Below are 144,179 nucleotides of genomic sequence, written 5' to 3'. Positions count from 1 at the left end.
AAGAGAAACCTGGGGTTGTTCTTATTTACTTCAATCAGTGATGAATAGTAAGATGTTCTGGCTTTGCGGAGGGCTTTCTTATAAAGCAGCAAACTATTTCTCCAGGCTAAAAGATGATCCTCTAAATTTGTGACACGCCATTTCCTCTTCTCCGCTTTAGTGACACTAATTTGGGTCAAGTATAACCCTTCCTGCTTATTAGTGGTAAATAGACGTACCATTTCATGGTTTTTCAAAGCAGCTTTCTCTGATGAAATTTTGAATATGAGGCAACATAAAAATATCCTTCAGCCATTCACTGCTTGGTTTTTGTGACACTAAAGTCACTGCTAGACTTTGAAATTGGATTATCATGGTATTTGTGTGACTGTAGCTGGAGCCGGTGTAACAGTGGCAGAATCAAGTTGACTTATAGGATCAAAAACTTAATAAATTTGACAGAAAATAGAAAAATACCAGCAGTATCACGTCTTATGTGACAAATAATTCTCTAGTCCACCATTTAGATCTGTGAACAAAAAGAAAGAAACATAAGAGCGCAGTGATTTTGTGAAAAAAATTATTTGGATGCACCATAGTCACCAACATCTTATACCATTAAATAAGATTCACATGTTGTTTGTTGTGAAATTCTATGCCAAAAACAGTAATTCAACTCCTCTCTACCATAGTTAGCACTCAGGTTTATAGTGGACACACAAAAAGGACTCGGATAAAGTTAGCTGCTACTGTCTTATACCTCAGAAATCATATTTCCTGAAAATACTGCCTTAATAAGTGAAGTGAAGTGCATATAAACTAGCAACTCACTTCAGCTCTAATCGTGTATATATATATATATATATATATATATATATATATATATATATATATATTAGGGGTGCAACGATATTCGTATCGATATTGAACCGTTCGATACAGTGCTTTCGGTTCGGTACGCATATGTATCGAACAATACAACATTTGTAATTTATTTTATCAATTTTCCTTCTGACGATGCTGTCTGTGTTGAGCGCTCAGTGAATCTGTGTTCGACTACTCCGCCTAGGCTGCACTGTCGAGCGCAGATCCACTGAGCGCTCAACACAGACAGCATCGTCAGAAGGAAGAGCGCAGGGCAAGCTAGCGAGACAGAAGTTAAGTTCTACTTGCAACATTCAGATCTGGCGTTTGGAATTATTTTGGTTTTCATGTGACATATGACCCTGAAGGTAAGCGAGTCATGGACTAAAGTAAAACAGTATGTTGGATGTGCCATGCAATGCTCAATTACATTGGTGTGAACTAGTGTGTTAGCGCAGTTAGCTCGTTAACGTGTTGGCCGTCTAGCCCCATGCACGGAGCGATCGGCGGTAGCTCGTTAACGGAGATTTGCCGTGTTGTGGCGTTAAGGTCATTTCAACGAGATTAACCTGAAAGCACTAGTGGGAACACAACGAATATGACTGCACATTTACGCCGACATCATCCTAGTGCAAAGACAAAAACAACAAGCATGCTACTAACTTTAGCCGAGTCATTTAGACAGCTGTTAGCACATGATTCTCCTTATGCTGCTGAGAATATAGCCCAGAAGAAGCGGATAGTATAGCTTTTATTTTGGAAAGAGCCATTTCTCTGTAATAAACTCTCTTTTCCAAAGATGAGTGATTCCTCAATCAGATACAGGGCTTGCAATATCGCTAGCCCGACGTCCCGGAGCTAGCGATTTTTTCAGTCGGGCTACCAAAATCTATCTCTTCCCTGCCCGTCGGGCTATTGTAGGAAAAATATATGTCAATGCTTTTGCATTCTTTCAGAAATGTAGCTGGGTAATTATGTCATTGGCATCGGTGAGCCACTGTCAATATGTGACATATTGAAGTCGCGTTTGAATTTGCGCTTGTTTTTTTGCTTTCACTTTGCAATCGTGCGAACTGTGTATAGAGAGCGACAGCACTGATCTGTGAGTGATGATAATTTGCGCACCAATTCCTCTGACATCGTCTTATTAATCGTTAGCTTACTATGCAAACATGACAAGTGAAATCTCCCGCAGCAAGCTTAAACATGTGAGAGGTTGATCGCGCAGAGAATCGCTGAGCTTATGTGAGTGAGCGTGTAAAAGCATTTCAGTTCTGCTGAGCCAAATAAGACAGGTCAGGGTGAAGAAGTGACAGCCAAAGAAAAGCTTACCACAAAACGGAGAAGTTATGACAAATCAGACTATAAGGCAAAAAGAAAGTGCAGCTTTATGGTTTCATGGACAAAAGAATTTCTGTGGCTGCAATATGATGAGCTAAATAACCAGGGCTGCACATAAGTGGTCCGCAGGTGCGCATTCGCTGTCAAAATAAAAAACACGCACAAGGGTTAGGGTTAAATTTAAAAACTGTACTTTTGAGTTAAAATATATATTTATAATTTTAATAAATGACAAATTAAAAATGCATGAACATTTTTTTGTATCGAAAAAATATCGAACCGTGACACCAAAGTATCGAACCGAACCGAACCGTGAATTTTGTGTATCGTTGCACCCCTAATATATATATATAAATGCAGGTTATATGCAGTGAAACAAATTATTAAAAAAAAACAATCAACAGAATAATTTACGTTTCAGTTTCAGACAAACACCATCTGACTTCACAAATAACCCCCAACAAGCTGTACTAGTCATGTGCTTATTGAACAGATAATTATTATATTATTATGGGATCTCTTAAATTATTGTAGGGTCTCTGCTTTACAATATTAACAATATAAACTTGAGATGACTGCTAGCACTATATAAATAAAACTGAGTTGAACTGAACATAAAAGAGTAACAACTTTACAGGCCGGGTTGGAAAAAGGAAGAATTTATTGAAACAATCTTTAGCTTCAGCAAACGTTTCTTGTTGTTCCTCATAAGACTGCTGATAAATTCTGGCATATCCAAAAGGTGCACATTTGTTTTCCTGCAAGAGGTCGCTTATCTTGTTAACACTATTGCATCTTCACTGCATTAGACTCTTGCTACTAAATCAGACGTACTTGACTCGCCGGTGTAACTTTCAATAGGTTATCTGTACCTTAAAGCAGATACCTCATAAGCTGGAGAGGAAATGGTGCATCAATAATTTAGACGATCTTAATTTAGCTTTGAAAAATTTGAATTTCTTCCATGTATCCATTCTGTTCCACTTATCCTTATTAGGGTGGGCTGGTGAAAAGTGGGGTACATCGTAGGCAGATTGCCAATCCGATGCAAGGACAGACAGCTATGCCAGTTCCACAGGGTTCAGTACTAGGACCAGTTCTATTTGCATTATGCATCCTCCTCCTAGGAGGTATTGAGACTACATAAGATACGTTTATTGTCATTGTAACACACAGCAAAACTGGAGGCACTGTGAACTTGGTGTATACAGACAAATGTAAGCAGTCATCCCATTTGACAGCCATTTTATTTATAAGCATCTCAGGTATGACTATAATGAAAACAGACCTATAGTATATGAAAAGCATCCTGACTGAGGGTCCTCAGAGCTCTAGGTGGCTTAGCAATGGAAATGGCACTATCCATTGATCAGTTTGGTCTGTATGCAAATTGATGGGGATCAAAGTCAGGAGGAAGTCAGGCTCTGATATGTTGTGCAGACATAGCTTACATTTTTATTGCTATGCAATGACCAGTGATGACCAATTAGTTAAACTGCAGGAATGCCCTGAAGACATATGTGTGACCAGATACTTACACTGAATAGCATTAGGTTGTCCTCAACTAACACTGTGAGGAATCCTGGAGTACTTTTTGACAAGGACCTGTGATGTGAATATTGATCAAATATGTAGGAGAGCTTTCTTCCATTTGTGCACCATCTCTAAAATGAGAAAAATCTCAGAGTGACGTTGAAAAAGTAGTTCAAGCATTTATTACTTCCAGGCTGGACTATTACAATTCATTATCAAAAAAACTCCCTGAAAAGCCTTCAGCTAATCCAAAATGCTGCAGCAAGAGTCCTGACAGGGACTAGAAAGAGAGCAGATTTCTCCTGTTTTGGCTTCCTGTTAAATCCAGAATTCAAAATCCTGCACCTCACATACAAGGTCTTAAATAATCAGGCCCCATCTGATCTTAATGACCTTGTAGTACCATATCACCCTATTAGAGCGCTTCGCTCTCGCTCTGCAGGCCTACTTGTTGTTCCTAGAGTATTTAAAAGTAGAATGGGAGGCAGAGCCTTCAGTTTTCAGGCCCCTCTTCTGTGGAACCAGCTTCCAGTTTGGATTCAGGAGACAGACACTATCTCTACTTTCAAGTTTAGGCTTCAAACTTTCCTTTTTAATAAATGCTCATGGCTCATGTGACCCTGAACCCTCCCTTAGTTATGCTACAATAGGCCTAGGCTGCTGGGGCAGTTCCTTCCTCACTCACCTGTTTTCACTCTCTATACATTACTTTTTTTTAATCATTTCTGGCTCTTCCACAGAGTCTGCGTCCTTTCTTCCTCCCCTCGTGGCAAATAGCTGCTCCTCCAGAGGCTTCTTCCTGTTAAAAGGATGCATACAATTACAAATAAAACTGAATTGTATACACCCTAACTCTAAGTTGCATCCATTGGAGTGTGAATGTGTGTGAATGTTAGATACAAACGTCTTGATGAATGCTCAATCAACCAGGTAAGGAAATCCCAAAAAGAGGACTGAAGAAGTCCCCTGGATGAGTGACGAAATGGCCTATAATTAACTAAGACTGCTGGGTCTAGAGATGGGCATGTTTGCTGCGCCATGATACATAACAGTGGTGAGTATATATGCGTTTACTCTCATGTGGTAGATACAGATATATTGGCCACATGCAGGTGTTATTTTCCATCCTTAAACTCATTCCTCTGTGTGTATTACAGTTTTTCTCGATTGGTTTGGCTCATTTCTTGAAACCGAGATGACATTCTCAAAATAACATGGACAAATCTCCAAACCACCTTGCAATTGTTCACAACAGAATGTCATTTTTCATTGGTTTTATCAAATTGCAAATGCTTTAGTACATGTCTCAAGTGACTCTGTGCTTCTTTTCAAATGATTATGTACAAGTAGCTACAGTTAGCACAATGAGCCCACATTTAGCACATTTTCCAAATAAATAGATCTTGGCGATCTAAACTGATTAGTTGATTTTTCAGTGAAATGGTTACTCACTCCAAAACATATCAGCATGGTTTCATTGTGTAAGTCATCATATGCACAATTGTCTGTTCAACTGTCAAAATTAGTCAAAGATATAATACCATGAAAGTATGTCTTGGAACATTTGATAAAGTTATGACAGTACTTGACAATCAATCAGGTGAAATTAGAACTAACGAAGGAGCAGTTTCCCACATCTCAGATGACCAATCAAACAGGTTGTTTAGATACCTGACAGGTGTTGTCTATGATTGTGACTGCTGCCAAAAGTATATAGACAGAGCTTGGCCCGGGGCCAGTTTCATTTGCAGTGTGAACATGGAAGCACCTCGCCAAGTACAACAGCAACTTCCTGCTCGAGGAAGAGGAGGAAGAAGAAGAGGAAGAGGAGGAGTGAGAATGCGTGGAGGAATAGGGGGAAGAGGCCGAGGAGCACGGAGGCACCATGATGTCCCAGATGAAATCCGGGCCACCCTTATTGACCACGTTATAAACCATCGCCTCACAATGGCAGAGGCAGGTCGCCGAGTGCAGCCTAATGTGCCTCGGTCTACAGTCTCCTCCATCATCCAAACCTTTCGCAGGGAAAACAGGTACAGAACTATGCTATTGAACTATTCAGTGTTGGTGTGTGTGTAGGCCTAGAGTACTGTAATATCATATGTGATGTTATATGATACTATAAAAATGACAAAGAAAAAAAAATGGAGAAAATACTGTGAATAGTATTCCAGTCACTGTGCAGTGCATCACACTTTTAGTACCATAAAACAGCAGTACAATTACATTGGTAACTCATTTTGTAACAAATTTACAGTGTTGACCTTTGACTTGTATGTCTAGGATTGGACGACAGCCTCAAGTGGGTGGCAGAAGAAAACTTCTAAATGAACAACAAGAACGAGAAATATGCAACATGGTCATTGCAAATAATGCCATCACACTGAGACAGATTCGTAATGCAATCCTGCTAGACAATGTAATGTTCCAAAATATAAACTCTATCAGCATCTCCACAATAGACCGGGTATTGAAGAAACATCAGATGACCATGAAACAGATTTACAGGGTACCATTTGAGAGAAACTCTGACAGAGAGCAGCGCGTCGATGGCCAGGGGATGAGGATGGTGGCCAGGAAAGAGAGGGTGACAATGGCGACCACTGAAAATATTACTGTACTATAGTTCTGAAACGTTATGTACAGTATGGTAGGCTAGAGTTATTTGTGTTTTTTTTGTTTTTTGTTTGTGTTTATGACTGTTCACATTTACAGAATCCTGTATATGTTTTCTTTTCACAGTATGTTCTCTAATGTTAACATTTCTTTGTACGAATGAAAATGTTTACAGTTTCCTTGAGTATGAGTGGTTTATTGGAGGCTGATTTTACTGTAAAATCTTTTAGTTTTATTCATAGTGGTATTCTGTTGCTAGACCTGTGCCTCAGTGACAGAACGTCTAAGCATTTTGACTTGCAGTGCTTAAACAATGCCAAAGGTATAATGCATTTTGGGGGCATTGACTATTTATATGGGAAGGATATTTAGTTTTGACACATGGATAAACTCTTTTGGGAGAGATATGAGCTTTTGCAGGGGATCCACGGTGTTGTGCTAAACCATCCAGGTTATTTTGACAAAAGCACTAAATGAATGCACATGTGCCAAGGCACTTGAGAAGGATCTGTGCTATTTTGACTGTACTGGCCTTTTATATGGGAAAGGAATATGCTTTTGAAGCATGGACGAAGAGTTTGGGGAAAGATATTTGATTTTGCTAGTGAGCTATAGTGTTGGGCAGAACTGTAAGACTGTTTGGCCAAATGACCTTATGGTTTTGAGAATGTCATCTCGGTTTCAAGAAATGAGCCAAACCAATCGGGAAAAACTGTAACTGGTCTGAGGAGATGGTGAGCTGGAAATCAATTCAGTCTCTTTGGGTTGTCACTGCAGCGTATCTTTTTCCTCCTGACAGATGATCAACGTGCTCTCCTCCTTTTTTGTGGTCCCGATCAGATTCAGAGGCTTCCTGTGGCTTCAGCACCTGGATGGTGATGTGATCCAGTTTACATCATCACTCAGACAAACAGGTCAAAGAGATTTTGTCCTCTTTAGAAGGGAAAGGCTTCATTTTGTCAGTCCAGACTGTTATAGAGTCACAATCCAGAGAAACAAGGAGCTAACCTTTTTTGAAGCCTTATAAATCACTAAATTATGTGTTGTTCCCTCTGTTTTTCAAACACATATTTATTGTGGATTCACCACAGTACTCTAAGCTAACCTCTTCATCTTGCACAAAACTGTAGAGTATTTTCATGCAACACTTGAAGAACACAACGTTGGTATAATTAGTTTGTTTTGAATGAAGTTTCACAATGTGAAAAACTATTTATCAAAACACATCATGTACAGATCCAACATGTTATTACAAACATTAGAGGTCATTTTTAAATCTGCAGTTTTTCAAGTGTCACTGAGCAGTCCCTACCTTTAAATCTAACCTCTCTTCTACCATTTATCTCCACATCTAAACATCTCTACCCCTGTTTTCTCTCCGTGGGAACTATAACAGCTGGACCTTTACCCAGCAATGACACACTGCATACGATCACTTTGTGTGTTTGCTGACATTTCTTCAGCTATTAAAAATCTAACATTTGAAATTACCTGCCACCAGTGTTGGGTAAGTTACTTTTAAAAAGTAATTAATTACTAATTACTAAGTCAATATTGTATTTAAAATACTTATCTAATTACTGTGTCAGAAAAGTAACTTAATTACTAAATAAGTAATTTAACTAATACTTCTTAAAACCCCTCTAAACCTTGAGTGGCAAACAATAGAAATTAAACTCTTTAAATAATAAATTTTTTTTTTTAAAGACGGAGACGCTGCAGTACGCAGCGGTAGCATCTCTTCCACAACTTAGCCTGCAATCATTTTTTAAGCTCACCTTCAGACGCTTTCTGTGCTGCTGAAGTAAAACCAGGTTTTGCTGCTTAGCAGGAGTTGCCACGGTGTTATCCATGGATGATGAACAAGGATCACTCAGAAGTGTTCGTCTATGCTCTCGTGTCAGGCGCTTCAGTAGATTACTCGTGCTATTAACAGCAGCCGATAGTTTTTTCTCCCCAGGACATAGCTTACATATCAGTGTAATGTTCTTGTCTGCTTGTTTCAGAAAAGTGAAGAGACGGGAATATGTCCATGTCAAAAAACAGCCACTCGCTTCAGCCGACTCCGACAGCTTCTGCTTTAGAATACGACTGTGCAGGATATGCAGGATGTTCATTTAATGTAATGTGGAAACTTAACCAACAACATTGCTTCCCAGAACAGTGACAGTGTTAAAATCAGCTAACATGACCATGGGGCGTGATGCTAAATAAAATGTAATGAAATGGCTGTTCAGTTGTAAGCTAGAAACCAGACCTTATCTACTAATATTACGCTGAACCTCACTAATGCTCTTGTGGCTGAAAGAGAGCAAGTCCTTGCAGTCAGATTCCAATTATGCTCTTCCAGGAGAGGAGGGGACTTTCGGTATGTTGCATCATCAGTAACATGTTTTAGAAACAGAGCTTTTAAAATATGTCTTGGTAAATATTTTTAAATGGTTTGGTCTTGAGCTAGTCAGACTGAAGCTTTCTAGAAAACTAGAAAATTGTTCAAGCAATCGGTATAAAATTGTAGTCTGAGCTTAATTTATGTTTAAAGCTGGTCAGAGAAACAAACAATCTCGACTCTCCTCTGAGAATCCTACATGTTTGTGCTGTAGCCATATTGACAGGACTACATTTGTGTCTGCCATAAAGAGACAGGGAGAGATGAGAGACCTCTGTAATCCGACAGTATTAAAACAACCTGCAGGGAAGAAGGCCATGATTAAATTTATTAGTCTGAGACAGACCCTACATTTTGTGAGTAACCCAATTTTAGCTGTGTCTGCTGGGGCCAGTGAAAACACTGCTCCCTGCGCTGCTTCCATCCAGCCAGCCACCATAAATCATCTCTGCTGTTTCATCTGGCGACTGAGAGCAGGGAAAAATATCATCAAACCTGACCTCCATGTCCTACATTTTATGTTTTATGTTTTCCATCGGAGGGAAACTCACTCTCTGTCTTTGTTTTCCTACACAGGGTAGCACCCTGCAATGATGAAAAGCCGGGAATAATGAACACAGACCTAAACAAGAGCATCATGTTAAATTGTCTTAGTGTTAGTGTCTTAATGTATGTCTCAATGGAACCTAAGATGCCACAGTGCTACTGCAGTTAAAGGAACTTTTAATATTACAAAAAAGAATTCCTCAAATAGATTGAAAACAAAAAAGAGGGTGAAAACCAGAGCAAAAACAAACAAAAGATGAAGATCTGATCCAAATGGGCTTCAGAGTCGTGCTCTCCTCAAAAATAATATCAGCAAACTTAACTAAAGAGACCAAAATTCAAAAACAGGACTGCTGGTAGCCTACGACTCAAATTCTGATTAATATTCTGACCCCTTGAGGGAGAGAATGGATGAGAGACCCTACTCCACCTTATTTAAATTTTTTATTAAGCGTGCTGCTGAGCCTATGAGTGAAGCAGGAAAAGAGAAATCACATAAGAATGATAGAATAAAACAATCAATGTGCATTTGCATCCATTTGCACTAACCAGAGTGATGATTTAGCAAAGACCTTGAGCTTTTCCACTATTTTTAATGCAATTATTTACCTCTGTGAAATGGGTTAAGTGGCAAAATTGGCTCTGAAAATGTTACATTCAATTTAAAAGGGATTACTACTCTGAACAAAAGCTCCACAGTCTAATCTATCCGTCTAATTCATCCAAAGTGATTTTCTGAAATTGTTCAGAACAGAAAGTTTTCATTAATATTATTTCTAATCATGCTGAACTGTATTTTTCATTGTTGAATAAACAGTGTGTAACCCATGTGAAATACAGGGCTGCAAAATCCCTTTTTGTTATCTAAGGCTATAGCCTGTTATTGTCACAAGGGGGTGCTGTGATGCAGTCTTGTGCTCTGACGACCTTGCGTCTAGTACGCAGGAGGCATTACCTGTCTCTTCCTGTGAGATCTTCCCTCTCTGATGGTGGTCAAGTACGTGTCGGAGCGCATGGAAAAGTATCTTGGTATGCAATGCTGCAACCCGGTTAATGAGACCAGATTGTTTTACGTATAAATGCTAATAAGCTACTTTTATTAGGCCCCAAACTCTGACCACAAAGGGAATAATGTCTGTCAAGTTATTTGTGTAGGAATATTCCGGTGAGTCACATGCCTTTTGTTAGCTACCTGTTAAGTTAGATAATGTATTTCACTAGCCGATTCAGCTCAGAAACTTTGGGAAAAAAAAAAACAATCGGGAGCTATGAGAATCTGGTGTGTTGTTTTGCTTCTCTTCTTGTTCTTTACAGTGTGTTAAAAGTGTTGAATGCTTTGAGCTAAAGATGTTTTACTGCCGATGCTAGGTGCGATGCTAGCTGCTAATAGCTGTTAGCCACCCCCCGAAGCCATATCCCAATCGCGGAGGTATTCAAATAGAAGCACTAGCTCTGTTTATATTAGAATGGTTAGGTCTTAATAGAAATGAGCATATTTCAATAGGGTTAGGGGTTAGGGGTTAGGTTAAGTTACATTTGCTTGTAAGCCTTAAGGATGAATGTCACCTTCATTGCAAAAGATGACTGATTACATTACTGTTTAAGCTGCTGATATTCTTTATTATGATATAATTGTGATAAAATAGTTGATACTGGTACAAACAAGTTACTGTAACTCCTGTAACTTGGTAAAGCTAAAGGGAATGCCATTTGTTATTAATGCATTTGGAAAACAAGTTAATGAGCTCATGTTAAGAATGCAAGATGTAAAAGAAATTCAGTGTAGTTCACAGTAATACTGGTACAATGCTAGGCAACGATAAGAAAATGAAATATCGCAATAGAATATGGGTAAAACGCGCATGCGCAGTGCCGAATAAGCACGGCGGTAACGGAGAATGAGAATGGGGAAAGCAGATTGTTGAGTGAAACGGATGAACCAGAATTAGTTTGTAAAAATGGTGCAACTTAACTGATTTGGTGTTTGTCCGTCAGATACACAACAAAGCACATTTTTTTGTAGCACATGCAAGCGGGCCATCGTTATTGCCGTATTTGTCGGACTAAGGTGCTCGTAAATCTGGGAGTAATCTGGGTCCTAAACTCCGTCCTTTAAGGTCCCAAAGTCAAACGAACACTGCAGCATCACTGACAGTTAAAAACTGTCTAAATTCTTCCATCTTTAATAAAACGATCAGCGTTGCTGCTTTACCAGGTGTAACTAGGATGTTTAACATCCAGGGATCCATGAAAACAGAATTCATTACATTTCACGGAGTTAGAAATTAGCAGGAAGTTAGCGGAAGTTAGCTCGCTAGTTTCGCTAGTTACCTAAGCATGATATAGCATGTTCTAGCATGAGAGATTTCTGAAAAAAATCAAACATACAGCTCTGCTATCACTTCCAACATAAATGAAGACAGGAAGCTACACAGCAGTGACTTTTGTAGGGTTACTGAAGTTGGGCTAGCTGGTATTTAATGATGTGCGACGTGATCGCTAGCGACACAGCTGTGTTAGCATAACATAAACAGTGAAGCTGGAGGATGAACGCTAACACTTTTCCACCCGATAAAAGTTAACGTGAAGGTTCCTGATGGTTAGAGACAAATGCAATCGCATGGCAGGATGCTGTAAACCAGGGGTGCTCAATACGTCGATCGCGATAGACCAGTCGATCGCAAAGGTAGTATTGGTAGATCGCATGGCATTAAAAAAATAGATGCCAGCCTATCATCCATCCCGTCACTTGATTGATACAGGGAAGCCAGTCAGATGACATCAGATTTTTTCTGACGCTTAGGTCGCTGCGCATGCGCAAACAGCGGCGCAAAGTGTAGTAAAACTGACAAGCTAGTCAGCGAGTTAACTCCAATTTTTAGCTCTCGGTTTTTTCTCTTAAACCTAAGAAAGGGTTAAAAATGAGTGAGGGAGCTGGACCAAGTAAGAAGACAAAAACGTATCACTTTCATACGGAATGGGAGGAGGACTTTTTTTCACGATGTCATTTTCGAAGTGCGTTTGCCTCATCTGCCAGGCTACCATCGCAATGCCAAAGAAGGGAAATGTGGAGCGGCATTTTCGAACTGTTCACGGAAAATACGACACTACATTCCCGCCGAAAAGCGAGCTAAGAAAGAAAAAGGTAAATAAACTAAAATCCCAGTTGTCCGGACAGCAGTCATTTTTCACACAACAAACTTCAAAAGCGAAAGCCGCCACCGAAGCATCGTTCCGGGTGAGTCACATCATCGTTAAAAACAAGAAGTCTTTTCAAGATGGAGAGATGGTAAAAAAGGCATTCGTTGAAGCAGCTGACTCATTGTTCCGAGACTTTAAAAATAAGGCAGAAATAACATCTTCGATCAAAGCTCTCCAGCTGTCAAGAAGTACAGTTACACGGCGCTGTGAAGCCATGGCGGAGGATTTAACCCAGCAACTTTGGAAGGACATCGGAGATTGCCAGTGTTTCTCACTGCAGTTGGACGAATCTACGGATGTGAGTGACACAGCCCAGGTGTGCATTTTCATTCGTATGGTGTTTACTGATATCACTGCAAAAGAAGAGCTATTAACAGTCCTGCCCATGAAAGAACAGACGCGAGGAGAGGACATATTTCAGTCGTTCAAAAACTTTATCGAGAAAACCCAGCTCCCAGTGTACAAATTGGTGTCTATTACCACAGATGGAGCACCCGCAATGGTTGGCCGCTTGAATGGATTTATTGCCAAGTGCAGGCAGGACGATGCTTTCCCGGACTTCCTAAATTACCATTGCATAATCCACCAACAAGCATTATGCGCTAAAATGCTCAACATGAAGGAGATCATGAATGTTGCAACGAAGATCGCCTGTTCTATTCGCGCCAGATCTCTTCAAAGACGGTTATTTCGTGCACATCTGGAGAAGGCTGACTGCGACCACTCTGAGTTGTTGCTACACACTGACGTGAGGTGGCTTAGTCGAGGGAAATTCCTGCAAAGATTTCGAGAGCTCTGTCCGGAGATTAAGGAGTTTTTCCGTGTAGCTGGACAAGCAGAATACATGCAACTTAATGACGGTCAGTGGCTGTTAGACTTGGCATTTTTAACCGATCTGACAAACATGTTGAATGACCTTAATCTACAGCTGCAAGGAAAAGACAAAACAGTGATCAACATGATCAGCTCAGTTAATGCTTTCAAACGAAAGATGCAACATCTCTCTTTAAAGCTGCAGCGCCATGATTTGATAAACTTTCAAAACCTGGCGTCAGAGCTGGAGATGCAAGGGATGGCCTGTTTGCAACTTGACAGTGCACGTTACACAGAGCAGATTGACAATTGTCTGTCAGAGTTTGACAAACGCTTTCAAGACTTTTCTTTGCTCGAGCCAGTCGCGACCTTCATGTGCTATCCTTTTCGGGAAGATGCTGAGGTCGATTCACTCGCATCAAAAATTGCAAAACTATTTCACCTGAACTCTTCTGGAGTGGAAGATGAGATTTTGACACTACAAGCCGACATTGAGCTGAAGTCCAGAGATCATGGACAGTTCTGGAACTTACTCACAGAAGAAAGGACCCCAACATGAGGAAATGTGCTGCCTCTTTGACTGCATTATTCGACTCCACTTATTTATGTGAGTCATAATTTTCCCACATGAAGATCATTAAGTCCAAGTACCGTTCCACCATGACTGATGAACATTTGGAAGTGTGTTTGAGGCTGGCCGTCAGCAGCTACTGTCCGGACTATGCATCCCTGGCTGATTCAATTCAGTGCAAGTCATCAGAGTAAACTCAGGTAATGACAAAAAATTTACATTGTTAATTGTGTTGTGAAATATTGGATATTGCGGTTATGCATGTATATACATTGTAGATATAAAGAATCCTCAATATATTTATAAATAAGTATATGTTTTGGATTTTTGTAGTGGGTAGATCATTTTGACTTGGTCATTTTATAAGTAGCTCACATGCGGAAAAAGTGTGAGCACCCCTGCTGTAAACGGACCAAACTTCAGTCAGGAGAACAACTGAGATAATCCATCCACAATACGAGGTTAGTCATTAATACACTGCAACAACATGGGAATAGAGCAGCTGTGATAGAATACAGCATTAATGAATCAGTGGTACAGAAGTGGAGGAAGAAAGAAGAATGAGTTGAATGAAGTTTGATTTATCTGACTGCTTTGTTGCCTTATAATCCCACCTTATGGTCCGAAAAATACATATTTGACTTTTTTATTTGGCACACTGCAGTTTAATGTAGCAAAGCACCTCTTTTTAACTTCAGTGGATATTATACATGGTTATGCTCAGGATATGTCAGCCCATTTCTACTGGAAATGCCTTTTGGTTAAACTTTCAGCAAGGAATTTGCATTTGCACTGTTAAATGTTTATATAGCTTTAATGCACATAAAAAAACAGCTGCTTGTTTAAGTAAAATAAATGGATGGGGTTTTTTGCACTAGTAAAGTTGTGGAGTTGTATTTTGTCTCGCAGAAATTATATCGTCAGTTATATTGTTATCGCAAATTTTCAAATATATATCGTGATATATATTTTTGGCCATATCGCCCTGCCCTAATTCATTGTTCTGCACTGTTTGTGTAGATTGATTTTTGAACTGATAGGAAGGATTCTGGAGAGCCACTGACAGCGAGCCCAGCCCAATTGAGATCCTGGATGATTGTGAAATGGTGTGGATAGCCATGCGATCGGATTGTGGGATTTGCCTGAGAAACTGATTCAAGCCAACCTTGGATTTCAGATAAGTCCTATGCACTACTTTTCCTACCCGGATAATAGGGTCTGCACACTGACAATTCCCCTACAGTACACCTGTTTGGGTCTCAATGACTTTAAAGGACAATTCAGACTGGACAATTCAAACTTCACAACGGGAACACTTTAATCTGTTTCATTCATTCTAAAGAGCTCTGATACAATTCAGTATAAGTCTTCATTTAAGTGTCTTTATTTTATTTTATTTTATTTTATTTTATTCTGTTTTACATCTATTCACCTTTAAAATGCACTATTAATGTACAATTTGGGCTATTGTGTTGTATATGTTTATGAATGGTACTGAGGCAATAAAGGTCCCAGTTATTCACTTCCAAGCCAACTCCTTTTGTGAGTCTCCAAAACAAACCTCCTTCTGAACATAGTAAGATGTCTAGGGTGTCTATTTGAAGTGAAATTGTACTGGTCCTGAGTAGAGGCGCTAGAAGTGTTTATACAAAGTTTGTTTCATGTTGTGAAAAATACTGAGCACCATTATTAAGACTCGTCATAGATGCTCAGTATGAGACTGTGTAAGTTAGCAAAACTGCTAACATAAAAACTGCTGTAGCACATTTGTCTATCCTAATGTGTGGTTAGAATAGAATAGAACAAAATAGAAAACCCCTTTATTGTCACTGTACATGTACAATGAAATTATGGGTGCTCCACACCAACTGTGCAAAAATAAATAGTAAGAGAACAGGAATAAATAACAAATAGGAGAAATACATACAATCAAGAGGAATACATATATGCTTTTGAAAAAAAAAAAAGGTTTCAAAAGTTTCAGATTATTCAGTAAACTGGATAAAATCTGCAGGTCTTCTGATTAATTTCTCCTTCCATAGTTCTCCTTCTATCCCCACTGCAACCTGGAAATATTAAATATTTAGGTATTAATGTCTCTACTAAGCCTGCAGATCTAACTAAATGAAACCACATCCCACTTTTAAAGAAAGTAGAAGATGATCTGGCTAGATGGAAATCTCTACCCATATCACTCATGGGAAGGGTCGCTACAATAAAAATGATGGTCTTGCCAAACATCAATTATTTATTTTCAGTGATCCTGAGTAAACCATCACCAGACTAGTTCAGATCTCTGGAATCATCTATTTCTAAATTCCTTTGGAAGGATAAACCCTCGCGTATCAGCTTAAAAACGCTACAAAGGACCAAGGATAAAGGAGGACTAGAGCTGCCTAACTTTCAGCACTACTTCTTAGCCAACAGGCTTCAGTTCATCTCAGGATGGTTAAAACATACCCTCTTAGATGAACCTTGGCTAGATGTAGAACAAGCACTTTGCAATAATCTAGAGATCTCAGACCTACCATTTATCAGCTCAAACATCAAACGACATGAATGCCTTAAAAGCATCAACATCAGCACTTCTCTGACAGCATGGTGGGAGTTTCTAAAACTGACAGAGTCTTCATTAATCCCATGCAAACGTACACCTATCTGGAACAACCTTGACATACTACAAAACACTAATATGATAAACTTCCCAGACTGGAGTGGTAAAGGAATTAAATACTTGGAACATATATTAGAAGGAACAGACTTTATTCTGTTTGACAGACTAGTTATACAGTACGGGATCAACAAGAAAAGAATTTTAGAATATCAACAATTTAAATCCATAGTAGAAAAAAAGAAATTTAAACCGGGTTAAGATGAATTACAAATACTCTTAAGTGTGGTGCAATTCCTTAATCTTAAACCCCCAACTTACTGTCTAAAATATACAGAACACTTTCTAAAATAGATGAATCAATATCACTTCCTATTGAAAAATGGGAAGCAGATCGGTCAGTCAGCTTAGACCAAAGTTCTGGTCTCAGATATGCTTAAAAACCTTTCAATTGATCAGAAATCCCAGTCTGCAATTAGTACAATACAAAATGGATGTTTAAGATGGGCTTTATGTTTTCTAACAATTGCTCACACTGTCAAGGCAATACACCAGACAATTACATCCACGCTCTTTGGTTCTGTCCACCAGTTCAGAAGTTTTGGATGTGTGAAGACTTATCAAAGTGTCTGAAATGTAACATTCCAACCTCCCCTCTAGTGTGCTTATTGGGCGACTTAGATGATGTCACGACAGAGATGAATACAGTCCACATGACTCTCACTTCCCTATGCATTGCTAAGAAGACTGCACTCTAAAAAGTAATTCAGAGGCTTAGTAAATATCACTATAAATATAAGTTAGATGAGCCTGATAAAATCTATGAATATCCTTTTAGTAATTATTTGAGTTTGATAAGTTGAAATAAATGTCTAAAATGTTAACGTATGTGTTTGTGTTAAATTAACTTATTTATTTACATTTATCTCAGACAAAAAATTCAGTATGTGGTTCACAGAATAACTTCTTTGCATGTACTTAATATTTTTGTTGAAAATTGAATCAAAATATTTGAGAAATAGGTATCTATACTCATCAGTATCTTGTACTAAAATCATTAATTATTCAAATCAATATTATTTATTGTCAGCAACTACAACTGAAAAGTGTAAGTAAAACACGATAACGTAGAGTAATTGAGTACCATGAGCCTTTTTCATTGTTTTGTTCATTTTGTTTTTTAAATACTCTGAGCTTTTGTGTTTGCTCTCTTGGTTTGCCATTTATCCTTCAAGTATGTGAGGCTTTGAGCTAAAATGGAAAAGGCTCTTGTCTTTTTAGTGCTTGTTTATTTCAAGTTATTTCCATGTTTATGAAAATTCAATTTTCATTTGGAAAAATGTTAACATGTGGTCATTTTTCATACATGTATTATGAAACACACAACTACATTATTATTTATTTTATTTATTTATTTTAACCAAACAAACTACATATTAGTTTGTTTGGTTTTTTAGACTTAGACTACCAGTGAAATACAATAACATTCATATTTGAATGTTAGGGGATGATCGTGGCTCAAGAGTTGGCAGTTCGTCTTGTGATCGGAAGATTGCCGGTTCGAGCCCTGGCACCAACAGTCTCGGTCGCCTACTGCCTACTAGTGGTGGTCAGAGGCAGTGTTGCCAACTCCCTCAGTAAGGAAAATCGCTATTGGTTGTCCTAAAAGTCGCTAGAAGTTGCTAAATGATTAATATCACAATTCCAACCCTGCTCCTTTACCCGGGCTTGGACCGGCAAAAGTGACCCGAAATAGGCGCTCTGGTGGAGTTACTTTGTGTGTGTGTGTTTATAAGTAGTTTTAAACCTTGTGATCCACAAAACAGCATAAGAGTAAAAGAGCAAAAGAACTGACTGCGTTACAGCACCCGCTGCTTGTTGAGAGTAGCGCTTTCACGTCTTTTTTTAGCGACTTTTTTTCTAAAAAAAGTCGCTAAGGGGTCTGAAAACTCGCTAAATATAGCGACAAAGTCGCTAAGTTGGCAACACTGGTCAGAGGGCCCGGTGGCGCCAGTGTCCGGCAGCCTCGCCTCTGTCAGTGCGCCCCAGGGCTGCTGTGGCTACAATGTAGCTGCCATCACCAGTGTGTGAATGTGTGTGTGAATGGGTGGATGACTGAATGCAAAGTAAAGCGCTATACAAATACAGGCCATTTACCATACTTAATATGATGTACAATTTTGATTACGTTCAGTTTACAATATTAAGTAGATGGAACAAAATTTTGGATTAACTGACCATCTATATTTCAGTTACATTGACCAAGCATGTCAGTGTTATTTACTCAATTTTTTCATGTTTGTTTAACAACTACAATTATTCATTTCAACTTAATATGTTTAAGCTTTAGTTATTTAATTGATCAAGTATATTGAACAGATTTGGCTGGTTTCCAATCTACTCAATATTTTTAAGTGTAAAAGTGTTGCCTCAAAAATTTTAATTAAATGTCAGTTTTAGGTTTTAGAGTGTGTCCTCATGAACTGGAAAACTAAAAATAATCTTCATTCTAACCAATATAGAGACTGTCTGATAGATCACATTATTCTTGATACAGCCTCTTCCACCACATTAGGTCAATCCCTCTGGGCTTCTTTGATTGGCTGCACCCATGTTTTAAACAGCACGCAGCAACACCACATATGAGCAGGCGGAGTGAGGTATGGGGTCTTCTCAGACCCGTTCTCTGTTTGCCGTCTGGAGCAGGGGACCGGGAGGAGGAGTTGGCCATCTGGTCGGGGTCTGGGATGCAGTTGTAGAAGTATAGTCTTAAACTTAGTTACAGCAGTTTCAGAAAGTCATCTCCTGTAATGACATGCATTCCCCACTGCCGTGTGGGGATAATTGTAAATTTTAATGATTAAAATTGATCAGACAGAATAGAGTTTTCAGGAAACACTGTTAAATGCTCAGTTTCTATGCCATATGTAAGAACAAGATCCAGAGTGCAATTAAAGTGGTGGGTGGGTTCTTTTATTGTGAAAGAAGCTAGCTGAGTCTAATAAGAGATTAAATGCAGTGCAGAGTCCATGTATTTTCTATGCAAAGCAGGGTCGTTCCATATAAAATCAATAAAATCTGGAAAAAAAATGAAATACATAAAAAACCCCAAGGTGCTCTGTTTTCATATAAAAGCTAAAATTTCTTCCTTTTCATTGTTGTATTTAACTTGCATCTCCACTGCGTTTTGGCACACAAGTCTTCTGTCACAGTTAGTGGAAGCTGACTGTAGGGCTGGGCCATATCATACCTTTCATGGTAATACTGGTATAATGTTGGGCAACGATAAGAAAAGGAAATATCGCGATAGAATATGGGTAAAACACGCATGCGCAGTACCTTTGTTTTCATATGGCGGAAAAAGAATGGCGGAGAATGAGAAGGATGAAAGCGGATCGTTGAATGAAACGGATGAACCAGAACTGGTTTGTAAAAATGCTGCAGCTTCAGTGGTGTGGAACTGGTTTAGCTTTCGTCCGTCAGATACACAACAAAGCACTATTTTTGGTGGAGCATGCTAGCGGGCCGTCGTTATTACCGTGTTTTTCGGAAAATACGGCACACTTAATATCAATCCTTTGATTTTTCTGAAAGTCGACAGAGCCCCTTATAATCCCGTGTGCCTTATGTATGAATTCTGGTTGTGTTTACTGACCTCGAAACAAGTTTATGTGGTACACGGCGCTCGAAAATCTGTCAAATGTGTGGAGTGACAACACGTTCTCATCCCAAAAAGTAACAGACGATGCCATTTGACAAATTGTCGGTATGTTACGCTTTCGGCCACCCAACCCATCTGTATGTTACATGAGAACTGTTTGGAATGAATCTACACATGAACATTTATTTCACTTTCTCATCATTAGTCGCTTTGGAAAACACTATATAATACGATTAAGACTATGGTTAAGGTTAGGGATAAGGTTATGGTTAGGGATGTGGGACTGAGTCCGGTCCCTGAAGGGTCCAGACAGTGCTCTGTCCATCCCTCTTCCCTGCCTTACCTGTTTGGCTGGCATGCTTTGGACACATTTACTGTCAGCTATTAGCTCCAGCTGTCAGCATCAGCTGCTAGCCACTGCGCTGTCTTCGGATAGCCGGTTTCCGGACTGTATCACATCATGACTACTGCTAAGGTGCTGCTCTTCTGGGCTCTTCTCGCTGGGTTTGTTCTGCAGTCCATACTCCGGCCTGTCTCCTCTACGCTGAGGTACTCGACATCAGAGCTACTCTTTCTGCGCTTCCAGCACCTCTCGACCTTTCCGCCGACTTCACTGCTACACCCTGGCATCGCCTGGCGCCCGCATCGAAAGTGTGTCCACCGCGAATCCAGACGGAATTACGGGATCGACAGCAGGAACCCGATACTATCTGTGGTCATCTCACCGCCGCTCCGCTAGGAAGCCTGGTGGACGGACTGCTGAACGTAGTGTGCTTGCTAGCCCTGCCTGGTCGGCTTGCAAAGCTAGCGGCGACTATCCCGTTTCCGTCGGATTGCTTAATGTCCGATGCCTCTCCAGCAAGGGACCTCTTGTTTATGATCTTCTTAATGATCATAACCTGGACTTTCTATGTCTGACGGAGACCTGACAGCATCCAAATGATTTCGCCGATCTCCGCCTGGATTTGTTTACACCTGCCAGCCCCGTGTGTCGGGACTTTTTTTACACCAAGATTGAGAATCTTTACCAACACTTGCCCTCGTGCTGTGATATGGTCAATTGTTCTATCTGCATTTTTTGTCCTTCTCAGCTGTCATCCTCTCTGTCCAATTTTGAACTTCTCACAATAACTCAGCCATCTTCCATAATTACAAACTTAAAGTCATCATCGTGTAAACTTGATCCACTGCCAACAAATCTTGTCAAACTCTCATTCCCGTCTCTTGCCCCACTGATTGCTAATATCGTGCACTCCTCTCTTATATCTGGTTCTGTTCCTTCTTCTCTTAAAACTGCTATAACAACTCCAATACTGAAAAAGAATGGTTCAGATCCCTCCAATCTAAATAATTTCAGGCCAATTTCAAATCTCCCTTTCTTAGCAGAAATTCTGGAAAAGATAGTGGCTGCACAGGTTCATCGTCATCTCACTGGAAATAACTTGTACGAACAGTTTCAGTCCGGCTTCCGTTCATGTCACAGTACAGAAACAGCTCTAGTAAAAATCACCAATGATCTTCTGCTTGCAGCTGATTCTGGACTCATCTCCATCTTCATTCTCCTCGACCTTACAGCTTTTGATACTATCTCCCACTGCATCCTCCTTCACAGATTAGCATCTATTGGCATCAATGGTACAGCACTCGCCTGGTTTACCTCTTATCTCTCTGGCTGCTCACAGTTTGTTCAGTTACTCCGTCACAGATCAGTATCTACTCCAGTTAATTCTGGTGAACCCCAAGGCTCTGTCCTGGGTCCTTTACTTTTTATCATCTATCTCCTACCCCTAGGTAATATTTTTAGGAAGCATAACATCCAGTTTCACTGCTACGCAGATGACACCCAGCTCTACATATCCTCCAAACCCACAGCTACTCTCCCACCCACATCCATTTCTGACTGTTTAAGTGAAATCAAGGTCTGGTTTCCTCACAACTTTCTTAAACTTAATGGCAATAAAACAGAATTTATTTTAACAGGCACCAGATCAAAACTGACTCCAGTTCCAACCAGCCTTTCGTTATCCATTGATAACTCTGATGTCACACCCTCCCCTCAGGTTAAGAGTCTTGGTGTCATCCTCGACAGCACTCTGTCCTTCACAGCACATATAAATAATATCACTCGGTCTTCCTACTTTCATCTCCGTAATATTAACCGTCTTCGTCCCTCACTCACACCACACAGTACCGCCATACTTGTCAATGCTCTTGTCACATCTCGTCTGGATTACTGTAATTCTCTTCTCTATGGTTTACCTCATAAATCCCTCCATAAATTGCAGTTAGTTTAAAATACAGCTGCTTGTATTATTTCCAGAACTAGATCCACTGAACATATAACACCTGTTCTTAAACAGCTCCATTGTCTTCCAATTCACCTTCGTGTCAATTACGTGATCCTGCTACTCACTTTCAAAGCGCTTCATAACCTTACTCCTCCATATCTATCCGATCTTCTCCACACATACTCGCCCCTTCGTACAGTCCGCTCTTCTTCAGCTTCCCTTCTGTCAATTCCACCTGCTCGCCTGACTACCATTGGACTCAGAGCCTTTAGTTGTTCTGCTCCGAGACTTTGGATGCACTTCCACTTGCTCTCTGGACCACACACTGTCTCACCACTTTTAAATCACGTCTCAAAACTCATCTATTTAGAATTGCATACATCTGATCTGTCTTAGGCCATTTTTACCTGCTCAGTTTTTATACTTGCTTTTATACTTTTATGACTGTTTATGTCTAAATTTTATTTCACCGTGTTTATTAAATATACATATATTTTTTCAAATGTTTTTGCTATTGTTCATGTGTTATTGTAAGGTGATCTTGAGGGTCTGAAAGGCGCCTATAAATAAAATGTATTATTATTATGATTATTACCTTTTCACAATAAAACAGGAAACATAATGAGACGCAGACATGACAACATGAGCTTGACAACACAGGACACCCAGACATTAAACATATGACAGATTAAGACACAAAGACTTAACATGACGAACCGACGAGGAACACGCACACTATAAATATATACAGAGGGAAAGGGAGACTGGAGGTGAGACAGGGACATAACTAAGCACAAACACAACACGATGGCTGGGGGAAAGACAGGTGGAATGGGTCACAAGGGGAAAACATGTAAAAGAGGAGGAGACGGGAGACAAAGACATCACTGAAACACATGAAGGTCGAGGGAGACTCAAACACAGGGGGAATCTAATAAACAATGAACTATAAGGGCAACCTAGGCAAAATAGAAATGAGTTTAAGATAACTAAATGAACTTAAACATAAACCATAAACGTCAAACTATAAGAAAACACTGGGTCAAACGACCCAGGATGGTGACACCTTCATCAGGTTGCAAGTCCAAGAAGTACATACGGCTATTTTGAAATTTGCCACTGACGTTTTTTTGCCTACCACCTGTCTTCCCTCATGTCTTCCAGTTTAGATTTTTGGATTTTGGATTGACTTTCTGCTAGCCTCAATAAAGTTTTTTATTTTTATTTATTTACTTTTTCACCACCTGAAGCTCTGGTGATAACAATGAGCTGGTTAAGCTTTTCACTAGCCATCCAGTCACAAAGTACTCTGGTTTCCTCCGACCGTCTAAAAACACACATCAGATTAGCTTAATTGGTGATTCTAAATTGACATTAGGTGTGACTATGAATGTTAATGGTTTTATATCTCTGTGTGTTACACCTGCGGGGTGCACACGGCCTCTTGTCCTGTGACAGGTGGAATAGGCCAGACTAATCTAATGCTGTTGAGCATGACACATTCTTCTGCCATAATGAAGCATTGTGGCAGAGGATTCACATTCATTAATGCCAAGAGTCATTTTTAGAAAATTTGAGAAGCATGCTATGGCAGAGGATTCAGCTGCATGAATCCCATGATCCTTTTTGCCATCACACTAAGTCACTCAATTACATGGACAGCAAGTGATGTAGAAAATTCTTGAAATCAGCAGCTGATGAGAACAGAACAACCTGAATGTGAGCTGAGGACAATGTTCTCCAAAGTAAAAGTTGTTAAGGCGGATTTCTGCAGGCCATTTCTGCCTTCGTGGTTCCTTGCCACCTAACTGCACATATATTGACTTTGAAGAATTCATATTCATCCACTGAGGCTCCAGTAACCCAGGGAGGGAAATGCAATCAAGTGGCTTTACTGCTGAGTTATTTACCTGCATTTTAATTCATGTTTGAGGAACACAGCAGAGGTTCTTGCTGCACCTGGTTACTCACACACACACACACACACACACACACACACACACACACACACACACACACACACACACATCTCTACTTGCTCCTATTTGGTGCACTACCGTGTCACTGCGAGGATCGATATGCCTCGGTAATGGCTGCCTGGAGAGTGGTGCGCTTGAATGACAGTTCTGGGACCGTGGCTGAGTGATGGAGCACTATTGCCAGCTTAATTAACTTTTAGTCAAGTCTCCAACAACGTTCAGCACCTCACCACCCTCTGCCGCCTCACCTCTGCAATACTCCTCTCCACCTCCACCATCCCATAAGCATAAACAATGTGCCAATTAAAAGGCTGCCTGCACATCCACACCTCTTTGTTTGACACACAGCTCTCTAAATAAGCATTCATCTTGGTATCTATCAGACTTGTTTATTGGATCATACTTTATTGCTCAAACAGTTTTGCTAATGAAGGAAGGTTTTTCCCTTAAATGAATTTTATATGGCAGCCTTTACTTACTGTGGAGCTTTGTATGGAGACATTTACTGCATTTCAGTAACTGCACATTACTACTAAAGAATTCAATTTTCCCCCTGTCAATCCACATTTAACTCAAAACCTAATTTGCTTGCCTTGTTGTAAGGAGGATCAATAGGTTGAATAGTGAAAGTGGTGCTGTTGGGTGAGGGGGGAATTTCAAGAAAGCGTTACTGAACGGTTTACGTCTGCATGCACATGTCAGGGAAGGGCAACGCTGCACACCTCCACAAACACACCTCTACAATGTGTATATTTTTTCCCTGATGGATCACAACAGCAACCCACAAAAGTACGAGAATTCAGCTTAGCTAGCAGAGACCAAACTGTTTGCAGATGCAAGTGTTTCAAAAGTTCCAAGCGTTAGACTGCCAGTATCGATTTATTCTAACTCAGTAAGCAGCATAGAGCTACAATACAGCTACAATGCAACAGGAGTCAGTCTAAAGTTTTGCAGCATTTCACATTGTATTAGTGTGTTAGAGGAAAGGTGTAATGCAAACCTTCAGCCTGAACAGTAAATGACACAACTGATGGTGTAATCCTGAAACTGTGAAACATCTAAATGACAGTCGGGAGAACAACAATGCAGAGGTCAGGAGGAATTATGAGGCACAGTGATGTGCATTTGGAGTTCTAACAGCTAAATAAGTCACGCTCAAATAACAGTTGCCAGCACAAAAAAGTAGCAAGCGCTGAAAATGGCTGACACTGCCCTCACAACTATGCTCTGTGAACCTCAAATTTTGCCAGGATCAACTTCCTAATTTTTCCTTATTTGGTTGATCAAGTGCTTAAACATGCTGCCTGAAAGACAAGGATCAAAAATGAAACATGAGTCAAATTGTTTCATGTGTTGGGCACAGACTGCAATTTAATTCAGTTCAGTTTCATTTAAATCAAGTCCCCTCAAAGCGCTTTCTATTGTAGGGTAAAGGCCCTAAAAGTATATAGAAAACCCCAACAGTTAGACAACCACCTATCAGCAAACATAGGTGACAGTGGGAAGGAAAAACTCCCTTTTGACAGGAAGAACTGGCAGAACTAGACTCAGGTTGGAGCAAACATTTGCTATGTGACCGGTTGGGAAAAAAGGAGAGCTAAAGGAAAATGAGGAATGCTTCCATCTTCTATTTACAGCAGTAATAACCCACTTTGTGTTTCTGTTTTGCAAGAAGAGTGTCCCGGTTACCAGTGTGCTGGTTTTAGGTTTGTGTTTATCTGGAACTAAATATACCAGGAGTTTTTTCCCTTTTGAAGCACATTTCGCTGGCTGTAGGAGAGCTGAGTCATCACCCTGTGCCAGTGCTGCCAGTCCCACTAGATTACACAGAGACAGACTGTGCAAACAACGTGGTCACGTGTGATCAGCTTCAGGCTCGTGCTGAATAGTGGCTCCATAATAACTTATTATCTGCAGTCTTTATCTGACTGGCTGACTGACAATGACTGAGTGATGCAGTAATAGCAACTATTGTGCTTTAACTTCACTCTAACTAAAATGCTACCTCTTTCAATTACTGCAAAATAATTAAAAAAATATTTTTCTGTTAATCAAGAGTAAAAATGATCTAATGACATAATACAGAAAAAATACAGAAAATTACATATAAATACTTTTAACACTTTCACTGAAGGACTTTTAGCTTGGTTTCTTAGTACTTTTACTTAAGTAAATAGTTATTATTCTACTAAATAGTTTTTCTACTGCTGGTTAGTGTGGTGTCATCTGAGATTATACTGGTATACATTGTAAATTGAAAATGGTTTTATCGGAAGAGTGCCACGCCCTTTGTAAGCGTGTATGCCAGGATGGAGTGGGCTGCTCTCACCCATTGACAGATACTAATTTCCTAGTCTGGCATCAACAGGGTCCACTCTTTGCTTTATGGACCATCCTGTTATCCTTCTACCTCAGTTTGACATCTTGCATTGATTTCACTCCTCACTCACTCCAGTGGTGTCCTGATGATTGTCCACAGGGTAATCTGAGGTGAATTTAACTGATGAGTGTCACCTGGTGGAAACAGGACACTGACAGTAGCACAGTCACAGTCAGTTCCACACACCAAACTTGTACGTATGGATGGAAATGTTGGTTTCCAATTTTGCACAACCCCTTATTTCCCCTTGAAGAACACACATTTCATTTGATACTTAAAGCCTCAATAATTATGTCAATGAAACAAAACAAAAAAGCAAGCTTCAAATATACTGGAACTCTATTCGTGTGTGTGTGTTTGTGTCTTCTTTGGTTTTTTTATTGTGAAATTTGTGTTGTTATTATTTTGACCCTATAAGTTGTAGAAGTTTTTTTTTTTTTTTTTCACGTGTTAGCTCATTTTTTTCTCTACTTCATCAAGTATTTTTTTCAGACTTTTGTTGTATGACTGTTGTATGACTTACATTTTAACTACTGATTTTATCTGTTTTGATTTTATATACTGGTTTGTTTGTTTGTTTGTTTGTTTGTTTTAATCAATTTTAAATCATGCTTTTTATCTGTCAGTGCGCCCCAGAGTGGCTGTGGCTACAATGTAGCTGCCATCACCAGTGTGTGAATGGGTGGATGACTGGATATGTAAAGCGCTGTATAAATACAGGCCATTTACCATTTGTTTCTAATGTCTCTGTAAAGCACTTTGAATCACCTTGTTGTTGAATTGTGCTGTACAAATAAACTTGCCTTGCCTATGACAGTGATACTGTGATAAAAAAAAAAGACTAGTTAAGCTGACAGAGTAATTTCTGAATGTTTTAATAAATCAAAGTGTTTTTTACTAAATAAAACACAGATGAAGAACGTGAGCGTGAAATTGTAACAAGATGAACATTTTAAAGAATTACACTTAAAACAACATGAAAGACTTACCTTTGCAACATCCTTGTTTCAGATAAAGTTTGAGTTCTTGCTGTGAAGCTGTTTTTTTTATTATCAGGGTGGCTGTGGCACAATAAACCCAGATAAACTTCTAATCCAGCAACTCTTGTGTGTGAGTTTATTTCTATAAAATATAAATTGCTGTAGAAATATGTGTGCAAAGGTGAATGTGACTTTGTAGGAGTGAAAACGCTTTGACGTGTGCTCTTTTGTCCAGTGGCAATACTCTCCAATTAAACACACACCAGACAAATAATCGGATCAGACCTTGAACCATGTTTCTTTTCTATCTCTCGCCCATTTTTTTATTTAGAAAATACTGTGATATTTTATTAAAAATGTTGCAGAAAAACTTTATACAAGTGTCCAGAAATATGCGTAGTATTACCGAAGGCAAAACTGCAAATAAATACAAGACTAACTACTAAATAAGGACTTTTCAACTCTATATTAAAACCCTCGTTATCGCGACTGGTTTGTAGACCAAATGAATATATATTTAATAGAATTTACAAATGTAGCTTAAAATCATCTGCCTCTTTTTTCATAATAGGATGCAAAATGGAAAGAGAGTTATGACTACTCGTGTCGTAATTTCATAATAATTAGCATCATTAATATTTACACTCATTCACTTTTTTGTAACCCAAAATATCACAATCCTGGCACAATACTTTACATATTGCTAGCATATGACAATTTAAAATATCTAACATATATTTCTTTACAAACATATCCAACTAATATTAATACAAAAAAATCACTGCCTTTTTATTTCTAAATAATACATTGCTGGTCACATCGTAAGCACAGGCAGTGCTGAGACAGAAAACTGCTGGAAGCATAACAGGGTGACAGCAGGTGATGGGAGTGAGTCAGTCCATACTGTCAGACAGTAGATGTCTGAAATGCAAAGTAAAGCTCCTTCTACATGCAGTATCTAAAACGTGGACACGAAGCAATGCACGAGACAGTACTGTATGTGGTGACCTGCAAACCCGCAGTGTGCAACTCTCCGAGTGTGGGATTGTGATCGCAATTTGGTCATTGTGCGAAAATGAATGAAACACAAGTCGTAACAGGAAGAAAGAATGACCGATGTTCAGGTATATTTACACAAACCTCAACATAAAGCACAAGCAAAATAAAAATAAAAACAATAGTTTCAGGAGCAATTTTAATATTGTTTTTCTTCTTTAAAACTTTTTGTATTTCCACTCATGTCTATATACCTTTTTTCGTGTTCTTTTTATACAAAGTTTTCATAAATACATTTCATGTGCCCAAGTCAGGTGCATGGAGGAAAAGATGGTGTTCCATTGTTGCTTTTCACCAACTGTCGTCTTTGTCTGTCAACATAGAAACTGCTGTTTTTGTGTCATGAGATTATATAACAGTCATCCACTGGTTGCCCTTTGTCTTGGTAACACTCCTCGAAAACCTTCGTGACAATTTGCTCCAAACAGTTATTACTGTAATAACATTCATTTTGAATAGTTTTGTGAGTTTATGATCACTTTATATTGTATATACTTTTCAAGAAGGCTTGGTAGCAAAATAACATCTGCTGAATAACTTATATTCTTCTCGTGTGGGTAGTTGTTAATCCAGAGGGAACCTGGCACAGTCCCGTCCCAGCTGAGCTATACCCGCGTGGTGGAGTGGCCGTGGGGCAAGTTGGTACTGTTCTGGCTGCCACCAAAAGTGTTGAAATTGTGCAGAGGCTGCATGCCAGCCAGCGAATTGGGGATCATGGTGATGGTGCTGGGAGTCATCAGTGGTATATCATCAGGTGACCTGCGGAGAGTCAGTGTGTAGTCTGGTGGGCAGGTGAGCCGCAGCGTGTCGTGGGCCTGAAGTGAGTCACACTCATGGTGGTGCTCGTGTTCCAGCTGTTGCTGCTTCATCTGTAGAGACATCAGTTCCTCACTCTGCAGATGGGCTACGTCATTGGCAGTAGATGGAGTATTGGTTGGAGCAGAGTTGCGCTGCGGGGTGGGGACGCGCTGGTTGGACTCATGGCGACGTTTGTCTTTCTTGTAGTAGAGTGCAGCAAAGGCGAGGATGTTCAGAAATAGCAGCGATGCTCCCACGGCGATCGTGACGCTGAGCTCAGTGGAGTAGTCCCGTTTGGTCTCAATCACCACAGTTGACTCGTCAGTCAGGTCCCCGCTCTTGCGCTGGTTGGTTGTTTGCTTGGTGTTGGCAGAAGGAACTCCCGGGTGGCGTGTGGTGGAGGGCCAGTTGTTTTTACCCGGGAATCGTTTGGTATAAGGATACGGTGTAGTGTCCTGTGGAGGTATCTTAGTAGTAGTGGATACATATTGAAAAAATTCATTAATGTTGTGAAGGTGTGGAACCAGTTCGAGCCAGAACGCAACCTTGGTAGCTCGGTAGTGGTCTCGGACTCGAGGTTTGAGGCCAATGTGAAGGTAGAGCTGGTCCTTGGGGTTGTACTTTGTCCACGCTACCTCCTCGAAGCGGTTAGGCTTTGTGTGGATGAATTTGGTATCCTGTGGAACTGGCTGGTTTGGATCCCTGAAAGAGAAAAGCAGATAAAACTCTTTTCAATCAACATGCCAAGGATTTCTGGACAGCTAATTATTACTACATTACTGTATTTCTAATTCATTTTGACAAAGGAAATATACAGCTGTGAAAAAAGCTAAATATCTCCTTCATTACCATTTAAAACACAGTGAACACAAAGTAACAAAGCAGGTTTTTCTGACTTTGAATTAGCTCTTCCTCAAATAGTTTTAAAGTGATGTGATAATACAATTCAACAACGTAAGAGTCCATTAGATTCAGTTAGCACGGATTTGTGACACTTCCAGATGAGTCATTAGCCCCAAACCCCAAAGTCTTTCATCTGTTTTCATCTGTTTGCTCCTTCTTTCCAAAGCTAATGTGTTTGGAGGTGACTCTGAATTTGAATGCACAAGCTGACAAAGTCTTCTGTGTCCTTATACACCAATGACACGTTTCCAGGTCACATTTTCTTAATATTCAGTGTTACTCAGTGCACTTTTTGGTAGCTTGAGAAAGAGCTACCTCTCCAGTGACTTTGTGAGAATGATTTCATTAACTTTGAAGAATTGTGGGGGAGTGAAAGCTATACAACAACCTTGGAGCTGACACGCAGATTGTGGGTTGTTGTCTATCTCAGTACTCAAGAGGAACAGTTCACACATTGCATTTTAAGATGCAACAAGAAGCACTGTTTGTGACGTATTTTGTGATTACAGACAGATGTGTTGTGTACAGTCAGTTTCTGGCTGTCTGAATGAATGTGTTAGAAAATATCCGGTCTCTTGACGTTCTGTTCTGCTTGGTGATTTGCAGTCCAGCTCTTTTCAGTGCCTCGAATCCTTAGAACCAGTTTCTTTTAAAAGTATTATTATTATTATTACTGTGAATCTTTCAACGCTGAAGTGAAGCCTGAACTGAAACATAGCCAGAGTATAGTACTGCATATTGCTCTTTATGCACTGCTGCCCTCTCAAACTGACAAAAATGCAAAATTCACTTAATAGTTATGAAAGACATTTTTAATGCTATTAAGGCCAAGTTTAGCCTAAGAGCATATGTATAATTCCCACTGTCAGCAATTAAAGATTGTATTTTAAGGGGAAATGTTCACGATTAGCTCGTTGTGCGTGTGTGTGTGTGTGCGTGTGTGCGTGTGTGTGTGCGTGTGTGTGTGCGTGTGCGTGTGTGTGTGTGTGCGTGTGTGTGTGTGTGTGTTCGTGTGTGTGCGAGATGGTGGATTCAAATCCAGGGCCTTTTTGCTGTGAGGCAACAGTACTTATTGTAATTATTATTATTACTACAGAACTGCTGCCCCTGACACTCCATCCGTCCAGTTATTCCACATATCCAGAGCTGAGTCACAGGAGAAGCAGACCTCCCTCTTCCTAGCAGCCTCCTCCAGCTTTTCTGGTGGGACACCAAGGCGTTCCCAGGCCAGCCGAGAGATATAATCTCTTGTGTCTGCCCCAGGGCCTCCTTCCGATGGGACATGCCTGGAACACCTCACCCAGGAGGCATCCTTGTCAGATGCTCAAACCACCTAAACTGACTCCTTTCAATGTGACTCTACTCTGAGCCCCTCCCAGATGGCCGAGCTCGTCACTCTCTAAGGGAGAGGCCAGCCAACCTTTGGAGAATAATAATAATAATGATGGATTGGATTTATATAGCGCTTTTCAAGGCACCCAAAGCGCTTTACAATACCACTATTCATTCACTCTCACATTCACACACTGGTGGAGGCAGCTACAGTTGTAGCCACAGCTGCCCTGGGGCAGACTGACAGAAGCGAGGCTGCCATATCGCGCCATCGGCCCCTCTGGCCAACACCAGTAGGCAAGTAAGGTAAAGTGTCTTGCCCAGGGACACAACGACCAGGACAGAGAGCCCAGGGATCGAACCAGCGAGCTTCCAGTTACAGATGCGATTCCCAACCCCCTGAGCCACGGTCATTTACGCCGCCTGTATCTGCGATCTCGTTCTTACAGTCACTACCCAAAGCTCGTAACCAGAAACGCAGATCAACTGTTAAACCGAGAGCTTCACTTTTACTCTCAGCTCTCTCTTCACCACAAAGCACTGGTATGTCTGATGACTTAAATCTACTGCCGAGTCTGTTTATTGGTGTTTATTATTCTTAAAGTGTCTCATCTAGGCTCGAAACATGAAAACATGAAATAAAGTCTTAAGGGAGAAAAAGCTGACCCAAGAGTTCTACAATCACAGTTTCCGATATGTTATTCCATATATTATCAAAAAATTCACAAAAATACACACACACCTACACACACACACTTGTATGTGTACCTTCATATACATGAGAATATATAAAGGGCTTAGTAAAACTGGCTAGATATTGGAGAACTGGAGAATCAAACTATATTATGATGTTATATTGTTATTAAATTGCTGGTCTTTAAGGTTAAGACGATGTATTCATTTTGTAATCCTTTAAATGTTTATTAAACCCTGTTTTTTGTAAGCTATAGCTCAGAGCAGGTCAGGTCAGGTCAGGAAGGTTGGTGCTTTGATTCCTCCAGTCTGGATACCAAATATGCTTGGGCAGGATGCTAACCCCATGTTGCTCTCCAATGCATCCATCAGAGTATGAATGTGTGTGAATGTTAGATAGAAAGCCCTTACATATAAAGAGCACAGTGTTTGTATGAGTGGGTGAATGAGGTAAGCTGTGTAAAGCGCTTTGATTGCTCTGATAGAAAAGAGCTGTATAAGAACCATTTACCGTTTTACTCTATGTGATTGTGTTCTTTCCATAGTATTTACACAGTAGCAAAAAAAGAAATATACCAGTGTAATGTATTGCTATATACCAAATAAATAAACACATTAGTGTAGACATTTATGGGGTGGAAATTGTATTTACTAATATTTCACATCTGGTATACAGAAGTCAAAGCCACAGCTTGTGCTGTACTACCCTGAGCAAGCTTGTCTGGCCTTGGAGGCTTTGCAGGTTGGGTAAAACTCTTACTCAAATAGCCTTATTTTGCCACAGAGATTAGCAGATGCCGTATGTAATCAAGGCACTGCACTGCACTGGTTTGAATCTATCTAACCGACTCCAATTTGTTCATGTAAATGAGGAGTTCTCTCCACACAGGTCTAATTGTGGTGTTACAGGGTTTTGTAATACGTGCTTTGCTTAGGCAGCATTATTAGAAGGCATAGCAAATTCAGATAAAACTCTGGATGGCATTACTTTGGACTTCAACGGACATTTTGAACAAATATGTCGGACTGCTTTCTTGCATTTGTGTAATAGCTCTAAAATCAGAAGCATCTTTTCTCAGGTGCTGCATAGAAAACAACATTATGCATTTCTTCTGGGCTGGACTACTGTATTTATTATCAGGAGTGCTAAAATGCTGCAGCATTTTGGATCAGCTAGAAAGAGAGAGCAGATTTTGCCCATATTGGCTTGAATGTTCTTGAATAATCAGGGCCCATCTTATCTTAAAGCCCTTAAAGTACCATATCACCCCATTAGAGCACTGGATGGAAGTGTTCATCCATTCTCTTCCACTTATCCCTTTCAGGGTCACGGTGGGGGTGGAGCCTATCCCAGCTGTCCTTAGGGTAAGAGGCAGGTTACACCCTGAACAGGTCATCAGTCAGTCGCAGGGCTAACACAGAGACAAACAACCATTCACACTCAGATTGACGCCTATGGGAATTTAAAGTTACCGATTAACCTAACTGTCTGCATGTCTTTGGACTGTGGGAGGAAGCCGGAGTACCCGGAGAGAACCCACAGAAACACAGGGCGAATGTGCAAACGCCACACAAAAAGGACCAGACCAGGTGGTGGAATCAAACTCAGGACCGTCTGGCTGTGAGGCAACAGTGCTAACCACCATGCTGCCGGCAGGCCCTAACTATATGCTTTAGCAAAAAGGAGAGTTTGAAGCCTAATCTTGAAAGTAGAGATAGTGTCTGTCTCCTGAATCCAAACTGGAAGCTGGTTCCACAGAAGAGGGGCCTGAAAACTGAAGGCTCTGCCTCCCATTCTACTTTTAAATCCTCCCCAAGTCTAATTCTGACAGAGGTTTCTTCCTGTTGTTAGGGAGTTTTTCTTTTCAGCTGTCACCAAATGCTTACTCTGTATTATTGTAGAGTCTTTAGTTTAAAATAGAAAGATGACTCGATGTGTCCAGTTTAGAAATAATTTAGAAATAAAACACACACAAAATGAGACCCCAGCTGACAGAAAGGCTCAAAACCAGAACTTTCTTGCTATGTAGCCAGCACAACGCCACCATTGCTTTCTGCACGTCTTTAAGACCTTTCACAAAAATGAAGACTGCAGTTGTATGTATCTGCTAAGCAGTCTGCTTCGTACTTACATCCATATCTGTCCAGACCTATTCAAACATTTGTTCACCACCTTCTGTTATTGAATAACAGAGCTGAATTACAAGCAGATTTTCTACCTTGTGTGGAAGACATGAATTTGTATTGAAGTTTGACCTCTTACCTTTGAGCGAGTGAGTGCCAAATTTGAAAAACCTCCTATAAAATGTTAAGGAGAGATATCATTTGGGCATGCCCATGGATGGGTGTCTGATTATGTAAACCCACGTTTCATTTCAAGTAAGGAAAAAAAGTCTGGAATTCAGATGGAGACATACAGAAAACAAACAGAACCAACAAAAACCAGCATCAGTGGCATTCATACCTAAACACTTCACAGTATTAATGCTTTCTATATTCTAACAGGTAATGTAGGCCATAGAAAATATTTCCATACAGTTTCCAGTTTTCAAAGACATGAGTGTAATATGTTCACAGCACCACCTGTGCCATTTCATAAATTTGTCCTCTCATTAAAAAGGTTGATCACAGCAACGCTGCGAGGCTTGCCCTCCAACTGGTGCTTACATATGGACTCATACATTAGGTGTTGCTAGCAGGTGGCGGGGTTTCACTTAAGGCCTGTCATCTCAGCACTAACATATGCTGGAACAATATGCCATCCCCTACCACTGCTATCAGCTTTAAGAAATGTCAATGTTTGAGGTCCTCCGTGCTTATTGAACAGCAAAATATATAGTCCTCTTCCAGGTTTCCATCAAGCATCCCATCTGCTGGAAACAGCGACTCTTGCTGTAAGTTGGAATCCTACATCTGTGTTCCTGTCCATAAAGCAGGTGTTTTAAGGCATATAATTCACAGCTGCAATGCAATGTCACTACAGAGGTGCAACAGATACTTTCGGTGTTACTTTGTCCCAGCTTAAAATATCTATGAATAAAGCAGTATATTAAAAAATATAAAAAAAATGTCTAGAATGTGTCAATCCTGTTTTAATCTGAGTTAGAGTGATGGGGAATGAGGTAGAGGCCAAATACTTTACTTTGGGAGAGGTAAATCAGCAAATGATGATATTATGACGTGAACACAGGCTAAAACATTACTTAAGATTGCAGTTGCAATGCAGCTTTTATGATATCACTTCATGAAAAATGGGAAATATATGGCACTCATAAAACTCATAAAAGACAAAGAGAGGAAGTGAGGAAGCATTTAAAGCAGTGAAGGCTGACATACTGCTGATTCTTCCACTTTCTAAATCAGTTGTGGAGACTTCAACATTAAAATCGCTCTAGGACTGAACAGAGAGACACTCAACTTTTGTTCGTCTGCCTGAAAAACATTCACTGTTTCCAAGGGAATGTGCTCGGTCCAGTCAGCAGCAACACAGATGCAATGGGCCTGTAATCACTTTTCTCCTTTCCCTACATGTATGTCTGTGAAGATTCTCAGTCATCCAGGTCATCGTGCCACCACCATCTTTGAACAGAGGGCGGGGCTTACGACACCAACTATCCATCTGTGATGCGGTTCTGAGATCCTTCCCAGACGCATTAATGCCCACATACATCTTGGGCCATTTGACCGCAGTAAGTCATATGATAGGGTGAGACTAGGTTTCACAGTGAGCTCACCCAAAACTTGCTGATTGTGACCTACACCCGCTTTCACACCTTGGCTTGTGTGATTAGGTAGAGGATCAATAGGGGGTCCATGACCCTCTTGGGGACACTCCCATAGGGCTTAAAATCTGGGACTCTCCACCAATTGCTCTTAGAACTGAAGAAGCTTCTCAGATGAAATGTTTTCAAGAAAGCCAGACGCTTTTCTTTCCAAGCCCCTTAGACTCTCCCTACACATACCTGCATCAGTGCACTGGCAATTCAAAAGTTCAAAACTTCTAAAACTTATGCCTGCTATGTGACAAATGGCAGAACTGTAGAGCTGATATTCTGAAACTCAGCTGTCACTGCATCATCCGACACATCACATCAGTATGTTTCAGTCATATTGAAACGCTTCATCTTTAAGTGGCAGCCATGAAAGGCAGATAAACTGTTTTTGTTGATAGGCCACTTCTTTAAAGAATTATGCTGATGTGTTTTGAACATTCAGCGTGCAGTTAAACCCACATGTACACTTATTATTCAGCTGTTATCTCAAACAACGTGCTTTGTAGTGTCGGTTTTAAAATGGTGATCTTTAGAAAAAACTATTAGCAATAAAAAAAAGGATCAACGGTAAGTTCACATTACATAGGTCATCGCGGTTAGCTCTATCTTAAATGTTGTTTGGGATTATACTTAATTACTTTGATCTCAGGAGAGCAGTTTATTTTTCCTCCTTTTTACTCAAGACTCCAGTTATTTGTAAGATACCATGGTCAGCAGTGGGCTGTGTCTATTTGAATATGAAAGCCTGGGATAGCACAGTGATGCAGTGATTAGCACTCTTACTTCAAGTAGGTCTCCCATCTACCATCTCCACACTGGGGTGCTTTGGAGTGTGCATGCTTTCACTTACTAGGTGTTTATACACCTCTGCATTTAAACATTATTATTCATCTTTGGCTCTCTTCCACATTGTGTTTTTGTCCACATTTGTGTCTTTTGTCTTGGCTCCCACACCTCGCCCTTAGCCATTCGCAGCAGATGGCCCTGCCCCTCCCTGAACCTGGTTCTGCTGGAGGTTTCTTCCTGTTACAAGGTAACAGGTGGCTGTAGCTCAGGAGGTAGAGCAGGTCATCTACTGGTGGTTCAATTTCTGGCTCCTCCAGTCTGCATGTCAAGTATCCTTTGGCAAGATACTAATCCCTAGTTGCTCTCCAATGCATCCATTCCAGAGTGTGAATGTACTTAGAAAGCACTATGTATAGAGAAAGTGCTTGTGAGAATGGGTGTGAATGTGGCATGTTGTCTAGCTTTGAGTACTCCGAGAGAGTAGAAAAGCACTATGTAAGAACCAGTCCAACTCCACCTGGGTGTCTATTGTCTTGTGTAGTCTGGGAGAAGATTGGGTGATGGGGTTGGTGCAGTTTTCTCTGCGGTGGAGTCGGGTGGGCTGCCCCGGACTCTTTGGGGGGCGTGGGTGGTTCTGCTGCTGCGGGCCCCGGTCCGGATGGGCCTGGGCCCCCTTGCCCTGGTGGGTTCCAGGGTGTTCCCCAGTGACAGCCTACTGGGGTCAGCGGGGGAGCTGGCCCCAGGGAGGGGCCGCTTGCCCCTCCCTCTCTTCCCTCCCCATCCTCAGCTGCCTTCCTCTTCCCGCTCCTCCACAATCACCCACACACGCAGGGCTTGGGGTGCAGGTATGTCACCAGGGTGCAGGGGAGGCACTCCCCCTCTGTCCCCTTCTGGCCGCCTGTGCCTCAATTTTATTCCGCAACCTAGACATCTGCATTACTCACACTCTCATAACACATACATATAGGGGCTTGGGGGTGGGCACGTCATACAGCATCCAGAGGATGGTCGGTGTATTCAAACCCACCTCTGGCGCTGGTGCCCTACCCTCAATTTTAAATGCATTTAGACACTAAGGGTTTTCGGGAGGAGCCGTGCTGCTCTCTGATAGGAAGCTAGTACCATGCTCTCCTGAGTTTTAAATGCACTTTAGAACAGCACACAGCAACACTACATATGAGCGGGCGGAGGGAGGTTTGAGGTCTTCACTCACCCCGGTTCTGTTAGCCGTCAGGGCTGGGGGGCTGGGAGGAGGTGCTGGCCGTCGGATTGGGATCTGGGATGCAGGGCCTCCCTGCTACTGCAGATACGGAGGCGGTCTGCTTTCCTCCACCCCAGAGAGAAGGGTTACATCTCCTGGGTCTGGGTACGGTTTTCCCTTCAGGGGGCAGGGGGTACCTGGACCTGGGATATAGAGTATGTTTGGGGAGTGTGAATGTGTGTACAGTGTCTATTTGTGTCTGTCTACACGTTGGGTGAGTGCCGAGTATTTGGTGGTGCATATGGGGTGGGAATGCACATTTGTGTCCGCGTGTGCCTGTTCGTCTGTGTCTATATGTCAGGTTGGGTCTTAGACTCAACCTCTCTGGGAACATCTCAGGCCCTCCAAAGTACGGAGGCCTTTCTCCCCTCACCACACTCCCTGTCGGTGGCTGATGCCCTCAGACGTTGGTGTGTCGGTGGTCCTTGTCGTCTGGAGCTGGGCGCTCATGTATGTACCGACTCACTCCTGGTGGCCGATTGGCGGGGCATGGCGCCTGTGGCCCAGCTGGGCCCCTTCTGGGGGGTGGAGTGCCCTCAGGCCTCTGGCCTCTGGGCCTGAGGCCCGGTCCTCTCTGGCACAGCTGGTTGCCGGCAGAGCCCGCGGGCACGTCACTGCAACCCCCTCTGGCCTCTGCTCCGTGGCTGCTGGGTGACCTCTCGTTGGGACTCTCCTCAGCTCTTCCCAGGAGGGTGGCACGGTTGGCCCCCCTGGTGGTCCTCCTTGGGTCCTTGTACTCTGGGGCCTCTGGATGTCTGGGGCCTGGATCTCCTCCATGCCTGCTTCATGCCCTGGGGGACGGGGCTATGACTCCCCACACTCCCTAGCAGATCGTTACATGGAGAAACCTTTGGAATACAAGCATGCTGATCCACACAGGTGTGCACACAGGTGTACACACGGGTGTTCACAGACACAAACTACACCTTTCTTGGCTGCTGCCTCAAAGCACATTGTGCGCTGTCTATCTTGCGTGCTGCACAATATCGTTTAATATTTAGTATCTACTGATATCTACTGCTAGCTAGTTTATTGTGATGGTGCTGTTTTTATTATGTTGCTCTTTTGTTTGTTTTCTCTTCTGTTTTTTCTTTTCTCCATACAGGTGATCCAGGTTTTTGTTTGTTTTTCTTTCTTTCTTCCCCCCTTTCTCACCGTCTCTTCTCCCCTCTGGTTTTCTTTCTCTCCCTCTCTTTCTTTCTTTCTCCCTGTCCTATCCCCCAGTCATGTCTGTCCCGTCTGTAACAACCGAAAATCAAATCAAATAAATACATAATTATAATAAAGGTCAATCAAATCAATATGGCAAGGCCATGATGATCCACTTGGATCCGCTTGGCATCTTTCTTGGCCTTCAGACAACAATTCTGATGGCTAAAGATCCAAACGGGACAGGCAAAAAAACCAAACTCTATAACTGTAGGGTCTTTATCCTATTATATCAAGCACATTGTTGTGATTTGGTGCTACATAAATAAAATTGAACTGGAGTGAATTCAATGTTCTTCCAGTGTCTGCGTGAGTGCTCTTCAGGTACTTTGCTTCATCTCACAATCCAAAGTCATGCAGTTAATGGGATTATGTTAACTGGTTTTTCTAAATTGCCAATGGCTGTGCATGTGAGTGTGGATGTTGTGTGTCACTCTGTGTTAGCCCTACAACAGAGTGGCGACTTGTGATAGGCTCCAGCAACCCCTTAAATTAGATAAGTGGAAGAAATTGAATGGATGTGATTTAACTTTATATGCTGGCATTAATTTCTTTTGGTTAACATTAGGGCTGGGTTTTTATAATCAATTTATCGATTAAAATCGATTCTGACTTGGATAATGTGAAATCGATTCATTAAAATCCTGAATCGATTTTTTAATATAAATTTATTTTGCCCGACATGACAGAACCTCAGGTGAAACCTCACAAAATTTCAACAACCACCAAACAGCTGAAACAGTAAATGAGAGCAGGAACACGGATTCTGCACAAAGAAGTAAACACAAAGCTCGACCCGCCGACGCATCAGAATCAGTGAGATGTGACTTTCTCACCCTACAACACGGACACGGTCGAGGCTGAAAGCCGACAGCTCACTGATCCTGATGTTTCGACGGGTCGAGCTTTGTGTTCACGCCCTTTTTTGCGCCGATTCTAAAGCTGTTAGTTTATCTCTCTCCAAACAATATTGACCGAACCAGCAGCAAAAGAAGATCCAACCCTTCACATAAACATCGTCATGAATTCACTCTGACTTTTGCTGTTTTGCTTCGACCACGATGCTCAGCTCTCTCTCTCTGTACTTCAAGAACAGTTTCCCGTCTAAAAATCTGTTTTCTGCATTATTCGCTTGCTTGTTACGCACAAGTCTACCGTTGTTTACAGACTGTCGGCCGCTGTTTGTTTTTTCCGTTTACATACTTCTGAAAAGAAAACCTCATTTCTGCCGTTCAATACTGAACAAATTTAAACTTTTTAAAATTATTCAAAATGCAAAACGCTGTGTCTCTAATAAAACCGCTGTAACGTCAGAGGTAATATTCATATGTTGATTAATGGTTTTCTTTCGTTTTTGATGTACTGCAGAATATTTTTATAAAATCCCAGAACAGGAAAATCACCTTCATGTTTTTCTGTGTTTTATCTTCAGCTACTTTGACACAAAGGCCTCTGCTGTGACGCTCACACCTTTGATAAAGTCTTGCGTGTGTGAGCTTCCTTTTTATTGATACAAAATTATGTAAATGTACTGATCTGAATTATAATATTTCTGACTGTCAAAATTTCCCAGATTCAAATTGAATTGAATCGAATCGAATTTAATCGAATCGTGGATCGAATTGATTCTAGAAATCAGTGACGATACCCAGCCCTAGTTAACATGCACATATGGTATCATGCTCAACTTGTCCAATTCTCTGTAGTAATATGAGGAAAAGTAAAAAAAAGAAACATCACTCTGCCATGATTCATGACAGTGCTTTATTCTGTGCCCATTAAAAAAGCAGCAAGAGAAAAGAGTCTTCCAAAATGTCTGCAAGTCTGCCAGAATGAACACTACAGATTATGAAGCTGATCATGACTTTATTTATTCACCTTAAAGTGAAAATTCAGTATGACTGGGCTGCAAACACGCTGATACCTAATCTCAAGGTGTGTGTGAAGCAAAAGCGTGATCCAAATATAAACAGCAAGAAAATCCTTTCATCAAACCCAGCACTGCTGCAGCAGCTGGGCGGATTTGACTTGTTTTATTAACCTCCACTTGATCTTTTTGACTCACATGTTAATCATTCAAACTCTAGGCTAGCAAGAGTTTATGTTCTGTCTATCCTTAGAATATTAAGTATTTATACACAGTACGTATTATAGGTTACCTGACGTGTATGCATGCCACCATACTGTCCTTTATTGTGTCACAAACATACAATAAATGCATCTCATTAGGGTTTGGAGGTCATTTTGCTGCACTAGATTGGATCCACCTATATTTCTTTCGTTTAAATCATGACAGTCTTATTTCAAGTGATCACCTTTACCCTATGATCAAACATTTCTGTCCTTATAGGAGGAGTCATCCATTGCCCATTAGGGCTCATGGAGGTGTTTGCAAGTAATAAAAATGATTTGAATCACACGTTATGTCTTCACAGTCACAGGATCTGATGCTGATTCATGGCTTCAGTGCAAATTTTAACTGAAAATAATAAAAAAAAAAAAATCCAGAAGTAATTAAATGACTATTTGAATCCACTACAGTCATGAAAACACGCGGAGCTGGTTTCTTGAGAAACAAAAAACACTTTACGATGCTTTTTTGCCACTTCACTCACAGTACAATTAAACCAGTTATGAGAATAAGAGGGTAGCGAAATGGGAATGTGAATTTGTTCCATATAGTGCTCTAAAGAAAGTACATTTCAAATAAATCTGATCCCAAAAGAATGGCAGATTAGCTTGGGTAAAAGACCGAAAGTTGAGGCACACAACGATGTGTGCTGCTGGTAAAGTTTCTGGGCTGCCTTTACTCGTAACAGCCATCCCTCAAGATTCTTTCCATTTATTGGAGATTATGTTTCGGAATTTCAGGAGCAGGACCACGCCTCCAAACACGCTTCTTCCGGCTGTCATCTACAGAGGTTCCCCCAGTTCCCCCTGATCATTCTCGTTTACGTGCCCCACCCTCCCTCCCTCCTTGGTCTCCATTTTTTAACTTCTTCACTTCTATTTAGTGCATGAAGATCTGCCAGGCCCGGGAGCCGTCGCCAGTCCCCTTCAAGGCCTTCCCAAAACAGCAGCTCAATTCATGTCAAAGCATCACCTTTACCTACTAAAACGCTGTCAAACCTAAAATGAGGACGTGGGCCCAGCGAGTGAAAAGCAATGCAATATCAGGGACTATAACATCTAATCCTTTTACTGAATCTGATGTTTTTGGCTTCTTTAATTATTTGTCTGTTTGTCTTGTGTTATTTTACTCGTATTCAGAAGAGTTTCATACTACTGATTCTATAGAGGCATTAAATAGAGCAGTGAAGGAAAAGAAGCACTTACCCTGTTTTAGCAAAGTTCGTCCAGTAGGTCATGACAACAGCACTTAACATCACGTCATTCTTGGAGAAATTGCAGTTGAAGAGATCCGTTGGGCCGATCATGGGGATTCCAAATACGTACGGGACTTCATCTCCATGAGCTGAGTCAGCCCAGCTGGGCTTCATGTCACTCTGACAGTGGTGATAGAAAGCATAGAAATATGTGGGCGAACCATACTGAGCATGGAGGTCAGCTGTGGCCACAGCTGGTGCCACCCACTGATGGTCAGTAAACAGAGCCACCAGGGTTTTGCGGCGAGTTTCTGGGTTCTCCTTGTCAGCCCAGTCAGTGTACATGAATTTGATGGTCTCACGGAGAGTGTCTTTGCCCTCAGGGTAGCCATACAGATGGTCAACAAAGTCAGAAACAGCAAAGTCAAAATCATTGGCAGACACGCCATCCTCACTGTCCACAATGCCATCAACAAATTTGAACCCCTCACCCTGATTGACCCCCAGCATAATGTCATAGTTCAGGAACTCCCCTTGCTCCATGAGAATCTGGGGGTCATCGGGGATCACATCACCATCGATCACTGGCCCGAAGGCAATGTGGTACTTAGCGGGTGTGATGTACTGCTCAATTAGTTCCTTGTAGTTCTTCTTCTGCAGACACTCCACCAGGTCGATGGTGTCCAGCATGTTGCAGCCCACCTTCTCAGCCAGGGCTCTTGTATATTTGGCAGGCTGGTAGTTGACTGCCCAGCTGGACAGAGCAGTGCCGCTCTGGATGATGGCTTTCTGGAACAGATCTGAGATTGGAATTCGTGTTAGTAATATACACACTTCACTGTATTCATGCTTTATGGTTTAAATTGGTATTGCAAAATCGGCAGTACTTTTCTCTTTCAAAACAGATTTTAATGGCACTCCAATCTATTTAACTGTTTGTCTGGTTACAGTGATTACTGAGTACATGCCCTTTTACCGTTTAATTGAATTCAGAATCGCTGAAAAATTCTGTGAAAGTTATTTTCAGATTCATTGTCACACATTGTTAAAAACTGGTGCAGCAGTTTATTGAACATGGAAATACAACATATGAAACAAAAACTGAGTTTTCAAGTTCAAACAAGCTAGAAAGTCAGTATTTGGTATGACCACCTTTAACAAAGCCTCAGCTCTCTTAGGCAACCTTTCACCTTGATAAAGCAAATGTTTTGCCACTTGTTTGTTAACACTATACCAACCAAGACAAGCACAGTTATGATCTTGGAGAACGAATTCTCGAGCAATTTGATGTACATTATTCTATTGTAAGACTATAGTAAGTAACCCTCTACGGCTCCTCTTCTTTCTTGGGTTTTGCTGCTTGAGGTATTCACTAAGCAAATGACGAGTTTTGGTCATCTTCCTGATGTACTCATGGGTCTTTGTTGTTTTATCCTGACACTCACTAGTCCTTGGCCACCTTCTGCTTAGCTTACAGTCTCAGGGTGCAGGACTTATGATCCCATCAGGGTGTAAGCACTGATTGCCCAGATCTTGTTATTCCCATTCAGCTCACTCCTCAGGACTTGTCTACTCTCTGAAGGAATTAAGTGTTTACGGCTTTCCTAGTGGGCTCTTCATCATTCCCATTTGCCTGTGGGATTCCAAGGTACTTGTAGCTGTCTTCAATATCTCCAATGTTTCCTTCTGGTAGTGCAATCCCCTCAGTTCTGACTACCTTCCCTCTTTGTCCGAATGATGTTCCAATGTCTTTGCTGGAGTTCCGAGTCGTGTGGATCAGTGAACTGATGTCTTGTTCACTCCTGGCATACAGCTTGTAGCATGCCAGTAGTATGTAATATCTGTAGCCAGTCTTATAACGATCTGGCTGAGAGTGTTCAGGCCTATGCAGAACAGCAGTGGGGACAGGTTAATACTTGGGAAATCCCACACTTAATGGCGTTTGCTATATACCCATAAAATTCCTGACATATGCGATTTGGGTCTTGTTGAATTTGTACTGTTTTAGGCATTTCTGGATCCATGTCTGATGCAGTGTTGCAGCTTTTCTTATAGTCAATACAGGCGGTGCACAGGTCGGTTAGTCTGGTCTTACAGACTCGAGAGACTGCTCTATCTACACGGAGTTGGTGTTTTGCCCCTCTGGTGTTTCTGCCAGTTCCTTTCTGGGCCCTGCTGATGTATTGAGCCTGTTCATCTTAGCCGCTATGATGCCTTTCAGGAGCATCCATGTTAAGCTGAGGCAGGGTAATAGCTGGTAGTTGGATGGGACCAGTCTGGGGATCCTTGAGGATCAGGACTGTCCGGCCTTCAGTTAGCCATTATGGAGGCATCTCCTCCATTAGTAGCTGATTCATTTGTGCTGCCAGATCGGCTCATGTATTAGTTTCTTTTCGGTTAGCCAGTCCTCCAACACTTCAACACTTACAGAAAACATTTCTATCCATCTACCCTACATGTAAAAAATAAAAATAACAACATGTACTAAGTGGGTACAAAGTGTGATAAAATGTGTTGCCAAAGAGGTCATGACTACACATTAGTACATGATGATGTGATGTGGGTAAGACTTCTCAAATGACACTGGGCATGCAGACCAGTATAACAGAATTCTAAGAAGCCATGTCTCCATTATTTCCAGCACACATTTCATAGCAAATAATAGAATAATTCATAATATTTAATTTACGTCTTTCTGTCTCTAACGAATGAATGAATGATAAACTGGCATATAGAAGATATTTGCTGTTACTATACTTCAGACTGGTTCCACATTCTGGAACGTTGTTAGCATGACTTCTCGAGCTGCCAGTCAGTAAGTGGGCCACAGTACGGTAGGAACACTGAAGCCATGGGTTCTATTTATATTCATGCAAACACAGTGGTGACTCAGCCGGGCTCAGTTAAAAGTATGTTATTCGGACAGAGCAGATGTTTCCCATAAAGCCTGGTTAGTCGTGTACAAGCTTTCACCACTGTCACTGTTAGTTAGATGTTCACTCTAAAACTTTACACACTGAAAGAGTGAGAGTGTTATCAGCTTCTGGTGTGCTGCTAATGCAAATGTTGAAGCTACATAAATCTTTATGGCAGCTTTACAACAGAGATCCAACTGAGGCAACAAGTGACAATACCTTCCTTTGTGAAGTCTGATAAAATGAAGGTTGCCTACAAGGGTGTATGGGCACCATGACTGCTGCAGCAATTGAACACAAGGGATTTTATATGTGTATATCAAGCCATTCATGTTTCTTCAAGTACAAGGTAAGCAAAATGAAACACCAAAATAGCCATGACATAAAGAAATAAAAATCTTCCCTCGCATATTTGGTAAAGCGACCAAGAGACTTTTACCAGCAAGATAAAAACATACATTTTGTGCAGAGTTTTGTTTTTCACAAAGTTTTCATATCACAAAGAGAGGACAGCTGAAGGGGAACTGCGAGAACATTTTCCAAATCTTCCAAATCCTGTTTTTTGCTTGTTTGTTTGTTTTTACTAGAAGAATTATCTTTTGTGTTTTTTAATTAAAATTTTCCATATTATTGTCTGTAAACAAAGATGTAAATACAGTCTTTTCTCATTCATACCTCATGCTCCAGTGTAAATGACTACAGACTGCATTTCAGTATCAAATATGATAAACAACCCAAGAAACGTGCATGTTTGTCATACGTATGAAGTGTTCTCTGGATTAGAAATAATCTAAGAGACAAAGAGCAAACACTCCATTTTCATACAGGAATATTTTTGGTTTGAAAAAGCTACAAAGTACACACGGTGAACAGGCGGGGCGATGGATATACAAACTGAAGCTCTTCCTTCAGCTGAGCAGAGCTTAGGTTTAAATTGAGGTTATGTTCTGTTTTCTGTGGTTTTGTTTCTTTGTTTACAAAAATTGCCCATCTACCTCTAGTTGCTGTGCACAATTAAGTCAATTAAGTGTTTGATTTGCTAGAACTGAATATAAACGAATCCAGTCTATGTTTGAGAAAAATCTGATTACCTAGGTATACATACTCAAGGACAAATAAATACTTCAAAATAGTGTTGCCATTGTTAACTATTGCACATGCCCCTTGCCACAGATGTATGTAAATGCAAAGCAAGAGGAAACAGATGCAGGAGCTACTTGTTTGCATCCTTAATATCAAGGGTAAGTGAGGGATAGGTCTAAATAACTACATGAATCTATTTAATACTGTAGGAGTAGTGTTAGTAGTAAAAAATGCAAATGCCTCAACTGTCATAATGTATTCGGTTTTAACTCTCCACTATCCATAACATATCGCAGCTATTCTAGCTCGAAAGGCAAGGTGCATTCAAGGCAGGATGCTAATCTTCACACCTATGATGAATTTAGAATCACCACTACACCTAATGGATGCCTATTTTTCCACAGAGAACATGCAAACTGCACGCAGATAAGCCCAGGCTGGATTGGAATTCAGATCTTCTGGTTGTGAGGTGCCAGTGCTAACCACTGTAGCACTGAGCCACCCTAGCATTATGATGCCCTATAATTTTAACTAAACAAGAGAAAACAGATGTCTTTTTGCTACATTGTTTCCTCTACTATGAAATGTGTTATCATTTCAGGTCTGCTTTAAAAAAAACCTTCCACGCTTCATGATTCACTGTGGGTTTGTTTTTGATGTGAAATCCACACTGCATCAAAATAACAGCAGGAATTATAAACTGATGACGAGACCCCTGCTTTTGACCATATATTACTGTGGTTGTGCCTTGATCCGTGAAAAAGAACATGTACCTTCTGAGTAATGTGAGAGGGTTAGCAGGCTGACACACGATGCTCCTGCACCAGAGCCAAAAATGGTCACTCGCTTTGGGTCTCCTTTGAAGGCCTGGATGTTTTCTTTGATCCACCTGAGAGCCTGAATCTGATCCAGCAGTCCATAGTTGCCCTTGGCTGCCTGGTCTCCTGTGCTTAGAAACCCTGTATTGGTGAAAACACACAAGAGAAAAGAGATCTCTTCTTTACTTCCAAAAGGCACTGATTTAATGGGAGTATTCAAATTACAAGTAATTTTTTAATCTCTGAAATGCCTAGTACACTTTTTTTAATCTGGAGGCAAGTTAAACTGGTGAAATAGTGTTGTATTTCTCACCTGAATCAATGTGACCTTGAGTATATTATGAAAACAGAAGATTGTGCTTCTCTGTATAATTATTTCATGACTGGACCAAAGCTGCACTTAGCTTCTTTTTAAAATCTTCTGAAACCATCTAGAGGTACTAGTGTGTACAATGCTGTAGAATATAGCTTAAACACACTTGAAGAAGTACCTACTATCTATTAAACTTAAAATAGTACCTATCATCCTCGTTTCTACAAGCACAAAGCAAAAGAACCAACCAAAAGCCCACAAATTTCCTTCAAATGTGCCTCTAAACTGTTATGCACAGAGTGTATGTGCACTAAACTGTCTGGTAAATGCTACCTCCTTCTGGTGACTTTTTTTAAAAATAGGAATCTTATATATTAAAGTTTCAAAGGGAACTTGTGCTAAATTCCAGCTCTGTGTTATTATTTTCAGTCTGTGTTGTTTCCTGTTTTATTTTGAAGGTCCAGGTCTGATGTTAATGTGTCTGGTTTTGCTTCCCCTGTTTGGTTAGGCCTGATCTGCCCCAGCTGTGTTTCCCTCCTGTTACTCATTCCCTGATTGCTCCCTCTGTGTATTTAAGCCCTGTGTTTCTCTGTGTCGCGATCTACCCTTATCTTGCTGTGTGTTTTTTGAGTGATTCTTTATTGTGAACATGTTGAAAAAGTACAACAAAATAGAATTAAAAGAGACAAAAGAACAAAGCAAAACAAAAGGAAAATGAGCAACCACAACTCCAAATAACCTTCATGTTCAAAAAGGAGCAGGAAGAAGCATAAGCTTAAGCTAGCTGTGTGTTCTGTCTGTGTAAGTATTTTGTAGTCCTAGTTTTGTTGCCCTTTTGAGTTCAGTATTAAAGCGTTCCGCCTCCGAGTGTCTGCACATTGGGTCCTCCTACTACCACTCCTGCCTGCACACAGCCGTCACATAACAGTCTGAGGTGATTTGAGCTATGCGACAAAGACACAATAACACAATAACAAATCTCCTGCTGGAAACAGTGATTAGAAGATGGGGGCACTGGTGATAAGTGGATGGACATGGTCAACAACAATACTGAAGTAGGTTGTTGTGTTTTGACAACCCTGCTGGTTCTAAAGTGTGTCAAGAAAATATCCCTGTTGCACCGGCCTAGGGGGAGCCGGAGTGCAACACAAGGAAAACAAGAAAAAGAAAGCAAAGAAGTAAAGCACACAGCCACTATTTGTTTTATTAATTCGACAGGTAGTGAGCGTCAGGGTGGGCATGGACAAAACAACAAACAAAACACACTAGAAATGAAAAAACAACAAACAAAACACACTAGAAATGAAACAGAACTAACTTCCCTACAGTGAGAAAACCCTAAAAGAAAATACAAGCCTCTTACCTGTCTCCCTAACCGAAACACGAGAAAAAGGTTCCTAAAAGAAGCGGCTTCCCACCCCTACAGCTACCATGTCCAGATAGAGGTCTTTCTAAACTATTTCCACTGCAGCCTAGCTCTTCTCATCTCAGGAAACTCAGTCACACAGACACAGGGCCGAACGCGCGGCTCGCTACAAACAGGAAGTGGGAGAGGCTGCCGGCCCAGTCAGGTCCCAATTTGTAGCTGGCCTCATTCCATCTTCCAACAATGGTCAGCCTCCACCTGGAAACTTACATAACTGCATCATTAAGTCCTTGCAAAAATGACACAAAGACAAAAAAATCACTGGAGAGCGTCTTTGAAAATGGAGAGAAAGCCAAAGATGTGACACCAGAAGAATCGCAGAGCGCCAACTAAAAGAAAGCTGCATTTAAAAGAAAATTTCAAGGATCATTATATTTGCATTACATCACCCAAACACACACACAGACAGTTTGTCCAACGTGAAACTGGTCCATGATAAAAAAGGCTTGGGGACCGCTGCCTTAAATCACCTTTTTTCCCACTGCCATGTCATTGGCTGATTAGATTTCTGATAAAAATACGTAAACAGGTATAAATAAATCAAATGGCCAGTGATACAGCACAATAGATGTCATGGAATGACTTTATGTGATGACCAAACTGATGTGAGGAACCACAAACATGCCTTCCAGTTTACGAGTGGCAGGAAATGTGCCATTTCTTACACCAAATTTCAATTTTATTCAATTCATTATCATTCTAGCATTAAAGTATTATCTGAATAATATCTGCATTCATCTCTATAAATATGCAGAATGATAAAAAATAATTGTTATCATTTACAAGCCACTCACTGTCAAGTATTGGAAGTGCTTTGAATTTGATTTTGCCCATGCCTACACAAACGGTTGGCCAGCAGACATCCATTTCAGTCAAGTGCCAGACCGAGCAGCTTGGCAGAAGCTTCCACATCCAAAACTTGTTGACAAATTAGCAAATGTGCCTAAACCCATTAAGAGGGTTTCTAAATGCTGACACTGGGGGAACTGGTGGAGCGTTCTTGCCAGGCCTGGGAGCTCGGCAGCCAAGCCGGGCAGCAACAGCCGGGCAGCAACAGCCAGTCCCTGTGAGTTAACCAAGAATGAGGCAGGGTAAATGACAAATGGGATGAGGGCGGCTGGGTAAGAAAGGGGAAAGAAAGACAAGAGGTAGCCTTTGGCTTTTTCATAGAGAGCCGATCCTGTTTGTCATGGTGAAGTGGAAAGGATGAGAGAGATGGGATGGAGGGCAGGGTAAGGGGAGATTACAAGGCCTCTGGCAGCCTTGTACACCCTGTAGGATGACCACGGGTCCTGGCACTGCTCGCCTTCCTTTTTCCCTTCTCCCTTCAGTCTTTCATTCCTGTTCTTTTCCCCGTTTCTCTCTCCCCTCACATATCTCACCACAAAGAAGCCAAAGAGAGAGGCACGCCTATCAGGCAGTCTTCAGGATGTGTGAAGATTAGTCAGTGCTTCATTTCAAAGCACTATGTCCTCAAAATAGACTGCATGCATAACTAAGCCTACAGCCTAGAGATGCATCATTGACAACATTTTAGAAGCACAGGCTTAAAGAAAAAAATAAATCTACATGTCAATTTGAAACATTGTTTAGACAAAACTTTTTGGGGTAAATTAGCACTTTACACGTAGCACTGCATAACGTAAAGTTAAACAAGCTGGTGTGTCATTTTAATGATGACGCAAATTTCAAACAGACAAAAGGGACTCAAAGTTTGTTTGTTTTTTTTAAAGAAAAATATCAAAAGCTGAAAAATGTGGTTCATTAACACATTTTTCTTGTATCTGAGTCTCACCCAGTCCTCATTAGTAGTCCTACAATTCATCAGTGTCACCTGTTAAAGGTAGTTCCCCTACTGATTGTGGCACTTGTCATTTCTGGAATGATTTTAGTAGCCTGGACAGCAGGCGCCAAGGAAAGATTCATTTAGTGCCACTAGGTAATGGACGGGTTTTTATACAGTGCTCTTCTACTCTGAGCACCCATAGTGCTTTACACAACTTTCACACCAGCACTTTATTCTGTGCTCGTTCTAAGTAAGTGCTTCCATCCCACAGACATTCAGACAACGTGGGGTTAGTATCTTGGCCAAAGATATTTGGCATGCAGACTGGAGCAGACAAGGATCGACTGGTAGGCTCTACCACCTGAACTACAGCCACCAGGGGAAACCTGTAAGAGCTATTTGCACGAATAAAGAATAATCCTCAGACTTTTACCTTTACTGCTCCATAAAAGGTTAAAAGTGAATGTCCACAATTTAGAATTTTATTCAATAAATTTAGCAGGAGCAAAGCAAAATGAAGTAGTAGGAATCCTAAACCAAAAATCAAACCACTTCAACTGTACCTAACTAACCTGCTCTGAGCCAATCTGATTTTGTTCTTATTTTGCTGGAGAGAGGTTTAGCCCCTTGTTCTGAGTTGATGATAATCAGCCAACAGGAAAGGAGCATCCCCTGGGCATTCAGTGGAAGTATGACGTAAATCAAAATCCTCTTCTGAGCTGCTCGTCTCGCAGAAGACAAAAAGGAAGAACCCTGAGTCTCTGTCACACTTTTTATGACCAGTGCCTGCAGTGCTTGGAAAAAGAATTAACATAAATTCCTGATTTTGAAATGTGTTTTATTTTGATGCCAAAGGGAAATAGGATCAGAACAACATGACGTGAACATTTTTGGTATTTTGTTAGTAAAATAAGTCCATAATTTATTCTGGTGATGAGTCATTTTGGAAACATGCCAAGTTGCTAATTGACATTATCAATATTGGTGTAGGGAAACCAAGATCTTGGAGCAAGTTACACTAATGGAATATGAGCACAGTCACTCCAAACTTACTTCATCCACATAGAAAATCTGAGGTGAGATAAAAAATGAATTTTTACTATATATATTAGAAAATAGCATCAGATGACATACAGAGTGAGTGACACATATGAAAGTGAAACTGGCACTGCAGCTCTGTGGACAGACGGTGACCCGGCAGAATGCCAAGTGCAGAAGCTTTGGGCACAAACTGTTCACAGGCCACAGAGCGTATGAGTCACTGTTTAATTTAATAACATTCACTTACACTCATACTGGAAATGACAAGTATTTCTTTATCTCATTGAAACTTAAATGTATAAGTTACATTTAAGTTAAAAAACAAACTAGAATTACCAACAGGATGTGAATAAACAGCCACAATCTCAGACATATGTCAGACATAATATATGTTGCAACAACCATGTCAATATGTAAAGCCATTAGCAACATTGCAAATCTTGCCTCATTTAAACTTCACCAGTTGATGTATCATGACATATGGCACAGCTGTCTAACACCAGGACCAAAGAAAATAATAGCTTTTTTCTATTAAAACTCTCTGACGACTCTTTCCAACCCATATTTCCTGATGAGGCCTTTTATGAAATGCAATGGAGAGTTTTTGGTTACACGTGACCATAGAGGGCATTTTAAACTGTGTTTGAAAAGAGAGTGCCTTCCAAAGATCACCTCAAACAAGGATAATGTGAATCTAAGAACCGCTCTTTCTTAAAACCTGTTGAGGACCATGCCTGAGGTTGGCTGAGGTTGGTCTATAGATGCATATTTAAAAAAATGAATTAATAATCTATATAAAACAAGTAAATGATCTGCACTGGTGTCACCTTTTGTCTTTGGTAGTACAAAGAACAACAATAAATGTGAGCATCACGCTGTGACCATTATCGCAGCAGACAGCGGCTGCACGAACAGCTGGTTAACATGCAGCCATCATCATATTTCCAACACCCGGCTGAGAAGCACCTGAAATCCTGTTTAATTTCACCTCCTGACATTTTTCATCATCACAGTTTTCATGACAGTTGAGACAAGAAGCTACAAGGTGACTGAGTACTGCATCCATGCCCCCCCCCCACACACACACACACACACACACACACTCACTCACTCACTCACTCACTCACTCACACACACACACACACACACACACACACACACACACACACACACACACACACACACACACACACACACACACACACACACCACACACAGTGAATATTACTATCCTGGATATTGTTATGAATAGGCTCAGATCTGACTCACTATGGGTGCTTTCAGCGTTTATTGACATGGTGTTCTTGTTGTCCATGTGATGTATATGGATTAGTGTTACTCGTGGCATTGATGGTGAATGCTCTACGTTAGATCGCTGATTCTGTAGAGGCCCAGGCTGTTTCTTTTCAATCTGCCATTATTCTGTTTTATCAGCTGTCACTTTCTACTCTGACCTTAAACCACTCCGCCCATTAGATTTACTTAAATTGCATTTTGCTCCATCTCTCTTCAGTTTCCCAATCTGGGATAAATATAATATAAATCTCACCAAGCTTATCAACATTTTCAAGCTTCAATCAAACCGAATGCAAACACGCTGCAAATGTTTCTAAATTACAGCAAAATGAATGTTCATCCTCCCATCTGTTTCCATTTCACTTTGCCCTTTGTTGCATTATGTTGTCATCAGTAAGCCAACTTTCATATCTTATTAAAAACATCATATATTAAGATTTCCTTTTTCTTTTCAAGTTTTTTGCTCAGGGTGGCTATAAAAAAGGCGACCGTAGCCTGCAGCTGGAGACTCATTTGTAGTGACATTCTGAAATTAGATGCAAGAGACGCATACCTGAGATTCATGAGAAACACGCTAACTGGACACTTCCTGCTCTCCACTGCTTCAACAAAAGCTCAAGAAAACAAAACAACAAAACATCACTTGGTCTTTGATAGAACCTTGGAGCTATTTATTGTATGGACACATTATTTTGGTGCTAATGTGGTACATTTTCTTGGGCATCAAATTCAACGATACGTTCTTTCGCTCCACGTTTACAGTCAGTGGCAAATTAATGGTAAACTGAGCATCCAAACAGGTGGCTGCTACAGCAAATACTCACAACATGAAGGTAATAGCAGTACACTGTGCATGCTGTCCAGAAAGTAAGCTCTCCATGAAACATTAATTATCAGAGAGAATGGAAGGCAGTGATTTAAGATAAGCTTAGCAAGGTCAGCAGCTCTCAGCCGTAGCCATGTCCAAACCTTCCTCGTGTCGCATGCAAATTTGCTGAACAGGCTAAATCAACTGAGCACAATCACCGAGGCAAGGGAAGGTGAAGACAAGGCATTTAAAGCGTGTCAATTTCTGGTAATGAGAAAGAAGAAGCATTAAAGCCCACACGGGACATCCCTGGCATTAAACACTAGCTCCTCTGACTGACAGCACAGCAGTGGAACCAACAGACCACAGCTGTCAGGTACGTCAGCCACTGTGGGTGCATTTGAGGGTCACATCATGTGGCACATTTTTGGATGGCAGCAGAGCAATGAGTCACACTCACAATGGCATTATGATCATGACTGAGAAAGATATTCCTCTACTAACTTCTCTTTTTTTCACGTAAGCTGCAGATTAGCTTTGGTTGGCTAGGCTTCATCCTGTCTCTGCAGACTACACATATTTGACAGTATTTTGGAGGTTAGCACCAATGTCATCATTAATGGAGGTACAAATACATGTAATGTATGTCAATTCACATACTAACACAGTAGGTTTTACTTCAGGTCCATTAAAGAGTCTCACAGCGACACAGTGTTGCCTTGAATGATGTCATCCATCATGCTCAGCAACACATGCTCCACGGTTTGGTTATGCTGTGACTTTATTATGCAGCCAGTTACCAGCAGTGTTGGTCAAGTTACTTGAAAAAAGTAATCAGTAACTGATTACTGATTACTTCCCCAAAAAAGTAATCCCGTTACTTTACTGATTAGTTATTTTCAAAAGTAATTAATTACTTAGTTACTTAGTTACTTTTTAAAAGCACGATTTACAACCTGAATAGGTGATAAAGCGATAGATCTTTCAGCCCAATTCTACTTTTTCTACATAATCCATCATACAAAAAATGAAGTCTCTTTTTAAAACTTGTTTTATTAGTTTTAATCTTTTAACTTTATGCATCAAGCAAAAATTTAATTATATGCAACATTCTCTGACTGGAAGAAATTAGTTTAACATTTAAACCTATTTTCTGCACATTCCAGCACATAAAATAAAATATTTTGTGTGTTTACACTCAGTCTTTCAAATAGATGCAAGTAAAACACAGCAGAAAATAAATAAAGTCAAAGACTCAGCGGTCCTGTTGCTCTATTTTCACCTGTAAAGCAGGAGTGGGGTAGGCGGAGGTTTACCCTGGTGCAGGTGTGCCGCGGTCAGTTGAAGAATCCGCGAGTTTCTCTGTGAGTTTCCCATTACGTCGTAGCTACTCGGTGCTTGTTGGAAGTTTAGGGTTTTTTCGCTGTAAAAAGAAGTTTTCTTCCCACGCACAGCGGACACTAATGTTTTTGTCACTTTTTATGGAATCAAACTCAAAGTAAGGTCAGTACTTCCACGCTTTAAACGCTGCACGCTCATACTCTCTCTGCACATCGATATAGTGATCCATTGTTGATCTGCACACAGCTGTTGTCACTAACGTCGCACTCGCTTACGTCACTGTCATGAGACATTCTCACAAAAAAATCACGGTTTTAGTAACGCAGTAACGCAGCGTTCCTATGGGAAAGTAACGGTAATCTAATTACCGTTTTTGCAATAGTAATCCCTTACTTTACTCGTTACTTGAAAAAAGTAATCAGATTACAGTAACGTGTTACAAGTAACGCGTTACTGCCCATCTCTGGTTACCAGTTTAATGATACTATGTTAAGATTATCCATTACAGCGCCCTGCTGGTGGCAATGGGGGCACAAAACAAAGGTAAAGACCAGAAAATGGCCTGTGATCTATCAATGACATAATCAGTAGAAATTAAGTGCTGATATAATCTCACTGCGTAAGGTGACGTTGGAGGGATGTCTTTTAGAAGGACCTTCTTGTAAAGGCTATTTATAGTCCAAATGTGGTCACTGTGGACATCTTTCAATCTCAAACTTTGTTTTTATAATGTTTCTACATGTATAGGCTCTGCAGTCCCATGTTTTCAGCGGAGGGCAGGTTTTCTGGACAGAAACAGTCATGTGTGAACGAATGCAGAGGGAAGAGCATCTCCAAGATGGCGCGAGCTCCTGAGCTAAAACAAAAGTGAACAGCTGCACGGTGCAGAAATGTCCTCAGCTTCTCACAAGCAGTTTGATAAATGTGAGCATGAACTTCTCCTACTTTAGTCGCAACTTCTCTCAGTCCTGCTACCGAACACAAACACAATTACTTCCTGTTACAAAGCTCTTCATGATAAAACTCGATACCAACCTCACTAAAATAAAACGCAAGTGCTCTTTTAAACTTATCAAACACATTGTACTCCTTTTAAAAGGAATTCAAACTTTTTTCTAAATACTTGAACCATTATTATTTTACATTTTAACATCGATCAATTTAATAAATGACAGTTTTAACCTGGTTACAAACAAATAGGTTGATTAATTACAATAAATAAACCAATTAAAGAAAAGCAGGAAAACCTACATGCACTGAATGAATCAGCAGGCAAAGACAAATAAATCGTGTTTGTTTATAGATAATCAGTATTCCTACGTATCATTGCTGATAACAACAATGTTAAGATTTGTAAATAAAAATAATTACTTTTATTAATCCTGTAAATTCCCTGCATCTGTCATAGACGTCCAAAGAAATGAACCAGTCCAACGTTCAAATGTTGAACGTCATGTTGATGTCCAGGCTGGGTCATGGTTGGACCTCCAAACTGTGGATCAAGTTTGGACGTCAAACAGAATTAGTCACGGGCCAACGTCATCCGCACGTCTATCCAACATCCAGTGCTTAGTGGGGGTTTTGTTCCATCTTTTATTAAGTTATTTTAGCAATTCTTAGTAAAATTCTTTGTGTAGCACATCCTCCTGAGACCCAGCCTATTCATTACTCTCCTCTGTAGTGGGCACATGAATAAAAAAAGTTCAACTGAAAGATATTTTCCTCGGTCCTCACGAGCTTTTGGTCCTGACCATTCAATAGAAATTCGTGGAAACTTTTCTTTTTTGCCATCTACAGACTCAGTGTGGTGCAGCTACCCAAACTTTGGGCCCAGTGAGGTGGATTATTTTGGTAATTGTGTTGTAACCATGTTGGGTATAACCTTGGATACTGAAAGTAAGAAATCAAAAAGAAAAAAATCAATTCACCGTAACTCAAAAAAACAAGACTGAGCAGAGTGATTCCATCTGGCCCAGAAAATCGTAGAATCTTGTATAAAAAGCTCTTTGGAAAGCTAGGACAGACAAAACAAATATTTATTAAGGCTGCTTCTCTTGTGTTCTTTCCTATTTAATCCAATTCATCAATGTGACAATTAGAGCCCATTCCTACAACACTGTTAATCAATGCTACGATTTTAAATATCAGCTTATCTCTAAAACGCTGTGTTCCACAGGCTTTTAAGCGGCCTGCAATTAACCCGCCTCTTATGAAGCCCTTACTTGATCTAGCTAAATTTACACTAAGATTCAGACCACAGCTCAGGAAAATGCACAGGCTGCAGCATGCCTGTGCTCATGAATTTGATGAGTGGAGGAAATGGAGATGGATGAATGGCACAAACCAATTACTTAAAATACAGGCATGTCTTTTTGGGCCCTCTAAATCTGAGAAACATTTAGTTATCTTGGGATTACCTTCTCCAATAACTACGAGCAACCTAGGACTCATTTTTGACCATGATGCATTCTTCACATAAAACAAATATGCACTTCTTTCTTCTGTGCTATATTGATAAAATTAGAAGCATCATGTCTCAGAGTAATGCTGAAAAACTAGTTGTTACTTCTATGTTGAACTATTGTAATTCCTTATTACCAGGCTGTTCCAAAATCTCCTTGAAAAAGCTTTCATTGATCCGGTTGCACTTTACTGTTAGACTATAGGCCTACTGGTGTTTCTTTGTATTTTTAAGAATAGAATGGCAAGAAAATCCATTTGTTATCAGGCCCCTCTCCTGTGGACCCAACATCTAGTTTGGATTCAGGAGACAGACATCCTGTTCTATTTTTAAGATTAGGTTTAAAACTTTCCTTTTTATTAAATTGTATAGTTGGGGCTGAATCACGTCACCCTAAATCATTCCTTTGTTACTTGTTGTAAGTTCAGGCTGCCGGGATACGTTAAATGATGCACTGAGCATTTCTTCTGTATTCCACTCTTTTCACTTGAGTTTGACTTTTGTGTTCTCTCTCCTAGTGTGTGTGTGTGTGTGTGTGTGTGTGTGTGTGTGTGTGTGTGTGTCCCTTCCTTCCTCCTTCCTTCCTGTTCCTGTTGCTTATAAGGCATTTCTGATTGTTTGAATTCTTCCCTGATATCGTAGGCTCTTATTTTAAGGTTCAGCCTGTAACTTGCCTCTTTCTTGTGTTTCAGTAACTGGTATGGGCGCCAACTAAGACTGAAAGTGTCCATAACCTGCACTGTATTAGGACATTGCAAGAATGGTGATAATTAAAAGTGAATTACTGATCATTCAAAGTGAAAGAAATGGAAAAGAGCATGAGGGAGACAGTGAGTGAGAGAGAGGCGTCATACTGAACATGTTAGTCAAGATGTTTAAACATACAATCACTGAGGGTACAGAATTTTCACATACTGCAATGTAACATAATAGTACAAAAAAGTAATTATTCTATTATTAAATAATAGAAATGTAAAGCATCCTTCCTGGAATATGTGCTCCTTTCTTGTTCGCGAGATGTTGGTAAAGTCAGAGCCAGCTGTAGCGTCCGCTAATCTGTGCTCTGCACACACACAAAAGATTATGTGCCTATAAATAGATGAAGTTTTAATGAACAGGCATTCATCCATACACTTTTGTGGTGTTTGGAAAAGAAGACTTTGATAGCAACTTGAACCTGAACACAACTTCTAAATTCTGGGAATTCTTCTCAATAGTTCGTATACTGCCAGACGAACCCAGATGTTCCCTGTCTGAATTATTTGAGGACATTTCAAAGTGGGTAAACAATGTGCATCTGTTCTCTGAGGCTTTTTTCTCACTTTGAGTGAGAAAGTCTTTGATGAGATGCAACTTTTATCACAATAGCAAAGTCAGAGTCTTCTCCTCTGTTTACTTTGACATGAAAGAGTCTGTTTCACAGTATCAAAGGGAACAACACAGACCTCATTTGTGGATTTGGTACAGCTTTGGGCACAAATAAACCCTTCTACACATTTATTCGCTGCCTGCTTAAATACTAATGACAGGTTTTTAAAATGTGATCAGATCAACACTCGTGATTAGATTAGATCTACACCAGTGGAACACGGAGTGCTGGAGCATCCCCCAGAACTCCTACTCCCCACAGCCTTGCTCCTATTATGTGTAATGTAATGATACCAGCGGTACGCGTGGTGTACTGTTTGTCGCTGTCATTTTTGTCTGTTAGCCTGTTGTTTGTGACTCTTGTCATTCAAGCAATCATGTTCATGCCGGTGTATGATCGACAAACACTCGCCACTGTAGACACGCTGGTTAGCTCATGAAGCTCAGATCTGTCAGCTGCATTTTTCTACTGTTTTCCAGACAAAGCAGGAATTACCACCTTGCTTCTTTGTGTCCTGGTGCTTCCTGGATCCCACTGACACTTGCCTGGAACCTGTGGTTAGCCTGGATGAGGTGTTCCAACCCCACCGCCTCTGTTGCCCCAGGCCTGCCTGCACAGGGTTAATCTCAGGTCCTAACCTAGAGGTCCTGCTGAAGTCCTGCTGCTCTAGGTCCTGCCAGGTGCGGTCTGGTAAATACCAAATCACCGGCAAACAAAACTTTTAACCTTAGGAATGTGTCAGTCACACAGAGAAAAGTTTAGGGGAGCTGAAAATATCCCCTAGTGCAGCAGTCCGCAACCTTTTGTGCTCCATGGACCGGTTTAATGTCAGACAATATTTTCACAGACCGGTCTTTAAGCTGTCGCGGATTAATACAACAAAATTAAAGACACGACCGAGACAGAAACGGTGGTATTTTGTAAATATAATAATAAACATGAATTCACTGTGTAACTATTAGCAGCGTCCTGCTGAAATGCACCGACAGCATTGAGAGTAACATCCTCCTCTCTGCCCCTTAATGCTCTCTGGTCGCTATGGTAACGCGTAAACATTTCTTTCAAAATAAGACGCATGACTACAACACGGGAAAAGACCCGGGGAAACCGAGTTAACGATGAAAGCCCTGAAAACCATACATTTCACAATTTCACAGCGATTTTAAGCTCAACAGTTAAATCTGTGCAGTAGTGAAGTCTTGTTTCTTTTGTTTGAGGTGAAAGATGAAACCTCTTTAGCATTTGGAGACAGTAAAACATGCCTTCATTACGCCTTGGCTAGTTTAGTGTAATGCACTTTATGCCAGTCTTTCCTCTCACAGTCGATTCAAAATGAAGCGCCTCTTCTCTTAACTGGAAGCTGCACATTACACGTTCTAACTTCCCTCCACTGGCTGCCTGTCAACTTTGGTGTTTCCTTCCCTCTGTCACCAAGTGCTGGCTGAGTGGGAGTCATCTGATTGTTGGGGTTACTGTAGGGTGTTTACCTTACAACATAAAGCATGTTGAAGTAACTGCTGTGATTTGGTGCGATTGAGGTTTTGCACGTGATGTCATGCGCACATCTCTCAAGAGCTGTCCGCCATATTGGACATAATAATGGGTAACAATCACATCCAATAAATCATACGTCGTTAACACAGAAATTTCCATCGTAGCACCCAACAGTAGAGCAGAATATAGACATCGTGAGGGGAAGAAAGCAGTCATCAAGATAGAAAGAGAATCTTTCTTTTTATCACTGTCCCGCCGATTTGGATACAGGAAGACGAAAACAAACGTTTACCTGATATAGTAGAATCAGTTACGCATCTTTTGAATTTTAAAAATGAACAATATCTGTTTCAAATGCCGGCTAAACAACAACAAAGCATTATAAGCTACTGTCATGCCAGCTAACATTAGACTTAGCATCCTGAAACTCCTAATATGTTTTTCCTTCATAAAAACAGTTTAATTACACTCTCAGATCACATGAGAGTTTGCTTGCTGCGTGCTTGTCTGCCCACATCAGCTTCACCTCAAAAAGACTTTCAGTAACAGCAGTGAACCGGAGCTAACAGCATCTAACAGAGACAAAACCTACTGATGGGAAATTATCTTCATCAGCTCACCTCAGTATCAATGTCTACCTCAAATGAGATGCATGAACTTATTGACAATGTCAGAGATAATAAGCAGAGACATGGAAATTTAAAAATGTAATAAAAATCAGGTAAATATGTGAGCAGTGACCAGCGACTCTGATTCCAGGCAAAATCAAGTGACTTTGGTTTGTGACCCCTCTCGACAGAAAATACTGATAACCATTCAAACTTTTGTAAGCTTCAGATCTCATCCAGTATCGTCTGAGGGGTCAATATAAATCATGTGAAGTCAGCGATAGTGACAGGATTTCACTTCACAACATCAGTAAGCTGAAACTTCCATCTTCATCCCCCCCTGCCTAAAATCTTTACATAAAGAGCAAAATGCTCACCATGAAAGTGCTGTACTTCCTCTGAGAGCGTATATACCAGGGGTGTCCAACTCCAGGCCTCAAGGGCCGGCGTCCTGCAGGTTTTAGATCTCACCCTGCTTCAAAACACCTGAATCAAAAGATTAGTTCATCACCAGGCCTCTGGAGAACTTCAGGACATATTGAGGAGGTCATTTAAATCGGCTGTGTTGGATCAAGGACACATGTAAAACCTGCAGGACACCGGCCCTCGAGGCCTGGAGTTCCCCACCCCTGGTATATACTCTTGTTTGTTTACCCTTTAACTACCACACCAAGTAAAATGCAATGGAAAAAGCCTAATGTGCTCGACCATTTGGTTAAGCAGGTTCTTAAAGGGTTAACTCGTCTACTTAATGTTTGGGAGGTTTTTACTCACTTAACGCGCCAGGATTGTCCAACATGTGTTCTTATCTAAATCTGGGTAAGATGCTAAATAAGTGTTTGTCCCAACTGAAACTTTACAAGGAAAGAAAAAGCTGATTTTTCCGTGTACTGCAGCAGTATTTAAATATCAGCTTTAAATATATTTCAGCTCCATGAAGCACAGCAGTGATTCTTTTTGTTTTTAATGTGATCAAAATTCTAAGCACCCTGAGACGTGGTTTAATGGGATCATAATGCATATTCAGGAACATGCACCGTTTGGATTTGATGCATTTTTATGTGATTGCAATTTGAACACTAGGGACATTAGGTAAAATCCCTTTGAAGTGATATCTATGTCCAAGATTCTGTGACTATCTTCAAAAGCTCGAAATGGGTTTGATTTAGGTAGACCAATGCAACACTCCAGAACAAAAACACTTGAACGGAATCAAACATTTAAACAGTCTGTCCTCTAAAAAAGATTTCAGCAAACTTTAGTGCAGACAGGAACTCGTCGCCATTCAAGGAAAAAAAAAGGGAGTCTGTGTGTGAGAGAGACAGATATTCTGCTACAGCGAGCCCCTCTCAGCTGTGGAAAAGCGTGATTGGTTTCACATCCATTCATCCAGGGTGCTATCCCAGTCATCCACTGGCGTATGTTCATTAAGTTCTGTAGAGCTAATTAGAATCTATTTGACATCCATGGGGAGACATCTGCACAGCTTGCAGACTGCACAAACATTTCACAGGCACAAGTAGTCGTGCGCACTGTAAGCATTTTACATGGGGGAAGATGCTATCATAGCATGCAAGGTATTATAAAGCAAGTGAATAAACGTTTCATTAGCAGTGCGTATAATGAAACCAGTTTTGACTATTGCGCCTCCTTAAATAATATAGGTGGGCCTGACAGCTGACATCATTGTTCTTTTATATTATTGGCTCTTTGCTCTCTGAAACAGATCTCGTCCCACCCCTTATTTGAACAATAAAGCAGATTTAATTACATTCAGTTACTGGCTGTGCAAAAAAGGGAAAAAGTGTCCCTGTACCCCCATCAGAGTTCATGTTGACAATAAAAATCATTAGAGAAGTCAGAGTTGAAACAGAACAAAACTTGTAATAATGCAGAATGCACTGGAGGCACTTTGAGCACATTTAGCAAAATAAAGTTCTAATTAATCAAATTACTGCAAACCAACTGACAAGTGATGAATGTGGAACGCTCAGGGCTCCTGTGGGTTAGTGGCCTGAGGGCCAGCAGCCCATTGTACCTGGTTGCTGGTGAAGCACTAATAATAGAAACTCTCCCAAAGAATCCTTTTTTAAATTATTTATTTATTTCTTCAAATTGACTCAGATGTTTAACAACATCATCAGTGAGCAGGGAGAACATGTTTGACGAGTTCTGCTGCAGGAAAAAAGAAAAAATACAGATGTTCCCCTGATCAGGATCAATCCTGAGCATTATTTCTCATAACTGCAGAAACATATTTTTTAGGACTTCATCCACAATGAAAAGCTCAGAGGCCATATGTACAAACATTTATCCCAGAAAAAAACTAAGATGAGAAAATCAAAGCCAAAATTACCAGATCGCTAATCCACCATCATCTTGATTTTCTTCTTTGTCTTAGGCTGCTCCCTTCAGGTTGCCGCACTGGATCACCTGCCATCGCTACCACCCTACACCTGGCTTTCACCCACCTGAGCCTGCTGTGCTTGAACACCTCCCTCTGCAACTGGATCCTGGACTTTCTGACGGAGAGAATTCAGACAGTCCGGATCGGCAACAGCATCTCCAACACCACCACACTGAGCACTGGAGCCCCACAGGGCTGTGTGCTCAACCCACTGCTGTTCACCACATCATCAAGTTCGCTGATGACACGACTGTGGTTTGTCTCATCAGCCCAAGTGATGAGTCAGCATACAAAAAGGAGGTGCAGCAGCTGGTGTAGAGTCAACAATCATCTCTTTTGAGTCAACAAAAGAGATGATTGTTGACTTCAGGAGAGCACAGAAATCACTGTCCAATAAACATCAATGGATCCTCTGTGGAGGTCGTCAAGAGCACCAAATTCTTTGGTGTCCACCTGGTGGAGAACCTCTCCTGGTCCCTCAACACCAGCTCCATAACCAAGAAGGCTCAGCAGCATCTCTACTTCCTGCGCAAACTGAGGAAAGCCCAGCTGCCATTATCCATTCTTACGACCTTCTACAGAGAGACTATCGAGAGCGTCCTGAGCAGCTGCATCACTGTCTGGTATGGTAACTGCACTGTATCGGAGTGCAACACCCTACAAAGCAGCTGAGAAGATCATTGGAGCTCCTCTCCCCTCCATCACCGACTCTTACAGCACCCGCTCCATCCACAAAGCCACCAGCATTGTGGAAGACGCCACACACCCCACACACTCTTCACCCTCCTGCCTTCTGGCATTCGGGCCCTCACTGCCAGACTGCGATCAAGTAATTTTTTTCACAACCCACTGTCGTTGTTGCACTTTTCTAATGCACTGTTGTGTCTGTATCGCTCTGCTCTGTCTTTGTTTTGTTTGTTTGTTTTTGCAATGTTTGCACACTTGCACTTCATGCAGTCCTGTGTTGATTGCCTGTCATATGTAGCACCATGGTCTTGGAGGAGCGTTGCCTCGCTTCACTGTGTACTGTAGCACTGCACATGGTTGAACTGACAATAAAGCCACTTGACTTGGCTAGTATGCAGTAAGTAGCAGTAGTAATGATCAATCTTCACATTTTTTGAAGCTATAAATATGGTGATATTAAGCACATCAATAAACAAAGCACTGTTTTTCTTTAAAAACGTGTCTTGCTGTGCAGTACCTACTGTATGTGCAGCGCACAGTGGGTACCTCTGTAATGACTGTAGCATTATGCAGCATTTTTATGTTTATGTTCAGTAACTTGTAAGTAAGTGACAGAAACAGATGGGGAGGTGGTCTCCACAGAGACCTGCAATATAACATGTTTGTTTATATTTTTTAGGCTCACTATTGTTCTTTTGGAGATTAAAGCACAGACAGAAATCTGGATGTGAAACCACTTTTTTATTCACTGTGTGCTTTGTGTACTCACCGTTCAGTCTAAACGCTTTCCAGTTTTGTGGATGTCTCTAAAACATTTATTGCTTGCATCTATCTACCATGCATAAAATCTGGCTGCTGTGCATATGAGTGAGTTATGATTAATTTATGAAGACACCTGCATGGACACTATTCTTAGTGTCACTATCAAAACACTGCAATGCAATATTACATGCGGAATCACACTTTCCACTCCTCTGTGGTTCTGAAATAGTTTGATATCCTCATCATTTATGTTCTAGGTAGTGAGAAGAATTATAAAGCAAAACTAAATCCAGCACAGTTTGTAGCCATGCATTGGCTAAATTTTGTATTAGAGTTTTATGCTAATGTAATTAGACAGTTTAACTACTGCTCCTTATGGTTGCTTGGAAATGCTGAGTTCAGTGATGGGCAAATGTCAAGCTTTGCCAAAAAGACCAAAACTTGAAAAAAAAATGATCCGACCATTTTTTCATGTGCACCCCACAAAAATAATACCGTATTTTTTGGACCATAAGGCGCACTGGATTATAATGTTCCCTCTGCTGCGCTGTGCACAATTGTGCACTGCTGGCACGTCTCTGCGCACAAAAAAATCTAACCTGAATTGGAATTAAAATAAATACTTTAACAATTCTGTTTTGCAGTTTTAGTTTTGCAGTGTTGCGATTCACACTCGTATATACACAGCTAATCAACGTTTACAGGCTATGACAGCGTCCTTATGTGCGACACCGGTGTTTTAGCAAAGCGGCTGATGTGGCGTGAAGCCACGTTAATGACAACGTGTACAACCATTGGAGATGTGAGCAGGACAGACGGAACAACTGACGGACAAAGTGTGGACTTTATACCAGTTTTTAAATTGTGTTGATCGGCCACGTAAAACCAGAGTTATGATAAAATATCTGCAATGTTTGGTTTCCTTCCTGAATACTGTCGTTGTTTATATTTACTGCAGGAAGAAACGGTAAAAATTGCGTTTTATAAGGAAAATGCTCGAAAGCCTGTGAGCAAAAACAAAACCAATAAACCCCCCACCCTTTCCTATTGGTGGAAAAAAGGACCATGTCGACCAATCAAAAAATGATATGGCAACATCCAGTAGCGGTTTTAGATACGGGCGACACAGGCGGTTGCCGGGGCGGCATCACGGGCATCGGCAAAAAAAAATAAATAAAAAAATTGCTGGTACTCATGCTGCCCCGACGTCAGCCAGCGCATACTGGGAATGGCACAGGCACCGATCGGTTTTCTATCGCCCATTTGCTGGGAGTAAGGGCGCCCTCTGTTTGCGAGGTGCGCCTGCTGCACAGGGAGGAGAGGGCGGGGCGGCGGGGATTCTCTGGCTGGCTGGAGCAGCATCTAATAACCAACTCGCAAAATAAAAACAAAATAAAAACAACACAACAAACACGAAAACACCAGACATCATGATACAGACTTATAATTTGCACCGATGTTTTTTCGAAATTCTGTACACGAAAAGTGAGCGCGAGAGCCCTCGGTGCGCCTGCTCGCTGCTGAAGTCAAAGTCAACTTTATTGTCATCTCTGCTACATACAGTCCAGTTAGAGAGACGAGACGACGAGGCTCCAGTTACAGCAGTGCAAGTAAACAAACAATAAATATAAGAAGAGTAAGAAAATAAATACACACTTTAGGACCAGGGGTAAAGGATCAATAACAATTTAAAATTTACAGTTTGATGATTTAAAGTCTCACACAACCCGTCGAAAGGGGAGGGGGCCGGCTGCTTCCAAATAGAGCACATTTCATTCATAATGTTGTAAATCCAAGCCCATTATGGATTCATGATTGAATCCTGGGTTGTGTGAAATCCCAGAAATGCACCTTAGACAAAGTGAATCTGTGAACTAAGGTGTAGGTGTGTTAGGTCATGTTGTGGTGATCCTCGAGTTGGGGGATTTGTGTTCATACTGGAGGGCAAAATTAAAACCAATGGAAGATGGACAAGAAAAGTTCAAAGCCATCAGGTGCTCAGTTTAGAAAAAATAGAAAAGAAGAGAAACGAGCAAAAGATGCAGGTAAGCAGATGTGTGATTGGATAATGGCAGCTCATCCTGAAACAATCAGTCAGAATACTTTATTAATCCCTAAGGAAATAATGTGGGTTACAGTTGCTCCAAGAAGAAATGGATTGGATGCTGGCGTGACCACAGTGCTCACGTCTGCTGTTGCTCACAGTGGTCCAAGGGACGCTCAGGGAGTTTGTGTGTTCAGACACATGAAACATTAGAGGGAACATTGATTATAAGGCGCATTAAGTGAAACAAAACAGTCAGGTAAGTCAAACTTTACTCAACTCATTGTTCTTTCTTCCTCCACTTCCGTAGCTCTCGCAGCGGCTCTATTCCCATGTTGTTGCAGTATATTAATGACTAACCTCGTATTGTGGATGGATTATCTCAGTTGTTCTCCTGACTGAAGTTTGGTGCTTTTACAGAATCCTGCCATGCGATTACATTTGTCCCTAACCATATACCAGCTAGCTAAACTTCAGTAACCCTACAAACATCACTGCTGTTTAGTTTTCTGTCTTCATTTATATTAGAAGTGACAGCAGAGCTGTACGTTTGAATTCTTTCAGAAATCTCTGTCAGAACATGCTATATCATGTTTAGGTGGAAGCTAGCGAGCTAACTTCCTGCTAACTTCTAACTCTGTTAAATGTAATAAATTCTGTTTTCATGGATGCCTGGATGTTAAACTTTATTGTTACACCAGGTAAAGCAGCAACGCTGATGATTTTATTGAAGATAAAAGAGTTTAGACAGTTTGTAACTCTCAGTGATGCTGCAGTGTTCGTTTGACTTTGGGACCTGAAGGGACGGAGTTTAGGACCCAGATCACTCCGCGAGGCTTCTGACTACGGCAGCCGTAATGCTCCGACAATCCATCAAGTGGTGCGGCTTCATAGCTACCAAAGTCGTACTAAAACATTTTTGACAGATTTCTGAGTGCCGTGTAGCACAGCGGTCTCCAACCTTTTTTGCACCACGGACCGGTTTATGCCCGACAATATTTTCATGGACCGGCCTTTAAGGTGTCGCGGATAAATACAACAAAATAAAACTAGTACTGGTACCGAAAAAAGAAGATTTATTCATAACACACGTGAAAAGACCCAGGAAAACCGAGTTAACGATAAAAACAATAATAAAATAACGCTTAAAACCGATAAAAACCCTGAAAACCAGACATTTCACACTTGAGCCTCAACTCTCGCGGCCCGGTACCAAACGACTCACGGACCGGTACCGGTCCGAGGCTCGGGGGTTGGGGACCGCTGGTGTAGCACATAAAATCGGTTTGAGGTCAGTAAGCACAACCAGAATTCATACATAAGGCGCACTGTCAATTTTTGAGAAAATTAAAGGATTTTAAGTGCGCCTTATAGTGCAGAAAATACGTTATGTGTTATTGATAATTAATATGAATTACTGTCATATACTACTGGATACATGTGTCAGTTGTAATCTTTAGAACTTTTAAAAATCAAACCAAGTCAGTTAAATCTTAACCATCCATAATAATACACTATATATTACCATATGTAACATGGGTATAACTAAAATTGACAGTTGAACTGACTGCCACACAGTGCACCTTAGTGGCCACTGTTCAAACCCTAGGAATGGTGTTCAGTTCAGTATCACTTTAAAAAAGCACATACTCGGCTGATCACCTTGAAACTATATGCAACATGTTTATCACATCAGAGCACAAAATGTGATGATGAGATCCTGAGGCATCCTGTGTCATTGCTTCATAAACGGCAGCAGAGCACCCAGACTCTGACCATGTGTCACTGCACGTCAGAGCTACCTCCTTACTTCCCCTTCCTCTTCTTAGCTTCCATCTGTGCCTGCAAGCCCCAGGCAGGACTGCTGTAGCTCAGACACCCACATCTTCAAAGACTCATCTTTGAGTGGCCATCCACATGATTTTACACACTCACACTCTGTGAGTGTGACAGGAGTGATGCAAAATCTATGAGAAAGCGCCCGCTCCTCTACCGGGCAAGCAGATAGACACTCCCATGCTTGCCTGGTAGAGGGAAAAAAACAAAAAACAACCACAGGCTGAAAGGATGCATCCCAATCCAAAATATTTTTCTCTACCTTTGAGTTTCATGACATTTACCCTCTCGTCATCATACAGCTCGGTTAAGTGGGGGTGTCAGCCCCCTCTTAGTTTCCTACAATGGTCCTGAAACCCAGCCAACCATGGCATATCTGCAGTTGGCAGAGAAATGAATGAGGCCACACAGAGAGAAATATGCTTTCAAAATGAAACACGTTTCTGAGCAAGATGGCCTCTGGGAAGCTGACTTGATAACAGGGTGAAGGAGTCACTTAGTCATACCGGCTGATAAAGCCAACCTTCAGGATGTTCATGTGAGGACATTACTGCACAAATGCATGTGGGTATGTTATGTGTAAGATGCTTCCCTGACCATATATCATATTAAATAGTCACAATAATGGGAATTTCATTCAAAATCAAAACTGTAGGTATTGCATTGGGGGAGGAATACAAGTGCATTTACTCAAGTACTGCATGGAAGGAGTTTCTCCTTTTAGTTTCCAAACACAATCATGTACAGTATATGACATACGCACTCAGCATGGATGATAGTCATCTTTTTTCCTCCCGTGTTTATTTTAACATTTATTTCTTCACACTTGCTTCCTTCCTCTCTAACCTTCCTTCTTTACATTCCTTTGTTCTGCCCTTGCCCATTTTATTCCTTCCAGTCCCGTCTCCAGTCTTTCTTTGGCCCCTCCCTCTTCTGTTTGTCTTCCATTCTTTTTCTGCTTCTGTTTGTTCCTTTTTCCCTTCATTTTTTTATCCTGTTCCACTGTTTAATCTGTGCTTACATCTTTTCCTTCTATTGTTTTATTTACAACTTCTTGCTTATAATATTACTTTTAGTAGTTTTAGTAGTGTTGATTGTTTAACTTTAATAAAGCATCACAACATTCCTTGCATGCAGCACTCTACATAGAAGAATGGAAGTGTACTGGTGTCATCAGAACACTTTACACTTGTCATGTGGGGAAATGGGAGACAGCAAAGAAGAAAATCAGTGGAAATTTGAGGTTGTGGATCTGGCAGTGAGGCTTAACGAGCTTTCCACTCCCAGGCTGTAGCTCAGGTGGCAGAGCAGGTCAGCCACTAATCAGAAGGTCGGTGGTTCGATCCCAGGCTGCCTCCTGGCTGCATGCCAAATATCCTTGGGCAAGATACTAACCCCATGTTTGCCTACTGGTGGTGGTCAGAGGGCCCGGTGGCGCCTGTGTCTGGCAGCCTTGCCTCTGTCAGTGCGCCCCAGGGCAGCTGTGGCTACAATGTAGCTTGCCAACGCCAGTGTGTGAATGTGTGTGTGTGAATGGGTGAATGACTGAATGTAGTGTAAAGCGCTTTGGGGTCCTATGGACTAGAAAAGCGCTATACAAATGCAGGCCATTTACCATTTACCTCAGCTGTGCTCGTCCCTCCTTGGAGGCTACTGCCAGCTACGGCGTACATATTTCGGGGTTGTATGATGTGTGACAGAGCTGTCACGGGTATCGAGGCTGCGTGCAGCAAATCCAATGACTGTGGCGAGGAGTGCGGGGAGGACAGGCCAGGCAGTGGGAAGTAATGGTGGGATGGAGGGGGAGAGGAGACGGGAGGAGGAGAGCTCAAATAGAGTGACAGCTTGTCCAGGTGGGGGACAGCTTGGTGACAGTGATGGAGGGGGAGTAGCTCCATCGCACACTGTCATCATGTTCCTATGGTCACTGCTATCCTTTGCAGCATTGCAGACTTTCTTTACTACTGAAAACCCAGCAGCGTTTTCAGATTTGTGCAGTGAAAGCAGATAATTCAGTGTGGACACACTGCAGCAGAGCGAGCTGTGCACACTCTGCTACAGCACTGAACCCTGGACACAGCTCTGGCTAGATCTGGGTCACAAGGCATTAAATCCCCCTGTTCATCAGCTGCCCTTACACACACACACATTCATGCAGGCACATACGCACACACACACACACACACACACACACACACACACTCACATGCACGCATGCACACACATTCATGCAGGCACACACGCACACACACATTCATGCAGGCACATACGCACACACACGCACACGCACACGCGCACGCACACACATTCATGCAGGCACACACGCACACACACAAACACACACATACGTGCACGCACACACACAAACGCACACAACTGGGCCCAAATATGCAGCCTACTACCGTCACTTCACTGCATCCCATCTGTCCCCTAAAAGCCTGGCTATCAAATCCACCAGGGTCTGATAGGTCAACTTCCATGGAGCTGCCAGACGCACGTGAACCAGCCAGCTGACAATGCTCATATCCTACTAACAACAACACAGCCAGCAGAGAACAGAGGCTGTTGCTCTAGGACTGCAATGTACAAACCAGCATCTGGAAACATACCTATTTACAGCTCACTCAAATATATAAAATATGACATATTTTTCTTAATAATTATGAATTATGAAAAAAAGATTTAATATTGTAGCCCCACCATTCTCAGTCAGATTACTGCAAGCTGCAGTGACCATAAAAAGGAGTATAAACAGGTCAGAAATCCAGAGAAGGAAGATATCCAGCAATTCAAATTAAAGGCTGTCTGGTGAAAAAGGGAGACCAACAGAGCTGAGGAGATAACCACATTGCAGAATTCTTTGAGGAGACCTCAGCACAGTTGGTGTTTTTCCAGCTACTATCCACTGTCAGACTTCACCATGAAATTCTTGAGCTGATCCGATGTTCGTTTTTACTTCTGAAAATCAATCCAGGGAGATGAGAAAGCTGACTTCCACCACAAAACAGGGGAAAGGGTGCAAGCAGACATTCTCTTAGTCTAGATTCACGTGATGCTTAAGTTCAGCTGCAAGGCTCTGTTAACAACACCTGAACTGCTGTAAATAACCCAAATGAAATTTCAGCAATGCTATGTTCAAGCTCTTACAGCTCCTTTATGTTGAGGATGAGGCGAGAAATCCAATTTAATAAATAATCAATATCTGTGATTACATGTCTGTTGATTTTATGATGTACCATTCCATCACCTCAACCATTGTGTCGAGTCAACAGACGTAGGTGGAGAAACACATCAGGAATCACCACTGAGCAACATGCAGGCATATCAAAGCAGCTCTTTGTAGGAGGTGCTGCTTTCAAGAGCCACATGGCATTCTCAACAGAAAGGCTGATAAAGATGCTCTGCCACCCCAATGCCTGAACAAAATAAAGAGACAAACATCCACCCCCTGTTTGGGTCACAGGGCAGACCTCACTCTTCCTGACCACCACCTCCAGCTCGGCCAGGGGAAAGCAAGGCATTCCCAAGCCAGCCAAGAGACACGTGTCTTGGGTATGCCCTGGGGCCCTGTCCTAGTAGGACACACTTGAAACAACTCACTTAGGAGGTATCCTGGAGGCCTCCTACTCAGATGCCCACACCACATCTAAATAGCGTCCCTACTCTGAGCCCCTGCACCATGTGATCAAGCTCCTCATCCCACCTTTAAGGGAGTGCAAACTCCCATATGAATTCCCAGAAGAGCAGATTATCTTCTCTGGACGATCTTTCTTTTCTTTTTTTAAACCACACTTGCTCTTCATGTTCTAGAATACAAGAGATAAAGGACAACAATGTACAGCTCACAGCGTGTGCTACATTTTTGCACATCTTTGTTACATCATTCTTTGATACCTTTCTCTTAAACAACCATCTTCACCAGTTTTCAGCATCCAGTCTGTATCTGGAGGGATCATTTGGAGAATCACTTGTCAGGTTGCAATGGGTTTGATCAATGCATTCCAGTAAGATCGCATGCATGAATAGCAACCTATTTTGTTGGGGTTGTGCACATGTGCACATCCTTTGTGATACAAAATGATGTGCAAAAAGCAAAAAAGTGGATTTTTTTCACAGTTGTTATCACTTCATGTGTTATGAGTAGTTTTCATACCTGCTTAGGTATCCCTGTGTACTAGAAATTATATTAGACAACTACCTGTTTTCTCAGTTACACCTGAGTGAGACATTATCCCTGTCTTGATTACACTTAGAGACAACGTGAGGACTACATGTATGAATTGCATGAGCTGGCTTAGGCTAGACACACAAAACCAACAACTTCATTACTTATTTTAATTTCTCAAAAGAGCCACAGTTTATGTTTTTGGGAGAGCATTCACAATCTGAAGCAGATTATCCATCTTTTACGTCCTGAACAGATAAAATCAGATTCGGGTGTTCTGCTGGGGAGTGCAGACAAAAGCCCAGGGTGCAGGAAGCATCAGCCAGCAGAGACACAAACACTGTTCATGGTTTCACTGGATTATGTTCACTTGTGTTCTTCTCAGATCAACCGTGGTGCTCTCAATACTCCCACATACCTTAAACACAGCTGGCATGCAGAAAAGGCAGCAGGATAAAGTCAAACACTTCTAGATTTTTCATCTAAATGCTAAAGAATCACACAAGGATGAGAACTGGTACAGACCTGTGTTAAAAATACATAGTGAGACATAAAGTCAGATCTTGCTCACTTCTGTACAAGTTGTAAATGAGGTTTTGATAATGTACGAGATATTAAACATACTGATGCATGCTCACCACATGTGAAACATCCTGGAAATCATAAATGACCCATAGCAGCAAATGCTGCTCTGTAGGTAAGAGCTGTGCATTAACGTGAATACATATCTGCTGGCCCAGCATAGTTCAGACTCAGCTTAAGCTTGGTTGGTTCAGCTAACATAAAGTCCATTCTACAAAGACCGGCTGGTGTCACAAGTACCCAGAACCTATTGAGAACTCAACTGGAGATGTTATTTGAAAATACATCTGTTAATCTCCACATAACATTGTTTAGGTAACCTGAATAATTTCATGTCTTGCTGACAGTTTTCTCTGGTAAGAAGACAAAATTGCCATGTTTTTAGACTGAACACAAATTAGCCCATATGCTGATCCATAAAGGTCACCATGCATGTAGGAAGAATATGACTAATAGTGACGTTAAACCATGTGATATGTGTGGAGGAGCTCGCATTCATCAAGATTCATTTGAACTGCAATAGGTTCATTAAGGAAATGAGCACCAACCGCTGCCTCCATGCTTGTGTGTTCAGCACATCAAAGCAGCGCTGGCCCCGCATGGTGGTCGGTCAGCTCACTCTTCTCTTTCTTTGCCCTCAAGTTGTTGAGCGACAACACTCTTTAATCAGCTTTGCATCTGGGGAATGCTCTCCCTCGCAGATATCATGCAAATGAGGCTACTACTCTTTGGTGGGGCCTGATGCATGCTGGTGGTTGGCTGCTATGCAATCAGCCCTGAAATTCGTCTTCTGACAGTCTCTCAGGAACAAACACAATTTACCTCTTACGTTCTGTGTGGGCTTCCAGATGGATGGAAGTGAAAAGTGATCTTTGGTTTTGCTAACAGTGACTAAGACTTTATTGAAAAAGCTGTGGTGAATGTACCGAGAAAAAACCCATTCAATGACCGGTGTGCACATCTGCAGATCCTTCAAGGGCCAAAAGAAACTTTGATTTTGTTCATCTCTGTTAAATCTTAGATTACACTGAGTGCTTGAGTTATTCAGGCGAATGTCCAGACACCTGTAGCAACGACCCACTCTACCTCCTGAACCACAGCCCTTCAATAATCAGCCAGTAATCACATTTTCATATATCACTTTCATTTCCACACCTCACACCCTGATCCAGGATACGTCAGCCTGCAGGGAAGAAGAAATTCAGTCTGATGGCTGTTTTTGCCTTTTTGCAAGTGTAAGGAAGAGCTGTCTCTGATGCCCTAAGTGTCTGCAGGAGCTGAATAAAGGTACACTGAGTCTTTGTGCAGACAACCTGCCTTTCAACCACAATGGGCTGAGTGTGATATGAAAGCTCATATCGATGGTTGTATAGTCACATCTCTGAGTAATCTGGAACGAAGCTGACATACCAGACGTTTCTTTTCAGGGCTGTTTACTATTCCATGCTATGGCTTTTATGATAAGCATCAATCAGATTCCAGGGTCTGGGCTCTGTAACATCTTAAACACGCTTTAAGAATATGACAGCTGTGATGCAAGAGCAATGGCTGAGTGGTGACACAATGAAAGCTAACTACTAAGGACAAAGGTTGAACAAAGGTGGGAAAAGAAGACTTTACTAATATTCTTATGAAATGAGTGATGTTGAGCATTTAGTCTGCATCACTCGCTGGGCCCACGTCCTCACTTTAGGTTTGACAGCGTTTTTTACTAGATAAAGGCAAATGGCTTCAAGATGAACTGAGCCGCCGTTTGGGGAAGGCTTCGGAAGGGGGCTGGGCCTTTCTTTTTTCTTTGCTATGAGCCCAGAGTGATGTACAATGCTGCATATTGCAAATACAGTACAGATGGAGTCCATTATGTCAACAAATGAGTGCCAGTGTGAGGAAAGTGTGAGGTAGTCAGAGGACAGGACAGGGGGAAGTTAGCCGATGCCCACTGAGTGATACCAGCTCTTTAAGCTCCAAAATCTTTGCTGTTATTCTCCTTCACTTTGATTTACATGTGTTGGGGACATTTTTGCTTTGTTTTCTCAGAGTGTTCATGTGGATGAGGTAATTTTCTGGTCCCTTTTATTATCCTCCCAACCTGTGGTGCTGCTTTTCATTCAGAGAAAAACAAGCATGCCATCTTGTCTATACGCAATTACTAAAAAATCATTTGTAGCTTGCAATTATCTTAACTATTCTTTGGTTGTCATAGCATTTACTCAGCGAACGATAGCGTACTCATCTAGCACAGATCTCTGAGAAAACAGGACAGGTCCCCACCCTATGCAGCCTTTGTTGTTGCTGCTGCAGCCAGCTTCTGTCGTCAGAGGAAAACAGTATTGGATCACAGAGGTTTCAGGAGCAATAGACAATTAAAATGAAAAGAAAAAGAAGAGAACAACTGTGCTTCCCTTTGGCCATTGTATCTCCTGTTATTGGCTGCAGCACAGCTATGTTTATGTGTAGGCTGATGCTGCGAGAGGCATCCATCTCCCTTCTGCCTTCTGTATATGGAGAGTAGCAACGAAAGCTAATAAAATTTCAAATGTAAGGCAAGGCAAGTTTATTTATAGAGCACAATTCAACAACAAGGTGATGCATAGTGCTTTACAGAGACATTAAAAAACAAAAACAAATAAAAAGCATGATTTAAAATTGATTAAAAAAAACAGTAGATAAAATCAGTAATGCTAAAGAAAGTAATGCTTTCTTACCAAAAATTACTCAAACAATTCAAAAACTCAAATGACAAAAACTTTCCAACAAGTAGTAAAAACCAACAGAGTGCAGTCCCAAAAAGACAAAAGCTGCTAATCCATTAGTACTCGCCACGGCTCGCCACAACTCGGTTTGCCATTACAATTGAGTACCTCTAGGCTCTCTGAGGTACGGAGGCCTATCTCCCCTCACCACACTCCCTGCGGTGGCTGATGCCCTCAGATGTTGGTGTGTCGGTGGTTCTTGGTGTCTGGGGCTGGGCGCTCATGTATGTACCGACTCACTCCTGGTGGCCGATTGGCGGGGCCTGGCGCCTGTACCTGGGCTGGGCTCTTCTGGGGGGTGGGGTACCCTCAGGCCTCTGGCCTCTGGGCCTGAGGCCCGGTCCTCTCTGGCACAGCTGGCTGCCGGCAGAGCCCGCGGGCACGTCACTGCAACCCCCTCTGGCCTCTGCTCCGTAGCTGCTGGGTGACCTCTCGTTTGGGGCTCTCCTCAGCTCTTCCCAGGAGGGTGGCACGGTTGCCCCCCCTGGTGATCCTCCTTGGGTCCTCGTATTCTATGGCCTCTGGATGTCTGGGCTCTGGATCTCCTCCATACCTGCTTCATACCCTGGGGGACGGGGCTATGGCTCTCTACACTCCCTAGCAGATCGTTACATGGAGAAACCTTTGGAATACAAGCGCGCTGATCCACACAGGTGTGCACACAGGTGTTAAAAGACACAATGTCAGGAGTTGTGTGGAGGTGAGGAAGAAGGAACCCAAACGCAGGACTCGCAGGTAGGTGAAGCCTGGTGGTTTATTATGATGAGCAGATGAAACAGGACATGAAACGGAGGGCTGACTGAACTGAAATGACTGAACTGGCTGGCTGGATTGGAAACACGGACAGCGTACACAACATCAACATCAATGAAACGACCAAGAACTGGTGAAACGAGGAACTTAAATACACAGGTTGAATGAAACAGGTGAGTACAGGGCTGAACATAATCTGACTAATGACACAAGAGAAAAGCTGACACGGGAAAAAACAGGAAGTGAGAACATTAATGTGGCGAACTAAACTGAACATGAACAAACTGTCAACCACCCAGGAACCCTGACACACAAACTACAACTTCCTTGGCTGCTACCTCAAAGCACATTGTGCGCTGTTGATCTTGTGTGCTGCACAATAACATATAATATTTAGTATCTACTGTTATCTACTGTTAGCTAGTTTATTGTGATGTTGTTGTTTTTATTATGTTGCTCTTTTGTTTGTTTTCTCTTCTGTTTTTTCTTATCTCCATACAGGTGATCCAGGTGTTTTGTTTGTTTTTCTTTCTTTCTTCCCCCCTTTCTCACCGTCTCTTCTCCCCTCTGGTTTTCTTTCTCTCCCTCTCTTTCTTTCTTTCTCCCTGTCCTATCCCCCAGTCATGTCTGTCCCATCTGTAACAACCGAAAATCAAATCAAATAAATACATAATTATAATAAGTCCACGATGATCCACTTGGATCCGCTTGGCATCTTTCTTGGCCTTCAGACAACAATTCTGATGGCTAAAAATCCAAACGGGACAGGCAAAAAACCCCAAAACAACTGAGTACCTCCGAATGTGCGTGCTTGTTGTCATAGCGTCCAAGCGTCCTGTGACATAATTGCTATGCGACACGAACGCTACAACAAAGGTAGACGTCGATACCTGCTGCTCAGTCTGGGGCTTCTCGTCAGACTCGGGGGCCACGGCTTGTTTTCTGTAGCCATTTTCCTCATTGGCGGGTTTCAAAAATGGTGGTTTTGATCTTCATGAATGAGATGGTCTCATGACTCATCGGATGTTGATACTGACCAGCCAATTGGTGGCATGTAGTCTGACAACGTCACATTTTACTTGCTTGGATCACTTGGAACCCCGGCCGAGCAGGTACTGTTTTAGTATGTGGTACCAGGTACTATGACCTACTGGAAACCCCCAGGAACCGTGGTGAACCATGCCAAGTCGATCTGAGTAGGTCCTTATGGAAAAGCAGCTTCCTACCAAGCTGTGATGATCATTGGCATTACAGACCTGATAACAAATAGTTCAGTTTTTTTAAGTTTGATATGTAGGGCTACTATTAAAAACATGTTCACACATAGTCTAGTGGGAGGATATAAATATAAGGGTAAGCAACACAGCAAAATCAAAAACTAGAAGCAGGGGGAAACTGCTAGCCTGGTTTTACCAAGATTTAAAAACACATCTTTAAACAACTTTAAAACTCACATGTAATATTATATTTGAAGTAAGCTGGCTATAAATACCTCATTCACAGCCTCAAACTCAAACTGAACTAAATTATGTGCATGCAGGTTTTAAGGATTTCAATATGTGTATTATAATATATTGAATCTGTTTTGCTTCTTTAATACTCTGAATTGAAGAATGTTGACAGTAGATTTACTAACCCTGCGCAAATTTGCGTAAATCCCCTGGTGTGTGTGTGTGTGTGTGTGTGTGTGTGTGTGTGTGTGTGTGTGTGTGTGTTGGCTTAAACAGGTGGAGATTGCTGATTTAATAAAGTTTCACCTCCCTGTTCTGAGTGGTGAGTTTTGTCTCATGTTATGTCGAGGTTAACCCAAGCCCAGGGACGAAACATGAATTTGGGTGTGTCCATTCTTTCTTGTGGTCATTGTCCTTGTTGTTGTGTTGGGTAAGTTGCTCTTTGTTATTTTATTTGTTTTTCTTGTGTTGGGGTGGCACTATGGAGTTTCAGTTAGAGGACTTTAACTGTAACTGAAGAAAAGTTGAACAGGTGTAAGAAAGATGACCTCATACCTTTTGCAAAGTTCTTTGCTTAAGATTTAGGTTTTGCTGGTGTTCCTGGCTGACTGCAAAGTCCCTCTGTGCAAGTTGGTGCTTCGATGGAGGAACTGCAAGTAATGCATCTCATAAAGGAGCTAGAGTTGCTCATTTAGGAACTGCTCATAAAGTTAGAGGTCATGCATTAAAGGAGAGAGCTCAGGAAATGGAGGAGCTGCATCTGCCAGTCCTTCCACTCTTTAGTCAGCCCCTCAGTCATCATCCCCTAAGCCAGAAGACAGCTTTGATGTGAGCAGTCACAAATTAGTCCCACCTTTCAGAGACTCTGAAGAAGATTCAAATTTCACAGCATTTGAGCGCACTGCAGGTACATTACAATTAGGGCTGGGTATCGTCACTGATTTCTAGAATCGATTCAATTCCGATTCACAAGGTCCCGAATCGATTCGATTTAATTCGATTCGATTTAAATCTGGGAAATTTTGACAGTCAGAAATGTTATAATTCAGATCAGTACATTTACATATTTTTGTATCAATAAAAAGGAAGCTGACACATGCAAGACTTTATCAAAGGTGTGAGCGTCACAGCAGAGGCCTTTGTGTCAAAGTAGCTGAAGATAAAACACAGAAAAACATGAAGGAGATTTTCCTGGCCTGGATTTTATAAAAATATTCTGCAGTAGATCAAAAACGAAAGAAAACCATTAATCAACACATGAACATTACCTCTGACGTTACAGCGGTTTTATTAGAGACACGGCTAAGCGTTTTGCATTTTGCATAATTTTAAAAAGTTTAAATTTGTTCAGTATTGAACGGCAGAAATTAGGTTTTCTTTTTCTTTTCGGAAGAATGTAAAAGGGGAAAAAACAGCGGCCGACAGCCTGTAAACAACAGTAGACTTGTGCGTAACAAGCAAGCGAATAATGAAGAAAGGGAAACTGTTCTTGAAGTACAGAGAGAGAGAGAGAGCTGTGCATCGCGGTGGAAGCAAAACAGTAAAAGTCAGAGTGAATTCATGACGATGTTTATGTGAAGCGTTTGGATCTTCTTTTGCTGCTGGTTCGGTCAACATTGTTTGGAGAGAGATCAAACTAACAGCTTTAGAACCGGCTCATAAAGGGGGTAAACACAAAGCTCGGACCCGCCGACAGATCAGAATCAGCGAGCTGTCGGCTTTCAGCCCCGACTGTGAGAAAGGCGACATCTCACTGATTCTGATCCGCGGGTCGCGCTGTGTGTTTAAGTCTATGTGCAGAATCCGTGTTCCTGCTCTCATTTACTGTCTTAACTGTTTGGTGGTTCTTGAAATTTTGTGAGATGCATTTCGGGCAAAATAAATTTATATTAAAAAATCGATTCAGGATTTTAATGAATCGATTTTAATCGATGAATCGATTATAAAAACCCACCCCTAATTACAATGCCCAAAGAGTGTGTAGTCTCTTTTTTTGCATGACACTGGTTTCATGGCGGCGTCCTACTGTTTCCAGCTCAGTCCTACAGTGGCAGAGATGGGTTAGCGAGTGGAGTTCTGCATGGTGTGTGCGTCATTGCATTTCATTCAGTAGTTGTCCCAGACTGTGTCAGACAAATTTAAAATCGCTGTGCAACCTCAGTTGCAGTTGCGGGTATTGACATTATTCTCTGAAATGGTTTGGCAGGCAGTGAAGTCTTTCCATTCCCTGAGGTCATCGAAACACCACTGACAGATACGAGTGTCATGAAACTCTGTTCCTCAATTAAATTTATGGTCGTGTCTCAAGTCTAATGTTGTGAAAGTCTGTCTCTCATTCCATCCATGTCAAATTACAGATAAACCAGAACATGTGAGTCCTGACACGCCATTAAAACTGATCGCAGGTATTGGAGAGCCATTCGAGCACGTGATTGTTGACTGTGTCGGCTCTTTTCCAAACACAAAATCAGGAAACCATCACATTCATGTCATTGTGCTTTAAAACCTGCGCCACTGTGAAAGTGCTTATCAGGTTTATTCAACCGTTGGGTCTTCAAAAGACATCTAAACAATCAGGCCACAAACTTCATGGACAAAATGTTTACCCAAGATGTGACAGAACTTTACGTCCAGCACTTGTTACACAGAGAGCCAGAGTGCATGAGAAATGTTCTACCAAACCCAAAACATTGCTTTGCATGAGTGCCATGAGCTGAGATGGGCAGTAACGCGTAACGCGTTACTGTAATCCGATTACTTTTTTCAAGTAACGAGTAAAGTAAGGGATTACTATTGCAAAAACGGTAATTAGATTACTGTTACTTTCCCGTAGGAACGCTGCGTTACTGCGTTACTAAAACCGTGATTTTTTGCGAGAATGTCTCATGACAGTGACGTAAGCGAGTGCGACGTTCGTGACAACAGCTGTGTGCAGATCAACAGTGGATCATATATCGAGTGCAGGAGAGAGTATGAGCGTGCAGCGTTTAAAGCGTGGAAGTACTGACCTTACTTTGAGTTTGATTCCATAAAAAGTGACAAAAACATTAGTGTCCGCTGTGCGTGGGAAGAAAACTTCTTTTTACAGCGAAAAAACCCCAAACAAGCACCGAGTAGCTACGACGTAATGGGAAACTCAGAGAAACTCGCGGATTCTTCCACTGACCGCGGCACACCTGCACCAGGGTAAACCTCCGCCTGCCCCACTCCTGCTTTACAGGTGAAAATAGAGCAACAGGACCGCTGAGTCTTTGACTTTATTTATTTTCTGCTGTGTTTTACTTGCATCTATTTGAAAGACTGAGTGTAAACACACAAAATATTTTATTTTATGTGCTGGAATGTGCAGAAAATAAGTTTAAATGTTAAACTAATTTATTCAAGTCAGAGAATGTTGCAGATAATTTAATTGTTGCTTGATGCATAAAGTTAAAAGATTAAAACTAATAAAACAAGTTAAAAAAAGAGACTTTTCCATTTGATTACATTTTGTATGATGGATTATGCAGAAAAAGTAGAATTGGGCTGAAAGATCTATCGCTTTATCACCTCTTCAGGTTGTAAATCGTGTTTTTAAAAAATAACTAAGTAACTAAGTAATTAATTACTTTTGAAAATAAGTAATCAGTAAAGTAACGGGATTACTTTTTGGGGAAGCAATCAGTAATCAGTTACTGATTACTTTTTTCAAGTAACTTGACCAACACTGGTCATGAGAGGTCATCGCTTCTGCTGTTTGCTACCAGAGATGTGTCAGGAATCTTTGGGGTTCAGTCTTACTGATTTAGTTTTTGGTCACATGGTGCACATTTTGTTACGTCTGCTGAAAGTCCAATCCAGAAAGAAGCATTTTGGACTACTTTACTTTGATTGTGACTATAAATTCTTGTGAAGCTGACTCAACAGAGAAAACAAACTTTGGCAAAAAGTGATTGGTGAGTTCCTGAGTCCTCGAACCTCCAGTTGACACCCAGAAAACCAACCAGGTGAGTATGAGAAGTCTGAACAAAAGTTGTTGGGGAACATATTCTGATATCTTCTAATATGTTTGTTGTTTTGGAGCATTTTGTAAATAGTTTGTGAATGTTGAAATGAGTCAAAGTTAGACAATTGTCTTTAGTTTGCCTTTTACTCTCAGTTAGGGAAAACTAGGCAGCATTAGAAATGAGTTTGGTTTTGAACTGCTCATCTCTACAGCAAATATACTGCCGTCTCATATTTTCAGTGGTTCTGTGTTGCTGGTCTTTTCTCGGGGGGTGGTTGGAGTGGGGAGTGGCACCTCATGTTATGTGGAGGTTACCCTTTGTCTGGGGATGTAACACTAGGCTAGGCTAACATATCTACATTCCTCTGTGCTTTAAACATGATAGTAACTGTTTCATGACATTATTATACATTAAAAAAATCAGAGTATTTCTCGGAAATCGAACCCAATATCCTGAATCAGTGACACATGGGGGGAAAGGAAAGGGCAGATGTAATGAGAACTAGTAGATACTGCTGAGTAGTTGGGACCAAGGCACTGGCACAGTCTGTCAAAGGCACACAGAGCAACATTTGCAGAGCAACATCTGTAAGTGACAGATGACTCCACTCACCATCATCCACTCACCATCTTCATGTGTACAAGATCAAAAGCATGTTTTTCAGGGTTTTTCTTCCCTTTTTTTCCTGGGAGCAGGATGTGAACTGCAGCTCCAGCCGTCGGCCTTTCTGTGTCATGTCAGAAGACATTACCTCATACCCTGACTCACAAGCAAAGTGGATAGCTGCTGCTCACCACTGTCGTGAGGCGACAGCAGTGACAGCATATTCTTCTCTCTCCTCACGTGCTGTCATCGCTGCACAACCAGGGGGAAGAATTCTGGAGTGGCAATGACCTCCTCCCAGCAATAGCTGTCCTTGCAGAAACTGAGGAGTTATAGAGAAGCAGGAAGAAGAGGCTGCTTGGGAGGCTGAGCACTTTGCCTCTGACTACAAGAGAGGCTGGTAAAGGATTGGAACAGAAGAATTTAGAATGAAATACTAGAATAAAGAGGAATCACACAGAATACGCAAGACAGCTATGTGACTAAAAAAGAGTTTTAAATAAAAGTAACAAACTATCAGCTTCCTGTCTCCCTATCTGTTATTCTTAACTTCTCTGCAATAAGCTACAAAAATCTAACTTTGTTAAAACTGTTATATGTTTAATTGTGCTCTTTGTTTGTGAGCAGGTACTATGCAGTGGTTTGATTAGAGTTCTCTCCCTCAAAGCAGTTGCCCGCTGAAGGAAAAAGATTAACGAGAGCAGTGAGACTGAAACTCAAACAGATGTACGGAAACTGGTCTTAAAAAAACACACACACACAAAATTGTGCAACACTATTACATAAGGATTCTTCCTCTTGGATAGTATGATAAAATTAAAACAATGTAGAGGAAATCCTTGTTGATGCGCGGTCAAGAACTAAATTCTGGAAGATTTAAGAACAAAAAGCTCGGAGCAGAGCATGGATGGTTACATATGATAAGATCTGAAGGGGTTTGGAATCCTAATTAGGAAGGATGGGGTCTATGTCTGGATTCATTTGGGGATATATGGTGCTGGACCGTGGTGCGGATGCATCATGGATCCAGGTGACAAAACAATAATTATGTGAGAAGAACAATAAGGTCACGCAAGAGACTTTATGTTGGACCAGGATCTAAGGTGAGGCTGTGAGGAAAGTGCTATTGGGCCTCATTTACGGTGTCTTTGTATAAATCTGAGTGCAAACTGTGCATATGAGCGTTTTACATACAAATATATGAATCATTGGTATTTTCTTACCTTTCTTTGTTCTCTATGAACAAAGAAAAGCAAACGATAAAGGCCGGGCAGTACTTGTATTTTTGTTCAGGGTAGGAACATCTTTACACATATTAGTGACTGTTAACTGTTCTGTGTTTGTTTTTAATTAACTGTTATCTCTTGTCTTGGGTAAGGAAAGCTGTGAGATGTGACATGAAAGGTGTGTTTCAGAGTGAGGCTCTTTTCTTTGTTGCAGCTCTGCTTCTTTGCCACAGATTCAGCAATCAGTCACTGTGGTACAAAGTAACTGGAAAGCTTTTGTAGCTAATTAGTGATATTACTGAGATCACAACTAGTTGAGTTACTGCAGTAGCTTGTAGCATTCCTTTCAAACTATAATGACTTGACTTGAAATTCTTCAGTGCTGCATTATTTCCACAGTGGTCTGAAAGCCAACAGCAGCAGTCAAACTCAATAATAGCTACATGCTCACATTTTGAATGTCAATACTAAAAAGGCTATTTGAAAGGAAAGTGTATTTAATTCTTCGCCAATGCAATGTGTGTCTTTATTTTAATAATTTCCAACAAGTATGTAATTTGGAGGGAATTAAATTGAGTGCTTGCGTGTGATAAATGTGTATTACCTTCCTTTAGCTCTGGTTTCAGCTTTTATAAAGTGTTAGCTTTTGTACAGAAACCATCTGCATGCCCCCCTTCCCTGTATCCATGAGCTCTGTGGTCTTCCTCATTTGCTCCTGAATTTGTTAAATATATCCCTCCCCTGCACAAACCATCTCAGCCTTGCCTCTCCAACTTTGTCTCCAAAGCGTTCCACCCGAGGTGTCCCTCTGTTGTACCCATATGTAGTCCGGTCTATTCTGGTCATCCCCAACAAAATCCTTAACATATTGAACTCTGCCACCTCCAGCTCTGCCTCCTGTCTTTTTGTCAGTGCCACGGTTTCCAAACCATACATCAAAGCATGTCTTTCTGCCATCGTGTAAACCTTCCCTTTCTCTCTTGTTGCTATCCTTCTGCAATAAATCACCCCTGATACTCACCTCCACCCTTCCTGTACTCTCCCCTTCACCTCTTTTGTGCACCGTCTGTTGTTTTGGGTGACTGGCCCCAGTAACTATGCCTACTCTTTGCAGCTTCAGTGTTACAACCAAAAAATGAAAATGACGAGCTGAAAACGAATGCTAAACGCTTCACAGTGCCAAACTCCATAGTTCACACTAATTAGTGCAGCACACAAAAACATTTGTCACAATACTGTTGCTGCAGCGCACTGGGAAATTTGTTAGAAAAGACCAATCACTAAGGGTAATTGGAATCAGCTGTGCAGTTACAAGTCAATATGGTAGAAAGCATAATGCAACAGAAGATGTAGAAATAATAATTTCACACTCAGTGCAACAAGATCCAGAGATATACGACACAAACTGAAACTTTATTTTATGTCCAATCAATTAAGGGTCTTTTCCTCCTGGTCATATAGTGAGAGATGCGCCACAACACTGACATGTGAGGTAATGCGCATGCACATTTGGATCCTGACATGTATGATCCACACAAGCATCGTTCTTGCTCCCCCGCATTGGTCAGCCGATATTGGCCTGACCCAATATTGACATGTGCTACTTTTTGACACATTATAGCAGGTTAATTTTAGCAACAGGGTGGATTGAGTTGTACACTTGTACTGTGGAAACAACAAGACCAGAGCAGAGCAATGTGAGATGTGGAAAAAGGTGTAAATAATACATTGACGGCCGTCCAGCAGGGAATTTGATGTTAAAGTGGTGCGAGCTGATGAGTGTTTGATGACTTCTTACACCCGTCTCCAATCAGCCTGCCGGCACAGACACGATCGAGCTGCTCGGCCTGCAGAGATTGCTGTCCCTTCACACTAGGCATCTGCTTCAGCCCAGTGTCACGCATTTACTCACTCACTGAGTCAGGCACCATTGCATGTTAGCACCTTCTCAACAGCTGCTGCAAATATCTGTGTGAATCCTTTGAACTGCAACACTCAGGCAATAGTGAGGTGACAATACTGCCGTGTTTACAGGTGTTTCACAGACGATTCTCATTCTACCTGTTTTGTTCTTCCTTTGGTGGAGATCCACACTGGAGGATGAGTGTGAGAGCAGCGTTATCACAGAAACAACTTCTCACTGAAATGTATCTAAAATTGCAATTCTTAAATAAAAAGTCATTTTATTTATATAGTTCCAGTTCACAGGTGCTTTATAGAATACGCTACAGACCATCCTGTGTTAAATAACTAATAACAAATAACATTGTATTTATATAGCACCTTTAAGTTAACAATTCATAAAGGTAAAACAGACGACATAAAACAGGCAAAAATGAACCAAAAGCGGTTTTAAAAAGGTGAGTTTTGAATTGTTTTTTAAAAACACAGTTCTGAGTCCACAGTCTCGGGCCACAGTGGCAAAAGCTCTGTCACCCTTAGTTCTCATGTTAGTCTGTTTCATAGCAAGTAAGCCCTGATCAGATGACCTCAGGGACCTGCTGGGGACATCGGACTGTAGCAGATCAGAGATGTAGGCTGGTGCCAGTCAAAACCAGGATCTTAAAATGGACTCTGAGTTCAATAAGAAGCCAGCGTAGCTCAGATAGCAGCGGTGTCACGTGTGAATACTGGATTTAGTCAAAAGCCCAGCTGCAGTGTTTTGCACAACCTGCAGAAGCTCCAGGGAACCTTAGACACATAAGCAGTGAGTTACAATAGTCGAAGCGTGAAGAAATAAATGCACGTATAGCAATCTCCGGTTCAGAGCGAGATAAAATAGTGCTTAACTCAGCCACATTTCTTAAATGATAAAAGCAAGACCGAACCAGAGAATTCACATGCCCATCCAAATGCGAGAGTCGAGTCAAAGGTGACACCTAAATTCCTGATAGAGGATTTAACATAGACCGAGAGAGGACCAAGGACTTTCACTATCTGGGATTAAAATCTGTCCGGAGCGCATACGAGGACTTCAGTTTTCCCCTCGTTGAGTTGGAGGAAATTTGCAGCCAACGTTTGATAGAATCTAAGCGGTCATTCAGAAGCTGAAGCTTCAATAAATCCTGGGGCTTAAAAGAAACATACAACTGAATGTCACCAGCATAACAGTGATAAGAAATGTTCTTGAAGGAGCCCATTATATGCTGGAGGGCGAGAAGATATATTAAAAACAATAAAGGCTCCAAAACCGAACCCCGAGGGACAGCACAAGTTAGGGAGGTAGAGGATGACCTAAAATCAGAGACCACCACAGAAAAACGTCGGTGATGTAGATATGAGAACCACTCCAAGGCAGCTCCAGGTACACCAACCCAATGTTTAAGCCTTTCAAGCAGGATGTGGTGGTCAACTGTGTCAAACACCGACGCGAGGTCCAACATAAGCAGAACAGATCATTTTCCTGCATCATTACTCATCAAAATGTCACTTGAGACCCTAAGAAGGCCTGTTTCCATGGAGTGAGCTCTGCGAAAGCCGGACTGAAACTTAGCGCAATGCTGTGGTTTTCCAGAGCTGCTATAAGCTGCTTAGCCACAACATTTTCTAGAAGCTTAGCAATTAATGGTAATTTGGAGATTGGTCTGTAGCTGCTCAAAAGAGAAGGGTCTAGCTGAGGTTTTTTTAAAGTGGGAGAATAGCAGCATTTTTAAAATAAACCAGAACTATACCAGACGCCAGTGAAGAGTGGATTAGAGTGAGCACAGATGGACCAATAGCCTGGAAGACATTTTTGAATAATTATGCAGGTACAATGTCAACTGAACAGGAGGATGCTTTCACTGAATTCCCTAGTTAGAGAGAGATAGTTGACGATGGTTGGGCACAAAGGCTCTTTTACAGTCTCTCATAATTGACTGGGAGAGGAAGGGAAAGAAAAGTTGGAAAAGAGTGCACAGAGAGAATACAAAACAACAAAATAAAAACACTGCGAGAGAGAGCAAACATAAGTTAATGGCATAGAATAGTAGCACTGGAGAGTCAAAAACAGTGCATTAGAGGTCCAGTGGGCTGAGCCTAAGGTCTAGAATATGATTCAGGGTCACCCTAATCATTCCTGAGTGTAAGCTTTTTTCTTTTTATACTCAAAAAGTGAAATTTTAAGCCCACTGTTAAAAGCAAATGGGACATTCTGAATCCCAACTGGGAGCTGGCTCCACAGAAGACAGGCCCGATAGCTGAAGCGCTCCCATTCTACTTTTGGAAACTCAGGAATCACAAGTAAGGCTGTGCTCTCAGTGGGCTCTTTTTGTTTGATGCAGTATACAGGGGTCTTTGGAAGATATATAGGATCAAAACTTGATAAAACCTGCAGTTAGGGGTGATCCAGTGACCCTGAACGATTCCTCACTTGTGTCTGTGGGTTTTTTGGCTCAGACTGTAGGATTTCATTTGCACTGTGGACTCCACCCACAGCACTTTCTTACTCACCCACATTCATACAAGTACCTAACACTTTAAGTAAACGTTCACACACTCACATGCTGATGTAGGTATTGGGGGCAGTTTGGGGTTCAGCAAGGACAAATGCAAAATGCAGTAGTCGGGGATCAAACCACCAACTTTCCAAATAGACAATCCGCTGTACCTCTGAGCCACAGAAACGCCCCAAAGCTTGCAGTATTTGGTATTTCCAGATGGCTTCCCATCCAAGTACTAACGAGGCCCCATACCGCTTAGCTTCTGAGATCAGGCGTACTCATGGTGGCGAGGCCATAAGCCTTCCTATACTTTCGTTTTTGAACTTGACACATAAAGTACCTTGAGATGATTATTCTTGTGATTTAGCACTATATAAAAAAACCTTTTTGAATTGAAAACTAGATGGGGTTTGTTTCAAGTGAAGGATTTTAAACTGAAACGAACAGTCAGTCAGTTTGGGAGAAACTCTCTCTGTAGTTCTTGGTAGTAAGCTTGTTGAGGCATTTTAAATCAGATGGTTTTCATGGAACTGAATCTTTGACTTTTGCATCACTTTGCTTTCTCCTAAATGTAACAGAATAATTTAGCTGTATTGGGAAACACTTTTTAATAGAGCAGGATGATGATAGAAATCTTAAAAATCAAGCCAGTCAAACCCTAAGACGTTCCATTCTCTGTAGGAAAAGAAACAAAGTAACAAACACAGAACTGTCACCAGTTTGTTCATAACGCCACTCTACGATGCTTAAGTAACCAGATTGATGCTCATGAGTGATTTTTTTTCCCCTTTTTTTTCTTTGTTACATAAAGATTTTAGTATTTGAATGTCTGGATGCATGGTTAATCCAGAAAGGTGATTCTGCTGAGAGCTGAACAGAATCGTCTTTTTGGCTACGCTGCCATTCTGACTGTCTTTTTGTTATTTGTCCTAATGTTCTCCTTCATCCGTTGTCTTTATCTGTTTTTTCATCTGTATTCTCTCCCTCTTTTTCTCATTCTCTGTCTCTCTCCTCTTCTCTTTTTTCCTCTCTGCAGTGCACACTTTTCCAGAACACCTTTTCCCCCCGGCTCCCAGGAAACTAAATATAGAGACTGGTGCAGACAGCTCGGCCTTATAACAAATGGTAAGCAGAGCAAAGCACGGCACAGTGCAGCAGAGCAGCGGCAGCGTTCATAAGGATATACTGTGGCTTCACTTCACTAAACAACACACCTCATGCAAACAGCAAACAAACCATATGGAGCGCACTTTCAATTCAAACCCGGAAACAACAACCATGAAGGAAATTTGATATTTAACACCGAGATAAGTGTTTTATATTTGTGTGTATCTGTATAACAAGGTGGTTGTTGAAAACAGCTTCATCAGAAGTGAACAACAACTGGTGTCAAGACAAGTTTCACTCATCCATATGTACAGATGAGTGACACATTTAAGAACAATATGCAAATAATTGAAATCCCATGTTATAGCCTTTGTAACAATAAGATCTCAGCTCCGTTGAACACCTATGGAAGTTTTTCTAACGACGTGTTAGACAGGGTTCTTGTTGGGCTCTGCCTGAAAATTTCAAGCACAGGAATAAACACGACAACATGAGACACTGAAAAGAGCAAAGGTCCTACCAGACCAGTCTGACTGGGGTTCATATGTGGCTCCTGATCTGCAAACATTCGATAGTCTATTTCTGCTGCCTGTAGCTTTTCTACATGCAAGCCATGATCACCATGTGACTTCAAGTTATACACCTACAGCTGAAGCACAGATGGTTGTGAGAAACTAAAGGCCAGGGAGGTTGCAGCAACAGGTTTACATCGATAATTCATCTGTTACATGTCAGATATTTATGTACACATTTTGTGTACAAATTATGCAAAATTATCTTAACAGCTTGGTAGGTGTATAGCTAACTACTCTAGCTACTTTCCTCCTTGGTTTCAGACTGGCTCCCAGGCTGGTGCTTGTTTTTACTATTTAGTGCTGCATTCTGTACTTCACTGATCTGATGAGCAGATGCTAGCCTTTAGGAGATCATCATATATGGTTTGTCCAATGCACTTGTAGCTGCTCTTATCCTAACAATTTCCAGGGACTTCCAGGCTTCTACTACCAGCAGGATTTTGGCTTGTCCAGGTAACTTCAGGGGTAACCCTGGGTTTTCAGTACTATGAAAGCATTTCACTTCTTACTGGGGTAAATCGCCATGGTAACATGGTAACAAGTTCAACATACTCACACTCAATCCGGTCGTTAAGTCTGACGTCACTAGCCGTGTCTGGGCCTAAACTCCGCTGCTATCAAACGATCACTATGGCATTACTGAGAGTTGAAAAACTGTCTAAAGTCTTTCATCTTTAATAAAATGATCAGCGTTCTGCTCTACCAGGTGTAACAATTGAGTTTAACATCCAGGCATCCATGAAAACTGAATTTATGACATTTAACGGAGTTAGAAGTTAGCAGGAAGTTAGCTCGCTAGCTTCTATCTAAATACAATATAGCATGTCCTGACTGCGGGGTTTTGGAAACAAATTAAAACGTACAGCACTTCCAGCATAAATGAAGACAGAAAACTAAACAGCAGTGACGTTTGTAGGGTTACTGAAGTTTGGCTAGCTGGTATATAATGATGTGCTACGTGACCGCTAGCGACACAGCTATGTTAGCATAATATAAACAAGCTAACTTTTTTTCCACTCGATAAAAGTTAACGTGAGTGTTCTCGGTGGTCAGGAACAAATGTAATCGCATGGCAGGATGCTGTAAAAGGACCAACCTTCAGCCAGGAGAACAACTGAGATAATCCATCCACAATACGAGGTTAGTCATTCATATACTGCTGCATGGGCTGGGCTGTAGTTACATCCTAAGGTTTTAAAAACTGAGCTTAAATAAATGATTAGCGGTAATAAAAGCCGAGGGAGGTCAACAGGGATCACTGACTGTTTTAGGAGCTTTTTGAGATCAAATAGAAGAAAATACAAAACATTAAACATGTTAACAACACAAAAGCCATATTAAACGCAGACTACTTTAGGCCCGGAAGTAGGATTCGTCACGTCATCACTTAACGACCGGATATTCTTTCTGTTATATGGATTCACTTAACATAACATTAGCGATTAGGTGAAGCAGCCACATAAAGCTGCTTATCAAGTTGTGAAATGAACAACTTGAGCTGTTTCATGTCAGGGGTGGTGTTCGTAGCATCTATGCTGGAAATTGTGTGACACATTTTCACAGAAATGTTGTTAGGTTTAAATTGTTAAATGTTGTCATAGCGTTACTTAAATTTGTAAAGTCTTAATTCAAGCAGCATGATCAAAGACATCCCTTTGTCTCTGAGCACCTCTCCAGCTTGTTGAATGGTGGGGGAGGATGTAGTGTTTTATTATGGGACATCCTATGTGAGGGTTCTGTTTTCTTGGTTAGTAAACTTCCTGCCTTTATGACCCTTTTGGTGAGCATGAGGTCACACAAACGCACCCCCAAACACAAACACTCAGATGCATACACACACACATACACACACGTGCTTACACGTGCACACACATGGTGCCTTATCTTTTAGAACCATAGGCGGGTTTTACAATGGGTGGTGCTTGTGTGTATTGTAACTGTTTTCAATAAAAGGCGGCAAGGAAGGCTTTTTATTTGAAGCTGGCTAGGAGACAGGTGAGGAGCGTTTAGCTCCAAGAGCCTGGTTCCGACCAGCCTCCCTTTCTAGCAAGAAAAATCGATCGATCGCTGATTGTCTTGCTTCCTTGTCGTTAACGGGAATACGTTTCTAAACCAGCGGGGCCTGTGGAAGCGCAGACCCAACAAATGTATGCATGTAATTTGTTGATTTAGAGCATGGTGTGCTACTCAATGCTAATCTGCTGCTACTCGAACACAGAACGCTAGGGTTGCCAACCGTCCCTTAAAAAACGGAATCGTCCCGTATTTCGAAACAAAAGTACACGTCCCGTATTGAGCTAATAAGGGACGCAGTTTGTCCCGTGATACAGTGATAATCAAAAGTAGTCTATAACTTTTAATGGAATTAACGCTTTGTTTGAAAACATAATTCCCAGCCCCTCTCCTGCTTTGTGACCAATGAGCTGACAGCACACTTATGACAATTCGAGTATGACAAGTCAGATTACAGCTCATCTCATTGGTCGAGGAAAGGTCGCTTACAGAGAAAATACCGGAAGACAACAGATGACCACAACAACAAGCATGGCCAACAGGGAAACAAACGCCGACACTGCGGTGCAAGTCTCGGATGACAGTACACCTAAAGCTGGGCAGACACTGTGCGATTTTCAAACTGCACGATTGACTCGCAGGGGTTAGAAGTTGGTAGGTCACGATGCAGGGTCTCACCCGATGCTCTGATGCGACCTGAGTGCTCACACTGTGCGTCCATAAAATGAAGGTTATAACAGAAAATCTGTTGCTCTCCCTCTCTGTCTTTCACTCACACAGACACGCCACCACCATCAACTTTGCTAAATTGCTGATGAAAAACATTGATCAGGCATCTGTGATTGAGCAGCAGTGTAGATCCAACTATTGTCACGGTTGTTGTGGTCGTGATAATTTTGTGAGGCCACATCGAAAAGCCTCGGATGAGCTTTCCAAAGTTCTACAAGTTGTGCCTCCATCGCTTGTGTCCAGATCACAGGCTGCACAGCCGTGCTGCACCGTCTTTTTCACCGACGTTTACGTGTTTGCACGTGAGCAGTGTGAGCGGCTCACGAGCAATTGATGATCGGGAGCTGGTCGTGAGGTGTTAATCGCTTCTCGTTACCCCACGTATACTATACGATGCACGACGCACGATGAAGGCCAAAATTGGGCCGATCACCAAATCGGTTGCATGACTCAAAAATCGGCTCAAAATGGGCCAAAAATCGCAGAGTGTGAGCCCAGCATTAGAGCAGCAATGTTTGTTCACTCAGAGAAAGAAAAAAAAGGCTGCAAAAGTACAGGGAGGAATGGGAAAGGAAAACACCTGGCTGGAAAAGTGCACGATAACACCTTTAAAGCGCACTGCACTGTGTGCCGGCGCACTTTTTCCATAGGCATGCTTCTAATGGTGGGCACATGAAGAACATGAGGGGCGTGACAGCTCGGGGAACCCTTAACCAATTTCTTGTCCACCAGGCCACGGCAGAAGCAGATATGGTATGTAAACACTGGTTTGTTTTTTTAAACCCTCTGGTTAAGGTTAATATGGGCATGTGCAGTGAATATCAGCGCTATGTGGCCAGAAGTGTGATAATATAATTTATTTTGTGTAATAAACACCTGCAAGGATAGATGATTACAACAAATAGATGACTAATACATAAAAGTAATACATAGATGAGTAATGATGATGAGTTAAGATGTGTAATCATGGGAACAAGCGGGTTTACAAACAGGAGCAGCTGATTAGCATTAGAAAAGCTGAAATAATACCTCAACTGAAGCCAATTGTACTAAATGCACTAAATGTGCACTGTTACAAGAATATTTTTGTTCTATTGCTTTCTATTAATTTATATAATTTTAAGTTAAGCAGGACAGAGTTCTTTTAAAGAAAGATTTACTTATATTCTCAAAAGTTAAGCATGACAGGCTTCGGTTTAAGAAAGAGACCTGTTTTACTGTGTTAATGTTGTCAAAAATAAATGGCTAAATGATCATTTGTTTCCCATATGGTCATATCACAAAGAATATGCATCTGCTTAAATCAAATTCAAGTCAAATGGTTAAAAAATAATTTCACACACAAAAAAAAGAGCTACCACACTGGGAAGGGTGAAGACAACTGGGTTGCCCGGCCCTGGCCACGAGGTGTCCCTTATTTATTTTTCAGGGAGTTGGCAACCCTACAGAACGCATACCAGGAATACCTGGAATAGTCAGTCAAACAAATGTCAATTTATCTGCCAAGAAATAAAAAGATTTCCACACCGTCTTCATTAGGCAGTACCCTTAATCATTTAATCCAGTTCAACGTTTGAGAGCTGTAATGTGCAGCCGTCACTTGAGAAATAAACAACAGCATTGACAGCACACACTAGATTATACTTTGTTTTCAAAACTTAATTTGATGTGTTTCATCAGGTTTAACAGATCCTTTAGGTTTATTTTCATAGTCACTAAATTAGTGCAACAGGTCATTAAGGGGAGAGTCTGGCTGGTAAACAAATCTGACTTGTGGGACTACTCAGTTAAATGCTATACATGAGGAAGCTGGGTAGGCACTGCAGGCAGGTAGAGCTAGCTGTGTCTACCAACCACCACTTTAAAAGGGCGACAGTCTTTAGAAGCAGAGACTCCGACCCTTTAGACAGACAGTTGGTCGAGATTTCCTGTATGTAACAATGCACCAGTCAATTCATCAAACTTGATGTAAAGGAAAATCGAAGTTGTATGATGCTTCTACAAAGCAGTTTGAACACAGACACAATATCTTCCTCTTATCTTACCTAACTGAACAATTACAATCATGCTGAGTGGAAACAGGTTATTTGTATCTAAATCTAAGACATGGATGCCAAAATATGAGGGATTTATAAATATTATGCATGCTATAAAGACACTATACAGGAAATATGGACTACTTATTCAAACTGGTAACTGTAAGTTAGTACAACTGTTACAAGGCCTCAGTGCTTTTATCCATCTCTGTTTTAGAATCACAGCGCTCACAGAGATGAATACAGACAAAAATGCAAACCACGTCCTAACCTGGCAACATGGAGGATTGGAGAACAGGAAAAAGAAACTGCAGCTTGAAAACTCCACGATGATGAGTGGGAATAGTGTATCAAGTATATCTGTGTACGTATGAATTTCAGCTGCAAATCAATTTTTAAGGAAAAGTCTCAAAGATAAATATGTGATCAAAGAAGAACATTTCTAAAGTCCCGCTCCCTGTAACAGCGAGCCAGTTAATGAAAGAGGGGAAGCCAAACAGTCAAATCAATCAATAAATCAATGAACCACTTATGCCACAATCAGCACTTCTCCAAACCAGTTAAAACACCACAATTAAAGCGGCGGACTCACCGAGAACTCCGAGCCGGTAATTGATTGTGATGACGATGACATTTCCATAGCTAGCCAGGATGCTGCCATCAATCATGTTGCCAGTTCCCTCCATGTAGGATCCTCCGTGGATGTAAACCATGACTGGCTTTAACCCGTTCTCATCGTGGATATCTGTAGACAAGAAAATACAACAAAAATGTCTTTTTTAATTGAACCCAAAGATTTTTTTAAAATCAGGAACTCGTTTTCATGCAGAATGTGATTACATTTTATTTTATTTACAACTTTTAAAGAAATACACTAAAAGTGTTTTCAGTGCTATATTGGCACCTGAATCTACAAAAATCAGGAAGCGCACAATAATGTTTTACTGAGGTTACTAAAACAACTAAACAGACTAGATAAACAAATAATCCGAGCTAATATTCAGTGTTTCACTTTTGTTTTACGATCTGTTCTAAAGACAGTATGATAACATTTAACATATACTATTTTAATGTGTTTTAGGAGAACATGAAGCACAAATCAAATGTATGCAAAGATGACAACGTTTCTCTAACTTCCCAGACCATAAAGGGCTCCAGGCCGACTGTGTGGCACTTCAGTGAAGTGCACATTTGTTTGTCATTAGTGGAAAGAGATTACATCCAAGCATCAGATGCTTTAAAGACCTTAAGGCAACCCCTATGTTTTAATTGCGGGGCCCCATATTGACAGTGTCATGATCCACTGTTGGGTTCTTATATTTCACTTAATGTGAAACTTTCAAACTGAAAGTGGTTTACATCGTTTGAATCACAAGGCTCTGCTTTTTGAAATAACAATTTAAAAAACTCAAACTTCCCTGTTTCAGGGGCTGAAAGATTATGAGGGTAATGACTATAGTGTTACCATACTATACGATACACAGATTATTGTGTGTATGGTTAGCAGAATGATGTAAAGTGTAAACGGTCATTCCTCAAAATAAGATCCGTGGCTCCTCCAGTTCATGTGTCAAAGTATCCTTGGACAAAGTTCTGAACTTGTGCATTTACCCAGTAGGCACAGATAAATGCATGGTATGAATTTGGTGTAATAGACTGACTGACTCTTGTAGTACCAAGCACTACTGCTCACGTTGTGTAGCATGGCACCTTTCCGTTCACTAAACTGGATATTCAATGTTATTTTTTTACATTTCAGTAGAAAATATGACAACAAATTGTGCATTTGACTGGAAATTCATTTGGTAGCTTTTATATCAAAAAGCAAATACATCAATATAGTGTGACTGCTCTATGACGACACACACAGTTATGTAGTAACTTTTACGGTTACTACATAATTCACTTTCGTTTCATTGAACCACTGTCTGAAAGTCATTTCTCTGTGGTAAGAATTACTGGTTACTGTTGGCAGGAAGCAAACATGTACGTTGTGTTAAAGTTTTCACGTGGCTCTGTGCAGTTCTGTTCCAAACTGTGATTCAGCAGGTCCTGCCACAGTATTGAGTTGAGGTCTGGACTTCAACAACTGCAAGTGTCTCAGTGTTTATTTTGTACCTAATTCCATTTGTCAAAATAACCACATCTGTGGATAAATGCCACTGGAAGTGTTGAACTGATGACAGATTGGCTGAGGTGGGTTTTAATGCACAGCATCCTATATGATTAGTGTGCATTAACATCTGTGCATCCACTGTAATGAACATATGACCACTGTAAATTATTTAACTATTGATAAGAAGAGTTTTAGTGCAGTGTTGTCATTTTAAAGTGATAAACTAGCTCTATAACATGTCTGTGAAGGTTCTCAGTCATCCAGGTCATCGTAGTCTAAGGAGCTTGGAGAGAAAAGCGTCTGGACTTCTTTAAGTTGCTTGAAGACGTTTCACCTCTCATCCGAGAAGCTTCTTCAGTTCTAAGGTCAAATGGTGGAGAGTCCCAGATTTAAACCTAGTGGGAGTTTCCCCCCACAGAGGGACAAAAGGACCCCCTGATGATCCTCTAATCGCCTGACAGCTCCTTGGAAGACAGGACCAACTTCACACCCCATCAGACCTGCACACTGTTAGACCTCTGCCTCACCACAACATACTTCAAATACAACGAGGGCTTCTACAGGCAAAAACATGGCTGTGCCATGGGCTCCCCCGTGTCACCTATTGTAGCCAACCTTTACATGGAGGAAGTGGAAAGGAAGGCTCTTGGCTCTTTCAAAGGAAGAGTACCCAGCCACTGGTACAGATATGTAGACGACACCTGGGTCAACATCAAGACACAAGAAGTGGAATCCTTCACTGCGCACATTAACGCTGTGGATAAAAACATCAAGTTCACCAGGGAAGACACAAAGGACGACTGTTTGCCTTTCCTGGACTGCGCTGTGCACATTGAAGAGAACGGCAACCTCAACATCGAAGTTTACCGGAAGCCCACACACACGGACCAGTACCTCCTCTTTGACTCCCATCACCCTCTGGAACACAAACTTGGAGTAATCGGGACCCTACACCACCGGGCAGAACATGTTCCCTCTAAGCCTGAAGGAAAAAGAAGGAACACACACATGTAAAGGAAGCACTCAAAACGTGCGGTTATCCTAACTGGGCATTCTTAAAGTCAGCAAAGAGGCACAGAAAAGAAGATCAGACACCAGCGAGGGAGGATAAGAAGAACAGACGCAACAACATTGTCATCCCCTATGTAGCCGGTGTATCAGAGAAAGTCAGGAGAGTTTTCTCCAAGCATGACATCCCGGTGCATTTCAGACCCAGCAACACACTCAGACACAAACTGGTTCACCCGAAAGACAAAACGCCAAAACACAGACTTAACAATGTGGTGTTTGCTGTACAGTGCAGCGAGGAATGCCCAGACCTCTACATCGGAGAGACCAAACAGCCACTTCACAAGCGCATGGCACAACACAGAAGAGCCACCTCCACAGGACAAGACTCAGCAGTTCATCTGCATCTGAAGGTCAAAGGTCACTCTTTCGAGGATGCCAATGTTCAAATCTTGGACAGAGAGGACAGATGGTTTGAAAGAGGAGTGAAAGAAGCATCTATGTCCACTGTGAGCGACCATCTTTGAACAGAGGCGGGGCTTACGACACCAACTGTCTGCCATCTATAATCCAGTTTTGAGATCCCTCCCCAGACGCCTTAACGCCCACTCACATCCTGGGCCATCTGACCTCAGGAGATCACATGACAGGGTGGGGCCAGGTTTCGCAATGAGCTCACCCGAAACCCTGGCTGATTGGGACCCACACCCAGTTTCACACCTTGGCTCAGGCGATTAGAGGATCATCAGGGGGTCCTTTTGTCCCTCTGTGGGGGGAAACTCCCACTAGGTTTATATCTGGGACTCCCCACCATTTGACCTTAGAACTGAAGAAGCTTCTCGGATGAGAGGTGAAACGTCTTCAAGCAACTTAAAGAAGTTCAGACGCTTTTCTTTGCAAGCTCCTTTGGCTAGCTCTATAACAGCATTGTACACTGGCTAGGCTAGCTAGCCTCTGTGTAACTCCCTTGTAGATTTGTTGTTGTGCTCATTCTGCTGTTTCATGACCCAATTTTAGCCGAGCTGTAGCTGTGGGGCAGATGTCCTTTTCTCTAGAATACTTTGTGATGGACAATCGTGCGTTTTAGCCAAACATCCCCCCTCCTCACCTGTCCTCCGAGCATTATTCCAGAAGCGGTTCATTACTGCAAACCTGTTTTTGCAATTACTCTGACCTTTGACCTCTGGCTTGGGCTGAATTTCCTGGGCTAACACACACCCGAATGCTCCTGACCAGCAAACCTTTGTGTTTATAGATGTGTTAGCTTCATTCCTGCAGACGCAGCAACAGTGTCCTTAGTTTTTCACATGCACAGAGTCCTGTGAAAACCTTTTGCAGTTGTGTAATATTCAGTTTAGATCATACAATCAATATGCAAGTTCTAAAAACTATTATAGTGTGTGTACAGCGGGGACATTAGTTTGACCTTTCTCTTCTTTAGTAGGACCCTTCCATTTAAGTACCAGCCCATTTTAAAGTGGACATTTGAGGAGTGTTGTGCTGGAGATATGGTTTGACATTCTCGAGCACACCTGCTGGCTTTTACCCAGTAATCTCTATATCTGTCTGCTCTCCCACCTCCTCCTTTTGTTCTTTATATAATGCACAGGCAGCATGGCAATCAGGCCAGATGAATACCGTGTTTATGAAGCTGCCCAGCTGTGATTAAGCAGCATGATTAGTACATGTGTAGGTGGTCATTATAAATTAAGAGCGGGTCCTTTGCATAAAAGAAGATGGAATGAGATGCAACCAGTCAGAAAAAGCAAGGTCTGCAATAAATCGCTCAGCAGCAGCTTCTTCATCTGGACCTCAGCATATTTTAACAAGAAAATATCTGAGAGTACTCTGGGAGCACTCTGCTGCCACTGACACAGGAAAGCGTTAGTGGACACATCACTTCTATTAACCCAAGGGCAAAAACTCTAGAATGGAGTTATCAGTGCTGTCCTCACATTGCCCAGCATCTGCTGCACTATAACAGTTCTCAGTGTCCAACAGCCGAACGAACACATTATCAATGGCCCTGCTGACTAGACTGCTGCAAACTCTCCCAGATGTCATTTCGATGAAAGCAGCTACTGAGGAAAATACTGAACTGGGAGTAGAGGTGACCAACTAAACATCTGAAAGTAATGATTCTGCATATACTGACAGATAGAAGCCTTTATATACTTCCATACATCTTAGTAAAAGCTTCTGTTTGAGAGAGCATATATATGTTTTTATATTATTTTAACTTATAGAAAGTTAGCCTGCTTCTTTTTTGTTCTTGATGATAATTAAATGATGATTAGTTAACACAATATTGTGTTATGTGTTACATGCTGAAGAACCTAAACAACACAACCACCCCTGGACAACTTACAGATAGTTTTATGTCCTGTCAAATCACCTTAGGTTCACTGAGGCTTTCCAGTGCAAGGCCTGTGATCACCTGCGATCACCTGCGATCATTTGAGCCAGGATGAATAAGGTTATTCTAGCACGAGACATTTTTTATGGAGATTATCTGCTCATGACTTTTTGGCTCTTTCAAATTGGCTCAGGTTTTAGTTACAACGTATAGACTACAAAGGGTTAACATTTATAGAACTATTGACCTCTCTGTGTCATCTGAATGAGTGAAATGTTTTAAATCATAATGTTTCACATCTCAGTATTCTTAATTTTCTTTCCATTGTCATCACAACCATCTAAACAGACCAGTTAGTGTGGATGAGTCTATCCGATTTGGCTAAAAACAAAGATCTCAGCGGCAGCTAAAACTGGTCACTTACTGGTCTGTTCTTCAATTCCTGTAAGCTGTGTGGAAAGCACGCTGATGTGTAAAAGCTGGCTGTATGTATGAGGCATGTCAGTAAGCTTGCTACAAATGTAGGCAGGCGGGCAGGTGGGCACGGAGCAGGAGGAGTGCATCACTCCACTCCTCCGCATAGAAGTGAATGAAGTGAAGCAGTGGAGAGCAGCCCACGGAGAGAGGTTATTAATCTCTGCTGTGCACTGAATTTGTACCTCAGATTTGCTAATGTCTCTGCATCAAAACTCTCAGAAGGAACTGGCGCTGACACCCAAAACCAACCTTGGACTTACTATGCATAAAAGCAGGCCTGTTAATTACAGGGCCATGATGGCTGGGTGGTGTTAGTGTGTTCCTGTTTATCACTCAGCTCCACACTAGTAGAGGCCCAGTGGAACAGTGTGGGTGGTGGAAACAACCTTGAAGAGGCAGCTGCAGAAAAAACAACAGCCGCTGCCACTGTCATAGTCTCTAACTGATAGGCATCTGATGGTCGCTTCAGGCCTCTGTGGGCTCAGGCAAAACTATTTGTTGGCTCTCCATCAAACTAACAGACAAACCGGTACTACCCATCTCTTCTGGTGTATTGCACCAGTGGAGTCAGAAGTCTGAGAGAAGGAGGAGGTGAGTGAATGCACTCAGGGCACTTTTATCCAACAGAGACAAGCATAGATTTAGAGCTGTGTTTTATGACTGGAGAAGGAGAGGTGGTCTTGGGGCACCATGTCCCAATCCTGTCAGCTTGGAATGCACTTAGAATTAAAGAAATCAAAGTGCTTCAAGTACTCCTCTCTCTGCCCTGTTCTTACTATCTCTGTGTATCTGGCTCTCGGTACTCTCTTGGGCATGTGGAGCTGCCGGGGTGACTGTGCAGCAACTTTGTCCCACACATTCATCACTGCCATCCAGGCTGGGGAGAGAATATATTCTTCTACTGGCTGCGCGTGTTGCACACATTACTCATTTTATATGGGTGTGGAGGCTGAAGAGAGTGAAGCGAGTGGGGTAATGTTTGGGGTAGTGTAGTGGGGTGGAGGGGTCCTTCAGCTCTTTCTGCTGTTGGCAGTGGAAGATGGTTAATGGAAACTCGGTGAAGTGCATCTCCATCGCACCACTATCACTGCAATCACAGTGATATAACCTCCTCTCTCAGGAGTGATAGTTGCTTTTTGGCCCAGGGCATGAGAAACAAACCTGCACCACAGACCACCTACTCTGTATGTTTAAACCCATCAGAGAGAAGAAGGAAAAAGCTTAAGCAAGGACACGTTACACAAGAACGGGGTGACAAGTCTGATGTAGCGATGTATCTCCGATGTATCTGACAACGTTTTCTTCAAGGTGCTTTATATTGTATATTACTGTTTATAGCCATCTGTAAAACATGGTGGAGGCTCTATCATGGTTTGGTGCTTCATTCCAGCAGGTGGTGTATGGGATTGTGTCAAAACTGAACCTGGAAAAACACCATCGGATTTTCATCTACGAGTCAATACAACCAGTGTTGGGGAGTAACGGAATACATGTACCGCTGTTACGTATTTAAAATACAAAATATGAGTAACTGTACAGTTACCGTTACAGTCACCATTTAAAAGGGTGGTATTCAGAATACAGTTACTTTGTTGAAATAAATGGATTACACGGTGGTATTTTCCTGTTTCACATGTTAGACTGTCCCCTCTCTATTTTTGGTAATTCCACACCGGTGTAAAACCAAACACAACACGCATTAAGAGGCTCTGTGTCTCATTCTCGCGGCCCATGTCATCCCTAGTAAATGGTAAAATGGTAATGGTCTGTATTTGTAAAGCGCTTTACTTGGTCCTGAGGACCCCAAAGCGCTTTACACTACACACAATCATCCACCCATTCACACACACATGTTCACACACTGGTGATGGCAGCTACATTGTAGCCACAGCCGCCCTGGGGCGCACTGACAGAGGCGAGGCTGCCGGACACTGGCGCCACCGGGCCCTCTGACCACCACCAGTAGGCAACGGGTGAAGTGTCTCGCCCAAGGACACAACGACCGAGACTGTCAGAGCCGGGGCAACCTTCCAATTACAAGACGAACTCCCAACTGTGAGCCACGATCGCCCCTAGTTGAAGAAATATTTTTAAAAATTATTTTAAAAAATGATTTAATAAGAAGGCAATAGGCAGAGTGTTACCTAAAGATGGCGGCGCACACTGTTGCAGCGGCTTACGGCTCTCCATCTCAGTACTCCTTTCTACACCCGCCAGGGCCTTGCTGAGGCTAAAAAACCAACCACACAAGCCACCTATGCCAAGCCTCTATCTCTCCAATGCCAGATCCCTCATCCCCGGACGGTGTTCACATAATTGCAGGTGACTTTAATAAGGCCGACATAAAGACCCCAGCGCTCCCAAAGTTATCAGCATGTCAAATGTTGCATGTCAAAAACTTTGTTGAACGCAGCCTCTTGGAAGAGTCCTTTGGTTTCTTACTTTAGGACATTGGTAGCTAAACCTGGATGTAGTAAATGTCTGGATACTCGACTGGATGGCAGTTTGAAGCCTTGGCCAATGAACTGGTTTCTGTGAAGCCACTATACTCTAGACTCATCACAATGCTTTCCTAATCATGCAACACAATAAAAAAGTGTGAAACGGTCTTTATACTTCATTTGCAGTTGTTAGAAAAGTTCAGCTAATGCTCAAAAGCAAACTTCAAGAGTGATTGTGGCAGATGAAGTCTAAAAGGTCCTCTGCAGTGCTGCCTGTTGCATCAGCCACTGAGGTATAGGTGGAACCACAGGGGAGCTACAGGAGTAATAAATTGCCACTGCAGATGTTCAAACAGTCAGTGTGCATCGATCCTGAGTGCTTCCCTTAAAAAACAGGCAAGCCAAAGAAGTGCCTGAAGATGCTTTTTCGAGACCTTTCAGCATAAATCAATCTATTCTCCTGGTGCATTAGGCTATATTAAAATCTGATGTTTCAACTTAGCTGGTATATTACTCTTTAATAGCGAATTTGAGCTAGCAGTGTCTCAGTAGGAAAACTACTGAGTGCATAGTCACAAGCAGTGGGTTTCGCAGTTAAAAAGGTGGATATCCAATATGGCTCTTTTGTCTCTTTTCTCAACACCTGCTGTCAGCAAATAGTGTGTTTTCAGATCGGTTTTAACATCAAAATATCATCTCCCAGTGGACTGGTCCATCTAATGTCATGTAAAATGTGCTAACCCTCTTTGGGGTAAATGCAATAAACTAATGTAATAAAAACCCCTGAGGAAATGCAAGGTTTTTGCAAGATCCTAATATAAAACAGTAAATAAATAAATCACAGTTACCTACAAAACATTCGGAGTATTTCAAATGTATCACTTCATAATATTTTTTCAGCATTTTATTCAACCAAAATTCATAGAAAGCAAGTTGACTACACAATAAAAAGCTTTACTCCTGAAATTGGTTCATCTGTCACAGATACCCGCTTGTCCTTTCATGATAGCTAATACATACATTTTAGTTCAGTTATTTCAGTTAATTTACTAATATATTACCAATCCAGAATTTGGGATGGGATACTGAGCTGGGGAGGAGAAGGGGAATGTGATGGGAGGCATGGAAAACAGGGAGGGAAGGGAACCTTTGATTCTGCTGAGTCGAGCAGAGAATTACTGCTGTGGCAAAATAATCTAAGCAAGTAAAGACTAAAATTAAAAGCAGGGTTGGACGAGGCGATGAGACCAAACTGGGACAGAGTAAAGTGGGTCGTTGATAACAGAGAAACTGGTGGCAGATCTGGTGGAAGAGAAAGATGAGATACATTTTTACTGTTCCTTATTTTATTCTCGCTTTCTGGTCAAAAACAGATTAGAAATTATACGAATGAAGATATTTAGGTTTCATTTAGTCATAGCCAATTTTCTGTGGAATTACTAACTCTATGGCTAACTAAGAGAGAAGGTGGGCAAAGACACTAAAGTGAAATGTCTTTAGTTCAATGTACCCTTTAACTGAAACATGCACTTTGGCTTTTTAATCTCCATATGATCTATAATTGTGTACACAGCACAGAGAACTCGATACTGTGCTGTTTGGTTATTATCATGCATAGCAAGGTGTTAATAGAAGACAGGAACAAAGAAACACACACACGTGGCAAACGTTTTTCCAGAGCTACAAATTTCTCTTTCCGAACAACACAAGTTAGCGCTCATGCTGCACCAAGGAATGAAGGACAAAATGTACAAAAGGATGTTTAGATGTTTAATTATAGGGACCTCCTTCCTACGAAAAGCTACCCCTTTGCCTGAGAAACCTCTGATTTAAAAGGTTAATCCCAAAGATCAAGCCTGGATTTGAGTTTGCTCAAGGATACTGCAAGGAGAGCAAAAACTAGGAGACTCTTGAAAAACAGCTACGACCTGCAAGAACTCGGTCACATGATAAGTGAAACTGGCACATTTTAGTTATGACTTTTAGCAGCATTTGAAAATCACTGTTTTATGTTTTCTACTCTTCTGATTTTGAGGCTTCATGAACAAATATACACAGCCTATAAAAAGAAGGCATGTGCACCATATTAGTTTTGCTGCCAAAATTAATTAATTCATTGTAAAGTGTTTGTTTGTGTTAGCTATTATGCAAAACACGTTCCCTGCATTGCAAACTGATCAAGATTTGATATGACAATGAAAACATTGTCATGTCACAAAAAGGTAAAAAACAATGATATTATTTCTGCACAATACTTAGGTTAAGACTTTTGATCCATGGCCCAAACAACCTTTACAAATGGTGTAACTAAGCCATAAGCATTTAAGAAGCCCAAATTAAGCCCAAGTGTATATCTTTGTTCTTGTTTAAAAAGTCTTAACAACACCAACTTAGTCAAACTAATAGAACAGCCCAGTTTTTCAAGTTATTTATTGCAGTTCAAGTCATTCCAGTCCAATGAACAGTTTAAGGTACAAAGGTAAGTGCTGAACTGCCAGAGGCTAAAAAAGGTAAGGTTAGCCAAAACTGAAGAATAATGTGCATTTCAGAATTATACAAAAAGGCCTTTTTCAGGGACAACATGAGTTAACAGTTTAAATCTGCTCTGCAGCAACGGAGGTTGATCAAGCCTTGAAAGCTGCTGCTACTAATTCCTACAGCTGTTCCAACCTTTCTGGATTACTTCCCCCTCTGTCTGCATAAAAGCAGTGCTGGGACACACTGATGTACCCTCGTGAGCATCAGCTGAACAGTATTGTCCTGCAGAAAGTAATGTGTTGCTACAAACATGGTGAGAAAGAGGCAATTAACAGTGGAAGAGACACAGACCATCATAACACTTGTAAATGTCGGTCTGTCCTACAGAGAAACTGCAAAGAAAGTCAAGGTGTCAGTGAGTCCAGTTTCCTTCAGCATCAAAGGCTCAGAAACTGTGACAGCAGGAGGTCTGCAGACCCAAAGACACGACTGACTCAGAGGACGAGTTTCTGAGAGTTAACAGCTGTGTGACGGCGGCTCACAGGACAACAGCTTCAAGCAGCTTCACAGTGGTCGTAGTGAGAAAGTCTCAGTTTCAGCTGTGAAGAGAAAACTTCAAGCTGCAGGTTTGACAGGACGAGTTGCAGCAAGAAAGCCAGAATAAGACAAAGAGGCCCGTCTGGGCCATGAAACACCGACACTGGACTACTGAAGACTGCAAGAAGGTTTTATGGGCTGATGGATCAAAATCTGAAACCTTCAGTTCATCACGCAGGATCTTTGTACACCGTCGAGTGGGTGAAAGGACGGTTCCACAGTGTGTGGCATCAACTGTCAAACATGGAGGAGGAAGTGTGATGGTCTGGGGCTGTTTGCTGGATCCAGGGTCGGTGACTTGTACAGAGTGAGAGGCTCCCTGAACCAAAACAGCTACCACAGCATCCTGCAGCACCATGCAGGACCCTCTGGTATGAGGCTAGTTGGTCAGGGGTTCATCCTACAGCAGGATAAAGACCCCAAACAGTCCAAGCTGTGCCAGAACCACCTCAGGAAAAAGAACAAGATGGTGAGCTTGAAAACATGGAGTGTCCAGCACAGTCTCCAGACTTAAACCCCATCGAGCTGGTTTGAACTGGACAGAAATGTGAAAGCAAAGCAACCTACAAGGTCCACATTTATGGGAACATCTGCAAGAGATATGGGAGAATATTTGATTTCTATTGTAGAAAGAAGCCACGGCTGTGTTCAGCTGTTATCTGTCAGAGGTGGCTCCTGATGAGTCAAAGTTTTGGTTCATTTTGGTCCATAAATTGATTCCATGATTTTTTTTTTTAACTCCAATTGCTTATTTGCACAATGCTTTCATTTCAGAGTGCAGTGAGACATTAAACGGAATAATTTTCAATGAAAAGGGATTTAAAAAAATGTGGTTGTTCTAAAAATTTTGACCATTAGTGTATATTACCATGTAATTTTGCATTTCTAAAAATAAACTCTGTAGATGCTAGAATGTTTATTTTTGTGGAATCTGCATGAACTGTACTTCTGAGAACTGGGCCCTGTTTCAGGAAGCCGGTTTAGAAAACTCAGAGTGAAAAACGATACTCAGGGTTGAGTAACCCCGAACTGTCCAACTCGGAATATTCGGTTTCAGAAAGGCTGATAACAAGTAGTTCAATCAACGCGGAGTTGCTTTAACCCCAAGTTAAGCTCGCGCACGAGGATACATAAAGCCCTGATCAGTGGAGCACAGATTAAGCGAGTCACCATGGAGACGGAGGGAAAGAAGGCGCGGTCAATGTATTTTACAGCGCTTGACGCCGAAATTCTGATGGCAGCATATGCCGATAACATGCAAATTTTGCAGAAAAAAAGTAACACAGCCACAGCTGCAAAAGAAAGGGAGCATGCATGGCAAAACATAGCCGACAGAGTCAATGCGTGAGTGTTAATTTAAACATTGATCTAGGGATTTCCACCCATTTAACACGTTATTTATTATATTTTATTTTTTATCTTATACATTTTATTTTGTGATGTGAGCGCAGGTGCAACCCAACAGGCCCCAAACGTTTCTGGCAGCAAGTAAAAATGAAATATAAAAATATAGTCCAAACAGGTAAGGTGTAATTGTATTATGGGCCATAGTGCTTGGTCTGTTTGTCCCATGTAAATCAATTGCAGTTAGAGGCTACATTAATTTCCCCTCTGTAAGCACTTATTGAAATTATCTGAGCACATTACAATTACATATTTGCTTACTCTGTATGCTCAAATGTGACCCGTTATAGCCAACAGAAAAAAAGCGGAGGCCCGAAAAACAGGTGGGGGTCCTCCACCACCACCACTCACAGAGGCTGAGCAGTTGGCCCTCAGCCAAAACAGTGGGCGCCCTGTGGCCGAAGGCATCTCTGCGGGGACATCCTCTGAGTCAATAACCCCGCAAGACACAAGTGCCTACATAGGGGGTAAATTCAAAATAAGACATGATGTGCATACATCCTGTCTTCACAGTCACCTTTGCAGTGCTACTCATTCATTTGATAAACTCTTTACCATAATGGATTATTTTGTAGTGAAGTTATTTTCCTACTGATTTTGCCTTCCCTCAGTCTTGGTTGTCTTTGAGAGCAATATGACAATGAAGTGTAAGGTGATTGGTATGTTTGTTAATTGCCATTTGGTCCCTTGTAAGTTATAAGTGACCTGTATAAACCTCATATTCTATCAGTTGATGGTGGTGGTGTACTGCATCTGGTGCAGCCTCCTGTTGAGCCAGACCAACATGCAGTTGTGAGTAATACTCCACAGATTACATGAGTTTACAGTAGAACAGCAATGTTGTTTATTTCTTTACTACAGGAAAATAATGAAGAAACATTGACAGCTGTTACAGAGGAGGAAGCAACAGAGACACTTCATGAGGTTTACATCTTTTAATACTTTGTGTACAGGAAACACAGGCGACCAATAAAGCCAGTTGAACACAAAATCTGTTTATTCTTCTTTCAACATGTTGAGGTGATGGGTCAAAAGAAATGATTGTGACATATGGTGTCTCTGACTGCGCTTCCATCTTGTATGTCCGTGGGAGGGTCAGGATGTTCATGGTTTGGATCACTGCTGATGTTTGGTTCAGAAGGACAGTGTTCTCCTCTAATTGTGGCAATGTTGTGAAGAATCACACATGCCACAATAATGTCACATGCCCTTTCTGGGGTGACCCTGAGTCTTTGCAGGCACTGGAACCGGGCCTTAAGCATTCCGATAGTCATTTCAATTCTGGCTCTTGTCCTGCAATTAGCCAGATTATATCGCTGCTGTGGGCCTGGTTCAGGGTCAGGGTAAGGGGTAAGCAAATAGGGTAAACATGGATACCCCCTATCACCAAGCAAGTAGCCAGTGAACTCTCCTAAGACAGAAGGATACACTTCAGTTCAAATGTCCCTGAAGCAATTGGTCTTTATATATTTTAAAGTATTTTCAACTCACCATGTCCAAATTTTGTGCTCAGTGTACATTCACGGAATATTTGTGAGTCATGGACAGAGCCTGGCCACTTGGCTTCCACATTTGTGATAATGTTGGCAGCATCATATATGATCTTCACAGTGCAGAGAACACAAATTAGCATCCATTACTATAATGAAATAATATGTTAGTTTGAAATGCTACAGGGAACTATGTACCTGTACATTAATGCTGTGGAATGACTTCCTGTTCACATAGTCTCCTTCATTTACTGAAGGAGCAATGATTGGAATGTGAGTGCCATCTGTACAGCCAATCACGCCTGGGAACCCTGAAAATAAATGTAAAATTTAAGTAGTAGTCCAAGTATCACCACATCATGAATTAAGTTTTGGTCATCCTGATACCTGCAATTTTGTGGCATCCCTCTTTGATAAATCTTGTGGGTCTATGACCGGGGAACACCACAAACGAGTACAGGAGACGTTTCAGTGCAACTGTAACATTCCTGACTGCCCGACAGACGGTAGCCTTGGAAACGTGCTCAGCGTCACCAATATTATACAGAAAGCTCCCGTTTGCAAAAAACCGAAGTGCAATACAAATAATATGTAATGAACTGAGAGCATGTCCGCAATGTGTCACATGCGTAATATATGGCCTGAGGATGTTATCCAAATAACTTATAGATTGTGCTGAGAAACGGTAACGTTCACACAGGAAATCATCAGGAAATGATAAAATGTCCAAACGCGCTCTAATCACTCTCTCCCGGCGGAGAGCTCTGCAGAGAATTCGGGCTTCACGATCTACTGGCTCTTCAAGGCAGGGGCACGCCATGTCTGACACTTCCTACTGTCAGGTTTCCGACAAAGGGGCGGAGACAGTCAGGGTTAGTTGTAGTAAACCTGCTAGGGGGCAGGTTAGCTTCACGGAGTGTGTCGTCATGGTGACTCACTGAGGCTTCATCTGAACTCGCTTTGTGAAACCGAAAACCCAGAGTTTTCGTTAACTCAGGGTATACTTACTCAGTTTTTCCACTAAACCGGCTTCCTGAAACAGGGCCCTGCTCTAGTCAAGGTTATAAATATTTTTCTGGCTATTCTGTTTCTATTCACATTATGCATACGTTCCTTGGGCAGTACTATTGGAAGACATAACATAAATTTCCCCTGCTACACAGATGATGCCCAGCTTTTCTGTTTTGTTTTTATATATTTATTTTTTTGCTTTGAGAAATGGATTTGATGCAATTTGATGCCAGAGTGAGGTCACTGAAGCAGTTAAACAACTCCTTGGTGGCAGAGCCCCTGGGTGGAGGAGGTTCGCCCTGAGAATAATACTCTACGATGTTGCGTGTTGATCAGACCAGGGTGTTAAATCCCATCTTTATGAAGGGAGACCGGAGAGTGTGCTCCAACTATAGGGGGATCATCTCAGCGTCCCTGGAAATGCCTACATCAGGGTGCTGGAAAGTCTTTGGAAAGTCCTTGTGTTTCATAATTTTTATGGACAGATTTCAAGACGTAGTGAAGAGCCAGTAGGCTTCTGCTTGGGTGGTCTCAGAATCTCCTCTCTGCTTTTTGCAGATGATGTGGTTTTGTTGGCTTCATCAGGTGGTGACCTCCAGCTCGCACTGGAGTGGTTCACTGCAGAGTGTGAACCGTCAGGAATGAGAATCAGCATCTCCGAGTCTGAGGCCATGGTCCTCATCTGGAAAAGAGTGGAGCGCCCACGTCGGATCATGGATGAGTTGCTGCCCCAATTGGAGGAGTTTAAGTATCTCAGACTCTTGTTCATGAGTGAGAGGAGAACGGAGTGGGAGGTTGACAGACGGATTGGTGCTGTGGCTTTAATGATGCAGATGTTGTACCGGTCCATCACAGTGAAGAGAGAGCTGAGCGTAAAAGCGATGCCCTTGATTCACCAGTCGATCTGCCCTCATTTTGGTCACAAAGGTAAAAAAGGTAAAAGTGCCGGAAATGAGCTTTTTCCCAAGAGGGGCTTAGAATAGAACTCCACATGGAAAGGCGGTGGTTCAGGCATTTGACAAGGATGCCACCTGGGCGCCTCCTGGGTGAGGTGTTTTGGGCATGTCCAACCAGGAGGAGGCCCAAAGGCAGCCTCAGGACACGCTGGAGAGATTATATCTCTCTGCAGGCCTGGGAACGCCTCGGTGTTCCCCCGGACAAGCTAGAGGAGCTGGCAGGTGAGAGGGAGGTCTGGCCTTCTGTGCTTAGGCTGCTGCCCCTGCGACCCGGCCCCGGATAAGCAGAAGAACATGACTGGATGGTTGGATGAGTCTTCATATTATTTCCAAATGCACATTGAGTTTTAATGACTTGCAAGTCATGCATTTTGTTTTTATTTTGTTTTTACATAACGTCTCAGTTCTTTTGTAAGCTGTGTTGCATATCTCTGAGATACCAGTAACTTTGGCAAAATGGCAGTAAAGCTAAAAAAAAAGAAAAATATACCATCAAAACCTGATTTGGGAGTCGACACGAATAGATGGGCTAATTGGGTTGACTGAAAGTTGGAAAACAGCGTGGAAACTGATCTAACTAATCTAAGCTTATGGTATCACTCATATGCCACCATGTACTTTTCAAGGGCTATTTTAAAGATGATGACAGCCAAGTGCAAGATCACACACTTAACATGTCACATCCTGACTGCTGTTATATCGCTGTCACCTCGAGCAGACTAAGAGGAGTTTGCAAGACAGACACCACTTCTGTCTTTCTGCTACGTCTTGACCAGAGATGGGCAGTAACGCGATACTGTAATCGATTACTTTTTTTGAGTAACGAGTAAAGTAAGGGATTACTATTGAAAAAAAAGGTAATGAGATTACTGTTACTTTCCTGTAAGCACGCTGCGTTACTGCGTTACTAAAACCATGATTTTTTTGTGTCTCATGACAGTGACGTAAGCAAGTGCGACATTCGTGGCAACAGCTGTGTGCAGATCAAAAATGGATAATATAATGGGTGCTGCAGAGAGTATGAGCGTGCAGCGTTTAAAGCGTGGAAGTACTGACCTTACTTTGAGTTTGATTCCTTAAAAACATTAGCGTACAGCGAAAAAAACCCTAAACGTCCGAGCAAGCATAGAGATGAATGTGAAATCCACAGAGAAGCTGCCGTATCCTTCCACTGACCGCTGCGGCACACCTGCACCAGGGTAAACCTCCACCTGCACCACTCCTGCTATACAGGTGAAAATAGAGCAACAGGACCGCTGAGTCTGTGACTTTATTTAATTTCTGCTGTGTTTTATGTGCATTTAGTGAGTGAGTGTAAACACAAAAAACTATTTTATTTTATATGCTGGAAATAGGTTTAAATGTTAAACACATTTCTTCCAGTCAGAGAATGTTGCATATAATTTAATGTTTGCTTGATGTGTAAAGTTAAAAGATTAAAACTAATAAAACAAGTTTTAAAAAGAGACTTTTCCATTTGATTACATTTTATATGATGGATTATGCAGAAAAATAGAATTGGGCTGAAAGGTCTGTTGCAATATTACCTATTTAGGGGATAAATCATGTTTTAAAAAGTAACTAAGTAACTAATTACTTTTGAAAATTAGTAATCAGTAAAGTAACGGGATTATTTTTTTCAGGAAGTAATCAGTAATTAGTTACTGATTACTTTTTTCAAGTAACTTGACCAACACTGGTCATTTCCTTCTTCTTCATGTGAATGAATGTGTGTCGTAACCTTTCCTGCCTTTCATGACACTTTCAACTCTAGAAGGCTTAGTGCTGAAAAGAGAGCCAAAAGATCACAGCTGTGGAATTAGTGAAAATGCAGCCTTGAACAGTAACAGCTGGGATCAGTAAAGCAACAAAAGAGTCCGTTTTTTACAGGTGGGAGCATGAAAGGCCTCACACACGCTGCATATTCATAAATCTTGGATGTGAACACGAGTCACTCAATACTTGAAGGAAATTTGGCCATTTCCCCTTGCTGTTTGGTGGAATATAGAAAGAAAAATAAATAAAATAATACATTTAAAGATGTATTACTTCCTTTTATACCTCCTCATCTTTTTAGATGAGAAGGTATAAAACATAGATTATTGTGATAAGATTATGGTAGATATTCATCAAGCTAAATGGAGCAAGGTGCAGCTGAAAACAGGCAAAAAGGGTAAACAGATTAGCAACATTAATACAGCATTATTTTGTGTTTGTGCTTCATCGTTCAGACAATTCACTTTGCATTAGCATACTTTTTTCTTGATGCACTTGTTTGACTTGTGGTCACTAATTTTAGAAAAGCTCTATAAAAATATGACATTTTAATTACATACAGTGAAAAGACATGAAACAGTGTGTAGTGTGTTTCAATGTTTGTTGGATTTGGCTGTATGTAGGCACTAGAGCCCATCCCCCTGAGCTTGTAGGGCACCGCAGTTAATTGTAGGTGCTGGATCAGTCCAATCATCTAACTGTGCGAGCACAGAAGAAAGGAGGCTGAATAATACTGTAATTGATTAGGACTTTTATAATGATAAAACATATAAAAATGACTGAAAATATTAATTGATTGATTTTATTTCCCAAAAGGAGACAATTTGATCCTTAGGGAAGTAAAAAGCTGGACTGCACTGGCTTGGAAAAGTCAGTCTTTTTGTCTTTGCTGCAACACTTTCCTCCAGTGCAGCACAACGACCTGAAAAATGTCTTCTGGTTTTACAGTTTGGGGTAAATCATGACCACTGAAAGATTAATCTGCTGGTAATGCCAATAGAAGGGTATATGAAGGAAATGTTAACACTGTTTTGGGTCTCACAATTGAGCCTAATGTTAAGCAGTAAAACAGAACCAATGTGCGAGATGTTGGAAATGTAAAAACGGGAGTGAGTCGACCACAGCATTGTCTTACTCTGTGAGAAAGCCCCCTGAGGAAACACCTTCACTCTGATTAATACACTACAGCTGCATACCACCTCCCCAGTCTACTGCAGAGGCTGATAAAGGACCATACACACTCCAAACGCCTCCCTTTCTTGTGCTTCTCATTTCGTGTATCCACATCTCCAGATCCACATCCTCTCTTTATGCAAACAAATGAAAAGACCGGCTGGGCATTTCTGTTGCAGACAGCCAGCGCCTCGTTTGCTCGCCCAGTGAATTCAGTAAGAAATCTAAAAGGCTATGAAAATACAGTCATCTGAACGTGCTCAGCACCGGCTGTGGTGGATTTTACTCTTTCAACTTTGGATGACGAAGAATAGGTGTCTTAATCTCTCAACTCACTTGAGGTGCAGAAAAACTATAAATCCAGTCTGATCCTCAGCTGGCAGGATATTTTGACATTACACTGGATTTCTGAAAAGGCCAACTCAAGGGATACAAATATGATGGACAGTGAAGGGAGCTCTAACTGGGATACACATGTCACTCCCTGCTGAGCTCAGTCTGTGGAGGTAATTTATTATAACTCTTTTAGCCAGTGTGCCTCACACTTTTGGTTCTATATGTGCAACAATAAGACCTAATGTGATGCTGACATAGGATGCAATGTAATATTTGGCCCATTTACCAAGCCACAGATGTTGCACAAGCTTCACATTCTGTGTAATGTCAAAGTAAAAAAGTCCATTGTAGGTGGCCTGCTGTAGTCTAAAGCCTCTATGTTGTGCTTTCCTACAGATTCACCTCCAAACACAGGGGCTCCCACAGCTTTCAAAATTGCATTAAAATAACTCAGCTGCCTGGACTAATGTAGTGTGCCATGTTTCACCATGTCTGGTCTGACGAAAACCTTTGAAGACCCCGTTGGATAAATGTCATTGCGGTGTTGAATAGGGCTGAACAGCATCTGTTATGGAGGATTTCAACAAAAACAGTAAAAAATGAGGGTCGGTACGTTTCTTTGCCTGTACCAAGAATTGCATGTGGCTGAATCTTTTATAGGTCAACTCCTACCAAACACAAATCACAATGCACAGTAACTATAACAACACTTGCATAGGTATGGTGATATGGCAGCCTGGCTTCTGTCAGTCTGCCCCAGGGCAGCTGTGGCTACAACTGTAGCTGCCTCCACCAGTGAGTGAATGTGAGAGTGAATGAATAGTGGAGTTATTATTACTATTCCAATTATTATTATTATTACTATTATTATTACTCTTCTGGCCTGGTTATTGCTTCAAACATGGAAGGAAAGATGAGACATCACCACGGCTTCTATTTGTTGTCTTTGCTGCAGCATTTTTGATTCACCACAAACTGAAAAGACCTCAGAGAGCTTTGGAGAAAAGTCCCAGCAGTCTTCTCATGACACCTTTTTTTTTAGAGGTTTCATTTCATTGTAATAAAAATATAGGTAAAATTCTGTCTGTCACCTGCAGGACTGTTATCTGTTTTCAGTAACACTATTCTGAATCATTGAGTCGAGGCCTTTGTCATGTATGTATCCTGATAAAGAGCATTTAAAAAAACACTTTAGGAAAGTGAAAGAACCAACGTGAACAGAGTGACTCGATTTAGCCCGACTGAACTAAGGCCTTTTGTAACTTTGGAACCCAACTGAGATCCTCCTTATTGGCACCAAATCCAACCTTTTGAAGGCGAACCATTTCTCTCTCACCATCGATAACGCCACAGTTTTCCCTTCTCCTCAGGTTAAGAGCCTTGGTGTCATCCTAGACAGTTCGCTTTCCTACAAATCTCACATCAATAACCTCACCCGTTCTGCCTACTTCCATCTATGTAACATTAACAGATTGCTTCCTTCTCTTTCCACCCAGTCTACGTCCATTCTTGTACATAGTCTTGTTACCTCCCGTATTGACTACTGCAACTCTCTTTTGCATGGTCTCCCCCAAAAATCCCTCCATAAGCTTCAACTGGTTCAGAACTCTGCTGCTCGCATTATCACCAGAACCCCCTCCTACCAGCACATCACCTGTTCTTCAGGAACTTCCCTGGCTCCCTGTGAAATTCCGGATAATTTTAAAACTTCTTCTGCTCACCTTCAAGGCCCTTCATAACCTCGCTCCTTCTTACCTTTCTGACCTGTTAACCACCACCTGTTCTGCCCGTTCACTTTGTTCTTCCTCTTCTATCCAGCTTGCTGTACCTTCCTTCCGCCTCACCACCATGGGAAGCAGAGCTTTCAGCTGCTCTGCTCCCAGGCTGTGGAGCTCTCTGCCCCCAGAAATAAGAAACACTGGTTCTCTCCCCCAGTTTAAATCCCAACTCAAAACTCATCTGTTCAAATCTGCATATTCACTGTGAACCCACTGTTTGTTCATTTTATCTTGTGCTTTTGTTTTATTGTTCTTATTCTGCCATTGTTTTACTAAGTGTTTTATCCTATTGTAAAGTGTCCTTGGGTGACTTGAAAGGTGCTCATAAATAAAATTTATTATTATTATTATTATTAGTTAAATCATTTGTACAGCATATTGAAGAGGAAATCTTCTATTTAAAAAAACACTCCCACTGTGGAAGACAAACAAAGCTCTGTTACTGACATTACAGATCTGCACCAAGTGTCTCTGGGATAAGAGATATCAATAATATTGCTTTATTTGACTGCAAAACTGGTTTATCTGTAAGGGGAAGGGAAGTGACTAAAAGGAGATGGGAAAAAAGAAACACATGGGAGACAGCCAGAGTTTAAAATGAATTACTAATTATTAAATGTATTGGCCGTATATAAACACAAAGAGAGTGACAATTTTATAAAAACTTGGATAAATAAAAACTGGTTCTGAAAAAAGTTTTGATATGTAAAATAAAAAAATAATCCTGCAGTTTGAACTTTCATAAACCCATATTCTGCTCACAGAAGACAATATGTTTCTTAGTTTAAATATATCAAATGTTTAAAGTCAGAAAACTTTAAGAGAAATATTACATCATTCTGAATCTGATGGCTGGATGCAACAAAATGCTGGGACAGTCAGTCCTACTGAAACAAAACAGCTGGAAACAGTTGTGGGTGTACATGAGTATAAAAAGAGGATCTTAGAGAAGAGCTTCTCAGAAATAAAAATGGGCAGAACTTCACCGATCATCAAAAATAAATCTACAAATCCAATGATTTAACATAGAATTAGAGTCTCATTTGCATAAATGTAACTCATGTTCTTCAAGTGTTGAAATGCATAGAAATCAATACAAAAGAAATGTTGTTCCTCTAACACAGTTATAGAACTATAGCTTACACTTATTTAAAATAAATACACAGTTCAAAGTGTGGCAGACGAAGCTTCCATGACAGCCTTCTATCTAAATGATTACTCTCGGTGCACTGTGTACTCTGCAGTCCGTATGCTCTCTAAAAAATGTCCTCTGGGAAAAGCTTTACTGTCAATGAGGTTTTGGCACAACTCTTTGACAGTGAAAGAGACCTGGAGGAGACTGTGTCAGAGGATCATGTTGAGGAGGACACTGATTTTGAGGAATTCTCATCTGATGAGAACGAGAGTGTTGACCCTCCTGTTGTCTCTCAGCCACCAGCAGAAACAGTCCCCTCCAATGATGTGGTCCCTTTCCCAACTCCAAAAACAGGATAAACTGAGTGAGGCTAATATTATCAGAATGGTTCCAGACCCCACCAATCAGCCATGTTGAGGACATCAAGTCATCACTTTAGCTCTTCTTGACACCACCGATGTACTTTGAATGACAAACTTAGAGATGCTTTATGGGGACAGCTGGAAATACTTGGATGTAACTGAAGCTTACATTGGCTGGCTCATTTTGGAAGGAGTTTACAAGTCAAAAGGTGAAGCAACATAAGCCTTTGGAGACCGGAAGGGCAATATTTCCACCAACCATGTCTCTCAAGACCTTCCAAGTTTTGTCCCAGGTTATACGCTTCGATGACGAGGAAACAAGGCAGGTCCGACAAGAACGTGACAAACTTGTGGCACATGTGGCACAAGTGGGTACAGTGTTTACACCTGCAGTACAATTCAGACCCCCATGACTGTGGACAAATCCTTGGTTTCGTGGCTGCTGTCCATTTTGTCATTATATGCCGAGCAAACCTGCCAAATATGGCATCAGAACATGGACAGCATGTGATGCACAGTCCAGCTTTGCCTGGAATATGCAATTTACATAGGCACATTTGACCTGATGGGGGCGCTAGAGAAAAGGGCATGCCGTCACCAAAAACCAATAGGGTTCATCCACTTGTGGTCATTAATGTTGTCAGTTATTATGAAGAGATTTGAATGCAAACTTTTCAAGATACATTTATTCTAATTTAAAAGTTTGGCCTGATGGTGGCGCTAGAGGTTCATTATCAATGGGGCTATTTATGTAGTCCAAAAATAAACAAAGTGCCTGACACAAACACTTGGTCAACAGTTGTATGTTTACCATTGTCTGGAGGCAAATATCCCTCAGGGTGAAATGGGTTGGTAATATTTGAGGAGAATAGGACGGTTAACAACACGTGCAACTCTGCAGCCGTTCATGTAGGTACATTCAAACTCTGTAAGTCTCTGTGGTTTGTGGTTCCTCTTTGGATCCACAATCAGGACACATAGAGCTGAGCTAATTTTTATAGAGCACAAAACCAACGTCTGAGTGAAAACACAAGTCCATCTCACTATAGAAGCACTCTAGAATAAGATCAACCGCACTCTGCAGGAGCTCAAACCACTCCTACCTTCCCCTATTTTTACAGAAGAGCCACCTTGATTGGACAAGACTCAGTTGTAAAGCTGCATCTAAAGCAGTGGTGTCCAACTCCAGGCCGGTGTCCTGCAGGTTTTAGATCTCACCCTGGGTCAACACACCTGAATCACATGATTAGTTCATTAGCAGGCCTCTGGAGAACTACAAGACATGTTGAGGAGGTAATTTAGCCATTTAAATCAGCTGTGCTGGATCAAGGACACGTCTAAAACCTGCAGGACACCGGCCCTTGAGGACTGGAGTTGGGCACTAAAGGGTCACTCTGAAAATGTCCACATTTTAAACAGAGAAGACAGACAGTTTGAAAGAGGAGTGAAAAAGGTCATCGATGTCACTCAACAGTGAAGTCAGGACACCAATATTCATTCACAACGACAATAAAAAGAATACAGCTAAGAGTTACTGGACAGGTGGGCATCACAGACATACATGTTTATAAGAACACAGAAACTGTCTCAGCTGTCCAAGCTGAGTATAACAGAGGAAACAGTCTACTTTAGTTTCTACATGAATTTTGCATAATTTCTATGTAAATATTTTAAATCCTACATATGTATGTATAAGTCATTATATAGTCATTATCTGCATGAAGTTTACCTGCTGTAAGAAGACTACACTGCATTTAACTTCAACAAAACAGTGGGATTTATGTGACTTATTATACCATTGTTTCCGGCACTCAGGATAGCAAGGTAAGGATAGCGAGTCTTTACTCCAAAAAGTCCAGTACAAATATTTTATCTGCTAACAGTCTGACTATGCAGCAAAAGCCAGTTAGTTATAGTAAAGTAACTTTACCAAACATTAAATGATGCTGCGGCTTATCACGCATTTAAAACTTGCCTTTTGTCCTTCAGGAGGGAAAATGAGCCTAAAATGGTGACAGTGCAATCGCTGTAATGCTCTGTATCCTACACAGACCATCACCAGTCTGAGAACTGGGAACTCTAAAGTGGACATGAAACACTACACTATGGAGCCCGACTCTTAAAAACTGATAGACTTGTGAAGGTGGGATTAAGAAATAAGTCCTTAAAGTTATCAGAGCATGTTTAGGGCCGTCTTGTGCCAGCACACAACATAACGTCATTGGTTGGTTGGTTGCGGCTAAGTGACTTACATTAGTTTAAGTTAGGTAACTGGTGACAGAACTGATAACTCAGATGAAAATAATGAGAACAAAACTAAAAATCAGTCTGTGTGTGTGTGTGTGTGGGGGGGGGGGTCCACTTTTGTAGCGTCTCTGGCTGCAACATTGAGTTTTATGTTAACAAACCAAGGATGTGCTATCCAACTTCACTCTCTATCTCTCAAGCCATAAGTGGTTTCTCACTGTTTGGCCAGCTGCCCTGAAACAGGTAAATCCACCTGTAAGCTGTAATGTGTTTGTAAATGAGGACTATGTGCAGGAGATCCTGTTTGAATCACCAGACTGACAATCTGGAGTCCGACACTCTGAGTTCCCCTCGTCCGCCCGGCTGTGATGAACCGCACAAACCAGGTGTGATCAGGACTATTTTATGCAGTAAAACAGTCTCATTTGCCAAGAACACTCAAACAGTTTATCAGACTATTATATACATATTGTATGTATATATTAGTCTATACTAATCCATATCTTTATATGTCTGTGTGTGTGTGTGTGTGTGTTTTGCATGGAAGTGCTTAATAGTCCTTAATAATTTGAGATTAGCGCCCAACTGTGCACCAAAGTAGGATTGTGAGATTATCCCTCTCTTCAGCACTTTTTAATCTACAGCGTACTCAAGGGCTCAGACTAAATTTAGCATGGAACTGTCAAAGATATGAGCCAGACACACAACTTGATGTGTTTCACTGTCCTTTCAGAGTCTACAACAGATCTACAGCCCCTGATCTTCATTGACTCCGAGTAACACACTGTGCTTTTAGGATCACGTCCACAGACGATGCTGCAGAGCCTGAATTGTTGAAGTGCTCGGCTGTCACCATTAGCACACCTACTCCAAATCACAAGTACTCCTTCAAACAAGAGCGTGTGGAAAATCAGCTAATATAGAAGTCTTCCACTCAAACCTCATGCTTTTTAAAAAATATTTAATCAAACAGTGCTCTTGGTTAACACAGCAACGTGGACTCTAAGCCATTTGACAAGAATTTCTGCATTTCCTCTTTCTTTGGAAAAGAAAAAAGAAAGAAGAAAGGAAACGTGTGGTTATTTCAACCACTGTGTGCTGACTGTCAGGAGCCCTCATTGGCTGAGCCCTAGGAATCAAATTTGCCAAAGAAATCAAGTAAGTAATAAATGAATAGGTAAAAGGTAATCGGCAATTAGAATCTGGAAAATCAGGCAACCTGACCAGGACCACCAAAAGACAGGTGTTGATTAGCTAATCACGGGCATACAAATGTGCAAGCATCACTTAAAGTATGTAAGCAACAGTCGTGGGTAACTGGTCAGAAGAATCTGTTGACAGCTTGTGCAGGTGATCCTCACCAAGCTGCTGACCACACTGCATATGTTTCACCTCTGTTACAGAGTTCACACATACATGTGGGAGATTCATTATATTTTGGTCATAAACTCAGACAACAACTATCCTCCTCTATCTTTACATGACTTTCACCCAATAATGAAACTCCAGAAGTATCATATCTCAATAAAGACCATTCTAAAGTTTTTATCGACCTCAAGCAAACTGTCAGTGTTTGACAGGTTTGAGGTTTCTACCTGTGCTTCCTCTCTCTGCTCTCTCAGGTGGAGAGGGGGGCTGGGTTCTGCCCACAGGTGGAACTGCCCTTCCCAGGCTCGCACTCTTGCACCTGCAGTGCATCCTCTCATTATGACTGTGCATTTATGAATCCACCGTGGTGCTAATTTGGCTCGCTCATTAGTGCTTATTGCTGAGTTATTTGTCCCATAACCTTGTGCTTCTGTTTTTTCTCCCAGTTCCCCATCGGTAGCTCGATTCCTGTTCCACGGACGATTTAAGTATGTTCCAGTAAGGAGTCACCTGAATGTCACACGTGACTCTCTGTGGATTTATGGATAAATTCAGTATAAGGTTGATTCAAAAATTTTAATGCTCTGTGATACTGAACAGGATGTATTTATTTATCGCCACATCTTTTCTTGAAATGAAATATGAATGATAACATATGAAACTGGGTTAGCCATAAAAAGATCAATAAATGGATTTGATGGTTAAAGATCAGTGTTATTAGCTAAAATTAACAGGTAGCGACTTTTTATTTCCCAGTTCATTAAATCATGTCATAATAACCATTGTGCTACTCACTCTGCTTTAAAGAGGTTTTAAAATGTGCTTTTATTAGCAACTGACTTGCAGAATTATAATTCCTGTATATACCATGTTTTTGTTATATCAGCACAAAAAACAGTTAAATGTTTTGTAGATGTAGTTAACTAGAAAATCACAATTGCAATTCTTTTTTAAAATATTGTTATGTAAATTATTTAACCTTATTACCTGGTGGATTCATGGAACTTTGAAGGAAATGTGGCGCTTTAACCATGTATATTTGAAAAGAGGATTGGGTCATTGCCCCGGCGCAGCACCTGTAGGTGATGCAGACCTGTCTACATCTAATCCAAGCTCATGTCTTCTATTAGTGGATGAATAATTCACTTAGTAAATGTCTTTCAGGGAACGGTGAAAGCAGTCTGTCAAGGAAAGAGCTGTGCTTTAGTCATAACACAATACAAAACTGCAGAATCATTACAAAATGGAAGTGGCAGATTGATGTGAGACTGAGCAGGTGTTGGGAGATGAATGTAAGTCTGCCAGAGGAATACTAAAGCTCAAATAAAGTGAAATATAAGCTGTAAAAACACAGACACATGACAGCGAGCAGAAAAACGGGGTTTTCCTACCGTCCTCTGTGGGGACATAGATGTTCAGATAAAGGCAGTCCTCGCTCTGCTCCTGCACGTAGGTAACCACTGTATCCAAGTTAGCCGTGAACCACACGGGGAGCATATCATTGAGTAAAAAGCGGTCCTCTAAGAACTGAGGACAAACTGAAGGAAACTGAGTAGCATTCCTGATACCGGGCCACGACATGGGGGGCTCTGGTGGTTGGAACCTCCGCTCCCCCGTTGGGGCCATTGCATATGGAATCCCCAAATACTGCTCCACTGGTCCCAGTATCTCATTGGGCAATGTAAGTTTCACTCCCCGCAACTTCCCATAATTGGTGGTGACTACAGGGTGCTGCTGGGCTTGAACGATAGCTGACGAGATCAACACCAGCCCCATCCACGATAGAATGCTGACCTTAGCCATGCAGTAACACACCCATGAAAGGCCTCCAGATGCTGTCATGCTCCTTTTGTGCTGAGCCCGAGCCTGGCAGGTTGTGGTTTTGGTCCACGCTTGGGTCCTTGGCACCCCAGCAAGAAGCTGCCTGCTTCTCCTCAGGATGCAAGTTGAGCACATGAGCCCCGGCCAGTCAAAGCAGCTTTCTCAGAGCTCCCCATCCCAAGACTCTGTGGAGGTTGATGGCTGCTGGGTAACTCTCACTCCCAGAAGAAAGCACTCTGAAGAACACTTTGGTTATCTCAAGTCCAGCTTGACGAGATAGATAGTCCTAAAAGAACAACAAAAAGAGTGTTGAGTGTTTCCACTAGGGCATATTTACAGTGTTATTGCAGTTTACCAGATGAGTCTGAGCAGATTAATCATCTTTAATTCAGCAAATTACTAGGAAAAAATTACTTGGATATATGATGTGTATGCACACGTATGTTCTTGAGAGGGTGATCTTAACCTTGGTTATCTCCTAAATGGTTTTGTTGGTTAGGACGAAGGACAAAATTTTGACTTTAATTTAAAAAGTGTTCAGACTTTTATTTGAAATCATTTTCTGTGCTCTCAGAATATAACTTTTGGTTTAGGTTTTCTTTAAACTTACCTTGACCTCACCCCCAACTGTAATGTTTCTATGTGTCGTTTTGCATCATAAATTGAAACATTAATGGTTTCAAAATGTTGCTTTTTAACAAGCAAAACCAAGATTCTTGTCTTATGTTAAACAACCAGTTTGGCTGCATGTACCTAACCACATTTTGAGTGAAAGTAGCAGCAAATAGTGTAAATAAATATACTATAAAGTGTATACGAGTCTAAACAACTGTTTTCCATATTCCATCCCACATCCTGTTTTGCTGTTTTGTGTTGGTGGCCAGGAATGAAGTCAAAGTTTGATCTGACCTCTGCGACACTCGGAACTCTCTGCTGATTGGGTTTACATTAATTTGAATAAAACATGTGTTAACTATACTTTATTATTATTGTTATCATCATCATCATCATCATCACATTGGTTTTTGTTTTGTTAAAGTGACCGAAGGCATCAGTGTCCTGCAGTTATTCTGAAAACGTCTTCATTTTCACTGCTTGCTGCCCAATAATTAAAAATGGGAATACTTTGTTGGCTCCAGAACAAAAGAAAAGAGCGAGCAGAGGACTGTGGAGGATTGAGACTGGTGGAAATGAGTCAATAACAGCACATTTTCTTTGGTGAGGGAGTTCTGGAAAGTTCCTGGAATTATAAATCTATCTATCCCATTAAGTGCCACTGAAAGCAGCCAAATCAGTGATTCAATCTCATGCTGACCAGCACTGAGTCCTTCCTCAAAATGAAAAAACAAAACTGCATCAATAGATGATCTTAGTAAGAGAGTCAAAGTGCCGATCTGTCCGATCCCAACAGCTTTACAATAATGATTAGTAAAACAGAACAGAGGGGAAGAATCTGTTGACTACATAGTTGAGACGAAGGCAAATGGCTGCACAGGCACCCTAACACTAACTGAGAGAATTTCTGAAACATTAACATCACAAAGTCAATCAGCCCTACAATGAGTTTGGATGTAGTGAAAAGAGAGTAGGTCCCTGATCAGCGACACTGCAGTGCAGCAAGTGTAATTAGTTAAAGTCATATCACAAAAAATTATAAAGAATTTTATAGTTTTCAACCAATGTTTTCATGTTTCAGGAACACTGTATATGCCTGTAACACTGTGTAACATGTGACTATAGTTGCCTGCAATGCACTGGGTGTCTGCTGCTGTGCTCCATATGTATCGAGGATCATTAGTTTCCATGATCAGATTCACATTTAGTTTGTGAAAAGAGACACAAGTATACACATTTGTGTTGGCAGCAAGTAGAAATAGTTTCCCTTACAAATAACTTCCATTCACTGAACTAACACAGCCAGTGCCTCAACATTTTAATGCTTTGAGCTCATATTTCTTTAATGCTACCTTTTAAATCTTGAAATGGCCTGACTCAGCGGTCCCCAACCTTTTTTGCTCCACAGACCGGTTTAATGTCAGACAACATTTTCACGGACCGGCCTTTAAGGAGTCGCGGATAAATACAACAAAATAAAAGGATGCAGCCAAGACAAAAACTGCTATTTTGTAAATATAATACTAAACATCAATTCACTGTGTAATTGTGTAACTTGCACCAACAACATCGAAAGTAACATCCTCCTCTCTGCCCCGTAATGCTCTCTGGACGCTATGGTAACGCGTAACTATTTCTTTCAAAATAAGACGCACAACCACAACATGAGAAAAGACCCAGGGAAACCGAGTTAACGACAAAAACCCTGAAAACCATCAATTTCACACCCGAGCCTCGACTCTCGGGCCGCTGGCCTAACAAATAAAACACCTGAATACACGTTTACACCAGACACATGATAGCTGTGGAGGACCAGAAGAGCCATGTGCATCAAATTCATTTTTAATCACTGTATTTATTTAATCATTAATATATTATTTAATCATTTCATTTAAATAAAAATTATATTTATATTTCAAAATGAATTTCATTAATAAATACTTCAAATTGAAAATGGATTTCACAAAAAAGAAATCTCAATAAAACCCCGATTTCAAGAAACATTTTTGAATTCCAAAAAAACAAAACTTTTTAAAAATACAATTTAGAAAAAGTCAAATAAGTTAATGGATTTAAAAGTCAAAGATTTATTTCTTACATTTAAAATTTCACTCCTGATTTTAAAAACCATTTCCACACTGCATTTTCCTTTGCTGTTAGCTCCTGGATCAGCCATCAGATTAGCTATTGCAGTTCTCATTTTGGTGATGCTTCTGGTCCTTGGAAAGATGATGCAAATTACATCTAATCCAAGCTCATTCACATCTGCTCATTACTGTTACATTTATACACACCGTTAGTGCAACGGCTGCAACCTACAGCCTTTAAACTCCTGATTAAAATGCTGACAGTAAACACATCAGTCCAGATGTTACCACATAGCTTTTGATACGTTTGAGTAAAAAGAACTAAAACAGGGTGATTACAACTGTCACTTTTGTCATTCCTTATACTGCTGCCCTTGGCCAAGGCAAAGACTAGAGATGACACTAAAAGTGTGAGAGAGAGAGGGTGAGAGAGAGAGAGGGTGAGAGAAAGGAAAAAAACCTCACGGCTCCCAATAAGGAGCCAGCTCGCGTGGTTTAATTCAAAGAGTCGCCTCTATGAGCCGTTTCATTCGCGGCCGACACATCACTAATTTAGACTAATACTTGATAACTTAGCGCTAGCATGCTAGTTCAGCTGAAAAGCACAGGCGAACTTTTGAAATACTAAAAATGATCACCTGCATCTTTTGTGAAAAGATATTGGTCACATTAAGAGGCTTCAGCATTAATGAATTAATGGAAGGAAGCAGAGGAAGCAAGAAGAATGAGTTGAGTAAAGTTTGACTTATCTGACTGTTTTCTTTAACTTAATGCGCCTTTTAATCCCAAAAATACAGTAACTTCCATTAGCTCGTCCAGAAGTCCAACTTTTTGTGTGATGGTTAGCATCTTCCTCTGTCTTTGGGAGCTACCGCAGGTGACAGTGCTGCGTTTGTTGGGGAGAAAACTTACAAACATACAGTGCAGCACTTCAGAGTCACACTGCTAGCGATCGAAGATTTATGTAAATTTGACAAGCTGAACGCATTCTGTACTGTACAGGAGATGCGGCATGAGAATGATTGGCAATGGTCAATGCACTTTTAAAAAAATAAATAAAAAATTTAAAGCATACCAAATTGCACACAAAAAAACCAGTGAAACAGCGAGGCCGGTGGACTGCGTTACAGCGAGGGACCACTGTACTACATTGCAGAGTGCATAGGAATGAGTCTATGCACACATAAAACCATGTCATCTGCTAGTTCAGCCAGTGATATGCCAGAGAATGATAGTCAGTCTTATCTCAGAAACATGTGTCTCTTTTACCTTGAACTGCAAGGACAGCTGCTAATTCCTGCCTCTATTATACAGACTACTTGGATTTGAAGGGGAAAAGGTCTTCTGGACTGCGTGACCACAGTTGTTGTCAGCAAAAGCAAGACGTTCCTTCAGACTGATGCAAGGCTTCAGAGGATACGGGAACCGCAGAGTGGCTGCTCAGATGATGTGAAAGAGGTGGTCCTGCTTCTGCTCAGCTTCTTTGAAGAGAAGGAGGAGTCCATGCTTTTCCATGTAGAAGATACATGTCTGGCAGATGAGGTGCAACTGGAGCAAGTGTCTCTGACACCCACGATTATTGTCTTTGGTAAGTCTGTTTCATAGCTCTCTCTCTCTTTTTTTAATTGCACTGTTTATAGAATGTCATGTACTGCAGTGCTTATTAATATAACCTGTTAAATAATTTGTTCTCAGGTCAGTCCTGCTATTCCTTAAGATGATACATGCTGAGTCTTGATCGGAACCTCGTCAGCACAAACATATCCTCAATCATTTCTGCACTGTGCATCATGTTCGGGAGCTACTACAATTTTAACATCCATTATCTGAGCTGGCTTCCACTCTGGAGGTTCTTCAAAGGTGAGCAAATATGTCTTTCTTATTTCTCAGACCTGAGAATCTCGTGTTACAACAATTGTAATTGAGACTCTGGAATCCAGGTCTGGCTCTGAGTCTTGGCTGGGTTTGGACCCGGATTCAGACTGTTTTTATAAAATAACAGTCTGAATCTGGGTCCAAGCCTGGCCAAGAGTCAGGGGCAGACCAAGACTTGGCTGACATCTGACTACCTATAACCTATTTTTTTTTAAATGCAAAAGTGTGATTTATCACTGCAACAGACACATGTTTTTGACCACGCAGTGTTCACTTCCCAAAGCATTTTGGTTATATTTTAACTTGAATTTGGGGAAACCAATTGTTATGGTAAATGGTCTGTATTTGTATAGCGCTTTACTAGTCCCTAAGGACCCCAAAGCACTTTACACAACCTGTCAGTCATCCACCCATTCACACACTGGTGATGGCAGCTACATTGAAGCCACAGCCGCCCTGGGGCGCACTGACAGAGGCGAGGCTGCCGGACACTGGCGCCACCGGGCCCTCTGACCACCACCAGTAGACAACGGGTGAAGTGTCTCGCCCAAGGACACAACGACCGAGACTGTCCAAGCCGGGACTCAAACCGGCAACCTTCCGATTACAAGGCGACCTCCCAACTCTTGAGCCACGATCGCCCCGTTGTTGTTGCAGTTTGGCCATGACTGCATATATGTATGTATATGCTTGTACTTATTTTTTAACTGATCAATTAAAATGCTTAATATGTTCCTATATGATTTTATTCTACAGATGTTTCTTCTCCATAAACCCAGAAAAAGGAACCAAAAGAGAGAACAACAACTCAAAGCGTCGTTCCAACAAGAACCCTCGAGTCCTCACAGGATCTCTCCGACCACGAATGGTGTTATGCCTGAATATTGACTCTTTGTGGACTGGTAGTTTTTACTTTGTTGAATCCACAATGTGTACTTTGAACCTTTTTCTGGTCAAGGGTCCGCTTCCATGACGATGTTCTTGCTTTGAAGGAACGTTCCACAGTTTTTTTGTTTGTTTGGGGGTTTTTCCAGTGCTGTTACTGCAGTGTTTATAGGTTTGTTTCCCCACAGGGGGCTTTCCTGATGTTTTGATATGGTGACACATGTGTTTTCAATGACCAGGGCCACGGTTGTGGTGACAGCAGAGTATGTGTCGTGCGGGATGGTGATTACGGTAATTTTTGCACAATGTGTCATTTTTGTTTAAAAGTCTTAACAGGTTACTATGTAACTTTTTCTGGTAGAGGGTCTGCCATATGCTTGTTTCATGAAGATGGTTCTTGCTTTGTGGCAATGTTCCACAGTTTTATAGCATTTTAATTGAATTGTGTAACTGTTGTGCAAGTTGTTGTGTAAGTTGGAAAAAATGCATCCAATTGTTGTCAATTGTTTTATTGATGATGGCTGCAAAATAAATTTCCCAAAAGTAATATTTTCCTCACTAGTCTTTTCTGAAGATGTATTTTTGCATGTTTAAGTGAAGGCACAGCAGTAAGATGTTTGCAGGTTTATGATTTCAAATTTTACATTAAAACATGAAAATACAGCATAGTAATAGATTTTATGTATAATCTACAGAGCAGCTCCATTTAAAATGCACAGTTTCACCGTTGTTTTACCAGGTCAATTTAGTTTTTTGTTTGACATTTCGCTTTTAATTTTACAATTTATGGATCTACAATAAGCAATTATTACATGTAAAAAATACAGGAAATATTCTATGAATACACAACAATTGTTGTGTGAAAGTAATTTCTTTTTTTGTAGATTTAACAGTTGTGTGTTTCATTCACTGTAAATCAGTTTACATATTTTCTGTTTTTTTTTCTTTTCTCTTTTTTTTTTTTTGCCTGAAACCCTAAGGAACAACTTTATTACCAGACAAACGTGTTTCGGCTTGTGGCCTTCATCGGGGCTATTACAAAACACCAAACAGCTTGTGCTTAATTTAAAATAAAACAACAGAAAATAAAAAAAACTAATGAACCAATCAGCCACTCACACATAAACATAATCATTAATGGGGATGATGATTGTTCAAATAGGCTCTGGACCGAACCATTATAGGATAAGGTGACTGGATGTCACCTTATACATGTAAAAGTGGGTCATTCCCACAGGTGCACATAAAATGCAAACAAGATAAAAATATACATAACAATCACAGGAACTCTAAGAAATGAATTCCATGAAATAAACAACAACAATTTGCATCACAATTTTTAGAGACATTTTTTCAGAGACAAAAATAGATTGAATCAGAAACTCATTAATAGCTAGATCTTCATTCATACCTTTGGGAAATAAACTCTTTAAATGGAATATCTAGAATGCCTCTCACTTTTTTCTGATGAAATTGATATAACCAGCTCTTTGGCTGAACTTAATGGCTTCAATGCCTATAAAGAATAAAGATGAACTACAATGTTTTTCAATAAAATGTCTTGCAACGGGGCTGGTTAAATCATTTCTCTTAATAGAACTTCTGTGTTTGTTAATTCATTCTTTCACAGGACAGCATGTTTTGTTGCATGCACACTGTATCATGTAGACCACATTTTTAGTTTTGCTGGTAATAAAGCTTTTTGCATCAATAATCTTGCCTCTTGGTTTTACATTTTTGAGTATTCTCAATGTATGGAAGACCCACAATTAAAATGACCTTATGAGTTACCAGATGTTGTTTCTGGGGTTTTAGAATCACAAAAAGCTCGAATAACCCTATCCCTAATGCTTTTATCATTGGCGGTTCTTTAAAAATCTCCTGTAAATTCGAAGGATGTGCCAATGTTTTAAAATTATTTCTTTAATGTTCCTGGTTTTTGTTGTAATGGTTGTGCAAAAAGCAAGATTTCATTTGGGTTTTGGAGGTTTCTTAGTTACCAGATAAAACTTTCAATTTTTTGAGTCCACCTTATTTTCTGCAAATCTTGGCCAGTCCTCTTTGTCATTTTTATAACATCTTTTCTTTGCTGTAATTATATTGTTCAGGAATTTCACAAATGCATTTGAATCTAACAACTTGGCTTACAGGTAAACCTTTTTTGAGGCTGAAAACTTGCAGCGTGAGGTAATGTATTTCAATACGTAGGTTTGGAGTAAAAAGAGGTGGACAGATATTTGTCTTTTTTGGTTACTATTATGTCAAAAAAGTTAATTTCTTTACTATGATCAAGAGTAAAACATCAATCTGAAAAGTGTTCATTTAAAAATCGTACAAACTCCAATACTGTGGAGACTGATCCCTTCCAAAATAAAAATACATCATCTATGTACCGTTTCCAAGACATGATGAATGGTAGAAAAGGATTTTTGGTGGTCGTATAAAATCTCCCAGATGGCCAACAAGTAAACAAGCAAAACTAGGTGTCATTTTCGTGCCCACTGAAGTGCGAGAAATTTGAAGCCATAGTGTGTCATTATAAAAGAAATCATTCCTCTTCAGAACAAAAGCAGCCAGCTTAATTAAAAAGGAAGGAAATGGTGATTTTATAGGCCTGTAGGTGAAAATGTTCGACTGACTCTTTGTTTTTTCACAAGGATGTAACATCATTCATTGGTGGGAAGTATTTTTTTATTTATTTATTTTTTTAATTTAACCTGTTGAGAATGAAAAAAGAAAACAAGCAGAAGAAAAGGAGTGCAACATAATAAACAACATCACGATGATCTATGGGAATATAACAGTAAATACTAAATATTAAACATTATTGTGCAGCACATAAGATCAACAGAACACAGTGAGCTTTGAGGTAGGAGCCAAAAAGGGTGTAGTTTGTGGGTGTGATCACCCGTGTGTACACCTGTGAGCATGGACGCGCTTGTTTTTAAAAGGTTCCTTCATGTAATGATCTGCTAGAGGGTGTGGGGGGGCCACAGCCCCGTCCTCCAGGGCATGAAGCAGGTATGGAGGAGATCAAAACTCCAGACATTCAGAGGCCCCCAGAACACAAGAAACCAAGGAAGACCAACAGAGGGGCAGCCGCGCCACTGTCCCAGTAAGAGCTGAGGAGAGTCCCAGATGAGGGCTCACTCAGCAGCCGCGGAGCAGAAGCCAGGGGGAGTTGCAGTGACGCGCCCATGAGCTCCACCGGCAGCCAGCCGTGCCTGAGTGACCGAGCCCCAGGCCCCACCCCCGAAGTGGCCCGAGCGAGCCCCAGGCTCCAGGCCCCAATAAGCAGCCACCAGGAGTGAGCCGGTGTGTACCTGGACGCCCACCCCGGACACAAAGAACCACCAACGCACCGATGTCTGAGGGAGTCCGCCACTGGCAGGGGAAGTGGTGGTGGGGGGAGATAGATCTCCAAACCTTGGAGGGCCTGAGATGTCCCCAGAGAGGTGGCGTCTGATACCCAACCTGACATATAGACACAGACATACAGGCACACACAGACACAAACATCCATTCCCACCCTCATGCTCTCATATGCACTTACTCCACACTCAACCAACGTGGAGACAGACATAAAGAGACGCTGTACACACGATCACACTCCCCAAGCGTACTCTACGAACCGGGTCTAGGTACCCTTGCCCCTGGAGGGGGGAACTGCACCCAGACCCAGGTGGTGTTACCCTTTTCCCTGCGGTGGGGGGAGGCAGACCGCCCCGACTCCGCAGCAGCAGGGAGGCCCCACACTCCAGACCGCAGTTGGACGGCCAACTCCTCCTCCTAGCCCCCCCGCTCCAGCAGGCCGCAGAGAACGGGGGTGAGAGAAGACTCCAAACCTCCCTCCACCCGCTCATTGTAGTGTTGATGCATGTGTGTTCTAAGGTGCATTTAAAACCCAGGAGGGCATGGAGCTACCTGCCAGAGAGCAGCAGGTAAGCGCATGGTCCCTCCTTCTAGCCCTCAATGTCTACGTGTATTTAAAATTGAGAGGTGGGCAACGACGCCAGGGGTGAGGTTGTACACCCTGATGGTCTTTTGGAGTCCGTGTATCGTGCCCACCCCCAAGATCCTATATGTATGTGTAATGAGAGTGTGAGTAATGTGAATGTCTAAGTTGTAGGATAAAATTGAGGCAGAGGCAGCCAGAAGGGGACAGAGGGGGGGTAGCCTCCTCTGCACCCTGGTGACATACCCCTACTCCAAGGCCCTGCATGTGTGGGTGATTGTGGTGGAGCGGGAAGAGGGAGGCAGCTCGAGATGGGGAGGGAAGGAAGGGAGGGACAAGTGACCCCTCCCTGGGGCCAGCTCCCCCGCTGACCCCAGTAGGCACCCCCATACTCCGCAACCCGCCAGGAAAAGGGGGCCCAGGCCCATCCAGACCGGGGCCCAGTGCAGCAGCGCCTCCCGGCCCCACAGAGCCCGGGACAGTCCACCCAACCCCACCACAGAGAAAACTGCACCCACCCCACCATCCACTCATCTTCCAGACTACATAAGACAATAGACGCCCAGGCTGAGATCTTCCTCCACCTCTCCTGTATCTCCCCCTCCTGCAGAGAGAGTTCCTGAAGAGAGGAAAGCTCCTGCAAGATGTGACAATCTCCCCCACCAGTTGAAGAGCCCCCCAGGTGGCTCGACGCACCGGCAGCACCCTGCGCCAGGGCTGGGCCCCCATACACCCACCCGCCCACAACCCCGGCAACACACCAACCAGGACCCAAGCCCCCGAGGCCCGGCCAGGGCCCCAGCCCAGAGACGGAGCGCCCCCAGAACCTCACGCCCATCCCGGACCCACCCAGGGGCAGACAGGCTACCAGGTCAGTAACCCACGTCCGTCAGCACAGACCCTCCCCTAGCCCCGCTGCACGCAGCCACGAGGAAACCGTTACCTGAGAGCCAAAAGAGCCCCCACCCAGGACATGACCGCTACCCCGGGTTGAGCCCCCCAAGGAAGATGCTCCTGGGGAACCCCCCGACGCCCTAAGCCTGTCCCTACCCCCACACCAATCACAACAGTGAAGGCGGGACCAAACTATGACCCCCCACCCCCACTAGGTGATGGAGCTGATCAAAGGAGCCCAGAGCAATTGATCTGATGTGGTGGCAGAGGCTGTATCAAGACTAATGTAATCTAATAGGTAATTTCTATATTGGTTAGAATTAAGATTGTTTTTATTTTTCCAGTTCATGAGGACAGTTTTCTTGGCTATGCATAGGGCAGTGAAAACCATATGGGCGATATTCTTTTCTGAAGTGACATTATCTAAGCTGCCCAACAAACACACTAAGGGGGAAGTTGGAATGTTACATTTCAGACACTTCGATAAGTCTTCACATATCTCGCGCCAAAACTTCTGAACTGGTGGACAGAACCAAAGAGCGTGGATATAATTGTCCGGTGAATTGGTTTGGCAGTGTGAGCAGTTGTTGGTAGACGTAAAGCCCATCTTGAACATCCGATGACCTGTATAGTGCGCTCTATGTAATATTTTGTATTGAATTAATTGAAGACTGGGATTTCTAATTAGATGAAAGGTTTTTAAGCAAATCTGAGACCAGAAGTTTGGGTCTAAGTTAACTGATAAATCCGCTTCCCATTTTGCAATAGGAAGTGATATTGATTCATCTGTTTTAGAAAGCATTCTGTATATTTTGGATAGTAATTTGGGGGTTTTAAGAGTAAGAAATTGAACCACACTTGGTGGTGTTTGTAGTTCAACTTGACCCGGTTTAAATTTCTTTTTTACTATGGATTTAATTTGTTGATATTCTAAAAATCTTTTCTTGTTGATCCCATATTGTGTAACTAGTCCGTCAAATGAGATAAATTCTGTTCCTTCTAGTATATGTTCTAAATATCTGATTCCTTTACCACTCCAGTTTACATATCTTCTGTGTAAAGCTATCTACTGCTGCTGTATTTTTTACAGGAAGTCCCTGGTAACCCCAGCTGCCAGCGTTTTCCTGTAAAAACAGCACTTTTTGTTTTTTTACAGTGATATATCTAAAAAAAACACACAAATATACATTTGTATATGTATTTTTAACAGTTAGTGCTTTTTTCCCTTTTAAAGCATATATTGTAATACTGCGCTCAATAAACAAATCACCTCTGAGTCCATTTGTGCTTTCTTTCTTGCCAGCCACTTGGCAGCACTTCTGTTCACACAGCTGAGCCATATTTACTCTGATGGATGTTACAGATGAAACTCTGAGTACAGCTTCCAGGTGGGCATCTGGAAGCCCTGACCTGAACTTGCTTCAACAAGCAAGACCTGGAATATCAGCAGCATGCAGCTCGTCAGCTGTCAGGTAACTTACTTCAACTGCAGCGTCAATATCCAAATTCCCCAATCCATATAAGTCATCTCACACTTCTACTGAACTCAACAAAAAAGTACTGGAACATCCATCTTTCTTGAAATTTTCTTCATTTGTCACCGAGTTTTCTTTTAGGTTTTCGAGAGCGACTTTACAAAGCATTCACAAAATTATGTTTAAGTAATGATTTTTAATAATAATTAGTGCTGTGAGCATTGATCTAGTTAAAATGACGTTAACACCATAACTTCATTAAAGCGGCAAATCCTGTTAACGAGTTACCATGGATCAGCCCGTGTGGGCTGCACGGTGTCAACGCGTTAGCACCATTAGCTCTTTAACAATCCGTGGTAACTCGTTAACGAAGATTTGCCGCATTAATGAATTCATCCTCAGCAGCAGAGGTGGCTCTTGGTCCTCATGTCAGACAGTTTCATCGTGGTCTTGATGGTTTCTGCGACTGCACTCGGGGACACATTCAAAGTTTTACACATTTTCCGGACTGACTGAGCTTCAGATCTTAAAGTAATGATGGGCTGTGGTTTCTCTTTACTCAGCTGATTGGTTCTTTTCATAATATGAATTCTAACAGTTGTTAAATAGGGCTGTCAGCTGTGCACCAACCTGACTGCTGCACAACACAACTGATGGTGCCAACGTCATTAAGAAGGCAAGAAACTCCACCAGTGAACCCTGACAGGCTCACCTGTGAGGTGAAACCATGTCAGGTGATGACATCATGAAGCTCACTGAGAGAAGGCCGAGGGTTTGATGCTGTCGACACAGCAGAGGGCGGCTACTGTCAGGAATCTAAATATAAAACATATTTAAAGTTATTCATCAATTTTTTCCTTTGCTACATAACTCCATATATCTTGCTTTGTGAATTTGATGTGTTCAGTTTGTATCTACAACGTAGAAAATAGTAAAAATAATGAAAAAAACATTAAATGAGAAGGTGTGTCCAAACTTTGACTGGTAATGCACCTGGTAATGCTGAGCATTCACTTGTTTCAGGTGCTTATAAGAGTCAGGACTGGTGTCAGGCAGGATGGCCTCTTGGCTCTATGACTCCTACACCTGTACTTTCTTCCTCCCTCAGAGCTCTAGGATTGACCACCGTGGTCTTCCACTACATTGCTCTACAAGTTCCCAAGGGCAATAAAACCTCCACCACAAAAGAGCCATAGTGTTATGTCTTCATTAGCGCATGCAGAAAACTACTGATGGATGAATTAATACAATTTTGGCTTTTCAAGCCACTACGGGTTACTCAACACAGGGAACCCATAAATAAAAACATTATACATGTTTGCATATAAATAATAAGGAAAAAGCAAGTTTCGACTCATTTAAAAGTCTTATTAATGAAAATGATGTGAAATAAGCTATATGCCTTTGAAAATGGGCAAGGGCTTTTATTCACTGTAACATTATATAACTGCATATATTCAACATATATTTAACAGAAGATGTATTGATTTTAGTGAGCAGTTGTTTGGTGTTTGACTACAACCGCAGGCTGTACATCACTGGCTCCTATTATGTTCACGCTGCCTCGCATGGCAGCACAGGAGTCACCAAACAGTAAAAGCATGAATGCAGCAAATGAAATGAAATTGTTACTCATTCTTAACTGAGGGTATATGCTTGTTTTTCTTTTTTTCCCTTGTGTGTGTGTGTGTGTGTGTGTGTGTGTGTGTGTGTGTGTGTGTGTGTGTGTGTGTGTGTGTGTGTGTGTGTGTGATAAATTGACAGAGTTTATATTACTTGCAGTAATGGGGCATTTTATGATGTGTGTTTGGGGGATAGGGTGTGTTTGTGTTTTTCAAAAAAGTCCTTCAGATGGCTCGAGCTGAATACAGAGTATGCATCCATAGCTCTCCTTGACAGAAGCACACAGGAGATTGTGAACATTGTTCTGACTCGTAATGATTATATGACATACGTCTTATGAATATCAATGAAGCCGCAGTCTGTCATTTGCATTTCAATCATCATAAAATGATCCAGTCAGGCACTCTCTACTCCTGTGGCTATCACAGGAAGTTGAACAGACATAAAACAATAGAACTGCAACATACAGTTGCAAGAAAAAGTAAATCTATTAGAGTTGTCAGGATTTCTGCATTGATTATTAATAAAACTGTTCTGAGTTTCATCTAAGTCGTAACAACAAAGCACACAATCTGACAAAGCACACTTTTTTTTTTTTACAGAATCTCCACTTTACAGAAACCACTGTCTTTCTTGAACACAATGAGTAATCAGTAATGGATTACAGGCTGGGAAAAGTAAACGTGTCATTTCCCCAGAAGCTACTTGGATCAGCTGACTTTGAGCAGCGCCACCAAAGAAATCTGTGCTGCCAAAATCAAACTGCACACCAACAACAAAATATCACCACAAATTTAAAGAAAAGTGGAGGGAGCATCGGGGTTTGAGGCTGCTTTGGTTCGTAATAAGTGAAGGAACAATGAATGAAAATGCTACCCACAGCTAGCTGCCTCATCTTAGACAGAAGATAACTAGTAGATGTTGCATGAAAGAACAAGACGATAAACGAGCATATCACATGCAGAAAAAAGAGAAAAAATACATTTTTAAAGAAAATTCTAAGCTTTTTAATGAAGGCATCCAATAAATCTGAATAATCTGAAATATTTGAAGGATAAATGATCTTAAATCCGTCTTCACTGTAAAAGTGTCTTAAGCAGCAACAAGGAACGTGTGAAAGAGGTCAACGCTCCTAAAACACATGCTATGAAACTTAGGAAATTCCAGCAATCACTCTCATGTGCTAAGGCCAGATAGATAGACAGACAGACAGACAGACACAGACAGACAGACAGACAGATAGATAGACAGATAGATAGATAGATAGATAGATAGATAGACAGATAGCATGTCTGTTTTGCCCTATCCATCTCGCCTACTAACATTAAAATACTGGTTTTAAACCAGAGAAAGAAACTCAGATATGCTGTGATGTGAAGAATGTCTCTATTTTCTCCTTCTTGTGTTACACAAGCATGATGAGTGACTCAAGTTGTTAGCTTCTTAAATATGTGTTTTTCTGAAGTATCCTTTACCAGGATGATGATGTTTACACCTGTGCTCTTCATCTCAAAAGTCATTTCAATATAGTTCAAAGATTTCATAGCATTTCATATAAATGACATAAACTGTTTGTGCTGATCAATAACTATTGACTGTGAGCTCTTTGCATCAATATGACTGCTTAGCACTAGAAGCACCCGGAGGCTAACTCTGATCCCTTGGCGAGTCAAATAACTTCATCATCTCGTTTTTCATAACTTGTCTGAAGATTGGTTTAATCATCACAGAGTGATTTTTGAAGTGTGTTGGATCTCGATGCGCGGCCACCGTATCCTAGAGAAAGCAGACTGTGATCATTTTAATTTTGTAAAGAAACATTTCTCTGGGAAAAAGAACCCAATCTGATTTTTTATCAGCTTGTAATCGACAACATTAACTTTTAATTTCTTCTTCCTGATAAAGGCAGGCCCTTGCAACGGGGTGCAATGGTATAAATAGCAAGGAGGCTGCACTTTGCAAGAAGTCTTGTAATGGTACCATAACAATGCTGGGACTTTCTTCACAGCCAAGCCACTAAAGGGCCTGATGTCTGATTTTTTACATTAACTGTGGGTAACTCCCTCTAGCAAATTCTGCCAATTTATGGACACATTGATAGAAAATGTGCATAAAGGGGTCAAGATGTTTACAAGAAAGTATTCATACTTACTAGCAACCATGTTGCTAGCAGGTTGCCATAGACCTAAAATTTTCCATACAGTACTCTACTAAAAACACACACCCCATGTGCCAAGTAATTCCTGTTCCAGTTTAGCAGCAATGTGAGAAAGTTTCCCAATTATGTAACCAATCTAATGTAACCATAACCTGCAAATGTCAGGGAAAAGACCACCTGCTTTGAGCAGCATGTGAAAATGCACTGACACTTTGTGTTTGCCAAGCTCACCCCATCAGGGGTGCAAAACATGAACTACCCACAGAAGCCACTGTGTGGTAAACTCACACTCCACACCCTCACATGTGTGGTAACATGGTGGCAGAACAACCACTGGCTAAGCATGAGTCGGGTCCATCTCTGTTTGCTTATTCTACCATCACAGAGGAGCCGGCCCTTTGCATTGGCCCCTGTGGACACCAGTGACACAATTAAAAGTTAAGGTAGGCCCAAGTGCGTAGCTCATGCCATCAACATGCAACAGTAAAACAACATTCTCTAAGAAAGATGATGCTGTCAAGCACCCTTCTTTGAACATGAGGGAGAGTACCCCCCCCCACACACACACACATCAGAACGAATCAAAGCTTTGCTAAACTGAAGTCTTGGTGTTTGAAGAACGTATTTCTTTAGAGAATCATATGATTATCAATTATAATCAATAATACTCCTGCAGCAGCTTTCAAATGCAAAACATATGTTTCACCTAATGTTCACACATCACATCTATTTTCTGGGTGTGTCCATGTTTTTATGGACCCTTTTGCACCAAGTTCACCACTCCATTGTGCGGTTCATGAATGACAACACATACAAGGTCATCCGTTTTTAAACCAGCAGCCTGTGTGGAACTGCAATCTGCTGCTGTTACGGAGCCAGTGTGAATGCCACAGCTCCATTGAAACCACAGCATTAGCAGCGATGAAGCTGTAAATATCCACGCAAGAGACAAACCCCACTCAACCTTCCACTCTAACACCCTAACCGCCTTTTTTCCTGTTTTTTTCCTCCCTTTTTCTCAAAATCCACGTACAGATATCCACACCACCATCTTGTGGATGCTTCGATAGAGACGCACGCAGAGAAGTCCTGCTGGAAGATGCCCGTCTTTGTTGCATCCCATACACACAAGAGTTGTGGAAAAACGCGAGTGTGTGGCGTGTTGAAACGTTTTGCCACCTAGAGGGAAAAACGTTTTTAAGCTGGTGGAATACATCCGCCTATCGTGTCGGCGCTGTCGCAGTAAAGGTAACCGAGCTGTTCAACGGGCGCAGAGTTTGGTTTAAGACGCGATTCCAAGTCTGCGTGTCTACACAGAAATACACAAATAAACAAAAAGTGCAGTTCGGGATTTGAGATGTATGTTTATCATCTTCTGCATCAACCGACATCTTTACTGCAGCAAATCGTTTCTGTAATCAACACGTTCACGTGAACTGGAGTCTAATGAAAGTGCGCAAGAACAAGCCTGTCGTGCTGCGGGGTTTTCAGGTGAAAACATCGCCATGCCAGACTCCTAACAGTTTTTCCAACTGTAAAAAGGAAAAGCCTGATTCTATTAAGGTTACCAGTGTCTGGAAGAATCCCCTTTGGACTGTGCTATGTTGCGAGACAGCAGAGGAGGGGGTCAGCCCATGGAAACGCACAGACCTTCTCCCCTTCTCTATAAATCTACACTGTTATTTCTCGCTTGGGGAAAGCTGTGAGGCTCGCCATGACATCCCGCCGGCAGCGCACTTACCTCAGCCTGTATCACCACCGTCTGACTTAAATGTAAGTCCCGACTTCAGGCGAAATACACACCACATAAGAAAAACGCAATAAAGTCCACGTCCAACCCGCTGCTCTGCAAATCCAAAGTAAGACGCGCAGTCTTTGCGCTCTGAAGACAGTTAACTGTACGTCCAGCATGTGTCTTTGAGACAGACTGAGTGTGTGTTTGTGTGCGTGTGTGTGTGTGTGGTATGGGAGAATAGAGATGCGGCTTTATCAGCACAGAAGATGTTTCAATGAGTCACTGCAGAGGCACTGGAAACGGTGCTGAATCTAATTGCTCTCGCAGACCGAGTGTATTGCGCGGACAAGATTAGTGATAGAGAAACCAGGTCTCTCTCTCTCTCGCTTGCCATTGGACTACACCGACTGAAATATACTAAGCCTGCAGCCAATGGATTGCCGCATTCTCTCCATCACCCTTAACCAGCCGCTGAGTTGTGGCAGCTCTGGCATGGAGCATGGCACCAGCTACTCTTCAAACCCGGTTCTGGGTGCTAACATCACTGCACAATAGCTCACAATCACAAGGCAGGCTTTGCACTCATGCAAATGAAAAACTTTGTCTTCCTATTCTTGTCATAGTTTAGGATAATCTGACAGGTTAGCACTGTCAGATTATCCTAAACTTCCCTGTCCACTTTTAAATCACGTCTTAAATCCCACTTTTGGCTTTTAACCTCAGTGAGACTTAGTTTCTCTTGTAATGAAATTAGTTATTTAATTAATTATTTTACTTTTGCTTTCATTTGGCTTTTATTTACATCTTATGTAATTTGATTATATAGTTCCAATGTACAGCACTTTGTGTCAGCTGTGGTTGCTCATATATATATATATATATATATATATATATATATATATATATATATATATATATATATATATGTGTACATATATAAAAAGCGTCCTTGTCTTCTTGTCAGTGGCTTCTCCTTTTCTTCTCTTCTCCGTTGGCCAGGTTATTATCCCAGCTCGATATCTGATCACAGGCAGGGCGTATGTGTTGACAGCCTGGATCTTCTTCTTTCCGTTCAGCTGACTCCTCAGGACTTGCCTCTGCTGGTACTCGGTGGTTGCATCTTTCCTAGCGGCCTCTTCATGATGTTGTAGCGGTCCTTGATGTCTGCAATGTTGCCTTCTGGTACTGCATCTCCCCGTCATGTCAGTGATCTCACTGAGGGGGTTCAGGCCTATGCAGAAGAGCAGCGGGGACAGAGCATCTCCTTGGTAGATCCTCCTTGATGGTGACTTGTGCTATAGATTTGATAGATCATAGGTCCCACATCCTCTTCATGTAACCCCTTCTGCTGTGGTTCCTTGCATAGTATCATTCCAACAACACCCTGTTCTCATCTCTTGCTACTGTTCCAGTCAGAACGTCCAAGCCATAATGGCCTCAGTTATGTCTCCGTCACTCATCCGAGGTAGGCTTGGTTAGTGTGGGGGGGGTCTAGCCTAGGGACCCTTACTGTCGAACCCCTGACCTGAAGTTCCAAAGGTCTTATCACTATGCTATCCAGCTGTCGTACAAAAACAAATCATCTTAATTTTGTTATGTTTTGCAACATTACAAATGTATGACCAAGTGAAGATAAAATGTGACTTCAGTGACTGAAGTCAGGATTAGACAAGGGTTTAACATTGTACCCCTCATTTACTAATATGAGAGCTTTGTAGTATGATGGGATTCAAAGCCAACAGCCATTATGTCTTCTCAATGTTTTTTACTTATTAAACATGGTGAATGGACTGCTGCTTATCTATCGAATTCTGTTCGAATTCCGTTTTTCTATGGATTCAAAGTACTTTCAGCTGCAAGTTTCATTTACCCAGTCAAACACACATTCATCGCTTTATCTAGTCACGTACGCATTGACATGCTAATGGATGCATAAGGGGTAACTCAGGGTTCAGTATCTTTGGCATGCATACTGGAGGAATATGGGATTGAACCAGATGGAAGATGACCTGCTCTGCCCCCTGAGCCACAGTCGCCATTATCATAGCAGCGGTGTGGGACTGTAAGTCACTTTGGCATTCTTAAACAAATCGTCTTCCAAACAAAGAGCAGCTACAAACATTGTGTATTGTTTCAGGAATAAACAAATAATTGGGTGTTAGCATGCTGTTGACCAGTAACACTAGCATGCTAAACATGCAGGACTCATTGGGGTGTTACTAATCAAAATGCTTTTAATGACTCCTTCCAAAACACATCTTTATAAAATGAGGACTCAGAAAACCTGGTATCTAAGCAGAAGTCAATACGGTAATGGGATTTTCCATTTTTAAAGATGCCTTTAGGTAAACAACTTATAAATGCAATGCTGGAGTTCTTTGTTGGATTTTTAAAAACATCAATATTCTGTTCTCACATGCACTGAATGTAATATCATCCAAGGAGCTGTGCAGTGTGTTATGTAGAACGATAGGTTATAAAGTCATGTTGGCAGTATTTTCATTTCTCCTTTTAAAAATTCAAAATATGTTGTGTACATGTTCTCTGATGTCATGTGATCAGCACACAGCAGACTAAACAGCCTATAACCAAGATTACCTGGTTTGCAGTCACTGTCTGTTCTAGAGTCGGGGCAAACTGACACTTAAAACATTCCCACACTATGCTTCCTTGAGCAGTTCAAAGTATGCCTGCATATATATTGCCAGTTATGAAGTGTTGGTTGTCTGGGGAAAACTATAGAGTATGACTAATTCTTTTATA

At 41.5% G+C, this 144,179-nt stretch overlaps 2 protein-coding genes across 3 annotated transcripts; one reads left to right on the top strand and one right to left on the bottom strand.

Annotated features, from left to right (window-relative positions):
- Positions 1-5,420: 5,420 nt before the first annotated feature.
- LOC120723367 lies at positions 5,421-6,686 on the top strand. Its single transcript, XM_040014781.1, has 2 exons — positions 5,421-5,750; positions 6,001-6,686. Exons 1-2 carry the CDS (start codon positions 5,476-5,478, stop codon positions 6,341-6,343), a joined length of 618 nt encoding a protein of 205 aa, XP_039870715.1. The 5' UTR covers positions 5,421-5,475; the 3' UTR covers positions 6,344-6,686.
- A 21,630-nt stretch (positions 6,687-28,316) lies between these two features.
- On the bottom strand, positions 28,317-143,421 carry nlgn4xa (neuroligin 4 X-linked a). 2 transcript variants are annotated; one of them, XM_040014780.1, is made up of 7 exons: positions 143,411-143,421; positions 141,423-141,736; positions 123,685-124,400; positions 96,377-96,529; positions 47,661-47,846; positions 42,900-43,689; positions 28,317-30,308 (listed from the first exon to the last, which is right to left on the bottom strand). In XM_040014780.1, exons 3-7 carry the CDS (start codon positions 124,247-124,249, stop codon positions 29,414-29,416), a joined length of 2,589 nt encoding a protein of 862 aa, XP_039870714.1. In that variant the 5' UTR covers positions 124,250-124,400; positions 141,423-141,736; positions 143,411-143,421; the 3' UTR covers positions 28,317-29,413. The 2 variants fall into 2 exon arrangements, with proteins under 2 accessions (XP_039870714.1, XP_039870713.1); XM_040014779.1 differs by lacking the exon at positions 143,411-143,421 and having other exon boundaries at positions 141,423-141,930.
- Between the last annotated feature and the right edge of the window lie 758 nt (positions 143,422-144,179).

This window comes from Simochromis diagramma, unplaced genomic scaffold (genome assembly GCF_900408965.1).
Source record: "Simochromis diagramma unplaced genomic scaffold, fSimDia1.1 OVJJ01000165.1, whole genome shotgun sequence".
NCBI classification, from domain to species: domain Eukaryota; kingdom Metazoa; phylum Chordata; class Actinopteri; order Cichliformes; family Cichlidae; genus Simochromis; species Simochromis diagramma.
The sequence above is the reverse complement of the archived record's forward strand: the minus strand, read 5'-3'. Positions and strand labels throughout refer to the sequence as shown.

Excerpts from the sequence above, each read along its gene's own strand:
- LOC120723367 (XM_040014781.1), top strand. The coding sequence starts at position 5,476 with ATGGAAGCACCTCGCCAAGTACAACAGCAACTTCCTGCTCGAGGAAGA. Across the intron at positions 5,751-6,000 it reads ACCTTTCGCAGGGAAAACAG|GATTGGACGACAGCCTCAAG; the intron begins GTACAGAACTAT and ends TTGTATGTCTAG.
- nlgn4xa (XM_040014780.1), bottom strand. The coding sequence starts at position 124,249 with ATGTGCTCAACTTGCATCCTGAGGAGAAGCAGGCAGCTTCTTGCTGGG. Across the intron at positions 47,847-96,376 it reads TTACCGGCTCGGAGTTCTCG|GGTTTCTAAGCACAGGAGAC; the intron begins GTGAGTCCGCCG and ends TCACCAATACAG. Across the intron at positions 30,309-42,899 it reads ACGAACTTTGCTAAAACAGG|GGATCCAAACCAGCCAGTTC; the intron begins GTAAGTGCTTCT and ends TTTCTCTTTCAG.